Genomic DNA, 138,960 nt, shown 5'->3' with positions numbered 1-138,960 from the left:
CCCTTTCTTTGCTATTACAGTGTTATATACCATTTAAGACCATCTTCTCTGAAAGTGTGAAGTTGCCGCAGCAGTGAATTTGTAAGCAAATACTACAATTATATTGCAAATATACCTTATATACCATATCTTATTTATGTTAATGTTGAGCCATTTTCAACTCACCAGTCTAATTGTGCTTTGAGCCATATACCAGTGGGATGAGTTATACAGTCATTACAATGCAAGGACTTTAAATAGGACTCCATAAAGCGAAATTGTAGTACAAACCTGCAGTTTCAGCAGAATGTCAAGCGCAACCCAATACAATAAATCCACAGACCAGGAGAGGCATCAGGATAACTAGACGCCATATAAATCACGTAAACAATGCTGCTGCGGTTTCATAACACGCTTTCTAGATTATCAAGTGTAGGATCTTGCATGCAGTGCTGTGTGAATTTGACAAGGCCAAAGTATGTGATTACGTTTTTTTGTATATGACAGCTGTGTAGAGTTGACAATACTTAAAAATATCAATATACCATTATAAGCATTATCCATATGGAAGGAATTCATATCCTTATATCACATCTAAAATATATGTATTAGTCGCAGCACTGAAATTTTAAATACATTACTGTATGCCAACTTATAGGATATAAATAGAATATATCTAGTGTAAATGTTGAATATTTACACTATACACACACACACACACACACACACACACACACACACACATATATATATATATATATATATATATATATATATATATATATATATATATATATGTGTGTGTGTGTGTGTGTGTGTGTGTGTGTATGTGTGTGTATACAGACAGATAGATAGATAGATAGATAGATAGATAGTGTAAATATTCAACATTTACGCTACATATATATATATATATATATATATATATATATATATATATATATATATATATGATCAGCATCAGTGAATTTTTGCACCTTTTGTAATAGTTGTGTACGAGTCCCTCAGCTGCCCTCAGTGTGAAAAGATAGATCTCAACATCATATAGCCGCTGTTGGAAAGGGGTCAGACACGCAGAAGATGCTGGAAAAGCAAATAATGTGCAGGACCTGGAGGATTTTTCTGAAGACGTATGGCCAGTTTAACTGCTCGGGACAAAGGGACTCATGAACGACTATTACAAAATATAAAAAGCAGTCGTTGATCATCCAAATAACAACACAGTATTAAGAATCAAGTGTACGGAAACTTTTGAACTGTGAAAATTCAGTTATTATTGTGTCTTTTGGACTTTATGTAAACATCAGCTATGTGAAATATTATTTAGGGCAATGTTAAATAAAAAACAAAATGCAATTTTTATGATCCCTCTATTTATTTATTCATTTATTTATTTGTTTACATTTTGCAGATTCTGCAAAGGTGTATCTCATGACCCCAACTGCGTGCATAGGCTATTTTATTTGAAAAATGGGTGAATTTTGTCAGACTAATTTATGTATGTCAGAGTGGTACTTATGAGTAAAAAAGCAGAACTAACCTTGCCGGATGGAGGTCTGCCATTCAGCTCTGCACGCTTCATTTGAGGAGATGAGCTGCTGGGGAAACAGTGATGATGACTCGTTGTTCCCCATATTACACAGGAAAGGTTTTTTCACACATGCAAACTGTCAGCTACAGGAACGAGTCCTCCTCAGCCTGCTTATTCAAAGCGGTCACATTCCCGACACTCACTGAGGGGAAGGCTCACATGACCAAGCGAGCAAACAGAAAAACCCGCCCGCGTGCAGTTTGAAATGGTAAAACAGCCCGCACGTGCTCGAGTCGCGCTTATCCGCCCAATGACGTGTCAGAGCGCGAGACGAGCCGCTGGCGAGAAACACGGTTCCGCCTACTGTACGTTCCGCCTGATAACACTGAGCACTGAGGAGAGGGTTCGGCTTTTTTTTTTTTTTTTTTTTTTTTCTTGTGGAAGAATATTGAATATGTCATATCTAAATTACACAGCTGCTGAGGTGACATAGTGTTTTTTTTTTGTTTTTTTTTATTAAAGTGTTGCCACGAATTAATATATTGAGGTTAAGTTTCTCGAGGTGAATTTCATGGCGGAAAGTTTTACTTGTGACAAGTAAAGCAATAAGCTCGCTCGTGCGTTACAGTGACGTCATAACTTTTAATGACGACATAACACACAGTACTGTGCAAAAGTCTTAGGCACCCTATTTTTTTTTTTTAGTACAAACTTTGAAGTGAAGTGAAGTGATGTGACGTGTAGCCAGGTATGGTGACCCATACTTGGAATTTGTGCTCTGCATTTAACCCATCCAAGTGCACACACACAGTAGTGAACACACACACACACACACCCCATGAACACACACCCGGAGCAGTGGGCAGCCTTTTTTTGCTGCGGCGCCCGGGGAGCAGTTTGGGGGGTTCGGTGCCTTGCTCAAGGGTCTCACCTCAGTCGTGGTATTGAGGGTGGAAGAGAGCGCTGGTCATTCACTCCCCCCACCTACAATCCCTTCAGGTTACAAGTCCGAGACTCTAACCATTAGGCCACGTCTGCCCCCAAATTTGTTTGTTATAGATTTTTATTGTATGACTTCTACATTATTAATTCAGTACAAAAACTTTTTAGATTTCCAAACATTAGTTTTCCAGCACAAAATTAAATGTTACAGAAAAATGTTTGTATTTCAGTAAAGCAGCATATTACAAAAGAGACACTTTACAGACAAAAATCATAATGAAGGCTGCTGGGTTTTGCTGCAGAAATAAGAAGCAAGTGTGACAGTCAAAGTCTCCAGAAGAACTGTGGCTGCTTCTGCAAGATGCTCAGTAACACTTACAGCTCATTTCCTTATAAAACTGCACACACTGTACCTGAGACTATTAATTATTTTGTAAAGCAAAGGGTTCTCACACCAAATATTGACTTTGTTTCATTTACTACTGTCTACTGCTCTTTATAGTATTTTTTTTTATGTAGAAACATTTAATTTCATTATTTTTGAAGGCATCTTTGCTCTACAGCATTTCTTTGCATGTGCCTAAGACTTTTGCACAGTACTGTACATCTTCGATAAGGAAACATTCTTCCACTTCACAGTGTAATCCGTTAACAGTAAGCTATTTATTTATTCATTTATTTATTTATTTATTGGCAGTTAGCATGGCTGGCAAAATAATGATGCTATTCCATGGAGAAAACAATGCTTTAATAAATAAATTTCTGTTTATCTATAAAACAGAGACAAAATCCACTATGATAAAGCCCATTGTTTAATAAGTGAGAAATCATTATTATGATCATGATTATGACAAATCATACTCATAGGAGATCATTAACTGTGGTTTATTGACAGTCTAATTTAAATGTAGTCTATATGAGAAAGTGCTATGCAAACAAATTCCAAAAGCTGGCACCAGAGGTCGCTGTTCACTAACATTTCAACATTACAGCTGCACTTGAGCAGTACAGCTAGTGACACTCCCTGGGTCACTGGTGACCTGTGTCTCCTGCCTCTTCCTCCTCTTTGTCTCACTTTGTCTTTTCATCTCTCTCTCTCTCTCTCTCTCTCATTTTCACTGTCTCAGTCTCTTTCACACATTGTCTCTCAGTCCTTTTCTCACCTTTTCTTCTAAACAATCTACCTCTTGTCTATCTCTGTCAGTCTCTCTCTCTCTCTCTCTCTCTCTCTCTCTCTCACACACACACACACACACACACACATTCCCTCTCAGTCCCTTTCACACATTGTCTCTCAGTCCTTTTCTCACCTAATTTTTCTAATTAATCTATCTCTTGTCTATCTGTGTCAGTCTCTCTCTCTCTCTCTCTCTCTCTCTCTCTCTCTCTGTCTCTCCTTTGTTCTCTCTTTCTATCTCTTAGGTCTCTCACAACTATTTGAAATAAATCTTTCTATCCCTCAGTGTATTTCACTCCACCTTGCTATCAGCTTTATCAGTTTTCACTATGTGTTTCACAGTCTCTCATTCTTTTAAAATCATTCTGTTTTTCTTCCTGTCTCTCTCTTTTTTTCTGTCATTCTCCATTTTTCTCATAGACCACATCTCTCTTAGTTTCTCTCTCTCTCTCTCTTTCTCTGTGTATGTGTGTGTCTCTCTCTGTCTGTCTGCCTGCCTGCCTCTATTTCCCTTACAAAGGAAGAAATCCTAAATTTTTTTTTATGAAATTAAACAGTATCTTTAATGCACAGAGACTCTTAACTATGCTACCAATACACAAACACCTTAAAAGGGTACATGAATAATCAGGCTGTGTTTATGTCTGTTTTCATTTCATAACCCTGACTGTTTGAGGCACATACCACTCATGCCTAGAATACTCCCAGTTAGTCAGACACACAGCAGAAGTTATTCCTTTAAAAAAAAAAAAAATAAAAATAAGACCGTCTTTAAAGTCTGCTATTATATGTATTATTAATTATGTAATTAGTTATGTTAAGCGAGTAAAGTTCAGCTCATAGTCACCATCTTGATCACAGGTTTGTGAAAGAAAGGAAAGAGAATTCCACAGTGACAGTGAGTCATATCAAGGTGCTCTCTGTGAGAACGGAAAGTAGTCGGTCTTAGAAAGGTTCACGTGATCCTTTCTTCCATATGTCTTGTAATACTATGTCATGGCAACTAGATTTCACATAGTTTCACCACTTATCCATGGGCCTTTTTTTAGTAAATTAAGTTTACTACATTCATGAAAAAAAATCGGTAAAAGCTCTCCAACATTCTGATGGAGCAGAATGTATCATAGTTGTAAGTGTTGATCAAGGGTTCTCAACCTTTTGGCAGCTAGAGGTACTAGGGTAGTGGGGTACACTTTTATAATATAATCAAACTTTCCAAACATTACACCAATATGCAGTATGTAGCACCATATATATTTAACCATTTTTATATCTGGAACTTTCCATCCAAAGAATCCAAAACAGTTACTGTGTGGTAAAATGTAGATTCAAAACACTTTGTACCATACTAACTTTTAAATAAGTTTTAATAAATATGTGGTTAGGTGTGAGCTGATAATAATATGTATTGTTATGTGTAAAGTTATTGAGCATTAAATTATGAATAATGATTAAGTTGATCATAATGAATTATAATAAATGATATATTAGTGTGATTTTATATCTATTTAACTTGTCACTTAGTGTTAGAACTATAATTACTATAATTATAATTACTATAACTAACTATAACTATAGCTCCTATAACAAGTGTAATTTTGTTGAATTAAATGTAAATAAATGGAAATGCTGTACATAAAATCACTCAGTCTGGCATTAGAGGGTATGTAGATCTCTTCTTTTTCTCAATTATCAGACAGTGAGTCATAGTGATCAGTGTATTTTTAGCATCTGACCTGAAACTGACCATCCTGACTTTTTGTTTTGCGTATGATCACTTTTTTTAAACACTTTTAGGCCACAAAACTTCATATTCAGAAATGCTGGTTCTATGATTGTTATTCCCGAGACAATATGACTAATAAAAAAAGGAGGTTGACATTATAACACAAGTGACTGAGTGAATTAAAGTAATTTATAATACAGAAGAATTATAAGGAGATATGACATAATACAGAAAACTATGACGTTATAACACAGCAAAAATATCTTACATAGATTAAAATCATGTAAGCAATCATATGACAAGATAAGGTCATTTCAAATTTGACTCTCTAATGTTTTATTACTAAGCATAAGCCATTTATCATTATTTATCACCCTCAACAGTAATATCTGATGCTTCCTTTTGGAGTAATGAGCTATGTAATCCACTCATTCAGGCCCTCATGTCTCATCATACAAAAGAGAAAAAGCTTCATCATACCATAGTCAGCTGGATTTAAAGACAGATTAGGTAAAGATGTGGAAACCCACTAGGGTGTCAGTGTAACACCAATACACCTTTATTATCTAAATACAATGCCAAATTCTGTGACTTTGAGGGTGGGAAGTCTGGTTGTTTGAGTTTGAGGTCATTAACCCCTTCCTTCCTCTTTGTGGGTGTGAACACTGTTGCTTAATGCTGATGATTTGAGAAAATATGCCTCCTATACTTCTGATGCTTGACCTTTTCGACTTACCTACCCAGACTGATATCTCGTTTGTGTTCGTCTGCATGTGAGACAGGATCTGAGTGTGTGTAGGATTGTGTTTCGATATGATATTTTTTTGTTCCTCTTCCTGTTAGAGAGCGAGAACTGTCAACTGCACTAGCCAGTCATTGTTCCAAGATGGCCCTGGTTTAAAAATATTTCCTTTTTTCCATTTATTTAGCAGTCACCCAAACCAAAAATCACAGATGAATCAACAAGGTCATGATTAGGTTCTCCTAAATGTTAAATCTGAACTGTGAGCCATTTGAGTTAAATGCATGAATGGTGTGTAAATACACAAAACAAAACAGTAACACTTTTTTGAAAATCTAATACCACTATCACCAACACTAAGTGAAAATCTTAATGCAGCACCCAAACTGAATATGTAATACATAGATGCTAAAGACTGGAAAGGTAATAAAGCATAAAACATCACGTCTTCTCCATCACATCATATATCCATAATCCCTACTAACCTAAACTCTTTATTAGAACTCTCATACAGCAAAAAGTGGTTGCACATATTTTATTTATTAGCTTATATATCTGGTTCCAGTGTAAACAGGCAATACATTGTAAAACTGATGGACCTGAAGCTGTGCACTGATGGCTGGTATGAAGTATTGTTGATCGATGCGTGTAAAAATGCAGGAGAGTGTGTGCATTTGAACCCAAACAATTTATAAACTGTAAGGTTGGGTACAGAGAACAGCTGTGAGAATAGTTTTTTTTTTTTTCTTCTTTACATCTGTAGGCTTCTACAATGGTAATGTAGAGACTTTTGTGCACAGAGGGTTCACTAAGTCATGATCAGCTGGCTTCTGTCACTGCCAATGTTGGGCTAATTTGCAAAAAGAGAATAAATGAGCCTCTGAAAGCACTCCTCTCTGCCACCCAAGACAGGCTTTAGAAAAGCCATGTATGGCCAAACACTAAGTGCGCTATAGTTGTCACACTTTTCCCAAACGCCTTGCAGCTGCTCCTATTGTGCTCAGAGAAGTGCCTGGCCAAGTGCTCACCCCAGACCCACTGACAAGGACCAGAGCAGCTCACTGAGACCCTGTGCCTCTGACAATGGAGGACGTTGATAATGATTCTATACAGCACAACACCACCAGTGTGAAATTCCAGTGCACAGGGACACACGGGGTGGAGTGCCGCTACATATGGCCGAGTCAGTTTGAATGTGAAAGGGTCAACCTGTTTCCCACAGACATTTCTCCATTGACTGCACCCTAAAGTCTTCTGACCATCTGAGAGTATTTTCGGAGCAGCTGAGACACAAGGTTATAATAGTTGTAGGTTGTAATAATAATTCTTCTAAAAGATTAGAAGCTCAAAACAAGGTATTTACGATAGTATGGTAAATATGATAATAATATTTATGATAATAAATCACTAACGAATCCATAAATCTATGAGAATTACTACAAGCATAAAAGTCTATTTAACAAAAATAAATCCCAAGACTAAGAATGAGCCAGGTTAAACAAGTATGCGTAAATATATTTTCCTCTAATATTCAGTTTAGCTTAGTTTATCATTTCAACATCTAAAACTACTTGGTTAAAGGCATACGGACTGTTAATAAATATTTTACAGTCCTTCAAGTTGTTGTATATTTTGTCTCATCTGTGCATGAACGGTTCATAACCATTAATCCAACTGTTTATTCACTATAAAAAAATTGCCTCATTAATGCTTATAATTTTACCGTATATTGCAGTTGAGTGCAAAAGAATGAAAGTATACCTACATTTTGCTATTTCTTTAGAAAGAAGGTAAATAAATTTATTAATTAAAGCTGAAATGTCAGTAGCATTGCCACCTCACAACCGCAGGGTCCTGGGTTCGTGCCTGAGCAGAGTTTCCCATGTTCTCTCCGTGTCTGCATGGGTTTTCTTTGGGTTCTCCAGTTTCTTCCCACTGTCCAAAAACATGCACTTAGGTGAATTGACCACTCTAAATTGCCTCTAGGTGTGAATGAGTGTGCGAATGTGTGTGTATGCATGGTGCCCCGTGATGAACTAGTGTCCCCTCCGGGGTGAATTCTCACAGCTTGCACCCAGTGTTACCAGGATAGGCTCTGGATCCACTGTGAAAATAAAGCAAAAATAGTAAAAAGGACATTTTTGTCATGACACTCTTAGACTTCAGACCTGATTTGAAGAAGGCAGCGCATGGCAGTTATACTAGATATGTCTAGAAGACCTGTTAAGAGGTTAATATAACAATTGAGAGATTCCTAAATCTGCTTTAAGGATATTCAAAAAGGCTGGAGACAGGTATAAAATTAAAGTGTAGCTATGCAACGTTTTATAGAACATTTATCATTTTTAAGATAGGAAGATGAACACATTTGAACTGATATAATTTCACTATTAACATTTTGTTATACACTAATCCTCTGTTACCGGTAATAATGATAATAAATTAACATTTTTGAAAACACACTCACTAATCTTTTTTTAGTTATTTTTCTTTTTGTTGGAAGGGTTTCCAAACTGTTTTAATTTTAATGCCAGCGATTATATTTATTTCCTTTTTTTAAATCCAGTTTATTAGTTTGTTTCAGTTTTGAGTAATAATCCTGTTAAGACATTGGTTTTATTATCAGACTTGTTGATCTTGTGGTCAGAGTTGAGTCCAGATGTGCTGAGTACGTCAGAGTGCTAATCTGATCTCAGTTGACAACGTAATAAGGTCAAACCTACATCAGCATTCAGACTATAACATGGGTCCTAACCAATTCTTAAAACACTTTCACCCAGATATTTCTGAATGTGATAGCAAACCACCATCACAATGCTGTACAGAGCAGCAGCTGACATATACAACCGCAAGTGTGCCGCTAATATCATTTCATCATTTATTCTCAGTAATGAAGTGTCCATCATTCCCTGCTTGGAGGTTCCTGGGTTGATTTGGTTAAAATGTTTAATAACACTATTTTTAGTTCTATATATAACCAGTATGTGTTATGTGAAGCCATGGTCATGCTTCTTGAAAATGTATCATGCCACACAAATGATTCACATGTATAACAAAACATTTTATTTGTCAGTATCAAAGCATATCACAAAGACGTAAAAAATATACCATATTAAATATATTAATTTAGTAAATAAATATCACATATCAATACAATCTCCTGAAAGTCACTCCCATTGGTACTGGTTGTGGATCTTACAGGACTGCCAACATTACACACATATGAGGTATTTCATGTTTGTTAACAAGGAAACAAACATCTTGGTAGGCTGGATGAAGGTCTGAAAGGTACAGAGGCCCTTGAATGAGCCACATGTTTCACTTTCATTGTCTTAAGGCAGAGAAAGTCTAGCCAGAGATTATAAATACATTCATTGTTCAGGAAAGAAAGAGAAAAAAAACAAAAACAAAGAGGAGGACATTCATTCAGGTTAGCACCTTAGAGTCTGGCAACTTGCAGTCACCTCAGACTGTGTGTGTATGATAAACAAAGATAAAGGCTGTCAAGAAATAAAGATGATTCTTCCTGAGAAAACTCTAACACCATGTGTTTTATCCTGTACCAATACATAAAACAGAAGGCCAATGATTATCAATGATTAAAGGCTCAAATTGCGGTGACTTCAGCAGACAGACATTCAGGAGCCTCACGTTAGCTCCAACAAACATCACACATTCACACTCTGATGAATGCCCGTCCCCTTCAGTTCAGACAACAGGAGTGTTTTCAAAACAAAGGCAGCCTGGAGGAACAAGACTGGACCAGCCACCTACTCCTATCCAGAATTGCATGGAAATACTGTTGCAACAAGTACAATTTTAACTGTCTAGCAATGAAAACCATTGCAGTGATCATGTGAACCAACAAGACCTGAGGCCAGCCTGTAGTTTTGAATCTAATAATAATAATCTTTCAGACAAATAGAATCATATGGACCTCCTATTACTAAACATTTCAAAATGACCTAGATGTCTGAAACCCTCCAGAAACAGTCTTAGAAGAACAAGGAAGTCTGATCAGCAGGTTGGTGAAGGGGTGATGGGACTATGATGAGACAAGAAGGACAGTGGACTGGCACCAGCATGGACAGGAATGGAGACAGGAAAGTTGAAAACAGTGCCACTCTTGCTGAGTGCTGGGCTGCTTGCCTCCGATGAGCAGGTGGATGTGGCGAGCACCTGTGACTCGAACTGCAGAAGCTGGCCCATGAAGCTAAAGTTGGGTGAGATGATACTGCGCCGCTGCTTGACGAACTCGAAAGCCTCGTCCAACTTGACACGGTTGGTACGCATGAGGTAGGCCAGACAGATGGTGGCCGAGCGCGAGATGCCCGCCTGGCAGTGCACGAAGACACGGCCGCCTTTGTTTCTCACAGAGTCTGTACAAAAGAAACAAAAGAGGTTAGTTTAAATTTATACATTTCAGCAAAGTTTGTATTTTCACAAATTGGAAAGAAATGAACGTATACGACTGGGTCGGCAATAAAAAGTGACCCTGAGCTGAAAATGGCTAATAGGAACTCCTCCCTAGTCTCATCTGCCACCCTCCAATTTCAATTGCAAATCACAGCCTACAGTACTGCTAACGGAGCGAGTCGTCTCATTAATAAAACAGGAAGAAGTTAAAAAGGGGCTAAGGGTGGGTGATGGGGTAACACTCCCTCTGTGACAGGTCTGAATACACAATGGGGTGAACAACCCCCCACCCCCACCCCGTCGCGCTAAGAGAATTGATCTGGGAGGAAGGCAAGCTCAGCGCCAGAGAAACACACTTTTGTTCGTGCAGAACAAAGGAAGACAGGAATGCTAAGTTACCCCCTAAAAAAGCAGATTAAGCCATGGCCTGCTGCTTTCCATGAAAAGAGAGCACCTCTTTAAATGGGATGAGAGGGGATGATGTAAGCCATTGTGACTGTCAAGCTTGGTCCATCCAGCTGGTCGTTTCGGAGGGAACTTTTGAAAATTTGAATTTAGGGAGGGGGAGGGTTGGTGTTTGCCTGCCAAAGCCTGTATGCTAACATCTGCTCTTGTTTTGTCAAAGACAGAGAAATGATAGTGGATAAGCAAAAGATTCTCACCAATAAATTCAATCGCCTCATTGAACCAGGAGCTAATGTCTGCTTTGTGGTTGTCTTCAACTGGAATACTCTTGTACTGATAATGGTCCTCAAAATGATTGGGGCAGTTGGCAGAAACATTTATGAGTGCTGTGATGCCCAACATGTCCAGCATGTCTTTACGAGACGCATGGTAGGCACTTCCAAGATAGAGGAATGGCAGGATTTCCACTGGGCCACCCTAAAAGAAGGGAAGATCATCACACCTCATTAGGAACTTGAATCGAACAGGATTCATGTTGGAAATGTGTATGAAATATCACGTATGAAACGAAGCCTTACCTGATCGTAGAGAGGAGTAGTGCAGCTGTTACAGCCTGAGTCGGCGCTGCCAGGAGGACAGTTGGCACTCAGGGGCAAACTCAGGCCCTGTGGAGGGGGCGCTTTGGTACACATCTCAGGAAACTCGGACGAAAAGGTATCGAAGCCACCTATGAGAGTAAAATAAAACAGGAAGAGGTGTTTAATTACATTGCGTCATGCACAACACTAACCAGTGGCTCTCCTGACATAACATGGCAACAGCTGAAGTAAACATTGAGCCGGTTCACCATACAAGGACACCGAACCATAAATAACCTCAGAGGCAGACTTAAAAACCCTGCTGAAAAAAAACAATAGAAACCATAACAGAAATTCTAATGGCTTCCAGTACAGATATATTACAAACCATTAGACCATTAAAACCATCTATGGTCTTTAATAGTATCCACTAGACATAACATGCCATCAGTAGAAGTAGAAGACAACAAATTACCAGTAGAGGGACCATTAGAGTTTCCATTAAAACCATTACAAACTCTCTGAGGGTTTCTATTGTTGTTGTTTTTTCAGCAGGGAAGGAAGTCAACAGCAGGGTTTGGTTACCGCGTACCTTTCAGGAAGAAGACGTTCGTTCCACGGAGGTTGTTACGACACAGTGCGGTCACAGCCAGCATCAGAGTCCCGTCCTTCTTCACCTGGCTGAGCTCTAAGCTCCGGTCATCGAGCAGCACCACGGTCCGGTACTCTCCGGACAGCAGCCTTCTCCGCGTGTCCTCATTCGGAACAATGTGCTCTAACCCGAGTCCGCCCCGCGCCCTCCGGCGCACTATGGCGCTGAAGCGCACGTTAGTTGACCCGGATATGTGAGAAGAGCTGAACGAGAAGAACGACCGGCAGTCCAAAACAAGACAACCGGACTCAGTTCCCTCCAAAAGCGCCCGGAGAGAGGCACAGTCGATGTTCGGGACCTCCATCATGACCATAGTAGGACGACGCGCAAGATGGGACAGCTCTAAATACATAAAGTGACGTCGAAAAATATATATCCGCACACAAAAACAGTGTACTTAGTTCGCTATATAGTTGGTCCCGCGTCAAAAATCCGTGTTAAAACAAAACTTTTTCTAATTTCAAAACCCTTAGAGTTTGCTTTCCGTTGTTTCTTTCTGTTCTCCTCGCGCGAGCAGGGCTTTTATATCAGCCGTGTTGTGACCGCGAACTATTGACGTCAGAAGCCCCGCCCATTTTGGCGAAGTGCCCGCGCGCATTCGCACGTACGTCATGTGCAGTTCAACGGGCAGCAGCCAAACCCTCATGACGAAGAGCCTGACAGCAAAGTGGAGCTTAGTTCAGCCATTCTCATCAATATTGCCTTCATGTTACTAAACCAGTAAACAAAATTACTAGAAATACAATGTCTGTATTTCCATAAATGTAGGCAGCAGCAGCAGCAGCAACAACAACAATAATAACAATAACAACAACAACAATAATAACAATAACAACAACAACAACAATAACAACAACAAGTATTCCAAAAGGAAGAGAGACATTTTGACCCTTCTCCCTTCATACTGCTGTGCTCTATCCACTTGAGGAATTTTTCAAATTTTCCATGATGTTATTGTTTTTATTCTCGTCCTTGTTCTGAGGAATAACAAGGTAATTAGCCTAGTGAATACCTGTCACGGCACTCATAAAAGTTTATACTTTGTTTTTATTGTACAGGCCTATGCAGTGTGTAATGCAGCGAGAGCAAAGGCTAACCATAAAAGTTAATCACTGTATAGAAACTGGAGGTCTGGTAAATTTCCATCAGCAGAAAACACCTCACAGGTTCAGCTGCACGGGATCACGGTGCATATTTGTTTCAACACAATTTAGGGCTTCAAGGGACGCAAAAAAGCTGAAGTTAGTGAGCAAGGCTTTATGGGAACCTGTAGTTGCTGGTAGTCTTTCGTTGTACTGAGAGATTGTCAGTCAGGTATTGTCAGCTAAGTCATGTTTCCAAAAACAATGCTGATAGGATTGGAGTTTTGTTTTGTTGTGTAACCCTGTCATGGCGTTCGTCATGTTGCCATGGCTGTGGTTACATTATATTGTGTGGTTTCCTTCTGAGCTATGACTTACTTCTGGATTGCAAAATGATCAAACCTACGTTGTTTGGTTTATAATTTACTAAATACCATCTTCATATTTTTACTGCTCTAAATAATCCATGACTGAACAGTATGGCATTCTCTGAGCTTAGACAAGTTCATATACAGGCCAGTTATGGTATTTTTGCTAAAATAAACATTTATAGAAGGTTTTTTTTTTGTTCATTCTAACCTATAAGCAGTTCTGAAATGTTTATCTTATTTCCAGCTTCAGAACCCCAGTGCGCATTCTGAAATGAAAGTAGGACATCACAGAGTACAGTGTCTGACGTCAGCACTGCATTTCTGCTGCCTGAGTCAGGAAGTTGGACCTGTAGGGCGCCACTCGAAGTACTTTGAGTATTGTGTGACCATAACAGAGGAAGAAACAAAATGTAATGTGGGGGAAACTTGCCATGAGTGAGAAATGCAGCAACATCTGTCCACAGCACTGGATTTTACTGTCCATACCTCAGTGGGATGAGTCAAGAATGAAATGCAAGCCATGGGAAGGGAAAATTACTCATGGGTGGAGTGTGTGTGTATGTGTGTGTATTGGGGCAGGGGTGGAAGGGCGTATCGAAAACACAATGTATTGTACCCAGACTTACTGTAAGCAGACGTTCAATGTGGAGGGGTGGACGTTGAACCAATTTCTTAACATTTCAAGACAAGTTATTCCCTCACTATTTTGGAGAATTGTTACGTGTTTTTGGTGTGTCAGTTCTAGTATATATTTGTTATTTGAATTATATCAGTAAAAATCTTTTTTGAAAAAAATCAGTAAAATGGTACCTCCTCCTAACCCCTCACCCGTGTATGGTCTTGGTAATGAACCCATGACTGCGAGTTCCTGTACTAAATCCCTGTAAGTAGTCCTCTTGGGGAAGACAGTTACAAAATAGCAACACTTTGACATAAGGGAGAGCCCTATGATCTATAGGTGAAACACCATTTACTGTCAATAATTGGACAAATCTATAATTATGTGAGTCATCCATGTAGCAGTAATTGCACAAGTTATCAGTGCTGTTTTTCTGTTTCCCATGGCTTTTGCTCTCGGTATGAAAGGGAACTGAAAGAGGGGTATATGCAACACGTTCCTTAAATAAAGTATTACAGTCTGGTCACTTACTGACATGTGTGTCAGGGTAAGTGCCATAAGTCTGGGGAAACTACATGGTATATCCTTTATTTCTTTTCTATTCAGTGTACCAATCCGTGTATTAACTGTAGTATTTTCTTTCGGTAAAGTTTTTGTTTTTTAAAATGTCCAGTTTGTGTAAAATGTTGTTACACTTTAATTATTCCTTTATAATTCATAATGGTCTTTCTTAAAAAAAAAAAAAGCCAATAAGCATTAATAATAAAAATTCTTTAACCTTAGAATTATAGTGTCAAACTATATCTGTTATATATTATTATTATTATTATTATTATTATTATTATTATTATTATTATTATTGTCATGTTGTGAGCATATTTGGTGCAAGACATCATAGAAATAGAGGTCTAGAGAGCTATGAATTATTCATTATATACAATAAATGATTGAAAGATCTATACATGGTACTCAGGAAATAGATACCCAAATCTTCCGGTGTCATAAAAACTAGGAATGATCTACACCTCTCTCTGAAACTGTTTCACAGGGATGAAAGTGATTCAAATTGCCAGAGGCCTGTGAATAATCTGGTCCAAGCGGTTTCAGGAGATTAAAAAAAATAGTTTCTCCACAACCTGTCCTAGTGGTATACATTTAACTTCAAAGAGGCGTAAAAGGGGCACTGGTATCTCAGATCATAGTTTTAATTTTCTGAAAGCAATCTATATTTTTATTATATTTTTATCCATATTGAGATTTTCTTGTTATGTGGTTATAAACTGGCTGCCAACAATGCACTGTTAATTGGTTAATATTTATTTGACAGTTTTTATGGTGCATATAATGCTGCACAAGTTAACACTATTTTGATCCAGAAATGGAGGCAAGATTTTTTTCTCTTTCTGTAGTTGTTTCTTCTCATGTGCAGATGAAGCAAAACAAAAAAATAACAGATTAACTGTATCCCTTCTCTGAATGATCCGATTATTGGGTTAAAATCTGATAACGGCTTTAATTTGGTTTGAGATATTGCATGTTTACTTAACTACTTGGATAATATGATAACTGGCTAAATCAGATAATAATTGTATAATCTCCATGGTTGGAATTAATACTAAGTTTAAACAATTGCAACTCAAGTGAAGTTAAACATAGCTAACACTAGCTAGTCAAATCAACACTGCTTCAACTACACTGTCATCCATAGTTCAAAGTGGTAAATGAATACTTAATTTGTTCCCCAAACACAAAACTCTTGACAACCAGTAGTTTTTTGGGGTTTTTTCACCAAGTGCACTTACAGTTTCTGGTACACACTGCTCATTTCCTTCAGGAAGAAACTAATTTAGCTCAGGTTACATTATATTACATAATTATATAATAGTTAAAGAATAACCAAATAAGTAAATATAACTGGTCAGCCTTGGAATAACAAGCTACACAATGCAAATTTCAAAAAAGATGTCCGCTTGTAGTGAGTTGTAAAATGTTTCTCCTTTTGCTGAGCATGCTATTAGCTACACTATAAAGCCAAAAGTTTGTGTACACCTGACCAATCACATCCATATGTGCTTGTTTTTTGGGGATTTGTGCTCATGCAGCCACAAGAGCATTCCTGAGGTCAGGAACTGATGTCATGCGATGTGCAGTCGGTGTTCCAGTTCATCCCAAAGGTGTTCAGTGGGGTTGAGGTCAGGGCTCTGTGCAGGCCACTCAAGTTTTTCCACTCCAACCTTGACAAACCATGTCTTTATGGAGCTCGCTTTGTGCACAGGGGAATTGTCATGCTGGAACCAGTTTGGGCCTCTTAGTTCCAGTGAAGGGAAACTGTAATGCTACAGCATACAAAGACATTCTATACAGTTGTATGCTTCCAAGTTTGTGGCAACAGATTGGGGAAGAGCCACATATCGGTGTCCACAAAAACCCTTGCCCATATAGTTTATCGAATTTACCAGAGTAAGCAATCATTACCTTGTTGCATCCTGAGTATTAATGCTGATAATCTGCAGCATATAGCATGTACTGTAAAAGTTTGCATAGACCTCGTAGCTGAATTTTTTCGCTCTTCTTCTTCCACCTATTGCATGTCAGACTCAGGTCAAGCAGTGAGCACTTTTAATGTTCAAACCTGATCACTCTGGAAGGTTCTGAATCCCAGACCTACCAAAGAACAACACCTTCTTACCAGATTTTTCAACAGGCCTCATAATATGTCAAGTTCACAGTTAGATATGATTCGGTAATACATTAATAACTTTATAAAATGTATGGAATATATTCAGCACTAATGTGCTGCTTCGTATTTCATAGGAAATGTCTAATGGAAATAGTGTCAAGTTATTTATATATATATATATATATATATATATATATATATATATATATATATATATATATGTGTGTGTGTGTGTGTGTGTGTGTGTGTGTGTGTATAGTGTGATATAGATAGATATAGATAGATAGATAGAGACAGATATACATACACACACCATATATATATATATACATATGGTATATATATATGGTACATAAATAATGTAAGTGAAAAACACATTTAGTCAAAAAGCTTCAAGAAGCTTCTCGAGTGTAATTTCTTTCAGACTACTGGTCAAAAAAAAAGTCACAATCCAAATGACTCCTCATAACTCATGTAGTGCACTTCATAGTCGCTTAGTTCATACTCACTGTAGTGCATTCTTACAGGGAGTAGCAGCCGTTTGAGACACAGCCTCAATCCCGGCGGAAGCAGAATCATCAACCATGCTTTACTCGGACCAATAGAATTGTGCAAAGCGTCCTTAGGGCACGTCATTTCCGCTAGGTTCACCCGCTAAGGGTTGAAGCAGGGGCTCGGAGTTGTATTCCGGTACACATTTGAACAATTTTATTTTCGTTTAAAAACGTGCAAACATCATGACTTTCGATGTGCGGAGGTGAGTAGAAACCTGAGGTCGCTACCGCGGTCACTGAACTGTGCTTTGTTTTTGTGTTGTGCAGAAATGAAGCCCGGCCCCCCGGGAGCTGTGGCACTGGGGATTTAAAACAATGAAACACTATTAAAGGTCGAGTAGTTAATCTCTAAGTGTTTAATACCTCACCTTCTGTGTGGCTATCATACACACACACACACACACACACATATATATATATACTTACACATACTCACTCACTCACTCATTCACCCACACACACACACTCACTCACTCACACACTCTCTCTCTTAGACACTCATTCACACACACACACACACACACACTCTCTCTCTTAGACACTCACTCACACACACACACACACACACACACACACATCAACCTTGATCATAAATCTCCAGTTCATCCTCTCATAACTGATTTCCTAAAGGGTATCTATGTCCTCTTATCCAGTGGCTTTCTTAACTCTACTATCGCAATACCACTGCAGATGTAGATAATAACATGGACATAGTAATTCTACATCTATGCGATGCCATTATGTCAAGCAGTAATTTCACCATTTACCGAATCGGTAATTTGTATCTTCACCCAGTAGCTTGATCAAATAGACTTAATTCCAGATAAAATCTAATCTAAATCTAATTCCAGATTAGATTCCGTGATAAAACTACACCGGATACAGACACAGGTGTAGACCTGTACAAATAATAACCATGTTGCTGAAATTTCAAAAGAAGCTCAGAATGGGGACAGTTTTTGAAGGTTGACGTTGACGTTGCCTGGTTAAATATTGCATTATTCTGATGACTGTTATTTACTTTGGTTGGGTTACGTGAATGGTCTGATTCATCAGAACGAACACAAACATCCAGAACCTCTGAAACTGATAAGAATGATAACGGTATACCCAAATGTGGATGATATGATCAAAATAATTATCTATTCTATACTTCTATTGTGGTTAGAAGTTGGTCAGGACTCTGGCCAACTTCATACTTCATAAAAGAGAATTGCACCATTTATAGAAGCCCATTATCCATCAGTGGCATTACTGTGTCAAGTTAAAACTGTAAGTAGTTGATTGGATTGTATTTTTTTTTTAATTATAAGTTGTGTGATTTTCTTATTCCTTTTTAAAATAGCTTGATTTTTAAGCACTAAAAAACTCTCTGCCTAAAAATGGTACCAGTCCTTTACAAGTACAAAGTCGAAAGACATTATATGTGTAAATCTGTGGTGGATTTATGCACTGGAAGTCTATTAAATAACGAAAACAAGTGTCTGAATACTTAGTCCCCTCCAAAAGTATTGGATTGCAAAGCCAATTTTTTGTTTGTGCTATACACTGAAGACATTTGGGTTTAAAAGGTTTGAGAATTTGAGACGATAGATCAGAATTTCAGCTTTAATTTCCAGCTTTTATATACATTAAGATGTGTTAAACAATTTAGAACAAGGATCCTTTTGTTTGAACCCACCCATTTTTCAAATGATCAAAAATATCGGAACGTGGGTTTAACAGGTGTTTCTTGTTCCTCAGGTCTGCCCTGTTAGATTGATTGTTTAAACAATTAATAGCTCTGAATGTCTACTCTTGGTTTGAGCCCTGGGTCTTGCCTGTGAAGACCGCATTTGTTGTTAAAAAGGATAAACCAACATGAAGACGAAAGAGCTGTCTATGGGAGAAAAGCAAGCCTTTTTGATGCTGAGGAAAGAGGGAAAATCGATCAGAGCCATTGCACAAGCATTGGGCATAGCCAAAACAACAATTTATAATGTCTTGAAAAAGAAAGAAACCACCGGTGTACTAATAACCAGTCATTGAATGGGTCTGCCAAGGAAAACAATAGCAGATGATGACAGAAACTTTGTGAGAGCTGTGAAGAAAAAGCCAAAAACAATAGTCAGTGACATCACCAGCAACCTCCACAGGGCAGGGTGAAGGTATCACAATCCACTATTCAAAGAAGAAGACTATGCTCTCGAGGAAGGCTTTGAGAACAGAAATATAGAGGCCATACCACAAAATGCAAACCACTCATCAGTAAGAATCAGAAGGCCACAAAAGTATTGTATTTGACCACCGAGTTTCCCTTTTTTCTTTATTGTAGATTTACAGATCGAGCACATAATTATAGCATCAACTCGCTTTCTACTCCGTGGCTCGGCTAATGGCTTAACTTCATTCATTTTTAAGGTGCGAGGTGCAGGTTGTGTTAGAAGGGCTATCTGACACTCACTGGATTTGATCCGAAGTTTGGCTCATAGCTGTTTCTGTGTCCATAATTTTGAGTTACTGTTTAATAGAGCAGGGCAATATGATAATATGATAACAGTGTGAACATTTATGTCCCGGTACACTTTTTTGTTTTGGTATATTGGCGCTATAACAATATTACAGTTGTTTAACAGTTATTTATATGGTTAGATAACAATTATTACCCTTTTTTAAATGCTCCATAATTGTTTTGCTGGCAGTTTATCAAACCTCTATCTTGATACATATTATGAGTCATAGTATTGTCATGAGATGCTCCATAATTGTTTTGCTGGCAGTTTATTAAACCTCTATCTTAATACATATTATGAGTCATAGTATTGTCATGAGATTTTTTTTCGAGCACTGTTGACTGCTTGAATCTTTTCAGTCAGGAGGTGGTGATTAATTTTCTCTAACACTGCAGTCTTCTGCCAGTAGTTTCAGCTGCGAGCTTTATGTTAATGGACAAATGCTAATATTATACTGTTTCTATAGTCACAAGTACATAAAGACTTGTGTGGAGGATGCTTCACATAAACAGATTTAAAAAAAAAAAAAAAAAAAAAAAAAAAACGTGTAATGGCTGTTATTGTGAAGTTTCCTGTGATTATTTATTATTATTGTGTTTATTTAGCATTTTTGGAAGGAATCTCCAGTGTGAGATTCGTATGCTGTTATTGGAAAATAATCAACTTCTGGGTAGAAACAGAACCCTGCTTTGTGTCAGCGCACATCACACACCCTGTCATTGTTTACTTTCTTATATCAGCATGATCTGTCATGTTTTATTACTTACATATCATCCACACCTACTGTTTCAAATCGTCCTGCCTACCAGCTAAAGATGTCCGAGCTGGCAGCAGTTGGTGACTTATTACACGGAGATAGAGGCAGACCCATATGGAATGTTAGCTTTGTGGCCAAAATACATAAAGACCCTGTTCAGCACAGATGTTTTTTCAAAGCTAACATCCAGTCAGTTAGACATAAAAGCAAAATTGTAATTGAAAGTAAAATACATGCTCATCTTTTCAACATGATTGTTAATCTCTCAGTGCACTGCCATGCTTTTTTAGTGTGTCAACTTTAGGGATTTAGAGAAAACTATGAAGAGTTGTGATCAACAACAGTATTTATTTCACCATATTTAGAAAGTAATGCGTTATGATTGTAGCCGACTGTGTACATACAGTTGAGTTAACATCCCTCTTGGTTTACCTATGGAAAAAAAGTACCTCTATTTTACAGTTTTTTTTATTAAATGGTGTTTTCCTATTAAAATTTTGTTAAAACAGGACCTGACTATTACAGAAGTTGCATAGTATTTTAATTTTGTTTAGTCATTGAAGGCAGTCTACACATGTTTATTTATTAAGTCAACTCTCATACAGTCTCATGATGACGCTGTCATCAGTCGAATTAAGAATCAAGATAAACAGCAAAAAATATAAATCTTTCACAGAGCTGCAGATCGGCAAAGAAAGACATCAAAATAGATCGTACGTTATCGTATTATTTTAATAAACAGCACCTGAAAGTAATAAGTGTTAATATCAGCCTTGTATTACATTTGTTTTGTTTTGGGGTTTTTTCCCCCTATTTTTACACTGGTGTTGCACTGGTGACGTGATTTCATGATTTCTCAACTAAACCACTTTTAAGAACACTCTGTAGTGTTCCAAGTTTGACTTGTACACAGGAAGTGAGAACTGGTCTGCTCTTTAGCCAATACGGGCGAATGTAAATCTTACTCTCCATATGCTCTTGCTTCAGGACGGAATGTGCTTGAAAGTAGAATGTGCTCATTCTTTTATAACGGCTCATGGTTTTCTGTTACAGTGTCAACACCCGAGCTACAGTATGACTCACTAACAACCCAGTTCTGAGGAAAAAAGGCCTCAGCTGGAGAAGTGGCTTTTAGGAGTAAGCAGCAGGATAGGCTGCAGAATAGAGAATATGTGGTGCGCTGGATTTAGCCACAAACGCTGTTGTAAATTTAATGAAAAGGCATTTTCCATGAAGGAGCAAGAGCAGCACGTAGCGCACGCACAACTCCTTAGTGACCTTTGAGCAAACGCAGTCATGTATCCTACTGAGTCAGGCAAGCTAATTCCAATTTGCATAGCAGTATAAATGGAACAAGGTTAATGGGGGTTGATTAATCAGTGATGTGATGATGTGTACACCATGAATAAAGTAGGTTTTGCATGGAAAATGAACCTAAGTAAACCAATAAAACTAGGTGTGCCTGCATTCTGGCCTCTTTCTCTGGAAGCGTAGCCTAAAGGTAAGGCTTGGTTTGGCCTATGTTGCCCTAAAATGGTAAGGGTCTGTTGTTGGTTGAGGACACTTTTCCCCCATAATGCCCCTATTTACCTGTCAGATATGTGTATCGGGGAATATGAGATAAGCAGCTTTTATGCATTCCTAAATAAACATTTCAGTCACATTATGGAAATAAGTGTTCCTTAATAAAAGAAGTTCAGTCTATTAATACATTTGAGCAAGCTGTGAAATCCGCACTTGATTTGGAAAATAATGGCTGTGTGAAAAGATTGCTTAAAATTCCAGTGACCATACAGGAAATGAGCTTTACCCATCAGTCTCTTGATTAAGAACAGTTTTCTCCGTTCAGAATAGAATAAACTGTCTTTCCTTCCTGTGAACACAGGAGGTGGAGTAAGAAGAGGGCACGTCACACACATTGGATATTTGATACAGGAGGTAACCTTCCCCACTCCCCCCGATTGCGTCAGATGTGATTTTCACATCACAGCGCTTGGTGGAAGAAATGCGCCCAGATGTTTGTGTTTTCGCAGTGATGATGCGAGCGAGAGCCAGGCCAAGGCTGCGACGCAGGGAAATGATTTGAACACCGAAAAAGGCCTGAAATAGTTTGTCTGTGCAGGAGCACGGCTGGAGAGAGCTCCTAAAAAAGGCAATGCTCAAGCTGTTTCTACGGGGAGAGATGTTATTAACCCCATGCTGACGGCAGAGGCAGAATCTCATTCAGGTCCATATGGACAAACTAACTTTTAGATAGAGCACTTTATACAATTCGTAAATGAAATAAAAACAGGACGAATATTTTCTCAGTTCCCTAAGATTCCTCTTCTACTGATAATTGTTGTATATAAAAGTTGTATCTTTCCAGAATATCTGTCCATTTTTATTAGCTGCTGCACTATCATGTTGTTCAGTTAATGTATTTAAGCTTTTCCACACGGTTCTTTAAGCTTGAAATGGTCACTTCTGAACATCTTGAGTGTTTTTCTTTTTTTTATTTCTCCTTATCCACCAAAACACACAAGGTGATTAAGTCACTTTTAGGGTCTGTAGGATCTGTATGAACACCAGACATATTCTTTTAAGAAGTCATCTTTATTTGTAACATATACATTACAGCACAGTGAAATTCTTTTCTTCGCATATCCCAGCTTATTAGGAAGCGCAAGGTCAGCCATGATACGGTCCCCCTGGAGCATAAAGGGTTAAGGGCCTTGCTCAAGGGCCCAACAGAGGCAGCTTGGCAGTGCTTGGGGTTGAATCCCTGACTTTCTGATCAGTAACACAAAAGTACTGCTCTTGTGCTGTCAGGACCAGTAACAATCTCCTGTAAAGTAGGCAATTGCTACTTATACTTATAATACAATACAATGAGGGTGAAAAAGAAAAAAAAAAACCAGCATACTGGACAAAGAGATTGCATTTTATATTTATATAGGTTTAAATTGAGTGTGTTTTAGATTAGCTATTTTAATTTCAAAGATTTCAAAGCTTTTAGTGTGTTTAAAATCAGGTTTCAGTTTGGAACACAGGCATGTATGTATATATCATTAAAATTAGCATATACAAATGTAAGATGTTTACTATTATTTATGCTATTTCTACTGTGTTGTTCTATTGACAGATCATTTTGCTTAATGCCAGCATTTACTTCTTGAAAGAAGCAATATAACAAAAAATATTTTTCTAGTTTTAAATTTGTAAAAATGTGTATAACCCTAATCTTATTTCTCATTATATTATGATAAAACAAGATTTTCTCACTTGTTTTCATCAGTTTTGCAAACTGGTCAGTTACTAATGCATGCCTGTTTCAGCAAAACGAATAAACCTGCTTTCATCTGTTTATAGTTTAGGAATGGCCCTTAAGTATCTCTGAAGTTTGCTATGTGAGGATTGGTGGGCACTTGTGGTTGTTTACTTCGTTTTAGTTGAGACAGGCAGTTCAGGCTGGTCTAACAGCATTCCCTTTGACCTCAGTCACACCGTTATGTGAACATACCACAGGACAAAAAGGTTACATTTTTGTGCAAGGGTTGCAAGCCGAGGTCTAGAACATACAGGAAGAGGCGTGATGTTAAGACGCCAAAGGCGCTCAGTGTCTGAGGATTTCTTGGCCTGTTGCCATAGTTAACATTCCTGAGTCCTTGTCAATGCTGTTAACTCACTGGGAACAGAATGTGCCTTCACATATGTGCTTCCCAGGAGCTTTCTGTGTTTACCTTTTCCCTCCTCCTGCTTCCTCTGACTATTCTTCCTTCCTTCTAACTTCTTTCTCTTCCTTCCAGGTTTGATATATACAGGAAGGTGCCTAAAGACCTCACCCAGCCCACATACACTGGAGCCTTCAGTAAGTAGTATTTACGGCTTTCTTATCAGCTAATACACAGGTCTGTCGAGGGTTTTGTGGCCCCCCAGTCTCACTATTGCCACCACCTTTAGTACTGATTGATCAATTGCTGCGCTCTTTGCCCTAATCTCTATGTTGTCAACATTCCGTCTTCTAACTTCCTCACTGATTGCTCATTGTTTCAGTCCTCATGACACAGCAGCACTTACACAGCAGCACTTACACAGCAGCACTTACACAATCATAGGTGTCGCCCCTTGACTCAAGTTGTATTACCTACTACATTGGCATTCCCACTTGCATTCCTGTGGCCTTTGTTATGACTGCTGAGCCCTAAGGTGGCTCATCATTAGCTCATCTTTAGTCATATTAATTAAATTAGTATCCAAGTATTCTTCACCCATGAAGAACAAATTTTTGATTTTCCAAACAATTTTCAAGCCTGAAGGTGTCATGTGGTCATGATGTGATATGACAAAAAATTGATAGTGTTTAAAGCCATTACTCTGCTGGGAGAGTTGACAGAAATCTCTTTCAGGACCAGGGTATTTAATCAAGACCAGAATCTGTCATCAAGTGAATCAGAGTAAATAGCTGTCACCTAGTAAGAATGAGATTAACAATTAGTGATTGGTAAATACCTGAATAAAGATTCATCACCAATCACCTTTAGTCCTATCTAAGTGGAAGCAATGACCATATTCTCAGTACTTGAATCTGTGGTGTATTTGTCATCGCGACACTCCCTACTGTTTGTGCTGTAGCTAAACATTAGCTTGTGTAAACTGGAAGGAACCGCAGCACGCCAAAGAATGACGTGGCTGCCATAAAGTCATGTGACTCTCTGACTCACTAGTCACGGTCTCCATGTAAATAAGGCTATACTCAACCTGCTTACTCAAGCTGTTTTTTTTTTTTATTCACTTGATCACATGAACGCTGATGTGTACAGGAAGTGTGGCAGCGCAGCCACATACAGTGTCGCTCGCCTCTAGATTGAAGTAATGACGTAATTTCACAGTTCTATTTCATCTTGACTGTTTTTTTTGCATCTGCAATAGGATTGAAAACATGTATGTTTCATATCGAAACACATGTTTTAAGGGGAAAAAACCCAACGTCTTCCAAAACAGAAATACAGGGTGGGGGGAAGGCAGAAGGAAAAACAGATTATTAATATGTTTGAAGAAGTTAAATAGCGTAAGTCATTTTGCAATATGTTGAAAGTATAATAAAAATACTTTTTTTGCACTTTGTAAAGTAATAAATAGATAAATGGTGAATAATGTCAATATAAAATACTGTTTCATATTTAAAATGGCAGAAATGTTTTTATCTCTTATGTTACCTCTTTAAAATCTCTTAGGGTAATCAGTAGGAAGGGAAATGGTCTATGCTTTGGATAAAGTATTAAAAAAAAAAACATTAGACACAAAACCCTTTCTGAATTGAGTTGATTTTACTGCTGTCCTAAACCAGAGTGCTGTTTGTAATATTTACAGTAAATGAGTGATAATTGTTGATTGCTAAACCGAAACCCCTAATGCGTAAGCGTGTGTTCCTAACCTTGCTCTCCCTCCCCACAGTCTCGATCTGCTGTTGCGTCTTCATGCTCTTCCTCTTCCTCTCCGAGCTGACGGGATTCATAGCCACAGAGATGTATGTATTGCCACTGTTTTCTCCAAGCTTACATCAACTGACGCTTAAAGCGCTAAGGGACAAGATGTTACCGTTATGTATGAGTCACCCCAGGTTGCCATAGCAACAGTCTGATAAACTACTTCTCTAAATATTGACATATTACACATAACCGAAGACTATAATACATATATTAAATAACATCCAAGCTGATTTCAGAAGAGGGTTACTGTAAGGATGGTGAGTGGTACTCTTTGCTACATAATGCACATGACCTGATGTTATAACCTTTTGTAAGTCAGAGTGAGTTTCACACAGGATATTTACCCTGCCTCTTCACAGTGTTATTTGCTTAGCACGGGCGTGGGCAAAGAAGAAGGAAATGAGCACAGATTCTGCCGTTGAACAGTTTTTTTTTTTTTTTAAAGCTAAATAGCCATGGTCAGCAATACGGAAATAAGAACAAGATATTTTATAAATACACACAATGCAGTTATATTTTTTAATATCTGTGAAAACAGCACACCACACTTAAGTTTTATTCCCATTTGTATTACCATTGTGTTAATAAAATTAATAAACCTGTGTATTATGTAAGGAGTAAAACACAACAGGGCATGCATTCATAGAAAAATAATCAGTTATAGGAAAATAACTGCAATTATGAAGTTACAGCCTCTTCTCTCTCTCTCTCTCTCTCTCTCTCTCTCTCTTCTTTCTCTCTTTCTCTGTTTAAGTTAATAAGTATTTAAGTAAGTAAATGTTGTGTAGCTTGTCATGTTACTGCAGGGTTGTCAAGCTGAAATTCTGCCCAGGCCACATTAGCACTTTTGTGAGAAGCTGAAGCTAATACTATTACATTTTTGAAAACCTATTTAACATTGTCTATCGATTAACACCAATAACCTAGGCCCTGAAATCACAATAAGACGTTTCTATGAAAAAGCAGGGTTGACAGAAACTATTTAAGTATATGCATCATTAGGTGAGAACACTTATTATACTGATTAAAGTTTGTTTATGAATGGTTAATCACTACCAGCTGCTGTGATGAGAAACAGGATTAACCAATTGGGATTCATTTTTCCTGTTTCTGTTTGAAAGCTACTTACCAGATAGCTGCACAGAGATATGGAGGTGAAAGCCTATGAAGTAGCCTGCTGGATTTTGCTGCAAAAGAAAAGTAGATCAGGATTTGACATAAGCTGTAATTTTTCCCCAATTACTAAAAGATTATTTGAATCTTTTTCATTGGAACTGAAACAATATTTTATGGCAGCTTTATTAGTATGGCAAGATTGGATAAAGATAGCTTGTGAATTGAAAGATTAAAATAACAAAATTTGCTCCACTTAAAATGCATGAGCGTGTCTTGCTTAGCAGTTGTACAGATCACGAAAACAATCATGATTTCTTTATATATATATATATAAATGCCAATACCCCATGTGTTTCTGAATCGTTTTTAAACGCGAGTGTGACTTACATCAAATGCAGCAGGCAAGTATTGCTTTTGACCAGCATCTCAGCACTGTGAGATGCTCACTGCATGGATCTTTCTGAATTTTAGATAGCGTGAAAACGTCGAGTTGTAGTTACTACAGGCCGTTGGAATATGAACTTTTCCAAGTTTTGCAAGGGCTAATTGAAACAAGGATGTGAGCCGTATTTGGCCCATGGGTCTTGGGTTTGATGCGCATGTTACAGAGAAGTCCTCTGTCCTGATGACTGTCCTGTGTCGGAAAACCTAAAGCAATAGCTTTACTTCTGACAGTTACAGAGAGCACTGACACTGGAGGCTCCTTCCATAAATGCAAAATAAACGTCTTCATTCAGAAAGCTTCATTACATCAATGTATTAGTTATATATTTCCTTTGTTAGAAAGCAACAGAGATTTGAATTACAGTTGCTACTACAGTTGAAAATGAATCAACACTGACAAATCAGATTAGAGAATTCCATAGCTCTGTTATACTAATAATACTGAGATACTAATAAATTAAAAGTAATTATATCATGTGGTGTAATTATTGTTAGTGAGTATAATAATGTAGCCAATATGTGACATTTGTGCTTCTTTACAGAGTAAATGAACTGTATGTGGATGACCCAGATAAAGACAGTGGAGGGAAGATTGAAGTGAGTTTAAACATCAGTTTGCCAAACTTACACTGTGATTGTGAGTATATACAAAAAATACATCAATATTCATACTCCTTTTTTTTTCGGTTTTTCCTAATCATAAAAGACAACATTTATATCAATAGAATATTATGTGCTAGACAATGACTTCCTGCACAGAAAATGAGATTTAATTTACCATCATATTGTGTGAATTTCCACAGCAGTTTGTGCACTGAACAGCTGAACTTCTTTGTCAGGGGGAGGAAACCTTCCCCATCTCTGTGCAAATGTTACGGAAATAGCACTCACTTTTATGGTAAAACTATAAAACTGCCATGTCATCAGTTGCTGAACTTAATGTTATTTGCTTATCTTAAGCTCTAACGTACTTTTCTTGATAACAAAAAGATCATTATGCTTTACTGGTTACTGGTGTGAAATCAGATCATCTCAGACTGAACACACGTTCGATTAAATTTTGGAACTTTAAATTCCAAATAATCCAAAGATTTCTAAAATGGCAAGGGGAAATATATAATACTAGACATTTTACTAGCATGATTATTGTGAAAAGGACTTCATTACACATATTAAGCTAATCAGGAATTTCATCCGGAATATTAATATCCTATTACTTTTGGAGAAGTTGCGATATACAGTCATGAAAAAAAACAACCCAAATTAAAAACTTTATATGACAGCCAGTAAAAGATTATTTAAAAAACAATGAACTGTAACCTTTAAAATTTAATTTTGAATAGTTGTGAAGGGTCTGTGTTCCATGTACTATGAATATTTTATACAGATTCAGCTTTTCTTCTGTTGATCAGATACCTCTCTTTCAGTGTTGATTTTTTAAAATCCCTTTTTAATTTTTTTGTACATTTTTTTCAATTTAATTTCATTAAAGATTAGTGTCTGTTTAGTGGTAATATACTCACATAAATTAAACATTTCTTACTGGACCTTACTGGAGTTATTTATTTGATGGTGCACTTTTTCCCTTTTTTAATTGCCAGTAGTTAGTAAACTGTAATAAAATAAAATACTCTACATGTTCTAAAAATGTGACTGGTACAACGTGAAATACTTAATGAAACATCCTGGAAATCTTGCCAGAACACAGTGTGCTCACCCGCTTTCCATTACCCAATAAAAACTGTGGCCTCCAAGTGGTAAAAAAGTGTTGTGTTCGTGCTTAACGAAGAGAACGTGTGATGTCTTTCTCGCCTGATGAGTCATTAGCACAACACTCACTTCACAATAATGATTTCATATACTGTAATGGCATGTTCTTTCAACAGAATGCCTTATTTTGACTTTTTAACTAAAAGTTTGGCTGTCTTAACGTGTCACATTACTAGTAAGAGCTCTAAATGAGGTTTTTATTACATGCCTACAGCCTTTAAAGGCACTGAAAAGATGCAGAATGTTAAATGTTAAACTGGAATGATCTGTCTGACATGGTGTTGCCCAGGGCCCTTGACTAAGAAACATGTAATACTTGTAATCACTTTCTCTAAAGAGCAAGGAAGCCAAGTGTTTGTCCCTGTTTTACATCTGAATAGTCTTTAATCTTTTTTTTTTTTTTTTTTTTAATTAACATAGATTTACATGTTTCATTTTACTTAACATCATAGCTCTAATTTAGCTGTTAATTCTGTCGTATAAGCTTTTCCTTCTAGTGACCTTTGCTAATAAGACATCATCTCAGGGTTTATTTTTGAAAAGAAAAAGTGACGTGCAGGGCTTTTTTTTTTCCTGCACATGTTTTCTGTACATGTTTCTGAGCTAGATTTGGTGTCTGGGCACACAGATTTACTGTCTGGGCACACATCTGACTGTTCACTATTCTGTTAGTCCTTTAGTCAAGGTAAAAATTACATCACATTGAGCTGGGTTTAGATTAACCTTTCTCTTTTTCTTGCTTTGAGTGGAGTTGATGCAATGGAAACGGCCTTGTTCCATGGAAAGTTTTTTATGGAGAACTAAAGGTTTCCTCAATCAGTCTCCTCTTTAGTAACTGCGTTGTATTGTATTGGAACCTTAGTGTGATTGCCAAAGGTCAGCCTGCCCACATTGACATTCTGACACTCACTGTAGAATTCATTCATTAATTCATTCATTTTTAAAACGTTATTATGTATATATTTTACCTTTATTTAACTGGCTCACGCTTTCATATACTAACTTGTGAGTGAACATGTTGGGGATTAAAGGTCTTGCTTAAACACTGGTTGTCTGGAAGTGTTGCTTGGTCAGTGGTGAATATGAAATATTTGAAGACATTGTGGTGTGATGTACTGCTGAGCAATGATTCTTTTTTTTTTTTTTTTTTTTTTAAATGATTACAGTGGTGGATATCACAACCCATCATTACCAAAGTTGTATTCATTATTGTGTTCTTATAGTTATTACCTGATTTGACTGACTGATGAAATGGGTTTAATCCAAAGCTTAATAACTAAAAAATATAAGTAGACCTATAAATAATCTCAGCTTGGACAGATAGGTTCAGTGAGTGGAAAGTTCTATAATAAAAAGCTCTATGGCTGCAATACATCGCCGCTATATTAATGTTCACATTTGAGTAATGAGCAGAAAGAGTTAAATCGTTCATGAAATAAATTTGTGCTGAGGGGGTCAGCATTCTGAGGAGTGTTTTATTTTTCTTTCAGCTAAAAGTGTTCCTGTCTGCCAAATGTTTGAGAACCCCTGCTGCTGAGCGCTTTTTTTTTTTTTTTTAAATTTTAAGTATTCTAATCTTTCTTTCTTTCTCTCAGTGGTGGGGTTGGACATCCAAGATGAAATGGGACGTCATGAAGTTGGCCACATAGAAAACTCCATGAAGGTGCCACTCAACAACGGTTATGGCTGTCGCTTTGAGGGTGAATTCAGCATTAATAAAGTAAGAAACGGACCATGTATAGTGCACATACATAAAGGATTTCACACTATTCTCCCTCTCAACCTTACACTGTTTTTGCAATGACCTTAGTAGTGGACATGATGTGAGATGGTCTAAATGGCATTGTCATGCTCCAATATAATAATGACCATTTAAATTAAAAAAAATAATTTTAATTAAAATTTATCTTAATCTATCTACAATGTGGCAAATAAATATAAAATAAAGGCTAGATTTATTTCTAACTGAGGGGGAAAGGAAGTTGTTTATCATGTATGAGTTGTTGAATTTTCGTTCCATGGTTTCGAGGCCATGTTTTAAAAAAATTCCCCTCCTATGTCAACCACTTATGAAATAGGAGGAAATAATTGCTCTGATAGCATACAAAACTTAAAGCACACTGGTCTATTCAATACTCAAAAGCTATCAGGGACAAGTTTGTAAAGTATCAGATTGCCTGAGGGTTTTCTTCTCATTCCTTCTTGTCCAGGTTCCCGGAAACTTCCACGTCTCCACGCACAGCGCCACAGCGCAGCCGCAGAACCCTGACATGACCCACATCATTCATAAACTCGCCTTCGGGGACAAGCTTCAGGTTGCTGTTTCATCTAGTATATAATTATTTATTCAGAGGAATGTGTCAAAGATAGAATTCATGTCATTTTAAAGAAAACGTGCATTCGGTGTTACAGGTGCAAACTGTCCAAGGTGCTTTCAACGCTCTCGGTGGGGCCAACAGACTCCAGTCTAATGGTTTGTTACATATTTAATGTGTTTTTATGTATGTACACAACTGATTTAACTGATTCCCATCAAAACTCTTAAAACTGTAAGTAGGTTAACATGATGATTGCAGTTTAGTAATGCTGCAGTGATGTAATAGTTCTTCACGTCTCACTTTATTATTTTTTACAGACCGCATTGAGATTAAAATGTTTAAAAGGTCAGCAATGAGAAACAAGCAGCATTACGTCAGAGTAATGACAGGGTATGATGAGCACAGACTGCCTAAAAGATTTTTCCATTTTTTTCCCCCTCTGAAGCACCAGGAAGACAGCACATAAAGACAATAAGACTTAATGTCTTAAGACAGACATTAAGTAGATGAAATTTAGCTAAAGGTAAAAAAATGGAAGAGCAATCACTATTAAACAAGGTTAACTATACATTTATCCACTTTTATGATAGTCCAGTAAAAGGAGTGTAGTGTGGTAGTAGCCACCTGGTGGATGCTTCTAGGTAACTCATGTCAAACCGGAAATAGCCATTAATTACTTTTCAGTAAAAAAAAAAAAACAATTGATTTTCCCCAAATACGCATCCAGAGTTGGCACAATCCCCGAGTGGCTTGTACAGATAAGATAAGAATCAGTATCTTAATTTTCAAGGCTTTGTTGTGCCAAGTGTAAATGTCGATCTCTCTCCTCAGCTCTGGCGTCCCACGATTACATCCTCAAGATCGTTCCCACTGTGTATGAGGACTTGTCAGGAAAGCAGAAGTTCTCCTATCAGTACACTGTGGCCAACAAGGTAAAATAAACATTAGCTCCATGTTAGTGAAAACTTTTTTTTTTTCCCACCTCTTTTATAACAGCAGTGCTGACAGCAGAGCCGGCTACAAGGCAAATCACAGGTTTATATTAATGCACTTGTTCTTCTGCGTTATTGTTTCTGTTATAATAACTTGACCTGTGGCAAACAGTCTAATAATAAACAGATTTAAAGTGATATTTAACTGAGAAAAACAAATGTAGACATTGCCCTGGTGACCCTTTCTGTCAGGAGACATGTATTTTGCATTTTTGGAAGGAGTCTCCAGCGTCAGCGCTTTGTGACAATATGTTTTCCTCCATGGTAGTCTTTATATGAGAGGAATTTACGCTTTGTATTTTGTCTGTCACAGGGCAAGTTGGGTTTTTTGTCTTGTTAATTTTGAGAGAAGTAAAAAGAAAAAAAGGAGAGTTTGGTGAAGGAATGACTATTCATTCCACTGTACATTAGTGATTACAGAAACCTGTTTCATGGATGCACCACAAAATGAAATGTAACTATAAATGGATAGAAAAGACTATGACGTGTCGTTACTTAATACATTTTTTTAAAAGATTGTAATCATTGGCATATTGCTGTGGCATCAGAGGAATATAACACTTTGGGACAGCTAGGAAAATAATCAGCTTTGGGGTTGTCAACATCACATCACCCTGTTGTTAATTATTTTCCTGTAACAGTACACCCAGACATGTTTTATTTCTTACTTAAATAACACAAAGTACAAAGTGGGTCTATAAATGTAGGTGTAGTGATTTATAATTATGGGTCTTTGTATATGAGGTGCTGACAATTTTATGAGTCTTAGCAAACAAGAATGAATAGGTGACGGGGAAAGTGCTAGCTCTAGCCTGTCGTAAAAGCATTTTGTTTTGGAAATGAAACTGAGAAGCTATTGAACACAAGCTGTTGTGTGAAGGTTTACTTACAGTGTTATCAGTGTTAGTCAGTGTGTAGTGTCTGAATTTGAATTTGAACAAAAAATGATGTATTTTATAACTGAAATCTGTATTTTTTTTGTCAGGAATATGTGGCATACAGCCACACAGGGCGCATCATCCCAGCCATTTGGTTCCGTTATGACCTGAGTCCAATCACAGTGAAATACACAGAGAGGAGGCAGCCCCTCTACCGCTTCATCACAACTGTAAGACACACACACATTCTTCCGTAGTGGAATTATAATAGTGTGTCATGAACATTTACACAGAGAATTAAGTTCATCGAAGCTCTAGCATTGCTTTATGCTCATACATCATGCTTGATCTACATTTACATTAATATTAGTCCAGCATCATTTTTGTTCAATCAGTTAAATTACTTGTATTGATGCACCCTGCTTTCCTTGCCCTCAGATCTGTGCCATTATCGGTGGGACTTTTACAGTAGCCGGCATCATTGACTCCTGTATATTCACAGCTTCTGAGGCATGGAAGAAAATCCAAATAGGCAAGATGTCCTGAGTGTCCGTCTCATTTTCTAGACATCTTATTTATACCCCGCTGAGTGTCCACCCCTGCTCTGGTATTCCACTATGAACCCTGAGTTCCCTTTAAGAAATGTATTTTTACACTATGCCATTTCAAACCATCTGGTTGGCTAAACAATCTCAACATGGCTATTGCACAGGTTAGAGAGAAAATGTTACCTAGATTAAGAGAATGCAGGTTTTGTTTTTACCATGATGTACTTTTGCATCTTTTCTATAATTATTCCTTAATTGTATTTTTGTAAATTGTGCAGTGTGTGAAGTTCTGCACAGTTCTCAGCCATTAGTATTTAACTTACAGAAGCCCATCAGAAGTACTGCTTCTTGGTAATTCCTGTATATTGAATGGATATTTTTACCTGTCCAAAACTGGTAACTTATCATAACTTCTCATAATTTGTGCATATTTACAGTATGTCAAACAATGTACTAATCATTGAGGTTATTATATTGTATTGAAGATAGAATCCTGTACGTTACCCAGGATTTCTACGATTTCTAGGATTTCTTTGCACAAAGATAAAGGACATAGTGTTAGCCTACAGTAACTATTGTGGGTGATGTTTTGAATTGCATGAAATACTGAATTGTTCAATGTAAAAATCACGTTATTGTTTACTTAGTTACACAAATGGCCTATTGTGCCTTAAAGTGTTTTAAATTGACTGACCTCAGTTGGTGGAGGTAAACTTGTTCTAGATATTTGTTTTATAGATGGTTGATTTGTTAGTGAGAGGATAAAACTAGCTTGGTCACTACTTTGTAGTTGTTTCAAGTTTGTCATTTGTGTTTGTCAAATTTCAAATGTCAAAGTTTGTCATTTGTGTAAGGGAAATTATCATTGTTTTTGCCCACCAAAGGATTTTAAATGAAGTGTATAAATATTACTTTGTAATGTTTCTTTCCTAGGTTTTGTTAGTAATGACAAGAGATGACCAGGAACAAGGAAATAACTGATCCCAGCTCTGATTAATAGAAATCATATTAAATAAGTGGGTGGAGCCTTATTTATGATATGTAGTAGTGTTTTAGAAGTACACATGGCAACATAGTGGAAAATCACAACCACTGTTTGTTCAGCAGGATCAATGCAACCAAACTAAAACATGGGAAGGTACATACAACAAACCCTGCAAAATTACTATACAATTAATTAGAAAAAATATATAATGTTTGACTGAAACACAATTTCCACCATGATCATTTGTTGTTAAAGGTATGTTGCTCTGTGGACTTCTGCCCCTGTGATCTGCCTGGTTTTTTTATCTACTGTGGTCAGATAAAAATCACATAAACAACCTTCTATCATCCCCGTTTGGTTTTGGTCAGCTTGACCAGGCCGTCTGTGTGTTACCGAACCACTTCTTCACATTCCTTTTTAATTCAGACTGAAACATTGTAAAGTTTGCAAGAACACAAACAACAGAAAAATAAAATTCATCAGTTGTTGTTGCTATCATTACTGGCAATGCAGCTTCCAACAACAAACCGGAATTTGCTCTTTATCTGTTTTGTTGTTTGTTTCTTGTCTGTAATTGACCAAGAACAACCAAGCCAATTTAAAAGAAGATAAATTGCTTTATTTTTCCCCATTCTGGGACTTATTTTTGTACAAATAAACAAAAGAAGCTTACACTTCATAACAAGATAAATGCATCAGGAGTTAAAATATTTTTCTATTTGTGACTGGCGTAATGGTGCCACCCAGTGGCAGCAGAGAGAACATAGTTGGAGGGCAAGGAAGGGCAGAACAGTTCGGATTGTAAGGCATATTCGGAGCCATGACTGATCCGATGATGTTACAGGTTGGATGTCGCAGGGCAAGATCCCTCACTCATGGCCAGCTCCGGTTTCAAAAAGAACTCGCTCATGCCTTCTTCAGCAAGCTGGCCGTACTCGTTGTTGTAGAAGGTCTGGCCACTGAGCTGGCTAAAGAATGCCGGCCGGTGCCTGCTGATGCTCGTGCTGTTCTCACTCAAGCCGTCAATCAGGCGCTCTGTGCTGTTGCCTGCTGCCATACTAACAGACAGAGAAGAGTAAAAGTACAGTTAAATTCATAGGCATTCGACAGAAGAGAACCAGTGCAGGCGTGATTTATGGTCATGGTTATTTGACTGACCCCTTAGGCTTTCATTATAAGTGATTTTGGAGTAAACAGCTTTTGTGTTTTGTTTGTTTTTATTTAACCCTTTTACAGAAAGCATGTCAATTCTTGTCGGTGATGATCACACATCCTGTATAACCAGTAGATAAAAATTAAGTTGAAAAATAATGCTATTCATTTAAGGGTCATTATTTTCTGACACACTGTTACCAATCTCATAATGTATCCTTGATGGATCATTGAATGTAACCCTGTTATTAACTTATATTTGGAGACACGTTTAAACAGAGCTTACGTCTTCAGCATGGCTCCTCTGTGCTTGTGCTCAAGCCTCTGTAGCTCTTCAGAGGCCAACACCATCCCACTGTCTGTCTGGCTGTCCTGCAGGGACACGGCACTGCATTAGGCTTATTGTAAACAGTATACACTCAGTGGCTACTTTATCACATACGTATTTAATATTTTTACTGTGCAAATAGTGCTGTGTTTCCATTAGCCACCTTCATAAACCACCCGTTTATATCAAAAGGGCTCATGCAGTCTGGTTATATGTTTATAAGTGTGTATTAATGTATATACACCTCTAAGTAAATGTTTACAATATGTGTTTGAAAGTGCAATGCGTAATGGTTCCGACTTCTGTCAGTGTTGTACATGAAAAAAAATGAAACAATCTTTAAAATAAAACTATTCTAGTGTATACATAATAAACAAACTCAAAGTGGCCAGTAAATGCATAGCCGAAAGTCTAGAGGCTAATACACAGTCTTACCCAGTTTATTTAAGATAATAATAATAATAATAATAATAATAATAAAAACAGAGGTTTTCTCAAATTGTAATATGCATTCACTGTCTACTTTATTAGGAACATCTGCACATTCATGCAGTTATCTAATCAGACAATCATGCAGATACAGCTCAAGAGCTTCAGTTAATATTCACATCAAACCTCTGTGACTTTGATCGTGGCATGTTTGTTGGTAGTAGATGGGCTGGTTTGAATGTTTCGTAAACTGCTGATCTGGGAATTTTACACACACACAACACTCTCTAGAGTTTACATAGAATGGTACAAAAAACATTGAGTGAGCATCAGTTCTGTGGGCGGAAACGCCTTGTTGATAAGAGAGGTCAGAGGAAAATGGCCAGATTGGTCTGAGCTGCCAGGAAGGATATTCAAATATAACTCAAAAGTAACTCAAATAATAACTCTTTACAACAGTGGTGAGCAGAAAAGCATCTCAGCATGCACAAAACATTGAAACTTGAGATGGATGATCTACAAAAACAGGAAAAGACCACAGTGGGTTTCACTCCTGTCAGCCAAGAACAGGAATCTGAGGCTGTCATAGGTACAGGCTCACTCAAACTGGACAGCTGAAGATTAGAAAAAAAATTTCCTGGTCTTTTTCCAGTCTTCAGCTATCCAGTTTGGGTGAGTCTGTGCCCATGATAGTCTCAGATTCTTGTTCATGGCTAATAGAAGTGGAACCCAATGTGGTCTTCTGCTGTTGTAGCCCATCCACCTCAAGGTTTCATGTATTGTGCATGCTGAGATGCTTTTCTGCTCACCATGGTTTTAAAGAGTGCTTATTTGAGTTACTATAGATTTCCTGTCAGCTCAAACCAGTCTGGTTATTCTCCTCTGATCTCTCTCACCAGCAACGTGTTTCAGCCTGCAGACCCTCTGCTCACAGGATGTTTTTTGTTTTTCACACCATTCTGAGACTGTTGTGTGTGAAAATCCCAGGAGGTCAGATGTTTCTGAAATATTCAAACCAGCCCATGTGGTACCAACAACCATGCCACAGATACAGTCACAGAGATCATACTTTTCCCCATTCTGATGTTTGATGTGTACTTTAATTGAAACTCTTGACCTGTATCTGCATGAGTTTATGCATTGTGCTGCTGCCACATGATTGGCTGATTAGATATCCGCATGAATGTGCAGGTGTACAGGTGTTCCTAATAAAGTGGATGGTGAGTGTATCTGAATATACTGTTTGCACATAATTTATTCAGCTGTTTTAGCATATTGTTTTAGCAACATTAGCAGCTTTGAATGAAGGTACTTACATGATGTGACTTATGAGAGGTCATCACCATCGGCAGCTCTTCAAATGTTTTCACCCGCGAATGACATGTCTTAGAGGGGCTCACCATCACACACCCAGAGAACGGCACGCAATTATAGTATCTGTGAAAGAATTCTAGCATTAGAGAATAACACAAGGCACACAGAGGTTTTCCGACATGGGAAAGTGTTCAAGAGAGAGAAAAACACGTTGATGAGAGAACGACTGGGTCAAAACAAGGGAACTTGTTTTGCGCATGTTCACCAACACTGGGCTTCATTTATCAAGCTGAATATGAACAGATTTATTTGTAACTTGTTCGTACAAGCATTAATACAAGAAATTTGGGATTCATCAAAATCCTGTAAGTTTGGAAAAACATTTGTGTAATGTGTTCCTGAGTCTGTCCCACACAAGAAGACTAACTAATATAAACCTCGATTGATCGGCTTCAAATCATATAAATCATGACCCTACTTTTATATACAGATTACACTGTCAAGTTTAAATAGCTTATGTATTTTCAATTACACTCACACATTTATTGAATAATTTGTGAATCCCGGTTGTTTCATATTGAAGGCATTAACTAAAGAAATGTTAAAATATGAAAAATAAAGAAAGCAAGCAAGCAAACATAAATCCATAAATTAAGACCAGTCATTCAATTAAGAATTGCACTGTATAAAAGGAGGATGGGCTCAGGTGGTGTGTAAGTCGGTTCCATTTGCCACGGCATCTTCTCTTAATGTTGTGCAACACTTCATTAGAGCCAACACTAAGTGACAATAAGTGACCGATCTAGTATGTCTCAAACTGCAATGTGCAATATATGCCCTAGCGTACCATTATCAGGCTTAATATGACGCTTCCTGCTTTTCCAACACGGCGCTGGGGAGGGATGCTTTGTTTTTTCCTCCATTTTCACATCAAACCAATTTCTTTTCACCTAAATTAATTCACATCTAATTCAACTTTTCTGGAATTTGGCTCCAGATTTTGGCCTTTTCAGGTACTGTTAAATAATATATATTTTATTGCCATATAACTGAGTCAAAATGACTTTCACTTCTACCTCTGGGAAAGTGTTTTTTGCCATTTACTCATCAAAAATCATGTGGATTTTGCCATTTATGGAGTTTTGTGGGCATCAACAAATGCAAATCAGTGGTGCCTTGCATGCGCCTGGTACTTTACAGGTGATTGGCATTCATCAACATACACACATATGTGCAAAGAAAATCAGCATTTCTAAACGGTTTCTAAGTTTGGTTTGGCTTATGCAAAAATTTACACACAACTTTACTAAAAGATTGTTAATGAGACCCATTAATTATAACTATAAACATATGATGTGACACCTTTAATTAATAACAGATTGTTAATTTTGGCAAATTGCTGTGTTATAAGAGGAATAAACACTTCAGGATTTGCTCTTATTAGAAAATAATCCATTTTGGGATGGTAATGTATGACCATCACATGGTTAATTACTTTCCTATGACAGCATGCACCCTTGTTTTTTCTTAGATTAAATCATCTAGTGTAATTTGATATACTATACTGCTACTATACTCTCAGTCAGATTCATATCAGGGGATAGAATTTTAAAATGATATTATCTCTTAAATGATCTCTCACTGTGTGTGTGTCAATTATAAACTGGTTCAGTGACAATGTACAATTTAATAACTGGCAGCTTGACCTATAGTGTTCCTCCCAATCTCTCTCTCTTTTTTTTTTTTTTTTTTTTTTAAATGAAACTGACACACACATAGTTACATTGTCTAATCAAAGTACAAATTACACAAAAAGACAGAAGACAGAAAAGTAAGCTTTGTGTTTTTAGTTTGAACAAAAGCATTAAAGCTTTTCTGTTCACTATTCAGAGGAAATGCAACATGAAACCAGTAAAGCATTATGAGCTTGAAACTCTAAAAAAAAAAATAACTCACTAATGTAGCTTCCTATCAGCCTTTAAGTGTGTGTGTGTGTGTGAGGGCAGTACCTGGCTGGCAGTGTGTTGCAGGCCAGTCTCAATTCTTCCTCTGATGGAGGTCTGGAGGAGGCCTGAGAAAAGCCATCATCCTCTGAGCTCTGAGAAACGCTGAAAGGGATGTCCTGCAAATAAACAGAAAAAATGCTTAAATCTCAGTATAATACATGTTTTTATTAGCAGCTAGATACACCTTTAGTTTTTTTCTTCTCTGTTCAAGAAAATTGATATCAGTAGTGGCAGTGGTGGCTCAAAGGTTAAGGCTCTGGGTTACTAATCCCAGCACCTCCAAGCTGCCATTGTTAGGCCCTTGAGCAAGGCCATTATCCCTCTCTGCTCCTGGGGCACCACAATATGGCTGATCCTGCGCTAAGACTGCAATTTCCTAACAAGCTGGTATATGCAAAGAAAAAAGAATTTCACTGTGCTGTAATGTGTATGTGACAAATAAAGGCTTATTCTTCTTTTACTTTGTGTCCGCAGTTCATTTGTACCTGTAAAAGGTGAACTACACATAGTCCCAGCGAATTTTAATGTACATGCCTGAATAAAAGAGACATTACATTAAAGTCAGCCATATTTCTCACCGGTAAGCTGTTGTCCTGTAAAAGGTCTCCCAGTATCTCTACCAGGGCAGGAAATGTGGGCCGTTCCCTGGGCTCACCCTGCCAGCAGGCCAGCATGATCCCATATCTACCAGCAGGGGGAAACAAACACACACTTTTTCAAATGCGTACAGGTTCATTTCATAATTTACCCTCTGTAAAATACTGATTATTTCATGTATTTAAATGAGTGAGATCTAGTGCAGAAACATGCTCACATTTCCGGCGAGGCCGTCTCAGGAGCCCTCATTCTGGTGCCGTCCTTCAGCCGTTTACAGAACTCCTCATCAATCTGGATGCCGGGGTAAGGCGAGGCACCTGTGGCGTAGAAACACAGATTAACTTATCAAAGCTGTGAATTTAGGTAACTAAATTCGTGAAACATATTTAAGATTACACCAAAAATCCAGTCATCCAGACTTCTAAGAAAATGACACTGAGCTTACCTAATGAGAATATCTCCCACAGCAGCACGCCAAAAGACCACACGTCACTCTGACTGGTGTAGACTTTATCAAAGATGCTCTCAGGAGCCATCCACTTAAGTGGCAGTCTGGCCTGCAAAAGCAAATGCACATCAAACCAAGTTCAAACCGAGTTCACTTTAGCCAAACCAACAACCCTTTTCGACTGACTGAGAAAAGTGAAGCCATTCTATAAATGTGGGTGCAATTCTTGTTCTTGTGATATAAACTTTATTAGGCACAAATGTACACATGCACATTCATTCGATTATCCAATCAGTCATGTGGCAGCAGCACTATGCATAAAATTATGCAGATACAGGTTGGGGGAAAATGTGATCTCAATGACTTTCTACGATGCTTTTCTGCTCACCACGGTTGTAAAGAGTGATCAGTTGGTTAATGTCAGCTCATACTAGTCTGACCTTTCTTATCAACAAGGTGTATCCACCCACAAATCTGCTGCTAGCTGGATGTTTTTGTCTTTTGCACCATTCTGTGTAAACTCTAGAGAGTGTGAAATTCCCAGAGTTTCTGAAATACTCAAACCAGCCCATGTGGTACCAACAACCATGCCATGATTGAAGTCACAGAGATCACACTTTTTCCCCATTCTGATATTTGACGTGAACCATAACTGAAACTCTTGACCTGTATCTGCATGATTTTTTTGCATTGCCAAATGAGTCATGCCACATGACTGACTGATTAGATAACGGCAAGAATGTACACGTGTACAGGTGTTCCTAATAAAGTGGATGGTGAGTGTATATATGCATTTTTTTCACAAGCATTACCTCCTTTTCATTTTTAAATGCTAAATTTAACCCAAATTACACAATTTTGCCTTTCCATGTTGTCATACACTTCTAAGCTGTGTCATTAGCTTCCTCTGAAGCACCATTTTATTGATTTTTTTCATCCACTTGGAACTTTTAAAATGGTGTGGGAAAAGCATGTGGAGTGGGCTATTTGACACAAATGGTTTCTTTTCTCTCTTACATTGCCTTTCCGCACGTAATCTGGGTCCTTGTAGATATCACGAGCCAGTCCAAAGTCGCAGATCTTCACCACGTTGTTCTCTGACAGCAGAATGTTCCGGGCTGCCAAGTCTCGATGGATGCACTGGCAGAACATGATCACAGTGGAAATTAGCACTGTATGCAGGGAGGATTGGGACCCCCATACACAGACCTCTGCCTCACCATAAGTGTCTCCACATGCCAAATTCTTAATTATCTATATTATTGTATTTACTACTGTTTTAATAGAAATGCCAGGAGTTAAAAAAGCATTTCTGTTACCAATCAAAATATGTTTGAGTACATCTCATAAATCTTGCACTTCATTTTCAGCAATCCTCCAATTTCCAATGAGAGAATGCAGTGAAGCTTAAGTGTTTTACAATTAGCTTAGTAGGCTGATGATACGAAAAATGAGCGGAAATATCATGTTCTGCAGAGATTCAGCTTAATGCACAATCACATTTGCATTTTAATTACTCTAATAATTGTTATCTGTTAATGTGTCAGCTCATGCCATAGAATTTTAAGAAGCATTTTTGTGCTTTGCAAAGCTTTTGTGCGTGTGTGTCTATAGTTTCTTTCAAGGTAACACTGAATTTAGATGGAATTTGTTTACACTGTAAAATCCCTTGTAACTGGGTATTTGTTTCAGTTAGGATAAGCACTATGATTTAATCTCTGGGTCTGACTGCATGATTTGATATATTACTTCTTTAGCTGCACTCATTAATTAATGCACTGATTCTAATATATTACTGTTTGGTGAAATTTTCTGTGAGCTGTTTAGCTTTTTGAAAGGAGTTTCCAGTGTCAGTGCTTTGTGCTAGACAGAAGGAAAGCTGTAATGTTTTCCAACATGGGAAAGTCAATAAATAATACAGAATTATGTGCAATTGTGCATTATATTGCTGCAATATTATATAATAGTTTAGTTTATGGGTATGCATAATTATTGGAAAATCCTGAAGTTTGACTGGACTTACCTTGCGAGATGCCAGGAACTCCATCCCTCGTGCCACCTGGTAACTGTAGCATATTAGATCCTCTATTGTAAGAGGCTTCTTCCAGAGGTCCTCCACTTAAAAGCAATAGAAACAAGAAGATATAAATTACATGCAAAAGTTTTTCAATTACAAATTACTAGCAATAACTGGGATAGTGAACCAATACAGAATATCTGGGTAGCAGATTCGTAATTCACAACAATTCATGAAATTTAATCATGAACAGGGACAGCTCTTATAAATGGGCTAGAGGGTTGTTTTTTTCACATTTGCAGCATTTAACAAACATACTTATCCAGAGACAGACGATGATGATGATGATGATGATTATTATTATTATTATCATTATCAGTGAGACTTTGGAATATATTGTATAGGCCAACCCTAATAGTGTAACTGCTGAGCTATTGATAGGTTAGCCCTGCCATTTAATATTACCACCAGCCACCACTGGTCATGAATAGAGCATATAATAGGGATATAACTGAATATGAATACATTATTTGGATTGTATTTACACATAAGTACATACAAATACAGATTTCAATAGTACATGCAGTATTTTCTTAAAGAAAGATTGCCAGAAAAGTTCACATCTGGCCATCTGGACCAAATATGAACCCAAGTGACACTGCTGAGGTTGCAGAGCTGAATAAAGTTATGTTCTGCAAAAAATATTTTTCATTATAATTTGTGAAGTCCAGTCTAAGGCATGCCCAATTCAGGTTTAAATCCAAGCACAGATAAAAGTATGTGTATTATGAGCATTAGACAGATACACATACAGATAATGGTATTTATTTGCATATCACATGATAGAAACTTACATTTCTCTGAGGAGGAGCTCTTTGAGCTGGTTTTACCCCAAAGCTGGCTCGGGGTACTGATGACAGAGGAAGAAGGTTGGCGACCTCTCTGCTCTACCTGCCCAGCCTCCATCATCCTCCTCACCTGGCTCCGGGTTTTAGGGGAACGGTCCTGTTTAAGGAGAAGAGAAGACTCTTACAGTGAGACATGAAAAAGTTATTGCATTTATTGACACTGTGGCAATCTGGTGCAGGGCCAGAGAGTTCAGAAGCTTAACTATTAGAGATAGTATTCATGGTGATACTTGTCCTATCTTTGTTCTACTGTGGATGTGGGAAATAATTTCCACTTAAGCAAATGAGGCATTTCCACAGTGATGTAGTACAACAGTGAAATAAATAACCACCTTTAACAACATCTACTGTCATTGACATTGAATCTAATGTACAGCACCTATATTACTGACACTCCGGTGCCACTTGAGGCCATTCAGATACATTAAGGTTACAAATTGTACAAATGATTTAGCGACAACCAACACACAAACACACCAATGCTTCTTGATATTTCCAAATGCATTCTCGCTCTGTGTCTCTTTCACACAGACACAACACAGTGCCATTCATTCATATGAATGTGTCTCCACCATCTCCATAATCTCCATAATTATCTCCACCAAACAATCATAATCAATCATATCATCACACTGTGTTCAATTACAAGCCCAACAGCTCTTCCAAATAAGGCAGAGGCCCTCAAATAGATTTCTGGAATGGACCACCTGATAACATTACACTACTGATGACAGTTAAAACATCAGTGACATAGTGATGGCAAATTTAGAGTGCTACACACACACGCATAACTATTCCAAACAAGTGTAAAAATAAAATATAGCTTAAATATAGAGTTTATGACAGCAGTGTAGCCTGACAGTGATAAAATTGGAAATGAGTGGGTCTAATTAAACAAACTACAAGTCTAGCTATAGAACATATGCAAAATTAGCCATATGACCACAAATCAGATTTCTTCTTTTCCTCCTAAGGGGTAATATTTGTGTACAATCCATAAAAAGGCACTGCTGGTGTCAAATAAGCTAAAAACAATGTTTTGCTCAACATGATCACTGCTGTCTGTTTGCAACGAAAAACCCCAGCATGGTTCTATTATGGGTACATCAAGCACTACAAGCTCACTGTAGTCCATCTGGCTCAGGAGCTGCAACTGGGAATTACTATCTGGAGCCAAAAAACATGGATAATGTTTTACAGTGGGGAAAAGAAGAACCATACAACCGCCCCTTACTCCTACTGGTAGTCGTCAGATTGCTGTGCCTCTGCCTTGCATTGTCATTGGCTGCTCCACCTCATGGTACTGTAAATTGCCAACTGGCTCCCAGGTGACACAACAGCAAACTATGCCACAGCCATTCGTTGAGTCTAGAGAGTAAAATTGACTGTGCTGTCTGGGTGAGAGGGATGGCATTACACTTTCTCCTCAATCAGACTGACACTAGCCAAACACTGGTGTCTGTGAGCTCATGTATAAAAAGAGGGCAGGTAGAGCTTTCCTCTTTTTCATGTTACATCCTGCCCTAAGATGTAGCATGAGTAGCAGTTGGAAAAGATCCAGTTGGTTGGCTGGCTTCATGTGTCTTGGAGGAAGCACATGTTAGCCTTCACCATCCCCAGGTTAGTGGCTGTAATGTGATGGGAAAAGCTATTTACTAGGTGGGAACTGGCAAAAAGACTAAACTGGGGAGGAAAATGGGAGAAAAAAGTAATAAAAACAAGAAAATAAATGATCTCTGTCCACTTTATTGCATCATCAAAACCCAACACATGATATAGATCTGATTTACCCAAACACATGTAATTTGTGGCCCCAGAACTTCGTCTACATGGGTTTACATGCACATGATTTTGGGCCATATATTTATGACCGTGATGGCTTACATCACTGAGAACTAATAGCACCTCAAACCTCTCTGAATCATACCCTGTATGGCAGGAAAAATTCCCTCTTCGCCCGCAGGTAGTTGGATAGATTTCCGTATTTGCAGTACTCCACCACAACCATGAGGGGACCTTAAAAACGACAAGGACTTAAATAAGTTGAGAGTAGACAAAAACAAAGGAAAATCTCTTGGATGATATTTGATTGTTACAGGTTATAGATCTTGATCATCTACATTTGGAGCAGTTGGACTAACCGTTGGGTTTGGTGCAAGCTCCCAACAGGTTGACCACATTCAGATGGTTTCCTATGTGAATGAGGATTTTCAGCTCAGACATGAGGGCTTTATGTTCACTGGCCGTCGCTCCCTCTATGATACACAAACACACACAATACAACTTAAAGCAGTTTGAATGAATATCTTCATCATGCTAATCACAGCCTAAATGGTGAATACACAATCCTGCTCTATTCAATACCTGAAAAATGCCACTGATGGGCCAACTCTTTTATGATAATCCAATTTACACTAAAATACCCAACATCTCATCTTCCTCTCAGTTATTATTAATATAAAGAATATTTGGGGAGGTAGGGAAGTAAATACAAAAAACCCATTCACATGCTTAGGGATTTGATGTCAGGTGTACGTGCAAATAAAATAATCATACACCAAAAAATAAACCATTATATTATGTTTTCATTTTTGCAAAGGCTATATTTTTGCAAAGTGAGACAAGTTTAATACTGAAAGTTATTTTAGAATTATTCCTTTTACTTAAAAAAATTTAAAATGGGTCATTTTGACCCAAACAAAACATAAAGACTAATCCTTCTAACCTTTGAGCATCTTAACAGCCACAGTGCCTAAACTGCTCTTCTTATCACTGCCATAGATGGAGGCCTCAATCACCTTCCCAAAAGCGCCGTGACCAAGCACCTTCCCTGTTAAAAGATAATCAAAAATGATATTATCACTTAATTAGTGATGAACCAATATGAAAAGTTCAAAGTAGGATAATGGTACAGTTCATTATTAGGATATTTCATGCTTCTTTTATAGTCTTGGTTTGTAGTCTTTGTGCAGTAAAAAAAAAAAAAAAAAAAAAAAGCTATTTTGATTGATCACAGGATGACAATACTCCATCCACAGGGCACATATTAGTGGTTTATGCTTCACAATTTGTAGTTTATCAAAACTGTACAAATACCAACATACCAATTTTAAAATTAAGAATACCTGCTTTCCCTATTTTAAAAAATCTAGCATTTATAAATAACAATTTTCAGTAGCAGCAGCAACCTGGCCAGGATTAAGCCGTTAATGAAGATGAATGAATAACTGAATAGTTATATAGCATAAGATTCCCCTAACATGGTATACCAGTTTATAATCCCATCTCTAATTACTATACTGTTAATACTCTCTGTTTGAAGCATACCTCTTTCCTGTATTGATCTGAAATTAAATACAGATTATTTTTTACCACTGCGTACCAAGCCGCAAACGGTCCCTTGAAATTTCCCATTGGCTGGAATCGTAGGGCAGATATTCACACTGTTCTTCCAGAGGCACCTCGCCTGGATCCATGATAATGGACAAATAGCTTGTCTTGATATCAGCTGGGTTCACCTGCAGGACAGCATCACAACAACATTACCACCAGCTCAGGCTGGCCTTTGTAGTGCAGAACTGTTAGCTGGAGGTCAGCCAGGAGCAGCAATTTCTTCATGTAGATATAGACTGTGACCCCCATTTCAAACAGCAGCAGTCACCTAAACTCTGCTCAGTCAGATAGTAATGGGTTTTCTGATTCATTTGGCTTAGGGCATGGTATAGACTTTAAACTGCCTGGAACAGACCAGTGCTTGGGAGAACTGTGAGATTTTTGCAGGGGCTCAGATTAACTCAGAGCCACGTGGAATAAACAGTGATGTGCATAAGCTGTGAATAAGCTGTGATTTAGGAGCAAACCCAGCATGGTTCGGAAATCACAATTCAAACCTACACTGACCCGCTTGACATTGCAGAAGATGAGGATGAGAAGGACCCAAAAGAAGATGGCGATTACTCCGGTGCCGATGAGGATCACAATTTCCACATTCGTGCTGTTGTCAGATCCTGATGGAGGAAAATGTGTGACATAGTATGAGGCATGAGGTCATTTCCTGTCATCTGTGCCTATTTACCCGATAGAACATCCTTCAAAACACACTGCCCTTCCCTGTTCCAAACTTCCACCAAACACACAAGAGCCGGTATCAATAATTCCGGCCTCACTGTGTGAAAGGACACTTCACTTTATTGTGTCCTCCCTCACAGTGGAATTAGTGCACTTACTAACTTGAGTCACCAGATATAAAAAGAAATTACCTACTAGCTTCCAACTTACAGCTGTATACACATTTTTAGCAAAACGTATTAGGTGTGTCAAGCTAATAAATATCTTGAATTTAAAAAGGGTCAAACATATCTTTATATAACATATTATGATATTTTTTAAATGATATACAGGTCGTTGCAACTGTTAGTGGGTGTTTGGCACAGGTGTGTGTGTCAGCTACAGGTTAGAAAAGGTCCTTGAAAAGATTATAAAAAGACATGTGGTAAATCATGTACTACAGCGAATTGTATAGGCAATAACGAGAATCTCACCGATGACAGACACTGTTGCTGAGGAGTGAATGCAGCCTCTTTGGTTGCAGGCAGTGCATGTGTACAGACCAGCATCCTCCTCACGCACCCGCTGGATGCTGAGCGTCCGGTTAGAGTCCTGCAGAAGGATCCCTGCGCAAATCCACAAAGCTGTCAATCAAAATGTGCACAATGGTTGTCAATCAAATCTGCACACCATCTGCACTTTAGGGGCTGATTCTCGGTTCCAGTTTCAGAGCTGTCCCAGACTACTGTCATTAATATCTATATATCTAGATAGATAGATAGATAGATATCAGACTCTGTTAAATGACTGAATGGTAAAACAGATTTTGGCTCTGGGACACCATAAAGCAAGTTTGAAAATGTAATACACTGTGGTACCACCAGGGGGCAAGAGTTTATTATCATTGCTGTTGGTTCATTTAAATTCATTTTAATTCAGTTTTATTGGTATATCACTTTAAACAATATATATTATCAAAAAGCAGCTTTACATATTTAGATTTAGATCCCTAATGAACATTGTTCATTGTGAGTATACTGTGATTAAGAGTCCTGGAACACGCACAGGAATATTATTTTTACGCACAGGAAAGTTGTTTCATGTTAAAATGTGGGAATCAGCTCATTTAGTAATATTATATTTGACTCCTGGCTGCAGGAGTTTGTCTTCATGTGGATTTATAGAAACATCAGTCAGCTGTTGGCGTCCCCACTTCAGACTTTTGCATTACTATTTCACATGAACCACAGTACAAAAGCTGGATTACAAGCAATCATGTATAAGCTGTCTTTAAGAACTCAGTTTAAAAAACTACTACAGTGTGTCCTGTATAGTTATCAATATTACCACAAAAGTAATTTTTTAACAGAGCAACCATTTAAAGGTTAATGTTGCTAACAAGTCTATGACCAAATTTATTTTCACATAGCTTCAGTGCCTGGTTGATCACATCAATTTTGTTAATGTCATTTTTTTTGTCTGTTCCTTTAAAGAAGCAGTCTGAAAATTTGAGAATCCTCTGCTGCCTGCGAGGCGAACTGCAATCGCTATGAAAACTTTCATAATGAAAACAACCTTGCCCTTTTATCTCTACATGCCTTGTGGGTTGCAACTGATGGAAAACGTGCAGTGCGGAGCAGCTGTGCTTCAGTAGTGACTATATTTCAGTGCCCGGAAAATGTCAACAGAAACTACTTAGATTTATTGTGTGGAACAACTGAGTGTTTTAGGTGCCCTTCAAATAATTTGATTATTACAGATTATTAGATACCCTCCTGCAAACGCTTTAAAATACAAACTGTGCCTTTAAGATATAACAGCTTCTACATTGTTATTACTGTGGTGTTGTCCAGGTTCCAAGGCCTAAATGAAGTGTCATATTATATTATGTGAACAACACCCAGACTACTGCCATGCGCTAATGCTCAGGTTCTTCCTGCAGCGAACATCACATAAGACTTCTACTTGAGAGCTATGACTTACTGACTGTAATTGGTAGCAGGAGAGCATCAGGGTAGCCTTACCCTTCACCTAAAATACTAGACTGCATTTGTTTAATGACCCCCATGCCAGAGTGTTTATGTGTCCAATTAGTTAACATGAAACATAAGGTCAGAGGAGATAGACTAGGTCACAAAGTCTGTAAAAAAATCCCTGTGATCCCTCTATGGAGTATAATTAATCAGAGGCGAATCTGATTCAGCACACATTACAACCAGGCACCCTGGCAGCATAGCAGCCTGCCTCCTTTATTGAACTCTGCTTGCTCTGCACACACACATAGACACACACACTGCAAATATACAAAAAAGTACTGTAAATCCTGTTCAACAGCGAGGCTTGGTGGACTCATAATCCATAAACACACACATTCATTTCAAAAGCTGTCATCACGCATAGCTCCCTTTCATTTCTGTTACATTCCAATGCCAAAGCTTCACTTCCCTGCTCCAGTGGTCCACCCAGAATCTGTCTATCACACCAAATGGAGCTCCACCACACACTTGAATGAATACGTCTTTTTTAGCGTGTGTGCATGTATGTGTTTGCACATATTACAGCATATGTTACAGCTGATAAAATTCTTATAGCTCTTCAAGCTAAACTGGATTTGAATATTTATGGTAATTTGAAGAGAAATAAATACAAGGCGGGTCAACTAGAAACTACCAACAACTGTAAAATCTGTCCATATACAAATACAAAGCGACTTGTTTTCGACTTGTGACTTGTTTTCAAGTAATAATTATGTTCTCTGAATCGACATCCGTTTTTCTGATATATGATGTGCAATGGAAGAGGAAAGGTCAGAAGCTGACCTGATATTTGGTGGAGGGGCTGGTTGTCTTTAAACCAAGAGAGTTGGGGAGAGGGAGTGCCTTCCACATCGCACTCCATTAGCAGAGACGCGCTGACATTCACTGTCTGATTGATAGGGTTGTGCCGGTACCTTGGGGCTTCCAGGGCTGAGGAAGAGAAAGGGAAAGAGAGTGAGACAAAATAAAATAGGCAAACAAATTGAATGACGCAAAGAAAGACAAAGAGGAAGTCAGAAAATGAAAAAGCAAGAGACTAAAGAATAAAGAGATGTTGTGCAACTCTGGTCATGTGTAGTGACATATCAACTGTGGATTCACAGCAGGGTTAATGTCTTAACCCTGTTCTTGTCCATGTGTTTCCTCCAAGGACTGAAAAAATACAAATTTCAGCTTTCTTAAAAATATAAAGGCAAGGAGGGAGACTGACTAAGTCTACATAAATGATTCTTCAGAGATTCTGGTAAAAGTTATATATAGAACTGTGACAGTTCAAAGAACAATATAAGTAGATAAATGGTTAATGCGGTGCCATTCAAATAATGTGACAGTTGCCTCCATGAGGTCATTTAAGCTATTAAAGTCTCTCCTGTATTCACACTGAGAATTCATCAGCACTAACAGATTCTCGATTCTGATTGGCCAGAAGGTGTTGATTCATTTTCTGCAAGAGCAGCTCTGACAAGAGCTCCAGGACATTGCAAATCACACATTGGATATATAATATATGGGTAATATTAAAAGTTGATGACTTAAGTCAAAATGTTACATTAATATTTACATGAGAAATGACAGTGTACGCAGCTGCTTAAGTTGATTTTCTGAGATCCGTTCAGATTAAGCAAAACACCTGCGTGTAGTTGCCTGATTTTTCTGGAGTGGAAGAGTCTGAGACCATGTTTTTCAATAGCATCTGACTTTTTCTTTGTTGTCAACCTTAATATGATGTAACATAAAATCAAGAGGAAATTTGAAAATGAATAGTAAAAAAGACTAATATAATAATATATGAAAGGAAAGATGGCAAGCATTGAATAAACATTGAATAAGAGTCTAGTATACAGTATATTGCTGCATGAATAGTCCTAGTCATAATTATGACATTAACCACTGCAAATTTGGTTTAATTTAATAATATGGCTTCCACCCGCATTACTCAGCAGCTTATAAAGTAGCAATTTCTATTATTTTTCATTTAAACGTTTATATCTTGCTCTAACAGTTAATTGTGTGTACAACTTGGGATATAAGCTATTTTATCATGTTTTTAATTCACCCTTATAAAACCCTTATATTTAATTCACCCTTATAAAATGTCGATTTTTTGTTAATTTGAAATTTTTTAGAGGGTAAGCTGACAAAGCATTCACCTGCTATGCCTACAGCTCACTTTAAGTAAGAGTTGTTAAAAATTTTATCTATAAAAATTCCTCTGCTGTCTCCAACGATGTCCTCCATGTGGAAAACTTTTCTTTCTACTCTTCTCTGGTGTGATTAATTAATAATTAATTAATTAATTGTGCCATATTTATGTATTTAATATTGGCCTTGAATGTTTTTGTAGTGTAGTTTTGTAGATTTACAACCCAAAACATACAGTTCATTGTAACAACCACATTGTGGTTACATCAAACTGATAGTGGATTTAATACTGCTCTTTGCTTGACCTGCAAAACAGGGTCAGAGTCACGAGGTTATCCCAGGGGACTCGGGGCACAAGGCGAAGGACACCCTGGATGGGGTGCCAACCCACACACCACGGACAATTTGGAAATGCCAGTCAGCCAGTCAGCCTACGTCGCATACATCCTACAGTCTACAACACGTCTTTGAACTGAGGGAGGAAACCAGAGTATCCGGTGGAAACCCCTGAAGCATGGGGAGAACATGCAAACTCCGCTCACATAGGGCGGAGGCGGGATTCAACAGAGCTCACCCATCGTAACCCCTACGTCTAAAATAAAATAGGTCTAAATGTGCACAATTTCGGTATAAACTCCTCACTACGCACACTTAACTCAACTCTGGACACAGCCCTATGAGAAGAGATTTAGTAGGCATGACAACATCCAAAAGATTTGTTAAGAGCTAAAGTAGAAAAGCAAAATTTCATTCCAAGTCCAAAGTTTATATTATAAAAGCTCATACACACAACATCGCTCCAAGATAACCTTGCTAGAGGCCCTTACCCTTCACAGAAACGTATTTGCGGTGGCAGTGCTTCTCACCACTCCGCCGGTTCTGCACCTCACAAACGTAGTTGCCTTCGTCCTGCAAATGCACGCTGGGAATTCTCAGCTCCAGCACCCAGTTGTTAGTGGATTTGTGGAAGGAGAGTTCCCCGCCCAGAGCCTCAGCATACTGGTGCAGGCTCTTGCAGTCCTCTGGGGGCACGGCCTGTGGGTCTAGACGATACCAGCGCAGGTTCTCATACGTGTAGTTGTCAGCGCTGCATTTCAAATAAACAGGCTCCAGTTCCAGTGGCTCCTCCGACGGCTCCATCTCAATCCCAAAGCCTTCTGGAATGGCTAAACAGAAAGAGGTGGTAAAATCAAGTGTGAAATGGAGTACAGAAATATTCCCTTTGGTTTAACCATTTGAGACCTGCAGTCTTGGCAGTGGGACAAAATAAGGCATTGGTTTTAGGATCACTTTAGCTTCTCAGTTCTTCAAGTATGAGACACAAAAATTTGTTTCTTGTGAAAATAACGACATGGCATGAGAAATTAAATTTTGGTTAATGTAGACCAAATATTAGTTATCAAACTAACATGTCAATTTGTGAGAGAAAAGGGCTGTATTGCTATCTGGTGCATTCCTCAGTCTATGGCTATATGTATGTAGGTTTACTGTCATCCATTTTTTATCCATCATCTTTTACCTTTTTGCACTGGTAAGTACAGCTACAGATTGTAGGAGTCTCCTATTTAAAAAGCATAGCGGTGCTTATTGAGTGACATACAGTATCATATTATCTGTGGTTGTGTTGTTTCTGGAGATATGTAACTTAAAAAAAAAAAAAAAAAAAGTCAAATATAAGGCTTAATGTAGGTCTGAAAGTGTTGGTTAAGAGATTAGAGAGCTGGCCTTGAGGAGACCAGATTGTAGAGTCAATTACATTTTTAGGAAACATTTTTTGCTTATAACACAATGTTACAACAGCTTGAGTATGGAGACGTGATAAAAAAAACAATGAAAGTGCTTGCTATAATGACCTTACATAACATTTTGTATCAGCAGTTTGTAATCCAGTGGTATGAAGCCACGTGAACTTTTACTTAACTTCACACCTTGCTCATTTTATAAAGTGTTTGCAAGAAACACAACAGGACTAGGACTGAAAAAAATAGATTTTTATTCATTATGATTAAATAGTTAAAGGCACAAATACATATATTTGAGTGCTTCCCTTGGTGTAAACAGGACTTACTGGTCACATAAAAGTAGATAAGTCTCTCATCTTTTCCCACTTTGTTCTCAGCAGAACATTTGTACATGGTTGAAACATTTGCACTGCGTATAACCACACGGCCCACTGTCTGCAAAAAAAAAAAAAAAAAAAAAAACAAGCACATCAAATCAACAGATACTTGTCGTTTTCCCAGAAGCTGGGATCAAAGATGATGAGCTTGCTGGTTGATGACTCTTATTTTCCCTTCTGCCCCTCCCTTTCTCAGCCTACACAAAGGAAATGACCTCACAGGTGTGACAGAAAACAGGAAGCGAGTGTTCTGAGCATGCATGTTTATTCCCTGTCCCTCCAGGAAGTGTGGAAAGGAAGAAGAGTTTAAATATTTTGAGTGTGGAAAGACCAAAGCTCATCACCTCTCCCACTCCTTGTGACTGACAAATGTTGTCAGGGTTCAGATATTTGGGTCACATATAAAAAAAGAATAATGCCAAGAGTTCATGTTTGTGAACATTCATATAATGGCTCAGTGTCCTGTTGGATGATATTAAGGCAGAAGGTATTAAAAAACAAACCTTTTGCTTGCCATCCACTTGCTCTGTCCAAGTGTTCATGCTGTCGATTGTGTTCAGAGTGTGTTCCAAGTACAGATCAAGCCAGTCCTGACAGAGAGGGACCTTGTCTCGCTGGCTTCTATGAGCTCTATAAAAGTTGGGAACCATATTAGTCTCTAAAATAACATGCAAACAGATACATACTTTGCATATTTCCAAATCTTGTCTCTCTGAAACCATTTTATGAAATCAAATCTTTTTAATCTACTGCAGTAAAGTCTTTTTAGAGTAGAAGAGATCCTAATATTTTATTAAAAGGAGCACAAAAAGCACAAAAAAGGTCCTAAAAACTGAGATGAAAGACATAATAGACTTTCTAATCAATAATGCATAAGACCTTTTCAATTAAAATGACAGTTGATCAGAATTTAGTGTGGTTTGCTATGACACTTTAATTAAATTATGACTTTATATAACATGCTTGTACAATTTTATATGCAAACCCCAGAGGATAATCATTAGGAAGCAAATTTAAGTACAATTCAATTTAAATAAATAGCTTTATTCAGTCTAATCTCTACCTCTAGCATCTGTAACATATGTGTGATTACTGTAGACAATAATTTCCTAATGTTTGCCAGTTTACTCAAACTCACATTAAGTCTAAGGGTGCTTATTAAATTCCAACAATAAATGAGATTATACTACAATTCAAATCTATAACTAATACACAAAAAAATAAACATCAGTATGTGACTGATCATTTTGCACCAGTGAACAATATTCTGGAAATCCAACTTTAACGTTTATATAATTAGGTGGTGCCAGCCCATGTCTAAAAACAACATGCCACACAAATTCTTCTCTTTGGAAAAGTAGTCCCATCTCTGCAAGAACTAAATATGCAGATTTAGAGCTTTGTATTCCTGATGTATTCCTTTAAGCCCTTGTTACTAGCAAGAACATTTGTAGATTTTTAGGACAAGGAGAGGAAAAGTGGGTGTCTGATGATGAACCCTACATCCTCCATGACTATTGTCTTGTGTGTGTGTGTGTGTATGCTTGTGTTTATTTGTGAGAGAGATAGACAGGATGTGCAGATAGACACAGGAAGCGCTTTTAGACTCTTCTGCCTTCCTGTGGATGATGAAGGTTAGAGAAGGATGCACATGAAGGCCACACACTGTATTTGGCTTCTATATTATTTACAAGGTAGAGCTGGCATATAAAAGTAATTTTCTCTCTATAGGTAGTGTGGGATCAGAAATGGAATGACCTCTGAAAAATTGGTAGCGCATACACTGGAGAGCTGAATGCTGGGGAAATGTGCTTGCAAATGTCTAAATGAAGCAGCTGGCAAAAGGAAATTGGACCACTCCAAAGTATTACGACCTTGCATTTAATATTCCTATATGCATGTGTGTGTGTGTGTGTGTGTGTGTGTGTGATGCACAGAAATCAAGCACTCTGAGCATCTGTGTGGGAGTGATGTGAATATATAAGAGATGTTGTGCTTGCCTGCAGCTCACGCTAAAAGCTGCCCACACACAGCTGCATCAGTCTCCACTTGAACTAAAGCGACTGCAGCATGGCGTGACTACACAGCCATGGAGGAAGCCAAAGAGTGAACATAGGAAGCAGGTAGGCACTCTGAGGTCTCAGCACTGTAGAATTAGCTTGTCTTTCCAGGGCCAAAGGATGCTATCATGACCCCGTGCTGTCTTAGTGCTTCCTGTTGTTTGGATGACCCATCACTCCTTGCATGCAGCACAGCTTCTCAAATGCAGACTTGGCTGGGTGGAGCACTAAAAATATCTGCGTATGTTAAACATGGGAGAACCGATGCCATGCCGTAGGCCTCTCTGCTCTTACAACTGAGAAAATAAATGTCATAGACTGAAAACACAGGGGTGAAAACCTCTTCTACAGGCAAGCAATGGCTGGCAGAGTGCCAAGAGGGACAAAAACTATCCGCTCTGAACTTGAAGTGAACCATTGAGGTCTTGTGTTTAATGTTTATGAGCGATTTCGACAGCTTCAGGAACAAACCTAATACTCCCATTGACACGGGTCTGAGGTGCAGGCGAAAATCCCTTTAGTGTAGCAATATCCTGAGACTTAAACTTGTTTTGAGTACATTAGATCCTCCAGGTCTTTCAGTTTTGACAGATGTATGTGTTTACCAAAGAGCACCGGAAATAAATTATGATGTTCAGCAGATCAAGCATTCACAATAGGCTCAAGGCAGCATGGAGACTTTGAGTGAAACATTTGGCTGTCTGACCAGACCACCTCTGCCTGAAGCTTTACATAAGATGAAACCAATACGCATGACACATCCAGATTTCTGTAAAGGTGCTTTGTGTGAATGTATATACAAATAGAATTAAATTAAAACAGGCACAGTGATACTCTTTTCAACAAGTTATTAGATTCATGCACATTATTTTACATATCAAATTCTATAAATAGATTTAAAAAAATAACTAAACATATATAATAATGTACGTATATAAAAACTATACATAAGTAAATCAATGAAAAAAACACAGAAAGATTTCTCGATAGTGTTGCAAATGCATCTCACTTGCTGTCTCTAAACACAGCACTTACGGTGTTCTTTGGGTGGAATTAAGGCCGCAGGGGCTCCACGGTCTCCACTGCCAGGTGATATTTGTTGGAGGAGGATAACCTGTGGCTGTACAAGTGAGGGTCTGTCGACTTCCCTTCCTGTAGGGGTTAGAAGGTGCCGCTGCCTCCTTCTCATGGATCTGAGGTGGCACTTCACAAAGAAATTGAGAAACATCAAGAAAATAAGAGTTCCAAAGAATAAAGACAAATTACAGTTTAATAATTCAGTGATAGTTGGCTGTAAAGGGTGACTACATCCAGCTTACATTGTGGAGGGAGAGAGAGAGAGAGAGAGAGAGAGAGAGAGAGAGAGAAAGAGAAGCGTTACCATTGACTATCAGAATAAAGTGGAGTTTTTTCTCTATGGCTGCAGCACTGTTCTTCAGAACCAGGGTGTAGTCTCCTGCATCCTCTCTGCGCACGTCCCTGATCTCCAGGTTATGACTGTGGATCTTAAACCGGCTGAACTCTGGCCGCCTTGTTATCACTGTCACATTTTTACACCTGTACATGCACAACGACAATAGCTGCTGAAGACAAGATGTGTCACAGAAATGGCCTGCATTTATTTGACCAAAATTTTTTTTTTTCATTACACCAATGTGGATTTAGCAAAAAAAAATAGATTTAGAATCTCCATCAATTTTTATTTCTATCAAAACATATCTTGAATCGTTGAGAACCCTAAAAGTCCCCATAGGACACAATAAAAATTTGTGGAGTTTCAATATCAATTTTGCAAAGACCAATACTGAAATAGCAATTAATAAACACCCTAGCGGGTGTTATGTACATATAATTCAAATAGCCATTTTTTTGAACAATTGAATTCCTGAGCCTACCAGTGGGTGACTGGAATGGGATATGCAGACACTTTCACTAACAGCTTGACAGACTTTTGTCCAGCTGTAGCTTCCACCACAGAGCCGTTCCTGTAGTCCAAACTAATGAATGGCTTCTCTGAAATAATAAGAATAATAGGAGGTAAGGATAGCATTCATTGTCATTGAAACTATCTTTGGATTCTCTAGATCAGTGATGAACATAATCGTACTCCCTTCATTCCTTAAACCTTACCGTGCACTATGACCAATGTGGACAGTTCCAGACTCCTCTCCACGCCATTGGCTGAGCAGGTGTAGTAACCAGAGTCATTGATGTTGACATTGTGGATAGTGAGAACGCTGGTGGCTTCTGTGGCTTGTGTTATGCTGTTGCGAATGGACTGAAAGCTCACCACTCTGTTCTCCTGTGAGCACAATGACAACCATACCTCACATCAAACTGGCCTCATTTTGAGCATTGAAATTTTTCATTTTCCATTAATATTAATTTCAAATGTTATTTTTTAGGAAGGGAGTAATAAATGCAATTCATCATTTTAATGCTTCTGTATACAGCTACCTTAGGCCTAAGTGCTTCGCTGGTTGGATGTAGGAAGACGTCTAAATTACATACAGGTAATGCAACAACAGCTTATTAGCTCATTCTATTTTTGTAGAGGAGTAGAGGCAAAGGAGGGACTCAATGACTATGTTGTTTCAATTCAATTTCTAATAATTAGCCGTTATATAATCATTCTACCCCCTTCACATTAATGTGAAGCAGGAAAGCTGATATTAATACTATATAGCTACCTTAGGTTCCATTTAGCACTTGAATAGCTTTTGTCAATGTAATGTCGTAGTCAAGTCACTTAGCTACCAAGTTCAAGTAAAGGCTCATGTCAGCAGTTCTTTGCTTAGTCCGAGATTTAAGCTAGGTCTACTTCATATCCAAGACCAGTCCAAAGCCTTAATCCACTAATAAATTTCAAGTCAAGTCCCCAGTTGGGTCTTAAGGTTGAGGATGGGGTGGGTCCTTTTCTCAACTCAGGTAGAGTGGTTGATCTAACCACCTTCATGTATTCGTAATCTCAAAAATACACAAAATTCTCAAAAGATTTTCACTTCCAAATCTGATTTCATAAGTTCAAGTCCATGTTTGAAGTCTAGTTACAAGTCCAGGACTACATCACTGGCTTCTGTTTAGGTCCCAGTTTCTAAGTCTCAATTTTCTATGCCTATCTGTGAAATAAAAGTATTTTGTGAGGAAATTGAGGCTGAAATGAATCAAACAGCTGAGGACAAATAATTCATACAATATAAAAGGATAAGACAATCTTATATGTCATATAGTAGCTGTATAGTATATGTAGCTTTTTGGGTTAAATGCAGCGCACAAATTCCGAGTATGGGTCACCATACTTGGCCACACGTCACTTCACTTCACTTTTTAATATATTTATGGTCCAAATTGCTGTTTGTTTGCTTACTGTCTAGCAAACAAACTACAATCTACAGGATTGTTTATTTCTTATAGCACTGTAAATTTATTATTTTTGATTTTCTTTAAGGTAAAGAATTTTTTTGTTGTCTTTAAGGTAACATGTTCAAGAAGTAGAATGTGTCTGTCAAGTGAATGGAAATTGATTTGTAGATATCCACTCCTGTCTCCACCTTTCATGAATGTAATTCATTGTGCTTTAGTCAACAGGACTCCATCTCTTGCAAAACATTTTTACCTTTTGTCCTGGGTAGGCCCATTTGAATTCCACGCCTGTGTTGTGCTCTACCAGTGCTGTGCAGTTGAGGATGAGGACATCGGCTCGCATTAGCTCGATGGGTGAGTCTTCAGGAAACAGCTTGAGGTCATAAAACTTTCTTCCTGCAGGGTGTCACAACCATCAGTTGGACAGTCAGCACTTTTACCATTTTAGGTTCAGTATAGACTTAGAGTCCACATAGATCTAAAAACAACACTTGCTGGATTATGATTAATTTTGGAGATGACTGACAATGACTGATGAGCTTAATCTCATCTCAAATTGGTGATCACAATAACCTGAACAAACCCTGTTAAGATAATATTTTGCTGAATGCTAACTTGCTTTTTTGAGTCCAAGCCATACTGCATAACTTCATGTCATTATCTCATGTTTAATTCAATATTTGTACTTAGAGTCGGCCAGTATTTAGTCTTATGCTCCAATAACTTTCCAAAATCTTGTAAGCTGAGGGTTATGCTAATGTTCTTCCACTCCAACTGAAAAGACTATAATAAGCTAATCTTCTGCCAATTCCCAAATATGACCAAAAACAGTTCACATTCTAATACATGTACTTTGAAATGGAGTGTGAAATATGAAATGTTTTGTAAATGATTACTTTTACTTCACTGGATCAACATGGATATCCATGTTGTATCTTTCTAAATATATACACGAATATAGTTTCACCTGTTTCCATCACAAAGTAGACCCTGGAACGGTACTCTCTGTCATGTAACGTCAGGGAACAGAAGAAGCCAAAAAACATGGTCATGCGGTAGATGACATGCCTGGGAACAGTCCAACCTCTCTTGCTGTTCCATGTGATCTCTTTACTTTCAAAAGGTACAGTGGGTTGCTCTAACTACAAAACAAAGGCAAGGGGGGAAATGTCAAAAAGTTAAAACAAATGCTGTTTGAATGGTAACACTTCATAGTTCCCAAGGCTACATAGCATCAGCATAAGCCCATCATAACAACCCACATAAACATTTTTGTTTGTATGATGGAGCAGCCATGGGTTATCATAAATACTGCTTTAATTAATGTTGATGTCAAGTTGACATAACACCTGAGTCAAGTGATATAGATGTGTGTTGACATAAGTTTGTGTTAAGACACTTTTAAGCTGACCTACATTAGACCGCCATGACAACTGACTTTGTATCTCGACATACTTCTAGCATGTACTGATATACTGTATTTCCGCTTATAGGATTTTTATGAATACTTAGAGAAATGCCATGACGCTATAGGGCTTTTCACACTGCACTTAACCCCAGGTTATCGTCATTCTAAACCCTGCTTTTAACCCTGCTTTTGCAGTGTTAATCCTGCATTGCGGTGCCAAACATGTACAGTGTGAAACAATGTAGTGTTAGAATGTTACAGCTTGATGTTTAGCAAGAGACACTCAATCAGAAACTGAACAGCGCACGCCTCATATTACATGTTTCGTACAGTCACAGAAACCCTGCGTGTTGTGTAAACAGTAGTTTCAGCATTTGAGCGGAAAAAAATGACGCTGCTATACAAGTAAACACAAGTCTCTCCATGCTTAAAAGGAATTTTAAAAATATTCCTCTAATTTGCTCATCTGTGCTCTCTTTCTTTTATTTTTTTGTCTTTGTTTTCTTGCCATTGTGTGTCTCACGAGGCTTAAAACAACCAAGGAGGATTTACGTGGCGACATTTTTTCTCACTGATGCGAAAGCGTGAGACAAGCCCTTATTAAACCGGTCACGTGCTGTATTAATCCAATCATGGTTGTTGGCACTGCAAATATGCAAATAAGAATGTTAATCCAGGGTTTAGGAATGTACAGTGATTAATAAATAAAAAATAAGTGATTAATAAATAACAATCATCAAGTTTGTGAGTGGTACAGTGACTAGCAACCATATGGGATTTTTGCTTTTGAAGCTTCCTTATATGCATCTTTCTATTTGATGCACGATATGCAATATGTGCAATATTTTCATTGCAATTATTATTACCACTTCACCCTTCACATGTGTATGAACCATTGTGTGTGCAACTTACAGATTATTGTTTGTAATGTGCCTTTTTTTTTACCATCTACACTCACCGGCTTGAATGACAACCATGTCAGTAGTCCAATGCACACGTGGTAATTATGGCAGTAAAAAAAATCACACTAATAATCTGTGCAGCATGGTGGCATACCTACCGAGAAGAGTGTGACATTTAGTTCAGGATCTGAGACCAGACATGGCACTTCGATGTGTGTGTCAGATGTTGTTATAAAGATGGTTTCCATGTTGTCATTTCTCTTGATAAATGGATGATCTGGGTCTTTAGGGGAAAAAAAATCAAGATTTTAAAAAAATGTCAGCCAGTTTGTGATTTGGTGGAAATCCTAAAAGAATGAAAGAACATATGAGCATAACCTGTGCTTCATGAAATATAACTTTCACCTCAAATGGCCTATAGTCTTCTGTACTCCAATGTAAAGCCCATATAAAATTCATGTCAGGCTATCCTTGTCAAAAAGTGTTGCCAGGAGAACAAATCAAGACCAAAACCATGGCATTAAGATTCATAACCATGCCATCCTCCTCAGATTTCTCTACAAAGTAATGTGGCTCATATTGTCATTAAATATCAAAGAAAGGGGCTTATAGTAACCTTCTCCAGATTTTATATGGCCATTTGCAAAGCCGCTAATCCAGTGATCTTCTATTAGGCAGAGGCCATATGAGGGTGCAGAAACCGCCCCAAGCTTTGTTTTCCACTGCGGGTGCTATCTGAATATCATACAGTGCTATATGCTTCTCTGAAAAGCTCCATTAGTTCTAAGCCCACCATTTTTTGTTCAAAGTAAAATCACTCCAGTCTTTCAGAGTGCAAACAAAAGCTTCTATCTGGAGGCTTATGTGTCGGTCTGTTGGTGGTCCACATACACAAGCATAACAGGAAAAATACACAATTCCCTTGAGTAATGGTGCTTAACAATAAATTAGTGTGAGGAGGAGAAGTGCCTTTTTGAGGGCTCTTCTGGTGGAGTAGGGGCAGCGATCATGAACGATGGAGGCAGTGTGTACAAGGCACGGAATGAGTATGTAGAATGGGGAAGGCACCTAACCAAATCCACATGCGGCCTGATCCGACCTACTTCATGCTCCTGCCTAATTTATAGCTGTGATTTCAGCTGCTTCTAATTAGACCCCTGGTAAGATCTATGGAAACCGTTTCGGCACCTTGTCAGGAGAAATAACTGGGCATTTCACAAAAGCAGACAAACTAGTGGGGCACCTGTATATGAATCTCTGACTCTGATGCTTTTTTCTTTCCAGCTCTAAAGATCGCAGCACCGCACAGGCCTCTAACACTGTCATCTGAGCTCAAAGCAACACCCAGACCAACTGCACGCAAATCAACTGCTTATAAACATTATCCCAACTACAGCCAAGAATGAAATTAGCCCTACAAACATGTACACTGTGCTCTTCTCAGTGCTTTTAAATATGTTCAACTTCTAAAAAAAGAAAAAGAAAAACATGATTATTTATAATCTCTCCAAAAACATCCTAATGGCATTGTTGTAACTGTCTCCAAAACAAAGAACATTAAGAATCATTAAGACATTATGAGACACAACACTGGGGCTTGTACTCAATAATTCTGTGTGTCTTTTCCCAGCAAAATGTATTTCTCTGTGACTTATTGTATGCTGAAGAGATTTTGTTGAGAAAGTCAATTTTAATTTAGTCCGGAAATATGCTGAAACTAGAACTCTTTAAAAACAAACACTGAATCCCATGTAAGTATGATTGAATCCTAAACAACACTTAGTCCCAAGTACTTGTCAATTGAAACTTTGTTTTGCTTCATTTATGAAGCAAAACCCTCGCCAAAATAATTTTCATTTTGAAATCAAGGAAAATGTGTTCATTTCACAAGTATGCAACAAGGGAGAATTTAGATTTAAAGAAAAATAGGACTTCATTCTTCCCATGAAAACACAAAAGCCAAAATGCAAAGCCAGAAACATAGTAGAAAAATACCTATGTAGTTGTCTTTTCATCAGATTAAGCCACATCTTTGCTTTTCTTACTTTTAGTCCTCAAGAAATGCAAACATATTCAAGCTATAATACTATTTGTCATTCTTTAAATGTTTGAATAAGGGCAACCATTCAGAATGTCCTTGTCTATCACTCAAAGAAAAGAGAAACTATATAATGAGATGTGCTAGCAAAGCACAGAAAATAATTTACAAAATAGGCATTCAGTTGCATCTGTAATGATGTCAGTGACTTAATCTGGGGAAACTAATTTCAATTGGAAATGACATGTCAACTGTCCTCTAAACCATTAAATATGACAAAAACATCTGTGGTGACTGCCTAAGGCCATTCAACTGACATAAACAAGTTCAAAATTCATTGAGAATGCACCATTGTTGAAAAAGAATTATGTTACACACAGTCATTACAAGATTTTCAAACAAACGCTGTCTCTAGTTACCTCGAACAAAGACATATAAACTGGCAGCTGTGGTTCCATCAATAACAGCTTTAATGTCCTGGTAGAAGCAACGGTAGTAGCCTGTGTCATTGCTCTGGGTTTTGGTCAGCACCAGGGTCTTGCAGTAGGGTTTCCCAGGCTCCCCCTGGCACTCCTGCACCCACAACGCTCTCTTATCCTGGGTGGGCAACTGCTGCCGATGTCGCTCACTAAGCACCTCTTTGCTGATAGACTGCTCTGGCCAGGTCCAGTCCAGAATGTGCTGTCCCCTGGGACAAGGTATCAAAAAGGTCACTAGCACCTTGAAAGCTTATGAGATAGATTCAGATTCAGAGTGTAATGACTATTGATATTCTGTGCAATGTTCAACTTCACGCTTATTCCATAATTTTATAATACACTGGGTTTTATGGCAGTCTCTTGAGTACTATTCTTGTTTTCCACCAAAAAAAAGCATATAAATGGCTCAGTAAATATCAGCACGCAGAATGAGAATTCCCAAATGACTTCAATCCAGACTAATGGTCTGTATGGCTTTATGCCCCTATCTTAGACTTACTTGGCACATACCAATTGTTATATTGCATATTTCAAAAGAAAACAAGATAACTTTCGATTTCCTCCCTAAAAAGATTATGCATACACTAATATTTTGAACTTGAGCCATAGCCATATAAAATACATAATGCCTCTCATGCTGGTTCATGGCCAAAATACATATTTTCTCTTCCCAAGCGGCATGTATGCTACTGCTGAAAAACAATTTATTCAGTAGATTCCTGGCTATGGCAGCTGTAGAAGAACCAGAGATTAATGAAGCTGCACAGCCCCCCGCAATATGTTCAAAGATACATTGCCGCTGGTGTTATCTGAAAATGGATTTAATCTTTCCCCTGCATTCCCATCCAAATGTAACATTCCCTGTATGTGTAAAGAACCTCCAGGCTATATGGTCCAATTCATCATGATTTCTTAATGTTTACTTAAAAAAACAGGTCCTGTATATCCTGGATACTTATCATACATACTGAGCACAAAGTTGCTTCAAGTCATTCTCAGAAATTACCTGCATGTAATAGTCAGTGTGTCATTGGCATCAATCACAAGCTGGTCTTTGGTGTTGAGAGTAGGTGGGGTCATAGAAAACCCAGCTACCAGACCTGGGAGAAAAAAGGAGAGTGGATTTAAGTCGTAAGCAATGCTTTGAACAGCAAGTCAAAATGTTTGTGACATAATTAGTTATGATCGATGTTCGAATGTCATTTCTTGATGGTTTTTCATTGCTTAACATACTAAACGTATGGTTACTTTTCTTCACCCCATTTTTCTCCCAATTTTGTCATTTTGCCAATTCCCACCCACTATCTAGCATCCATGTATCAGGCAAAAGCTACCAAGTGGGAGAAGGCAAGCATGTGCTTCTTTTCAAACTGCTGCTCATGCTACGTCACAGGGCAGCTGAACACTCTCAGGGGAAATGCTAACTGTCCTCCTGACTGTCCTCCTGTCACTGATGCACTGATGCTGGCTAGTACATGACTAGTGTCTCTCTAATTGATAGGGAAGCGGGTAATGCCATCCCTCCCACTCAGACAGCATGGCCAATTATTCTCTCTTGGACGCTCAGCCATGAATGGCTTTGGCATCGTTTTGTGAATTTGTTAGGCTGAACACTTTTCTGTTGTGCCACTTAGATAACATCTTAAACTATATTTTTTAACACTTAGTCAATTTAGAAAAAGTACAGACAGCCATATGACATATTTTTCACAGTCTTGGAGAGACTGAGGTAGGGTGATCCCAAATAAGTGCTAAGACACTAAATGACCTACCCCCAATGGGGAACAATGTCAGCTTATGGACAGCTAATAGCCCACTGAGGATGTATTAAGTATTAAGATTAAGCACAAGTATTAGTTTATATATTAGATATGGAATATTAGATATGGGCTGACAGTGGGCAGCGTAACGCATAACAAACCAGAGTGATGTGGACTGATAGCACTTTTTTTTTTTTTATGAATTAAATGTCATAAACAAAATTGGAATTACACTAACTGGGTAGAATACTTTAAAGCCATGGATATTTTCTACATTATTTTTTATATTCAGAAAATGTCAAAGGCATTTTACATAGATGCCATAAAGCATTTTAGTGAGTGTCCTAATGAGGCTCAAGGGTAGCAATGGGTCAATGGTTATACCAAGGTACAGTCCATCAGTGTTAATCTAGGATTTAGAAATTAAGATTTTAGGCCAATAAGTATCAGTTTATCAGAGTTCATCCATAGTGTAATGTCATGAATACCTGATATATAAGTAGACTTTAGTAAGGATGCAGTAGGTTCTGAACATAAATCTGGCTATTGATATTTTTCAGTAAAACAGAGTTAAATTTAACCAGGTTGCATTAGAGTGGGAGTATCAGCTGTTTTAAGAGCTGGAAAGAAATTACCTTATTAGGATGACATAGAGTTGGGGCAGAACCAAGTATGCAGAAAGATATATTAGATTTAGGGATTATCGAAGATATACTTTAAATCTGACAGGTAATCCAGACTAATCCATGGAATTACCAATAACGTATGTATAAATCAAGGCAGATTTATTCCTTTTTTAAGTGGTTGATCTTTGAAAAACCTATTAAGACTTTCTCTGCTGGTGAGCGTCAGATGTGAAAAAGACATAAGGCTAAAGGTCACAGCACACATGTCAAACGATCTCCGACCATTATTAGCACGCTCACAGATGAACTCTAAGGGAGGATGGCTGAGGAACATGTCACAGGACACATCGGGCACATCTGGAGATAATTACAGATGAAAGCAGTTCACGAAACGGGTAGACACATTACACTACATATGAAGACCTTGAGCTCCCATTTAACAGGATATGTTTAGAAAAGTAAGTAATAGTAAATAAAGACACTAAAATGAATTTTATACAGAAATAGTATCTTCTCATACATTCATGGAACAACTGAATTTGGAATCCACAAAGGACATAGCTGGAATCAGAACCAGAATCTGAATTGTTTATTCGTCATTAAATTTTGATACATAGAATATTATCTTTGGTAACTGGTATATAAAACCATTCCACTCGTCATACTTATGGCAAGTAAAGCATAAAACAGTGCATTGATGCATGAAGTAAGATATCTGACTTGTGAGATATTTTTGGATGTTGGCCTGATGTCAGTATCTAAAAGTCTGAGTAAAAAGAAAAAGTAAATGTACAAAATACTCTAAAGCTGAATAACCATTTTATCCACAGCATACAGCATAAGATCCTTTCACTCCTTAAACTCCCAGGATCCATCTGTAAGAACAGGCCTATATTGTTCACTCTTGGAACTAGCCACACCAAGCACTTTATTAGGAACACCTGTACAACTACACATTCATGCGATTATGTAATCAGCCAATCACGTGGCAGGAGTGAAAAGCATAAAATCATGCAGAATGGGCCAGCAGCTTCAGGTAATGTTCACATCAACCAACAGAATGGGGAAAAAAGGTGATCTTGGTGATTTTGACCAGGGCATGATTGTTGGTGCCAGACAGGCTGGTTTGAATATTTCTATAACTGCTGAGTTTCACACACAACAGTCTCTAGAGTTTACTCAGAATGGTGCATATAAAGAAAAAACATCCAGTGAGTGGCAGTTCTCCGGACGGAATACCTTATTGATGAGAGAGGTCAGCGGAGAATGGTCAGACTGGTTCAAGCTGACAGAAAGGCTACAGTAACTCAGATAACAGCTCTGTACAATTGTAGTGAGCAGAAAAGCCTCTCAGAATGCACAACACATCAAGCCTTGAGGCAGATAGGCAACAACAGCAGAAGACCACATTGGGTTCCACTTCTGTCAGAGAAAGAACAGAAAGCTGAGGATGCAGTGGGCACAGGCTCACCAAAACTGGACAGCTGACGACTGGAAAAATGTAGCCTGGTCTGATGAATCTCAATTTCTGCTGAGGCACACAGACGGTAGGTTCAGAATTTGGCACCAACCACATGAATCTATGGAGCCAACCTGCCTGATGGTGTGGGGAATGTTTTCTTGGCACATTTTGGGCCAGTTAATACCAATCAATCATCGCTTGAATGCCACAGCTTATTTGAGTATTGTTGCTGACCATGTGCATTCCTTGTCACAATGCACCATGTCACAAAGCAAAAGTCATCTCAAACTGGTTTCATGAACATGACAATGGGTTCAAAGTTCTTCAGTGGCCCTCCAGTCCCCGGATCTAAATCCAATAGAACACCTTTGGGATGTGTTAGAATGGGAGATTCACAGAATGAAAGTGCACCTGAAAAATCTGCAGGAATTGCGTGATGAAAGCGTGTCAACATGGACCAGAATCTCAAAGGAATGTTTCCAACATCTTCTGGAATCCATGCCAAGAGGCAGTCACACGAGGTACTAAGGGACTATAGGACAACTGATGTTAATGCTCATTGCATGCCAATCAGAAGTAACATTTCTGCACCACTGCATTTACTGTAAATGATCTAAGTCCTTCAGATGCATCCTGCCCCTGGAGCCCACAAAAGACTTTGTAAATATTTGAATGTGAGTCTATGAACTGTTTATAGTGCTTTGCTGAGCCTCTTGGCAGCAGCTGGCAGCTTTTCTCAAGCTCTGAAGATTTATTCTTAAACATCAACTGGGTAAAAACAATATCAACCAAAATGCTATGCAACAGGAAGAGGCATTTACAGGGAATTTTTTTTATCTGTGTGGTTTTTGGCAGCCACTGCATAAATACTTTTTCTAGAAATAAAGGCATGCAGTAAATAACAAATATTCTCATTGGGGTGTTGGCAGTTCCTTGTACCATTCATGGATGAATGCAACTGGCTTTAGTCTCACTAGCAGAAAATGACAGAAGGGCATTATTTTATTGTCAGTACCACCCAAAATAATGACAGGCAATCTGTCATTTAAATTTGTTCATCACAAGAGTGCTATGGTTACAGAAGAGAACAAATATATAGTGGTATGCTACATAAGCATGTTGGTATGTACGGACGATTTCAATATTAGCTATAATTACATTACAGTGGAAATGGAAAGATCATTTTAATAGTTGTTTAAATATTCTATTTCAAAGACTGTTCCTAAAATGCATTTAAAGAAAGAAAAACACTGTTTTCCTTTGCAACTGAGAAGTCTCCGACATGTGAGGTCAGGCAACTGAAAACACATCATCCCCTCTGCATGACAAAAAGCAATCTTTTTCAAAAGCATGCAAACTGCGCCGAAACCTGCTGAGTCCCAGCCTGCTGTCTGGCCTTTTCAAAGACATAATGACTTGCCTCACCATAGAGGGCCGAGCTGTCCAATTCCTGGGGCTAAAGTATAGGACCCAAGGGTCTCCTTCTGTCTCAGGGGCCTTTGGACTTGTTTGTGGTTATTTAAATAAATAGCAGCGTGCTGTGGGTGACAAGTCAGAGGAAACCCACTCCTTGCCTCCAGTATGTTTGAGAACAATTTCCAAAACTCCGACAAAGGTTATAAACAACATTCTTGTGTAGAAAGAAAGACAAATCTACAGACTAAAGTCACCACCTTGACCCTGAGTGCTTCACATCATCCGTTCAATTGTCCATAGACCAAAGAACTCACAGTCAAGGCCATGGCCTTTCAGCTGAGAGCTTTCTAATTGATTTTTATGAAGCATAGGCAGGAAGCTGTTCTCTAGGGGTGCACATTTATTGGAGGAGTGCCAGGTTTGGAGGCATGTTTGCTTTCACAGTACGGATTTTTTTTTTCTATCAAAAAAAGAAAAGAATTATGAAATTATTCAGACCAGCTGCTTTCTATACAATGTCCAGGCACCATGTTTGAATACTCCCCGCTACACAATGCAATAATAACTACAATACGTTACTAGTTACTTACAAATAAATTTACACAGTTCATTTACAACTATGACATTCCTCATGAAGTTCAGGAGACAGAGACTCAAGAGTTCTCTTTAGCATTCTGTGAAACACTAATGATGGTTATAAAAATGCATCAGTTTTCATCTGCGTTCACTCCAGGAAATTCATTACATTCGGCAGTGTTATTGCCGCACATTTTTCTGTGGCACAATCTCAAACCATGTTCATGTGTTCATCTACTCATACTACACATTTATTTTACAACTGAACTAAAAAAGAGGAATTTAAAGAAGTAAAAAAAATGAAATATGAATGCTTATAAGGCAAACCCAACAGAAAAATACTCCAAAAAGTCAAAGTTTTCTCATGACAATGTAGGTCTCCAGACCTGATATAAGGAAGAATGAGAAGATCTAAATACTGTTCAGAGAATACAAAAAAATGCTGTAGACCCTCATAAAGACAAAGTTTGGGCATCAATTTATTAGAAATTATTTAGAATATTTTATTTACTATTTATAACACACATTATTTGATCATGTTTTAACATGTTTGTTACTTGATAATGAAAAAAATCCAATGAAATAAATGTCTTGTTGCTATAAATTTCTTCTTACTTGTATAGTGTATACAACGGCATTTGTGATTTGGCCTAAAATTATGCTTTAAGATTGGCCTAAATAAAAGCAAATTACTTGCCTGAAGACCATTTAAGATTACTGTGGGTTATCAGGTAACAACTGTCTTCTTTTGATTTTTCTTGCTTATGAAAGCCTCGTTCTTTTCACCATTCAAACACACAGTGTAGGAATTTGATAGAAATTAGTTAAATATTTAATTAACTAATTAACATTCACAGATGAGAAGTGTAGTGGCAAATGCTCCACACAGTCTAAGGCTAATCATAAATGGATTAAAAAATGTGCTGCAATTCAACAAAGAATAATGTATAATCATTGTTATAGTAAAGTTTTCTGTAAGGAGACATTTATTTAACATTTATGGAAGGAGTCTCCAGTATCAGCGTATTGTAAGTCAGTACGTTTTTTGCCATGGGAAAGTCTTCAGGACAGATTACTTTACACATTCTTGGTTTCTTAGTAACATCGCAAGCTGCATTTTTTTGTCTTATTAACTTCAAGAGAGAGAAAAAAGAGAGGCTGGTGAAGAAAGGACTATTTATAGCTGCTATAGTGTAAGTAATAACAGGAACTAACTTCTGCTGACATTCTAACTAGGAACAGTAATAAAGTATGAATTGTTATTCATTAATAAATTTAACAGTTTAATACTTGGAACAGGACATGCAGTTGTAGGAATCCACTTCCCTTTGAGTTGGGCCACATCACAGAACCCTAACATTGATTATTTTCCTATAAAAGTACACTCAGTAATATTTTATTCCTTACATATTACATGAGCTGAAACCACTAATTGAGTATCCTTCATGAGTAGCTTTTTCAGTAGATACTCTTACTGAAGTATTTGGATGACTTCTATTGAGTCATTATTTTTATGCACTGCTAATTTCTGAAATTTTTTGAAATGTCATGAAAGGCTATTAACACTTCAGGAACTTCTGACAACAGCCACCGGTACTAATACAGATGGCTCATGAAGCAGGCTTGAAACAGGGATAAAACAAACTGACGATTAAAATGAGAGAGGAAATAAAAGAAAAGTCATTTTGCTTTTGCTCTGCAGGATTTGGGTGGGGGAGTAGCGGGGTGTGTTGGATCTGCTATGAGTCAAGTGTTGACTGAATGTTGATACTGTAGCAGGCAACAGCCAAAGAGCACTGATGGATTTCATAAATATCTCAGCTGCTTTACTACCATACAAACCTTTCTGTCTCCCATAGAACAGTTCAGAGCAGGCTATCTTAGTGCAGGCTATCAAGAAAGCAACAGAAGAATATCTTACATCTTTTGCTTCTGGAAGAAATCCTGTATGTTTTTTTTCATGCTATTAGAAGTTTTGTTAGCCCACTGGAAATCCTACGTATGCATTTTAAATGAAATGCATGTGTGCATGCCTCGCCCTCTACTCTATACGAGCTGCAGGCCATTACATACCTCACGTCTCTATTTGACACATGCAGCCAGGCATGTTAGAGGTAATTTGAACCTATGCTTTCACACAACCATCTGCTTAAACAGGATATTATTCCTGCAGCACAGAATAAATAAAGTGGGCATATGCATAACTTGCATAGTACTACTACACCTCCATGAGGTTTAGGATGATCTATATTCCCACAGATCCCACTCTGTGAGAGAAAAGAGCTCTTGCTGGGTCCAGCATTATGGCTGCGCATGATTTATGTAGAATAATATTAAGCACAGAGTGCCACATCGCATACATAACAGATCTCATCTATAATATTCCTCCGTTCTCAAAAAACATGCACAACTTCCCATCATGGGTTGATCTCCTCCAGAAATACAGGAATAATATGAATGTTCTATTGCTGACTGGAAAAGACTGGCAAGAGTGCCTAACTTAGGGAAATTTCCAAATTAGTGTCCATCACTTGAAAAAGCCAACTCAAAAATCTGCAACTATACTGTCGTGGATACTAGAGTGATCCCGAACAGATGATCATTTCTTGATGATCATATATTGCAAAGATTGATTCAGTACACTTCTGTAGAACTGCAATGTCATCAGTACATCAGTACCAGTAAATTCTGAAATTAGTCTCTGCTATAAAATTACACTGGAAACAAAAGTTCATTGAATTTACTTGATTTACATGTGATTCCACAGGAATGAATTGAGTTGCATTTACACAGTTTGTTTTCATATAGGCAACATGATTTGATTGAGTCTTGGAATAAAAGCAAACTCCACACATTCATCCAAGCTGAAAATCAAACCGAGAACCCTGAAGCTACGAGGTGGTGATCCTGCCCACTACACTACACTACCAGACCACGTACAATTTTCTCTTATATCTGACCAACCACATATTCCCTTTTTTTCATTGTACAGACGTACAAAAAAACAGAGAAGGTAAATGTAAAAGTAGGTAGCACCTGTAGCTCTAGCTAGTCAGGTAACCAGCTTAGCTACCACTAATGCGCTACGTCTCTACTTCTGTAGCTGTGTAATTTCATAGGGGAGACTATTTTAAAGAAATTATTGGCTGTACTGATGATGTCACAATTCCAAACGTGCATCCTGAATCCAAACCAACAACAACACCACATGTGGACTTGCTCTTTACACCAGCTACATTGTTCCTAATTTAACACAGTATTTTGTCTACCTCGCAACCCTAACACCACCATGTTTACTCAGTGAAGCAATATTTAAGTTCTATAGTTATATTTGCATTTAAGGTTTGTATTTAAGATTTATATTTACGATTTGTATTTTATGTAAGATTTATGTAGTACTACCATCCCTTTAAGAGTAATAATTCAGGTCATGAGGCTTATAGGCACAGGTATGCAGATTACCTGCATGCTGTTTGGTGGCAACATGCAATGTGGTCTGCAGCTTCCTTCCTATTTGCTATAAGAAACGTGGCTCTATTCTGAAGTTCCAGTAAAGGTTTTCAGGGAGGCTGGGGTACTGCTGATACAGTCATGGAAAAAGAAAGTATACCGTCCTTCAATTCTATGTTTTTATTTCTCAGGACCTAAATAACAATTGTGTGGTCCTCACCAACTTCTATAAACTAACAAATAACCTCAGATGACAACCATAAACCACAACAGATTTCAATATGTAGTCATTTTTTCCCCAAAAGTAAACCAACATTCAGGTGGGAAAACATAAGGACATCCTATAACTCCTGTAACATGCAGAACCACCATCAGCAACAATAATGTGAAGTAAACATTTTCTGTAGGAGTGTGTCAGTTTCCTCACATCATTTTGGAGAAATTCTGGCCCACTCTTCTTTACAACATTGCTTCAGTTCATTAATGTTTGAGGGCATTCATGTATGCACAGCTATCTTAAGATCCTGCCACAGCATCTCAATAGGGTTGAGGTCTGGACTTTGACTTGGCCATTCCAACACCTTGATTTTTTACTTCTTTAGCCATTCAGATGTTGATTTGCTGCTGTGCTTTGGATCACTGTCCTGTTCCATGACCCAATTTCAGTCTAGCGTAAGCTGCTGGAGAGACAGACTCACATTTGTCTCAAGAATATTCTGGTATAAAGTGGAGTTCATCGTTGTCTCAATGACTGCAAGTTTCCCATGTCCGGTGGCTGCACAGCAACCAGTCCAAAGGATATTGTTCCAGAACTTTTGTGGTTTGTTCAGATGCGATTTTGCAAACCTAAGTTGTGCTCATATTCTGTTTGGAGAGAAGGGGCTTTTTTCTAGCCACCCTTCCATGAAACCATATTTGTTCAGTCTTTTTCTGATTGTGCTGTCATGAACCTAAACATTTAATGTGCATACAGATGCCTGTAGGTCACATGATGCAGCTCTTTTTTTTTTTCTTCATATCACCGAGCATTAAACAATCTGACATTTTACTGAGTTTGTTGGGACACCCACTCCTGGGAAGACTGGCAAATGTCTTGAGCTCTCCATTTGTAAACAGTCCTTCTCACTATAAAATGGTGAATTTCAAATTGTTTGGAGATGACTTTATAACCCTTCCATGATGAGCAGAAACAATTGCTCTTGCCATGGGGTAGACACACACCTCCAGAACACCAAAGTGCCAAAAGTTCTGCTTTTATAGATTTAGTCACACTTCTTGATGATGAACTAATCTTTTATCTTCATTTCATTAGCTGCTAATTACTCTCTTAATGATTGTGGAAGTAGGAAGGGTGTACTTATTTTTTCCCACCTGGTTTCTGAATGTTGGTTTACTTTTTAGGAAAAATTGACTACATATTGAAATCTGTTTGTTTTTTGTTGTCACCTGAGATTATTTGTTAGTGTATAGAAGTTAGTGAGGACCACACAACTGTTATTTAGGCCCTGAGAAATACAAATATAGAATTGAAGGAGGGTGTACTTTCTTTTTCCCATGACTGTAATATTGTTATAGATCATAGTAAGGCGATAGTGAATTTTTAATGACTGTTAATGTTATTTCTTTGTGGTCTTGGATTTTAGATGTTTCTTCTCTTCTCCCTGCAATAAATATGAACTTATTTGGAAATTCACATCTCTGCTTGTCTTGCTATCATGGGCGTAGGCTCATTGAAACTGGACAGTTCAAGATTAGGAAAAAAAAATCACCTAGTCTTTTTACAGTCTGTGTAAACTCTAGAGACTGTTGTGCGTGAAAGTCCCACATCAGCAGTTTCTTAAATACTCAAACCAGCCCATCTGCTACCAACATCCATGCTACGATCAAAGTCACAGAGATCACACTTTTTCTTCATTCTGATGTTTGCTGTGAACATTAACTGAAGCTCTTGATCTGTATCTGCATGATTTTATGAATTGTGCTGCTGCCACATGATTGGCTGATTGGATAACTGCATAAATGAGTGGGTGTACAGGTGTTCCTATTAAAGTGGACAGTGAGTGTATATCTAAAAACAGAAAAGATAATCCGTTCAGGATCTCTATAGTATCCATGACAGTATAGTTGCAGATTTCTGAGTCTAGCTAGCTAGCTAGCTAGATAGCTAGCTAGCTAGATAGATAGATTGATTGATTGATTGATTGATTGATTGATATGTACTTTATTAATCCACAAGAGGAAATTTGGGAAAAATACAAAGAATCTCCATTCAGTCACAGGATTGAACCCATGATTTTGGCATTGAAGGGTGAAAGCAGGAGCTCCACCACTGCACCAGCTATTGCAATAGCTGATTAAAATAAAAACATGGTCATCCATGCTGTACTGCATACATGCCTTATCTGCGTTTCACCATCATGAAAAACTTTTGTTTCTAGAAAACAGAAAATGTTCTGTACATTGTAGATTGTAGGTCTATGCTGTCTGTATTTAAATTTTCCTTTACCATAGCATATGTTTGTAGTAATTCTGATTATTTGCTTTAAAACAAGATCTTGGCTGCTGTGGACTGTTTTTAAATCTGCCCAAAAATGCCACCAGCTTTTTACAGCCTCAGCCTTGTTCCAAAACTAGCACAGTACTGTGTAAACCTGGCAACCCTACTGGCACTGTGTTTTCCCATGACACACACTCCAAGAGGGTGGGATCAACCAGCATATGAGCATAAATTCTACATTTACATTTAAGATTGATATTAATATATTTTATATTTACAGTTATATTTAACATTTATATTTAATATTTACACTGAGCCTTAAAACTATCATTTGACACGGGTCACTATCTAAATGTACCAGAATGGCCTCAAATGTTGAAAAGAATGTTCAAATTTTTACTTTTTTTTTTTTGGTGCTCCATATCAGATAACCTTTTTCATTTCAGTAGATAGATTGATTCAATCTCAATTTAACTGTAATTCAATTTCAATTTCAAATCTATCTATCTATCTATCTATAATACAAAAACAGTGTTCTCACACAGAAATAAATCAGTTTCTGTGGCTGAGTCAGTGTCAATGTGAGTTCCACCAATGGCGGTAAGTCAATGGAACCGTAATTTTAGTAGATTTTATCAGCTAGTTGACGTCAGTCCGGGGATTAGTTTGGCCCTAGTGAATAAAGAGATCTCCAAAACTTCAGAAAATGCAGTCTGCATATAAAAGCTCTTTTTTGAGCAAGATGTTATGTGTTTCAAAACACACTGAACCCAACAGTCCTCTCAGGAGCAAGGCCCAAATCTTGTTCACAATGCTCACTCAACTAATCTTAATGGTGATTCAGCAAAACATTAACTAAGCATTTCTCTCGGGAGGTGAGTGCTTCATTTAATGTTCATGAAGAGATCGACACAGCAGACACAGTGAGGATTTATTCCATTAAGCTGAAGAAAATAACTTTCCAAGTCACATGAGCTGCTGTAATTTAAACCAAATCTTCAGGTTCTCAAAAGATATAGCAATAAAGTAATATAAATAATTATGTACATAATGTGCATGTTTAAGTTACTTGGAGCTAATTCGGTGGTGGTGAATGGGCTTTGTTTCTTTAAATTGGAATGCAGTTCCAGAGGTTTCACCAACCTTGTCCGCAACCTGTCATGCAACAGATGTGCAGTTTGCCAATGGTTTAGCTGACTAAAAAAACAGCTGGCAGCATCAATTTGTCACAGTTAAGCAAAAGTGAAATCATTCTGTCATCTGTTTTGACAGTTGGACTCCTTACCCTATACATAGGTGATAGGAAGGCATATACACTGCCTATCTCTAAAAAAGATACAGCATTAGACCTTTAAAATTGCATGAAGCAAAAGGTTTTCTCTTTGTGCTACATTAATGAAAATACAGCTGCTTTGATAAGCCTAAGTTCTTTTTGTCATATGCAGTAAATTTCCTGTTTTCCTTCCACAGTTTGTGTTTGACTATTTCCTTTAGAGAAAGAGAGGGAGGGATTTATTACATTTTTTCTGCTCTTCACAACATTTCAGTTGCTAATCAAAATATGGAGGATCTAAGCATCATATATGCCTAAATATGAATGGCCACAAAAAAAAGCCATGAATGAGGCCCCAACCTCTAGAGGATTTAGTGTCAGCAAGGACTTCACAACTGGACTATAGCACTCTGCTTTTTATAACGTGTAGGACATGCTTTGACAAGGCCAAACCCTAACATTTCAGTCAGACAGTGGTGCTTTGAGCCAGCACTGCCATGCACTGAAATAGCACCATGTCCGGCCGGCAGGAGAGGGGCAGCCAGGCCATAGAACAGACCTCCTCCTCTGAATAAGGAGTCAGCATCTCCTGCTCCCTGTGGAGGAGCTTACACAAAACTGCAGCACATGCTTCACAAAAAAATAGAGAGAGTAAAGCTTTTTGTCTCCTACTTACAAGGCCAATGCAAACTTTGATTCCTTTGTTGTCTGTGAAGGATGGGAGCCAAAGAGGGCTGTAAGTCCCTTTTGTGCACATTTATCTGCTTACTAGTGCCCTTCCTATTTCCTGACTGGATCTGATGTGAAGTGAGGATGTTTTAGGGGAGGTGGGGGACACATCAGTGTTTGCTTCCTACGTGCCACACTCATCTCCTGACTACAATTTCCTGTACCTGTGCCGACGGCCACACAGGACGTGCTTGGCTTTCCACTGAGCCATTTCAATTGTCATCACATGCAGCCCAAAACTGCTTCATTCTCCCCCCTGCAAGGTTAGAAGGAAGAGCATTTTCCATTGACAACTGCGGAAGAACCACAGAATCCTCAGATTCTCATGAACCACAGGGTCATAGGTCGAAACTAGATACATGTGCCTAAGTAAAATTTGCACGGAATTCCTTCCCCTGACCTAGAGTAATGATCATTTTATGATGTGGGTCAGTGGGATTGTTCTGATAATGTCACACACAAGTATCTATAGGGCAGGAGGTCTTCTGAAAAGTATACTCTATATTTTAATGGAGTAAACATTTGACATGGTTCCAAATTATAACCTCACTTTTCAGATAAAATGAGGTATTCACCATGGAGCAAATAAATTAGACAAGGAACACCCATAGGGAAACAAAATCTAAAAAGAGATCTCATTATCTCTATAGCTTCTCCTAGACAGCAGTGAAATCTGATGGAAATGAAAGAGTCTGGAAAAAACGAGATGTCTGCTTAAGTGTCCTGTATCTCAGCTCTTTCTCCTGAGACAGAAAAGTCCAGTAAGCTTCAGTCTCCTCTTGAGTTTCAGTCAAGACCTCAACAACATCTCACACTGTTCTCAGATCTGCCAAATTAATGATACGTTCAAATATATTATCATGTTTACTACAAGCTCATGAATTTGGAGAGATGTACAGTTTACTTTGGATACACAATCATGGCTAAATATATTTGAACAGACGTACTTTAGTGTACTTTTAGTGTATTTCTGAAATGCTAGTTTAAGTACTTGGAGAAATGTACACCAGTGTTTTTTATAGGCAAGCATTTGTAGGTATACTTGAAGAGAAGTACACTAGGAGCCAAATATTCTATATTTCTGTATTATTTTATATAAATAAAAAGTTTTTGGTAGAAAAAGTTCAGTATTTGAGTATGCTAAATACTCAGGTCTACTTATTTATTGTCCATGTTAAATTATTTATGCGAGCAAGTTTTAATTATGTAAGGTTATATTAATAGGTTACGAATATATTTTATCAAGCATTTAAATTATATTTAGAGATTTCAATTACATTTTACTCAATTTTTACACAATTTTAGCTCTTCCGCCAACACCCAAAGGTTTTTTTTGACTCAGTAAGCTAATGGTGCTGCAGTAAAGTGTTTGCTTTGTGATTGTGGGTTCAAATCCAGCAGGTGGAACATGTGACCCTTTTTTTGATACATTAATGAAGCACAAGTGACAATCCCCATTAAATCTCCTGAGATATCAAAGAGAAACCTTTACGCAAAGAAATTTTCCTCTGGGCAGTGGTGATGATGCAGCCATAAAAACAGACAGAAGGGTCAAAAGGAGGTAAGTAGGATGGCTAATAGAATAGGGTGTCGGAGGCCAGGAGGAAGTTGGCAGTTTCCTCCAACCCCACCAAAAATTCTCCTTCCCATGAACGCTCATTGACCTCAATGTCTTGCCATGTTGGATTGGTGACTATAGAATCCTAATTCACTTATGATGCTTCATAATGCACTGTGTTCTTCTAAAACATAGGGGGCCACAGAGATCCTAATAAATAAGTTTCAACTTTTTCTTTCTCAAGGTCCCTTAAGAAGGTTCAAAATTCACTTCAAAATACTACTGAAGCTGTGATGACAACTACTTGACACAAATCTAATAAAAAAAACAGATGGTAATTCGAGATTATGCAGATATCACTTACAACAGATCTGAATCAGAGGAAATTAAACTGGATTGTATTTTCAAGACTGACCAATATGCAGTAACTGACTCAGAAAATGGGTTCTCTTGGAGGTCTGCATGTAGCCACGCAGCAGCTGTATTCATCAGAATATGAAACACAAAAACACCATCTAGGTCACCATTTTTACTTTGAAATGCCTGATGCATACAAAAGTGGGTGTGATATCAATATACAATAAACATTTGCTCTCTGTTTAATTCAAAATCAACATGTGCTCTAAGCTTATCAGATTTTATTGTTGGATCAAGGGAAAAAATGCTGTCCTAAAAAAATATCTAACTAATGTTTATTATTCATTCTCGCATCTTCAGTAGCCTCTTTATCCTGGTCAGGGTCTGAAGCCAACCCCGGGAACACTGGGCATGAGGTAGGAATACACCCTGAATGGGTCGCTAGGCCATTACAGGGCACCATACATACAAATTCACACACCTGGGGCAACAGCGAACATCTGTCTGTATTGTCTATACTGGCCACCAAGGAGTGGTTTTCTCACCATACCTACAGCTACAATATTACAGAGGAACAACCTAAACATAAATCATTCCAAATTCAAATAAAGGCTGGAAAAGCGTAAAGGCTCTATGGGGCTTTATACCTGCTGGAGGCTATGTGTGTGTGTGTGTGTGTGTATAGCACATGAATCTCCTCTCCCCTGGAGCTCATTAGAGAAGACATGGATATTAGCTCACCACTCAGACCACAGGACAGTAGATTACACTTAAAACTCAAACATTCCTGCCTGATACTGATTCTAACTTAAAAAAACACCCCTCAGCATGTAGAGCAAAACATCAATAAGTAGGTCTCAAGTTGTTCTTAATCACCCAGATGATAAAGAGAAACATATTGCAGTAAAGGTGCTGCTTGATGGAAGAGACAGATGGGGCTTTTGATTCATAAGATGAATGTCTGTACCAGCGGTTAGTGTGGTGAGAAGAAAGGCTAGTGTCCTATTAAAGTTACATGCTCATGGCATTGGTGTCATATCATTCTGACTTGTGTAAACATGTATATTCTTACAGCTGGGATAGTAAAGTTAAATTAGCTAACCTTAGGGCTTAATCTTTTTCCATTCAGTAGAATTACATTACTTGAAATCAGTAAGCCTGTGCCATTTTTGTCCTGCTCCAGGCTTGTTGAACAAGCTTTGTAATTCTTATCTTTTTGTTCCTCATAACATCCTAATTTCTCATTTTGGTTCCAGTTCTCTTTATGGAGAAAAGAACAAAAATCTATTTACTTGAAATTCACTTATAATGGAAGTCCAAAGGCTTTTATGGGGAAATGTATATATTTTTGTAGGATTTTTAGTCAATTATATGATATAATGGTAAATTAATCTCTGAAACAGTGTAATTCATTCTGATTAGAGATGAGGCTATTTCTTCCGAGGGACGAATTACTGGTTATGATTTACCATACAGACCTCGGTGCCTCAGTTTCCACCTGGTTACTCCAGTGGTGGAAAGTTGTATAAAACAACATACATGGTGAGACTTTCTCTTATCTCTGTCTCATCCTAAAATCTTTATTGTTACTGGTTGTAGTTTTGAATTCCTCCTTTTCCCTCTCAAAATCCTTGTCCATGGTAATCGCATATAAAATACAAATGTGGTAGACTGAGATTTAGATACGCTGGAAGATTTATCAAATACTTATGGAGCATGCCTAATAACTAGACAGAGTCTTTACTATAAAAAATAGCCCAATTCCATGGGTGAACAGGTCTCCATGTGGTTTTCATTTGGGGAGATATTTAACGGAGACGCATGTAACTGAGTTTCTTGTGATTGTGGATTCCTGATGCTGAAAGAGCCCATCTTTCTGCAGAAGCCTCCTCCCAAAGTCTGGGGATTGACGTATATAACCTGGCAAACAAGTGAACCCTTCCTGGCTCTCACTACCTGATATCTGTGATGACAGAAGCTCTTGATTCACTCTTTACTTGGAATTCAGACCGGAGACTGTTCTGAATGTAACAAAGAAGTGTTGTTTTGTGTAGCACAATTAAAAAAAAAAAAAAGTATGACTACGATAAAAGATGAAAGGTGCTGCTTCGTATGCCAAAAGTTGAATGTGATTCAAGGAAAGAACAATAATGACAGTAAACAGGCAATAAATAAATAAGTCAGTAAAAGCTGTATGTGAAGCAGCCACCAAATTATTTCTACCTAACAGACTCTAACATACCACCAGACCTGATCAGTCTACTGGATGCCTCTATTTACTGAGTGCCTCTATTTACTGAGTGCCTCTATATTTACTGGGCACCTCTATATTTACTGGGCACCTCTATATTTACAGAGTGCCTCTATATTTACTGAGTGCCTCTATATTTACTGGGTGCCGTTATATTTACTGGGCACCTCTATATTTACTGAGTGCCTCTATTTACTGGGTGCCTCTATATTTACTGAGTGCCTCTATTTACTGAGTGCCTCTATTTACTGAGTGCCTCTATTTACTGAGTGCCTCTATATTTACTGGGTGCCTCTATATTTACTGAGTGCCTCTATATTTACTGAGTGCCTCTATATTTACTGGGTACCGCTATATTTACTGGGCACCTCTATATTTACTGAGTGCCTCTATTTACTGAGTGCCTCTATATTTACTGGGTACCGCTATATTTACTGAGTGCCTCTATATTTACTGAGTGCCTCTATATTTACTGGGCGCCTCTATATTTACTGGGTGCCTCTATATTTACTGGGTGCCTCTATATTTACTGGGCACCTCTATATTTACTGGGTGCCTCTATATTTACTGAGTGCCTCTATATTTACTGGGTACCGCTATATTTACTGAGTGCCTCTATATTTACTGAGTGCCTCTATATTTACTGGGCGCCTCTATATTTACTGGGTGCCTCTATATTTACTGAGTGCCTCTATATTTACTGGGCGCCTCTATATTTACTGGGTGCCTCTATATTTACTGGGTGCCTCTATATTTACTGGGCACCTCTATATTTACTGGGTGCCTCTATATTTACTGGGTACCTCTATATTTACTGGGTGCCTCTATATTTACTGAGTGCCTCTATTTACTGAGTGCCTCTATATTTACTGGGTGCCTCTATATTTACTGAGTGCCTCTATATTTACTGGGTACCGCTATATTTACTGGGCACCTCTATATTTACTGAGTGCCTCTATTTACTGAGTGCCTCTATATTTACTGGGTACCGCTATATTTACTGAGTGCCTCTATATTTACTGAGTGCCTCTATATTTACTGGGCACCTCTATATTTACTGGGTGCCTCTATATTTACTGGGTGCCTCTATATTTACTGGGTGCCTCTATATTTACTGGGCACCTCTATATTTACTGGGTGCCTCTATATTTACTGGGTACCGCTATATTTACTGAGTGCCTCTATATTTACTGGGCGCCTCTATATTTACTGGGTGCCTCTATATTTACTGGGCACCTCTATATTTACTGGGTGCCTCTATATTTACTGAGTGCCTCTATATTTACTGGGTACCGCTATATTTACTGAGTGCCTCTATATTTACTGGGTGCCTCTATATTTACTGGGTACCGCTATATTTACTGAGTGCCTCTATATTTACTGAGTGCCTCTATATTTACTGGGTGCCTCTATATTTACTGGGTACCTCTGTATTTACTGGGTGCCTCTATATTTACTGAGTGCCTCTACATTGGATTCAATCCAATCAATGATGCAAAAGTTTGCCTTGATATTTGATGCATTTGTGCATTTATGGGTAAGCAACCCTGAGTGCCCTACACAGTGTGCATAAAATAGACTAATTTTGCTGTGATCAATCTTCTACTTGTCAAAATCTGTCTACTCTGACACAATCTGTTTCAGTATCATTAATCATTTTAATATACTGGTGACCACTCATCATAGGTAATTGCCAGTTAAATTAAAGTCAAGGCTCCCTCTAGTGACACAGAAATAGTTAGGAGATGCTCTGAAAGCCTGTGAATCATCCACTGTTTACTCTTAAGTATCATATAGCTGCCTAATGTTTCACTTCTTGACTAGGTGATCTCTGATGATCACGCAGACTTAATGACTATGCTTGGATAAAATTATGGTTTTTTGCATTATGCATGGAAATTGCACATGGAGCATACTCAATTTACATCAATCCCGGTGGTGCATCCACCATTTACATCAATCCCGATGGAGCATGCTCAATTTCCCTCAATTCTGATGAAGCGTGCACTATTTACAGTGAAATGCTTGAGCATCAGATTGCCAAAAATACACTCAGGGGCAAGTCAGAAATTATGAGCAATGCAAAATCCTAACAGATTTCTTGTCATTTATTTTTTATCATGTAACACAGCCTTTCACAGTCATTCATTCAGCAGGTTAAAAACTTAAAGCTGAGAAAGATCTATAGTCTATTGAAGGATGTGATGCAGAAGAGGTGCTTTAAAATCAGAGCTTAAAAGACGATGAGGATCAAATCTGATAGAGGTTGAAATACTCTTATTCTGGATGTGAATAATAGTAACTATGGTGCAACTTCAGTCCAACTTGAGCTCAACTTTCCATTGCTGCAAAGTCGCAATCTCACCTGAGATAGAGGCGATCCCGATCCAAATTCTGCCGAAAAGCGTCCAGTCTCTCTTCATTTCCAGGTTTCCACAATGTAGGAGGTTTTTTTTGAAAAGTTGCAACAAAGCAGGCGATATTCTGAACTCATTTAATTCACCAGAAGATAAATCCGCAGCAAGGAGCGTTCAGGTGAAGCGCGCGCCTCTCTCACTCTCTCTCTCTCTCTCTCTCTTTCTCTGTCTGTCTTTCTCTCCTCACAATCAGGGAAAGGATGTGTGGACGACAGAGAGACAACATGCGGCCTTTTCTCCTCGTGTAAAAAAGAGATTCATGTGGACCTGAATGGATTTACACTCGTTTCCTTTTCCTCCACTCGTCCAGCCTGTTGGTTGATGAAGTGCTCGGGCTGAGGGTCGGACCTTCAGGACACACACACACACACACACACACACTGAGAGTGTGTAAGAGGTGTCTCCTCCTCAGTGACAAAATTCAAGTGACTTGAATTGGCTCACTCCTAGACTTAAGTGTCCATAACTTTTTTATTTAAAGTGGCAATTTATAGGAAAGAAAACTTATTTGATTGAGGTAGAAGTGAAAAAAAAAGAGTAGAATTATCAGGAGTGTTGAATTAACACCCTGTTTTGAATTAACACCTACACTGTTCAAATGACAGAAAATATATCATGAATGTCTTACAGTGTTGTATTCTTTTTTTCTTAGTGTTCGGTTTAGATATACAGCGTTTCTCAACATCTAGAGATGGTGTAAAATTCACTTGAATTAACACCATGCAAGTAGGGGGCACAGTGGCTTCACTGGGTTGGGGGTTCGATTCCCGTATCCGCCCTGTGTGTGTAGAGGTTGCATGTTCTCCCCGTGTATCAGGGGTTTCCTCCTGGTACTCCGGTTTCCTCTGCAGGTCCAAAGACATGCGTTATAGGCTGGTTGGTCTCTAAATTGTCCGTAGCGAGTGAATGGGTGTGTGAGTGTGTGTGCGATTGTGCCCCGTGAAGGGTTGGGATAGGCTCCAGGCTCCCCAGTTGATCCTGTGTAGGATAAGCAGTACAGAAAATGGATGGATGGATGGATTTATGCAAGTCTAGCTGGATCCAAATGTACAGTGCAAGTGTCATTTGAACAAAACGAAGAACTGAAGGTACAGTAGGTAGTTTTGCTTACAAACTGCAAGTTGCAGTTTAAAAACTGTAAAAATAATAAACCTGTTCACTATTAATAACCAAATTAATAATCTGCTTATTTTCATTTACAAACTACAAACTAAAATGTGTATTTTTAAAGATTAAGTTTTTAAAGCATAAGAACAACATTTTAACATCATATCAGCTGCTTCCAATCATCTGATATGATGTTACAGCATATTGTGACATAATTTGTGACGATATTGATATTATATCATCGGATCGCCGAGTGTGTGCATGGTTCACAGTGATTGACTGGCAGGTACAGAGTGTAGGGATAGAGTACATGCTCAAAGTTCCCTAGATAAGCTCGAGATCCACCGTGATCCTGATGAGGATAAAACAGTTGCTTAAGTGACAAAAGCAAGAAAGAGCCTTAACTCACCAAAGAATGAATGATCATGGAATATGTTTTGAAAGAAGGTTATATTGGCAACTCCTGATAGAGAAATGAATCATCAAAGACATTAAATAATTAAGACACTAGCAATTTACATGTTTAAGTCATTGGGGATTTGCAGGATTTATTCAGTGTACTGTAAGAGAAAATGTAGGACACTATAAGATAAAAAAAATTGTAAATTGTAGTTTTCGCTTGAGCAGTAGGTTAAAGTAAAATATATAATCTCTTATAATTTTCTCTCCTCATGTGGAAAAAAATAGAAAATTGAGCATTAATGGCCACTCACAGTACCTATTGTAGTGTGTAATGTGGTACAATTATCATTGAAATGCCACATAAGATGATCACCTGTCAAAAGGCACTTTGATTTGATCGTAATAACCATAGCAGGCTGGCCTGCACTGTCAGTCTCTTTCTGCTCCATAGTTATTTTGGCACCACTGCTTCACAGTTGGAGTTAGAAATGTGCTTAGAGGAACACACCCAGTGTATATGCTAGAGTTGGCAATCAAAAGAATCTCCACAGAGCTTACAGAATTGTCAATAGACAATTAAAATAACAATATTTGTTATAGATAAGATACAAATGGTTGCCATATTACTGTAAGTTAAACAGCTTGGTCATTCTTAGAAATAGAAAAACACAACACTCTTCTAGGCTTAAGGTAATTTAGGCTGTTAACAAACACATACATTTTGTGTGTGTATGTGTGTGTGTGAGAGAGAGAGAGTTAAATACAGCATTGTCAAAAGGGTCAATATAGAAACTCATTTTAATGGTCTTGCAATCTCATTAAAACATTGTAGAAATTTTGTGTACCCACATATTTGACAACTATAACATCATAAGAAAAACATAAATCAAACATTACTTCATTTCTGCAAATTCCTTTTATATATATTATATATACTTATACAAATATGGCAGCTGTTGGCAACAGTCCATGAGGAGGAACTCCCGTGCTGTATAGTGAAGACATGGCAAGTATGAACTCTACGTAAGTTGTGTTGATGCATTTGGCATGTACACCACATACATTAAATAACTATCTTGGGCAGTGCTAGCTCAGTGGTTAAACACTTGAGCAAGGCTCTAATCCTTCAGCTGCTAAACTGTATGTGTTATATTCTGCTTCACTTGTAGGTCAATTTGGATGAAAGTTCTGTCAAATAAATATATATAAACACACTCACTATACTCTCTTTCTGGGTCAGTGGTTAGGTTTCTGTGCTAGTGACCAGAAATTTATTAAAAGAGCGAGACTGTAGACCTTCAAATGCTCAGCTGTATGCTAAGATTGTGCTCTACTCCACATTTTAAATGCAGGACAAGACTTTATTTGTTAAATGCATGGTCAGCCCTGAGATTCTTTAGTTTATTACATAATATTGATATATTTATGTAGCGTAAATTCCTCTGTTGTTCATATTAACATCATACAAAACAATAATACAAATAATTTTCAGTTTAAACATAGCAACATGAAATGGCACTACAAAAATTGAAAATACAATGAATGAAAATACAATTACTGTATTATAAATATATTAATAGTGTACCTATGTATGTATTTATCTCTTAGGGAAAATATAATTACCTCAGCTTTAATTAGCAGTAATTAAATTTAACAAAAAACCCCATCCATCAAACGTCATCATGCTCCAGCAGCTTCAAAAGCTGTTGAAAACAAGTATGCGACTTGAACAGATTCATTTCATTTATCATCTCTGTTTTCAGAGATAGCAGAACATTTTGAAAGAGAAAACCCTACATAAAAAAAAACACTTAAACAGCAGGCATGCACAAAGGCCTCATAATCCACATCAGTTCCAATAATTCCTTTACAGAGAAAGCCCGTGTGTGTGTGTGTGTGTGTGTGTGTGTGTGTGTGTTTCTTAGCTCAGTCTGTATTTAATTTGGCTCTAGCACCACTCATTACAGATGCTATGATGGTGGTCAGGAGACTCTCTACTCCCCGTGTTTCCAGGGGCATGTACACAAACATAATAGAATGGATAATTAACTAATTTTGCTAATGTGGTTTAAACTAATTCAACTTCTGCAACTTGGGAAAAGTAATGACTCTCACAGTAAAACAAAACTCATTAGAGGCAGTGGATACATACAAGCTTTAGCCTTTTTCTACAATTCAGTAGACTTCATATATATACATGTACATCATGTGCATCATTTTGGCGACTAGCAATGTCGGTTTCAGTTTTTCAAGGTCAGGCAAATTTTATTTACCTCTGTGGTTGCTCCTTTGGTGTATCTATATTGCACACATTACACTAAAAGTACCCATGGGTATCATCTTAATATCCTATGCTTAATCTTCTATGCTTTATGTCCTATACTTGCCCCTTTGCAGTTATGGTTTAGGCTTCTCTAGTGCAGGTACTGTGTTTTATTCCTTGAATAAGTAGGTTATCTATTATTTATTGATTATTTGCAGTATTACTGGCTGTAAATTATTGTTATAATCACTGGATATATGATCGGCCCTCAGAGGTTTGATTCTCATCATTCCAGTGAAAAATATTGGATAAAATGGAGATTAGGAAAGATCCCTTATGAAGAAAAACAGTGACGAAAGTCTCAATATTATTGTAGGCTCTGCCTGTTTCTCTACACCTATACCTGCAGGTGTAGAGAAACAGGCAGAGCCTAAAATAATATTGAGACTTTCGTCACTGTTATTCTTTAGTTCTTTTCTAATGAAGAACATATTTTAAAGCTCTGGCCACAACTAGAGCAACGTTCTGGTTCAGAGGGTTTCTTTTTTCAGTAAACTATCCATGCTGTTTCCAGGGGTTTTCATTAGATTAGCTGCATGATGTAAGGTTATCAGTGGCAAAGGTTACTTATACTGTATGTTGAAACTATGTACAATAGCACTTGATGCTATTCAAACACTGAATTAGCATTTTCGTCTAAATGTAAACAAAGATATTTCGAAATCAGCTGATTAGATTAATGGTGGTTTACTTTTTTTATTTAAAAGAATGTGGAAGAACATTGATTTTATAAGCTTACCATATTTTGAAACATGGTAACTTCACATACAATAAGGAGGAGAATTTGCTGTAGCTGTTAGAGAAGATACTTTTATTAAGCTGGCAAATCCCCTAACTTTACAATGCAATCATACTCCAGCACTTTGTATTAAAATGGACAACAGTGCAAGTTCAGAATTTGTCTTTAATTTGGACTTCTCTCTTTTAAACTATCTTGCATTATATTGTACTAAGATAGATCCTATTTGTCTCACTGACATTTTAGAAATTTAAGTTCCCACTGTTATTTACAATCCCACTTTATTATTATTATTATTATTATTATTATTATTATTATTATTATTATTATTATTCAGTTTTTCTGCTTGCCACATGAAAAGGACAGAGTTTCCCGTCCAATATTGCTCTCAAGGGTCCAGCTCAAGGACTAGGCCTTGAAGTGCCACTGCTCCATCTGCCACATCCTGAGGTCAGCAAACACACTCCACAGCATCCCGCTCATCGGAAGGAAACAGGACCATGTTTCTCACCACCAGCAACCAAAAGCGCTGCCAAGAACCTGATATGTCTGGCTTATTCTCTGTCCTCTGTTGTTTGCAGAGTATTCATTTAATTTTTGTCAGTGTCATCATATTACAATGTCTTGTTGATTAAAATATGTCCAATAGTGAGCTGCTGAGGATAAGATTAAAGCAGGTACCAAATGACTATATTGATTGACCTGAGAGGTGCATGGACAGGTTTCAGACAAGTGTTAGATGAATGAAAAAGTTAACCCTCCCCCATCACCCGCCCACCCCAACCCACACAAACACACACACACACACACAAATTGTTCCTTTGTCAAGCCTCAGTCATACACTATCCAATCACTGCTATAGATTTTTTCAGTGTTTTATGGAAAGAAATTGTGGCACTGTTTCCACACCACATACTCTCACTTAATCTCCAACCTGGCTTCAAGTCATCAGGCCCATAAGCTCCTTATCAAATAAACGTGAAAAAGGCAGAGTACTGGAATATTAATGGGGTGTTTAAATCCTGACCTTTCTTGGTGTTTAAAGCCACTGTGACACTGCGGAATTAACAGAGTTAGCAACATTCGCTAAAAAGGCAAAGGTTATGCCACATCCTGTATGACAACCCCCTCAGGAGAACAGTAAAGCAGTTTGGGGGCACAAGGACTGCCTTTCTGTTTGTGTGACCCTTCACAGGGAGCAAAAGGAAAGAGGATGTTGATGCACTTGTCTGCTGTTACAGATAACAGCACTCTATCCATGCTTTTTTTTGGGCATCCGGGATGCTACGGTGGACACCTTCCAAACTAGGTTTTACATAAAACTAAAGAGGAAATAAGCAATGAGATACATTAAAAAAGGGATGATCAATATTGTTATTGGACGTCAGTAGAACATTGAGCTCCATGAGTAAGGAGAACTCATCAAAAGGATTAAAAAACAATATGCACAATATTTCTGAGGAGTTCTCTAATACTGCTTGCATGTGGGAGGAGAACATACTGGGTGTTTATACATCATTTAGGGAGGAGGGAGAACAGGGATTAAATCACCTCAACCATCTTCCTGACATCTCCCAAAGCTTGGACTTTGATATACAGGATACTGTGATCTGCATCCAAATGACTCCATCTGAAGAAAAACATATTAACTGAACACTAAACGTGACAGGCATGCCTGTTTTGTACATGCCATGATTACTTATGAGGGATTTTTTTCATGAAATTCTAATTTGGCCATATGGGCCATTCCCTACAAGGAAATAACACAACACCTTTGCACAAAAAATTGCAGCATAAGCAGTTTGGCCAATATGTATTTGATTTATTACTGTATATTAGTTACATACACAGTATGGTAAGTCTGAATAGGAAGTTTCAGATTAATTAATGATTGAACACATCAGAAAATAGTTATCCATGAAACAAATATTTACAGTTCATCTAGTATTGCTATAGTTAACAAAAAATGCTCAAGCGCAGGTACAAATAAATTCTGTGTGATAAGAGTCTGTGACGTTTTCACAAAGACAAAATTTCAGACTAGGTTCACACTGCTTGTGCAACATGGCAAGCTTAGCGATGATGCTTTGCTTCATCACTGTCAATTGTTTGAGCGAAATCATATCTTTGGGCAGCTATTCCCAACTGTTCGCAGGATAATGAGATTAAAGAACCGTGATTGATCTTTGTTCATACATTTAATGCCAGAGTAGATTATACATATGAAATATTGAATAAGCAAGAATAAAATGTGAATGGCGACAACTGTATCATCACTAAAACAAGTATGCTGAGCTTTGTAAGTGATAACAGCAACCTGTAAAAAATATATATATATATATATATATATCATATGAAGATCTGAAGCTTCCAGCTATCAGGGTTCTCAGACACCCATCCTTTGGTAGTGCAGGACATGGATCGGCTGAGCTTGCTGCCCAGGTTCACTGAGGCATGTGCTAAAGAATGGAAAAGCCTTCCCTCTGGGCCCACTGGAGAATGAGTAGAGCAGGCTCATGTCATCAGCGTTGTAAAAGGAAACTATGTGCTCGTCACAGTCCAAAAAGACCCCAATCCTTAGAGGTCGAGAAGTCACGCGCACAGCGGTCCAGGGTTGGGTGCCTGCAGAGTACTCCGTGTTGTTGCGCAGACGCAGGGTCCAGTACCCATTACTGGGGCACAGCTTCACACGTGCCTGTCGATTCACTGTTTCCAGGGCAACACCTATGTCCCACTTGGGCTTGGTGCCAACGCCGACCTCCCAGTAATGTCTGCCTGTATGAAATCCTTGGGCTCCGAGAACATTAACACACTGAACGAAGCGCTTCGGATTGGGTTTATAGGGCAGCATGGCTTCAGTCTCGACCACTTGGGTCCTGTCTTGAGAGAGCTGAAGGCTTGGATGAACTGTGTTCTCATCAAAGGTCAGTGGAAATGGGCCTGAGCATGATAATAAACAAAGACACATTAAGAACAAAAGGTTACTGTGATTATTATGGTTTACATGCAAAGAAAACGAAATTACACTTATTTCGTGTAAAATAATGGCGAGTTTATGCTTTCTTCTGAAGCCTTTGGATTGTCAGAAAAACACTCTGAAAAGGGCTGGATGAGAAAACACTCTCCAAAAGATGTAGATGCAGCAAAGATGCAGTGATTAGCCAGCGGTGATACATAAAAGTGTAGTGATTGGCACAAGTTTATGAATGCGCTTGAGATGAATTTGTACGAGACAGAGTAGTTAGCAAAGCTTTTACCATTTCTAATTACTAAAGTGGTAGCACCATAAAGGAACTGATTATAATGCTACATAATTTCATTTACTAAATACAGCCTTCCAAATCCATCAAGCAATGTTTTTCTTGTTGGTTGCCTGGAGGCACTTTTCTCTTTCATGTTCACTTGTGTAATTACGTGTGATTTTAAAGTAGCTTGCCTAACAGTGCGAGATGATGCGATTAAAAATGGTGCCTTCTTCAGATTAGGTCATGCTGAGAAGTGCAACACATTCATCTCCATCAAATCATGCTGCTTTTTTACTTGAAAAGACAATAACAAAACATTCTTTCACCCACCTGGTTTTAAATTTTTAAACATTTTTCGCCACAAGGTGTACTGAAGAGGAGCTACATATTTGCTCTTAAAACCTTCAATGGAAGGCCCTTTGATGGCTGGAACATGTGTTCTGAAAAGAACAAGGAAAATCAGTTCAGGTTTAAAGTGTCACAACATTATTGACATTGGTTTATAAAATGATTTATAACTTAGCACAATGTCTTGTTGAGGATGGCATGGAAAATAACATGGAAGCTGAAAATAGCTTGAAAGCAAAAGAAAGGCTATATCACTAGAGGTCATGTAATAGATGTCTTCAATTACCACTTACCTGGAATTTAATTCTGGCAGCTAGAGGGGGACAAGGAGAGTAGACCATGTTAGCGTTAGAGCAGATGCTTTGATCTGAGCAAAACTCATATCGACAGTCCTGCCGCTATGCAAAATGTAAACTGGGTGCTGTGAGTCACTGCACATTACAATATTTGATTCTAACATGTTGTCCTGCAGTATTTTGGGTAAATAAAAACAGTCCACATTATATACTTTTCCAGCATCTTCTGCATATTTCACCCTTTTCCAACAGCGGCTATATCATGTTGAGATCCAACTTTTCACACTGAGGACAACTGAGGGACTCGTACACAACTATTACAAAAGGTGCAAACATTCACTGATGCTCAGGAAGGCAATCAAGAAGGGCGTGTCAATTTTGGGGTGAAAATCTATTTTTACTGTTATCTCTGATGAGAGGTAGTAAAAAAAAAAAAACTGTTATTTGGTACATAAATACCAGAACAAATTTTGATGTTGAAATTGGACTGCCTTTAGCTTGGTAAATTTTAAGATTTTGTGCATTATATGATGGGTGAAAAAAGTAAAAATATAAGTTTTCAATAATTTACAATTTATTCCCCAAAACATATAAACAATGTTAGAACAATACCATTAGGAAGTGTCAATTTAGAAATTACCAGATTAGTGAGCTTAAACCACAAGTTTCATCAAGTCTTGCCTGACATCAATAAATTAATTAATAAAAATATCCAATATAATAAAATGTTCTTCAAAATTCACCTAAAAGGCAAACGATAAAGCAAAAGTTTTAATTCCATTAAAGATATTCCTTTGAAAACAAATATAGGCGTCAATGAAATACTGGGCCAAAATTTGAAAATATTTATTATTTCCAAGTAATGAATTTTAAAACTTAAAGTGATTTTGAGTTTCTCATGTCAAAATACGTGTTTTTAGCACCCCTCATATTGTATATGTGCACTTTTACTAAATTGACACACCCTAACACTACATTAAGAGCCAGGGGATGTAAACTTTTGAAAATGTTGAAGATGTAAATTGTTATTATTGTTATTATAATAAAGATTTTTTTCCATATAGTACTATCCTCCAGAAGCTACATAAGATATTTACATGTTTCCCAGAAGACAAAATAATAACAATTTACACCAATCATCCTGTTAAAAATTTTACAAAATGTTTCTTAATGTATCATGTTGCCTTCTTGAGAATCAATCCCTCTTGTTTATTTTTTAATTATTAACATTTTGCAGATTCTGCAAGGTGTATGTAAACTTAAAACCACAACTGTAATTTAAAAAAAGGGAAAAAAAGAAATAGGAAAAAAGAAAATGATCATTTGTGTGTACAGTCATTTCTACAACACTGGCAGACATCCAGTCTCACTCAAAAATCAGTATGGATATGAATATTTCACCTTCACAGGTGCCATGTTCTCTACATTGCTGGTAGCTATTTGGACTGAGCCCATAGTCTGCTCCAGTTCTCGAACAGCTGTATGCAGTGCCTCAAGGTGGCGTTCCAGGCTGTGTTCCAGCTCCATCTGATCCCTCCTCAGCTGGTCCAGCATGGCCGCCTCCTCCACTTGCAGGAAGTGGTGCAGAGCCTGGAAGTCGCACCTCACCCTCTCCTTGAGCTCAGCTCCCACTTTCTAATCCAGACAAATGAGGACACACAGTTACAGAGAGAGAGAGAGAGAGAGAGCAAGAGGAAAAGAAACAGAGAGGGAGTTATATATTTTAAATCCGGTACAACAGGGCTTTGGAAGCCTTTACAGCTTTCGTAGCCAAATAAAAAAAATAATAAAAATTTAAGAACATTTATTCTTATGTTATCATCCATAATCCATAAAACTGGGTGTAGCCTGCACTTTATGTTATGTTATGGCACACAGTTAAAAATTATCAGCCAAAATACACTGAGCAAATGGCTAAGCTTGCAGAATTAACCTAACATTCTTCCCCTGGTTGGTCCAGGCAAGTAGGCTAGTTGCTGCTGAATGACCTGAAGCACAGCACAGGCTTTTGCCCTGCAGTCAGCCACCTTGCTGATGAGCCTTACTCTTAATGTCTTCATCTGTTCTTCATCTTTATGGATCATGGTGAGTAGATGTTCTTTCTGCAAGTTCTGAGAGTCCAGACTGTCCTTAATCTGCTTCTGTGAAAGGAGCATGAAAGTCACTTAGAGCTGTTATAATCAATGTGGGTGAGTAATACAGTGTATATGTAGCTGTCATGTTTGAAATAAGAATCATAACCAATATATTGGATGGACCGACGTGGCAAAAATATCATATTGTATCGTTTTGTCACATTGTTATATAGTCATATCACCCAGAACCACAAGGTGTTTATTTTTATTTTTTTTAAATGTCAAGGTAAAACCTCATGAGAGCTCACAAGGCCCTAAGGATTTAGTTGTTTGAAATAAAGAAGAAATACATTGACCTTACCTGTAAATTCCTCACAGACTCATCTGATGAACACGCTCTGACCTTTTCAACCAGGCCAGCTACCAGATAGTTGGTCTGAAACTGTTTTTTGGGGAACTCCCTGCGGCACTGAGGACACACCGCTGGACCCCTGATACCTCTCCAGTAGGTAGTGATGCATGGCCTGCAGAAGTGATGCATGCAGCCAAGCATGACTGGCTCTCTGAACAAGTCACAGCAAATGGCACAGGTAAGATCCTCGCTGAGACTCATACTGCTGGACGCCATGGATGAAGAAAAGCCTGGAATCTGACTTTCACTCTCACTTCCACTTCAGTCACACACTGGTCACGCAGCACGAAGGGGAAATTAAATGTCAGCATATTTACAAAATATTCTTCTGATTGTATGTTTTATATAACTACCTGAATATATAATGGTTTTGATTATTTATTTATTTTTTTTTTTTTACAAGTGGTTACGTGTAGACACACGTAACCACTTGTAACCACCTGTAAACACTTGTAAAAACATCTGTAAAAACATTTGTAAACACCTGTAAACATCTGTGAACACTTGTAAAAACATTTGTAAACATCTGTAAACAGTTGTAAACACATTTGTAACACAACCACAGAGAAAAACTAAATAACAAATTTGTTTTTTTAATATTTACACGGATAGTACTAAAAAAAATCATATCATTATCGAATAAACATACAGGAAACACAACAGTAAAAGATTGTTTACATTTACAATGATGTCGGGAAGCAAAATAAAGTTTATTCTTATTTTAGCCCAAAGTATCTTTGAAAAGTTAGTTAGCTTGCTAGCCTGCTACAGAATGTATTCACCACCGACGTCAATAAACATTATAATGCTAAGTCGCTAAAGCTAATTATTATTATTATTACTTTTTTTTTTTTGTTACAGTCTTTAACAAGAATAACAACATTTATCAAAAAAAAAATGCTGTCAAAGGAACGAAAACATACCGTCACCTATCCTGCAGCCTCTTTTTCTGTTTGCTCGGGGATTTCTGAGTTCAGAGTACAAAATGCTGAACGTCATGGGTGGAATTCCAAATTACTCCCTATTCCCTATATAAGTGCACTACGTAGGGTATGAAATGATAGTTTATGTGGCTTATCTAGTGCACTTGTTCAACCTCCGGTGTACAACTTGGCAAGCGACCATATTTGTACTTACAGTAGTCTTTCCGGGAAAATGTATCAAAGTTTGCAGTGTTTACTACGATAAAACATAAATGGAAAAACAATGCATAGGCATGATATTCTAAATACATTAAACGATAGACAAAAATGTATTATTGTATTGGTTACTGTAGGCTATAGTTTCTTGTAGCCATGGACCACTTCAGTACAGATTTATTTCATGAACATTATTTAAATGTGTACAATAATCCATCCATCCATCCATCCATCAATTCTCTGTACTGCTTATCCTACACAGGGTCACGGAGAGCCTGGAGCCTGTCCCAGGAGACTCAGGGCACAAGACAGGGGACACCCTGGACAGGATACCAACCCATCACAGGGCACAATCACACACACATTCACACACTACAGACAATTTAGAAATGTCAGTCAGCCTACAAAGCATGTCTTTAGACTGGGGGAGGAAACTGGAGTACCTGGAGGAAACCCCCAAAGCATGGAGAGAACATGCAAACTCCGAGGACACAGGACGGAGATGGGATTTGAACCTCCAACCCCGGAAGTGTGAGGCAACAGAGGTAACCACTAAGCCACCATGCCCCAATATACAATAACATTTTGTCTATTTATTGGAGCTATAGAGCTTTCTATTCCTGAACTTCGCACCAGTGGGTCCAACTATTATTTGTAGGTCTGCTTGTTTTTGAGTTTTGAAATTTAGATTAAACCGTTCAGCGTAAGGGTTGAGGTCATGGTTCTGTGCGGGCCACTCAAGATCTTTCACTGCAAACTTGGCAAATCTGTCTTCATGGAGCTTGCTTTGGGCATGGGGCATTGTCATGCTGAAACAGGTTTGGGCCTCTTAGACATAATAAATTAGGCATGTTAGTTAACTAGCAAGCCTAGCATGTGAAATTCTTAGTTAGCACACCAGTTTCACTACTTATCTACACAGCCGAGATGAAATGCGTGCTGAAAAGACGGCTCAACTCAGAGCAGAATTATGCCTCCTAACTGCCTGTAAAAACCAAATTCTGTTGGATTGGACAGGTGTCCAGTTCCAAAGTATGAACGATAGCAGAATTTTAGAAAACAAATTCTGGCTTGCATTAAAAAATCACTAAATCCTGCTATGTTTTTTTCCAGGACATCATAATGTTATCACAATACCACTGTTTCATTTCCGAAAACACACATCAGAGGGAGACATCAGAGTCCGGTTTGATCCGGATTGGTTAATCACTAGGAAATCCAATGGTTGAATACGTATTGCATTCTGGGTATTGATAATGCATGATGGACATAAATGACATAAAAAAAATGACATAAAATCTGGAATTCTGTTAAAACACAGACAGTAAGCGTTACAATCCTGTGCAAAAAAAATAATACTACTTACTGTGACGAATAATATATGAAATTCTAGTTTTATGCCAGAATTGTCCTTTAATGACTGTTTGCTATTTTCCGTTCTTTAATCTAAAAGCAATATGAACCTCAGGAACTCAGAAAGCGTTACAATTATTAACTAATTAACCATTTGAGAAAAAAATGACAGCCTTAAAATTGTCAGACAGCACAAGGAGTATTAAATGGCTAGTGCATACAAGCATAGCTAGTTTTACTCGGATTCATTCACTCATGAAATGAATAGCAAAAGACTTTAATACAGGATCTACTGTCAGCACAGTTATATAGTAGCTACAGGAAAATGAGTAAAAACACACTTCACAACAAGCTGCACTAAACACCATTACTCCTTCTTTAACTTCCACTTCCACCAAGAGCAAAGTGGCAAGGAACAATTTAAAAAAAACTATATCATTGACAACATTTACAAATTAAAGCCTAATACAGAGGCTCTGTCATGCTGTGGGGGCATTTATTTATTTTGCTGACACAGTTTGGCTCCACCTGTCCCCTTAACCCATCTGGACACCTATTGGAGATTTTGGAGTGATGTTACACAGAGCTCTCTACCACCATCAACAAAACAGCAACTGAGGGATCATCTTTTGCAAGAACTTGTAGAATCTATGCCAAGGTACACTGAAGCTGTTCTGGCCCAACGCCTTAGTATGGCACTTTATGGTAGTTTTCCTATAATTTGTCTCAAATGTCCTACAAGCTTCAGAATATTAAAGGGATGCAATCTGACAATTGCACTTCCATATATACACATATACTGATAGGAAAACAGTGACTCTATGGTCTTTTAGGAACATACAGTATAATCAGTCAGTTCATTTTTTTTTTTTTCATTTTTATTTGTATATGTTTATTTGTATCAGTTGCTATGTATTCACAGCATCCCGGGGTTGAAATTTAGTGGTAAGTAAATGAGGTATCCATGCATATTCTGCTGATGGGTTCCAGAAAAGATCTTTGGTTAGTCGGCTGTCAGTCAGTCAAACGGCCTCTTCCTGTGAAAGTAGGTGGTTCTTGACCAGGTGCAGTGATGAAAAAATTACAGTCTTTCTAGTGACAACTAGATGTCTGCTTCTCAATGCTTTAAAAGAAAAAAACCTTACAGCTTGAGATCTCTTGGGCACGAGTCTGACAGGCCATGCATGGTCACAAAGCTGGCAACTGTTATGCAGTTACTCAGACATAAGTCATACTGAAACCTGCAGTTGGGTTTTTGCAAACAGCAGCAAAGAATCTCTCATAGTGGAGATGACATTGAGTCATTCATTGAGTCATTGCTTGTCTACCTGAACTACTCGCTCTCCAATCAGTGTCAGTTAAGATCAGCAGTCCTGCACCACACTGGCAGAGGCTCAGGTGGGCAAGATGTGATCCCTGTGACTGAATCATAATCTTGGGAACACAAAGACAAGCTTCATGCTTAATTAGCCATCTATCTATTCTCTCCACGAGGTGCAGGCAGCGGTCAGGCCAGAGGCACAACAGCACACTGTAGAGCATTTTTTTTTTTGTTTTTTAGAATAAACACCAAATGTCACACTCGTTTTTGTTATAACAAACAGATTTAATGCCTTATAATGAATTACAGATCATTCACATTTACCTTTGCAGGACCACACATAGAACAGGAAATAGGAAGCATCTATGATCAGTAGACAGTGCTGTCCAAAGAAATGGCTGTGACCTGAGAATGAGAAACATACAGTGAGTTAAATATGTATTGACACCTGTTCTGCACACCACTGAAAAGCCAAGATTTAATGAATCAAATCACTGCCAGTGACTATTAAGAGAATGTTAAGACAGATGGCAGGGGTGGGGTGGATGGATGGGGTGATGTTTGAGGGGGCCTTGGGGGGAAGGGGTGGTTTTTCTGAATCATACCTGAATTAGGCAAACACTTCATTTAAAAAACAGCTTTTTGCATTGGTCTGCACTCCGTTTGGGTGGAAAACGTAGTGCATTTAAGCGTCTAACTCGCTAACATGGCTATAAATAAATGGAAATAAAGGGGCAGAATAATTTAACTAGCATGCCCATTAACTGCATTTTAGCATTCGGTTTTAAACTTATAATTTACACCGTCACTAAAATACTGTATTGCTGCCCCACGCTCGCGCTCTCGCGCATTCTACACTAGCCGGATTTGTACACAGGTTCGATAGTACGGCGGCTCTGAAGGGTCAATGAAAGCGCGATGCTGTGGCGCTGCAGCAGAGCGAGCGCGCGCTGCACACACTCTCACATAGCGCGAGCTGCTGCTCTGCACTTTATTCCAGCGGCAAAGGAGCAACGGACAGTTAATGGTGAGTGGCATTTCCAATCATTTGTCTTGTTTAGGTTTTAAATTCGTGTTTGCATGATAAATATGTTTGCATAACCTATAGTGGAAAGATATATGCATATAATGAACGTGAAATATATATATGTATATATATATATGTATATATATATATATATATATATATATATATATATATATATATATACATATGCCTATCAAAAATCTAATTAAAAAAATGATTTTTCTTCCACCTTATACTTGCAATAATTCAACAATTTGTCTACATCCCCAGTTAGAGTGAAGTCTATGACAGACAATTTTTAAATAATCTGTGCATTATGAAATTATCCTGAAAATCAGAGTGGGTCTCTTGGATCTTTCAGTTCTTTCTCACCCGTGCAGGTAAAACCCTGGTTTTATAAAACACTTGTTGGAGTTCGAGATGCACCACTTCAATCATGAAATCCTTTTTATCCTTGAATTGGTGCCTGCAATTCAACACAGCATTGTATGCAATAGTAACTGTGCAGTGCAGCAGCAAAGATAAATGATATGAGCTGGAAATAACATACTGGCATAGAGTCACTTATTTGTAACAGTTATGGCATCATATCAATGGAGCATCTAATCCATGCCCTTCCATTGGCATTGCTGAATATATGATACATGTCTGAATAACTAAGTACACCTTACAGCTTTCTTGCTTACTTTGCAGCAAATCTGAGAGAATTGTTTCTAACATGGCAAAATCCTATACATGGCAATTTTATCTACTCTTAGAATTCAGTTTCACTCTGCAGAAACCACACCCATAGCTCCCATTTTAAAATCACTGGAACTTTGAGGGGATTTTGATCCTAGGTGAGATTGGGGAAGAGAAAAGAATATTAACAAAGAAAATCTGTTGCAGAGGGCCATAGTACTATTTTTCCTGCTCTAAACACTTGATTTAACTGATAAAGGGCAGATGAGGTGTAGTGCAGGGAAAACACTAAATAATATAATACAGTATCTCTTGATTTAATTGTCACAAAAATATGTTACCTGTGGATTGATGGCCCTTGATGTAAGGGGGTAGGTTTTTTACCTGGCATTTTGCTGCATGTTAGACTTCTTTGATAAGGCCATAAATCAGGAGTAAAAGATAGACACATTAGATTTAAAAAGTGGCAGTTAATACTCTTCAGAAAACTTAGCAATAAAAATAGTAATAGCGACATGATGATGGAACCAGAAATGACCCCTGGCCTTTTTTTCTTCATTTATGACATATCACATTCCGGAAAGGCACCCAATCACATTAATCTCATTTTATGTGAACTGTTTATTGCTTCAGTATTATCATACACAGAAAAAAAGACAGTTTCACCCTTAGGCTACAATGCAATTTTCAAGTTGATCATCTATGTAGGACTGAAAAATGATGTTGCCATTATCATAATGCATTTTCTAATGAAACAATTTTCAAAATAAAGTTTTACAGTTATAAGTAGATAATAACTCATTTTTTTATTCAATGAAGGGCATGAATAAGCAAGCTATTCAGTAGATTATGCTGCCTATTCCTCTGTCTGTAGACATTGTCAATGACTTGCCAAACAGATTGGACACCACTTTTTGTAATGCAAAGACTATTTGTCAATGTAGATATGACCTTTGCATAAAGGTACCTTCCTTCTGCATGCTGGGTCTCAGGTGGACCCTTTGAAAAGGTCTGCAGATGATGGAATGATGAGATGAACCGTGCAAAGTTCAAAGACTTTTAAATAAGTCATTCATCCCTATGATGTTCTCATCTCACATGGATACAGCCATATCTCAACAAAGGACATTTAAGAGAACTCAGGTTTCTCTTTACATATTCTCTGTACATTTTGTTATGACATACACATATGTATACAGTGGGATAAAATATTATGCTTCATGATGCAATGTAGAAGACAATATAAGGGGTATGTATGCATTGCAACTAGTGCAGCAAGTACAAGACAAGATCAGTGTGACTTTCTAGTGACATTAGAATAAATAGTAATCTCTAGTGTTGCTTCTGACATCTGTAGAAAGAGATTTAAACATTTGTAACTTTGGTATAACAGGACACTCTTTGCAACTAAGTGCACTTCTCATTCATTCATTTCTCTTCAGTAACCGCTTTATCCCAGTCAATGTCACAGCATAACTGGATCCGACCCTGGAAACACAAAGTATGAGAGGAGAATACACCCTGGATGTGATGTCAGTCCGTCACAGGGCACCTTGCACACAAATTCACGCACTCATTCACACTCAGGGGCAATTTAGTGTAACCAAGCAAGTTTTAGGGAGAACCCAGAGGAAACCCACATGGACATAGGGAAAACATGCAAAACTCTGCACAGACGGTAACCTAAGCTCAGGATCAAAATCTTAAGCTGTGAGGCAGAAACACAACCAGCTGTGCCACATGTAGCCCTGAGTGTACTCCTACTGGCTTTAAATGGGAGTCCATAATTGCTTTGAAATTACCTGCTGCCTAACACAATATAAAGTAAAATGCTATTCATAAAAAAATAGAATACTATATTTCTGTTTCTCAGTAGACTGCTAGTATTTCACAAAGAATTCTGCATATAATTTTCACTTCTTTGTGTTTAAATGTTCAAGAAAAAAGCTTGAACGTGCTGTCTCATCTGTGTTGTAGATATGCTGTGTCATCTGTGATCAGCAAAGACCAAATATTATCCTGTTTATTGCCAACATCCTGGACTCGATAGCGGGGCATCATTATATTTCAAGTCTGGTAATAAGCTTAAATGTCACTGTAGGTGGCTGTCCAGGTCATGAGCTGAAGCTTTTAGGTAAATGTAGTGGAACATTAGTGTGACTTTCTGTCATCTATAAATTGGAATTTAATGAATTTGTGTAGTAAAGGGCTCATTAATATTCCCTGGAGTGTAAATGTCTTGCAATATTGCAGTTTCAAATGGTCCAAGAATAAATGTGATATAAAAAGATTATAACTGAGGACATCATTCATTCATTCATCTTCAGTGACCACTTTATCCTGGTCAGGGTTGCGTTGGATCTGGAGCATATCCCTTGTGTCCTGGGCACAAGGCAGGAGAACTCACAGCGGGTGGGATGCCGGTCCATTGCATGGCATCATTCATACATTCATTTACACCTGTACTGTAGCCACTCACCCTACCTGCATGTTTTTGGGAGGTGAGAGGAAATTGGAGAACTTGGAGAAAACCCACTTTAGCATGGGAAGAATGAGAGAAACGCTGCACAGACAGTAACCCAAGCTTAGGATAGAACTCAGGATCCTGGAGCTGTCAGGCAGCAATGCTGCTTGTATATGCTATACACTGTATATAGTAATGCTGGGTAGGGCCTCCCTTTGCTTTTAAAACAGCATCAGTTCTTCGTGGCATGAATTCCACAAGATGTTGGAAACATTCCTTTGAGGTTCTGGTCCAGGTTGACATGATTGCATCACGCAATTCCTGCAGATTTTTCAGGTGCACTTTCATGCAGAGACTCTGAGTGAGCCTGTGCCCACTGCAGCATCAGCTTCCTGTTCTTTCTCTGATAGAAGTAGAACCCAACATAATCTTCTGCTGTTGTAGTGCAGTGACTGTACATATACAGTCCCCCCCGAATGTATTGGAACGGCAGGGCCAATTCTATTGTTTTTTGTTATACAATGAAGACATTGGGTTTGAGATCAAAAGCTGAATATGACATCATATATTAGAATTTCAGCTTTCATTTCCTGATATTTACATCTAGATGCTAAACAACAAGAGTAAGGCACCTTTTGTTTGAACCTACCCATTTTTTAATTGATCAGAAATATTGGAACATGTGATTGACAGGTGTTTCTTGTTGCCCAGGTGTGCAACAAGTCAGATTGATCGTTTAAACAATTAATAGCTCTGAATGTGTACGCTTGGTCTGAGCCCTGGGTTTTGTCTCTGAAGATTGCATTTGTTGTTTAAAAAAAAAAACATGAAAAACAGAGAGTTGTCTATACGAGAAAAGCAAGCCATTTTGAAACTGAGAAAAGGGGGAAAATCAATCAGAGCCGTTGCACAAGCATTGGGCATAGCCAATACAACAATTTGGAATGTCCTGAAAAAGAAACCACTAGTGTACTAACAACCAGACATGGAACTGGTTGGCCAAGGAAAACAACAGCAGTTGATGATAGAAACATTGTGAGAGCTGTGAAGAAAAACCCAAAAACAACAGTCAGTGACATCAGCAACAACCTCCACAGAGCAGAGGTGAAAGTATGACAATCTGCAGTTTGAAGAAGACTTTGAGAGCAGAAATATAGAGGCCTGTAGATGCAAACCATCCATCAGCAGTAGGAATCAGAAGGCCAGATTGGAATTCACAAAGAAATACAGAGATGAGCCACAAAACCTCTGGAACCAAGACCTCTACCAAAGTGATGGAAAGGCCAAAGTGTGGAGAAAGAAAGGATGATCCAAAACATACAAGCTCATCGGTCAAGCACGGTGGAGGTAGTGTCATGGTTTGGTCTTGCATGGCTGCTTCTGGAACGGGCTCACTAATCTTTATTGATTATGGAACTCATGATGATAGCAGCAGAATAAATTCAAAAGTCTGCAAAAACATTCTGTCCGCCAATTTACAGAGAAATGTATCCAATCTATTTGGGAGGAACTTCATCAAGCAGCAAGACAGCAAGACAATGACCCAAACACACCGCCAACACAACAAACAACTTCATTCAGGGGGGAAAAGGTGGAAGGTTTTTGACTGGCCAAGTCAATCACCAGACCTTAACCCCATTGAGCATGCATTTCACCTCCTGTAGAGGAGACTAAAGGGAGAAACTCCCCAAAACAAACAACAGCTGAAAGAAGCCTGAAAAATAAGAATGCAACAGTTTGGTGATGTCAGTAAGTCACCGGCTTGATGCAGTTATAGCAAGCATGGGATATGCAATAAAATATTAAGTGTTATTTTCTTTAATATACATTAAGACTATGTGTTCCAATACTTTTGCTCACCTAAAAACTGGGTGGTCTGTCACTAAAAGTGTCATATTCTAAGTTGTTTAACACATCTAGATGTAAATATCAGGAAATGAAAGCTGAAATTCTGATCTATCTTCTCATATTCATCTTTTAAATTTAAATCCTAATGTCTTCAGTGTACAGCATAAACAAAAGAATTGGTCACATGTTCTCTCAAGGTGAAACATGTCAGTAGGTGCACTGGCTAAGATAAATTGCCCTTAGGTGTGATTGTGTGTGTGAATGGTGCTCCACGATGGACTGGTGTCCCATCCAGTGTGTATTCCCACTTAACACTCAGTGTTCCCAGGATTGGCTCAGGATCCACAGCAACCCTGACAAAGATAAAGCACTTACTGACAGTATGTAAAACAAACTTGATCCTTTATATATAGTACGCAGTTCTTCAATCCATTGAGCCTTGAATTCAGTCTGATCAAACCATGCTGATGATGGGATCCCTGGCATGCATTCATAATTAAAGAATGTGTGAAATGATATTGTTGTATAACAGTGTTACATGACAATTGATGCACTTTTAAGACTCTCAGAGCTTTCCCTGTTCATTTTTCTGGTATAGAGGTCTCTCTGTGGCAAATGTGTGAAAGTAAATAGACCTCAGACTGATTGTCACAGGTTGAAAAGTGCTGTAACACGAAAGCAGGGAAGGGCACACAAGCTGCCCTCTTTTGAAAGATCCATGTTTGAACAGCAGATGACAAATAATAGCCATCATGATTTGTCCATGTTTTACAATATGTGTCAACTGTGGAAGAAACACCTGTATTATTCTGGGTCACAGTATGGTTTGGACAACAAGGCATATAAAGTGTGTAATAAAAATAACCAGCAAACATAGTAGAAATGTAATGTGACGAAAAACAGAGTAGCTCTAAAAAGTTACAGAGATATACAGTACATCTGTAAATGGTCTTAGGAAAGAAGATTCTGTACTTTTCCTGATTAAACTGAAACCACTGTGACTTTTCTTTGCAACAGGCACATGCATGAATGTTCTTGGACTCATCAGAAGAGAAACCCAAGACAGAATGGGCCCTTCAGACCCAGCGAATGTCACCAGTGGTATTCCCAGTGGGGAAGGAGAATATACCTACTGGCAACAGAACAGCCTGGGCAACGTCAGCATGGGTTCTCGTAAGCCTGTCTTTGTGGATGACATTACCAAGCACCTAAGTGTTCAGATAGCCCTTATAACTGCTTATTCGCTTATAATCATCCTGGGCCTGGTTGGTAATACACTAGTTATTTACATGATCATTATATACAAAAACATGCGTACCGTTACCAACTACTTCATTGCCAACCTTGCATTAGCTGATCTCATGGTAGACACCATGTGCTTACCCTTCACACTGGCATACACTCTGCTGGACGAGTGGAAGTTCGGGGCAGTGATGTGTCACATGGTGCCTTTCGCCCAAGCTCTCAGTGTCCACGTGTCTATTCTGACACTCACAGTGATCGCTCTGGAGCGCTATAGGTGCATTGTGTTTCACATGGGCCAGCGTCTCTCCAGGTGTGCAAGTTTCATTATCATCAGTCTAACTTGGGTTTTTGCGGCCATTCTTGCTGGACCTTTAGCTATTTTTCGGGAGTACCGCTATGAGGAGATTGCCTACATTAACTTACGGATTGCTGTATGCTCTGAGAAATGGCCCCATGGCACTAATCGAGATGCTATCATCTACAGCTTCTCCATGCTTGTGCTGCAGTATGTGCTTCCACTGGGCATTATCAGCTATGCTTATGTGTGCATCTGGGTCAAACTGAAGAACCACGTCAGCCCGTCCAACCGCAATGATGGCATCACTCGTCGCAAGAAGACTACCAAGATGCTGGCACTGGTGGTTGTGGTCTTCGCAGTGTGTTGGCTTCCTTTCCATGCGTTCCAGTTGGCCAGTGATCTTGACCTGGTCCTTAAGTTTAAAGAATACAAGCTTCTTTATACTCTGTTTCACATAGTGGCCATGTGCTCGACTTTCGCCAATCCTTTGCTCTATGGATGGATGAACAAGAATTACAGGAATGGCTTCATCATGTTCTTCCGCTGTGAACATAAACCTGACACCATCCATCCTGAGGGTTCTTTCCGAACTCGAACCCTGCGAGGTTTGATCTTGTACCATGATGGACATCCTGCCACTGCTGTCTGAACCCAGCCAGAATTGACAGCACTTTTAAAGATTAAGCTTGGTGTAAACAATATACTGTATATGGGATTTGTTTTCAGAGGTATTCAAAGATGTAAACAGTTTGCATGCTGTGTACTGTACAAATACTTAATTTTGATGATGGTATTTTGTATTAAGCATCTGTAAATTCTACCTTGGGTTGTAAAACTGGTACATGCTGTCTCTGAATAGTGTTAAGCCAAAAATGAAAGTAATTCAAAAATTATTTTCTTATGTCACAAATAAATCAACTGTTTCATTCAGCTTTGCAGTTCGCCTAACTCACAACAACCCCTTTCTGCATGTAAGTTTTATTTAAAGGGGCTGTTGCATTGTTATGGCACTGAAACTAAGGAAAGCACATTGTCCAGCACAGCAATGCAGCTATGATCTCAGTTATAATCTCAGTAAACAACAGCTGCATCTGTATCTATATACTGTTTCCTGAACAGACAGCTGATTCTTGAGGTGAAAAAAAGCAAAAAATATTGAACAACATACTTAATGACAGAAATAAAACAAATGCTTTTATTATAGTTTTGCAATGCTCTGGATTTTGACATGTGTAAAATGTGGTACATATTAGTTATGTGTAATTGTGAACCATTATTTGTGTACCCTAGAGTATGCACAAGAAAACATTTCTATTGAATTAAAGGCATCAAACTAACATATACAATAGCTGTATAGCATATGGTCTAAAGTAAGGTAAAGTCTAAGAGTAATTAATTATGGAAAAGGGCAAGATTTAAGGTTCACGGAGGAGTTATCATACAAACTAAAGGCACAAGTTCAAAAAGTGGTACATCAGGTATACAAGAGTACAACAGATTTTTTATATAAATACATAAGAACCTTTAACCTGACCCTTGCACATTTTTTCTATTAAAATGGGTGTGCTTGACATGAAATAATGCAAAAGTTCATTACACTGTTAAGCAACTCTTACAGTCTACCAGAAATAATGGCACCCTTCAGGACAATGGGCAAAAATGATTGTATAAAATAAAGATTAAACAACTGGATAAACTGCTTAACTTTTCTCTACCAAACACTTTGTCATAAGTAAATAATCTGAAATATATTTTTACTATTTAATTTGATTTTAACTATAATTAACAACCTTAAAGAATAATATTAAGAAAAGAAATAAATTAATGCTAAAAACTCCCAAAATTCGATTGTTGCCTTGACCAAAAATGAGGTTACACACATGTAGAATCCATTTGTCTTGCATTACCATGGTGTAAATCATTAAGCTCACACATTCACTTGCTCACTTTCAGTAAGCATTTGTCCTGGTCAGGGTCACACTGACCCCAGATCATATACCATCTCCACTGGGAATGAGGCAGGAATACACCCTGGATGGGACCCCACTCCATCATAGGACATCATGCACATATGTTCACACACTCATTCACAACTAATTTATTTTAGTGAATCCACCTACTGTCTGAACCAAGCCAGAACTGACAGTCAATGGACTGACTTAGGTAATTTATGTTAATCATCCACTTATTGGACTGTTTTTGGGTGGTGGGAGGAAACCAGAGAACCTGGAGGAAACCCACATGGACACTGGAAGAAAATGTACAGAAAGTCCGTACAGACAGTAACCCAAGTTGTGGATCAAACCCAGGACCCTGGAGCTGTGAGGTGACAATGCTTTCACATTAAGAGAGAAAAAGAAGAACTGCACAGTTTAGTTGATTCTTTGAGTTTTCATGTTTCGAAATAAATTATTAAAATGTCATTTCCATAGCAACAAGCTATCTAAAAGGATTGTGCGTAAAGAGCAACCCACAAAATCCAGCACCAGAACTTCACCAGATGTCACTGGAATTGTTTGTTTTGGCCAGATGAGACCAAAATTGAGCTATTTAGCCATGCACATCACTGGCATTTTTAGCAAAAAAAAAAAAAAAAAGGAGACTGCATGCAAGGAAAAGACTGCTAGCCTAATGAATTTCACTGTGCCAGGATATTTTAAGCCAAAACATGGTTGTCTCTGCCAGGAAGTTAAGACTGTGATGAAGGGTTTAACAAATGACCTGAACATACGACAAATCAACACAGAAACAAACCTCAAAATGCAAAGGCATTAGAGTAATGTAAATCATTATGTATAATGGTTGCCATGATTATTTTCTATAGGTTTCGATGAATGAACAAGAATTACAGGAATGGCTTCATCATGTTCTTCCGCTGTGAGCATAAACCTGACAACATCCATCCTGAGGGTTCTTTCCGAACCCGAATGCTGCGAGGTTTGATCTTGTACCATGATGGACATCCTGCCACTGCTGTCTGAACCCAACCAGAATTGACAGCACTTTTAAAGATTAAGCTTGGTGTAAACAATATACTGTATATGGGATTTGTTTTCAGAGGTATTCAAAGATGTAAACAGTTTGCATGCTGTGTACTGTACAAATACTTAATTTTGATGATGGTATTTCGTATTAAGCATCTGTAAATTCTACCTTGGGTTGTAAAACTGGTACATGCTGTCTCTGAATAGTGTTAAGCCAAAAATGAAAGTAATTCAAAAATTATTTTCTTATGTCACAAATAAATCAGCTGTTTCATTCAGCTTTGCAGTTCGTCTAACTCACAACAACCCCTTTCTGCATGTAAGTTTTATTTAAAGGGGCTGTTGCATTGTTATGGCACTGAAACTAAGGAAAGCACATTGTCCAGCACAACCAATGCAGCTATGATCTCATACTTAATGACAGAAATAAAACAAATGCTTTATTATAGTTTTGCAATGCTCTGGATTTTGACATGTGTAAAATGTGGTACATATTAGTTATGTGTAATTGTGAACCATAATTTGTGTACCCTTGAGTATGCACAAGAAAACACTTCAATTGAATTAAAGGCATTAAAATAATAGTTATTTTTTGTAGGTTTCACGTAACATTGTGGGCATTTTGTGTTCAACTCCATTAGACAGCCATGTTAAAAGGCAGAAAATAGGATGGATGCGGTTACCACCAAGGAATAGATATCATCCTCTGAAGATCAAGCGAGTAAAGAATAATCCACAATTTTAAAGTGCTAAAACAGGATGCCTTGCTGAAAAGTATATCTTAGTCTGAACACCCAAAAGTCAAAGTCAGATCACTCATATCAACAATGTTTTTCAGCCTGTAGACCCTCCACACACAGGATGTTTTTTGTTTTCACACCATTCTGTGTAAATGCTAGAGACTGATGAGAGAGATCGGAGAAGAATGGCCAGACTGGTCTGAGCTGACAGGAATCAGCTCATAGTAACTATACTAAGTGCTGTCTATAGTAACTCACATGAGCACTCTTTACAACAGTGGTGAGCAGAAAAGCCTCTCAGAAAACACAACACATCAAACCTTGAGGTGGATGGGTTACAGCAGCAACAGACCACATCAGGTTCCAATCCTGTCAGCCAAGAACAACTATAGAGACTGTTGTGTGTGAAAATCCCAGGAGATCAGCAGTTTCTGAAATACTCAAATCAGCCCATGTGGTACCAACAAACAACAACAGCCACATGATTGGCTGATTGGATAAGTGCATAAATGAGCAGGTGTACAGGTGTTCCTATTAAAGTGGACGGTGAGAGTATTTAAAAATCGTGGCCCTGTCGATCAATTTGCGAGCAAACGCTGCCCCCTACTGACATCAGTGAGGGATTGCAAGCTGCCCTTGACAACAATGAGGAGCTTCATAATAGTAGCTATAACTATTTTATTATATATATAGTATGTATATGAAATGATACCAGTAAAATATATTTTTAAAAAAATATGAATTTATTTGAATTTTTTCATAACAAATTAACAATTTAACAGTAATAATATGGTTATATATTACACTAATCCTTTTTTTTTTACTGTGTAGGACAATTATAGCTTGTTACTGTACTATATTTAATATTTTTACAGTAATATACTCAAACCACTAATTACAGTAATTAGTAAATAACTTTAAACAGCCATTGCAGTAGCTTACTGGTTTTTACAGTAACTACCTGGCAACAGTGTTATATGTATGTTACTGTAAAAAAAAAAAAAAAGCCTGGTAAGGTCTAACTGTGTACAAAATGGTATGTAGTGGTCGTGATCATAGGCTCTGCTCTGCTGATATTTCTTACAACAAATAGGAGATGGAATGAAAAAAAAATCTGGTAGTGGTTCTCCACCTCCAGATTATACAGTGGCTGAAGATTGGAGGGCCATACCGGGGTCATTCTTCAAATGGAGAGGCAGAATTTGTATTAAAAAAAAAAGCTTTTTTAAAAAATAAAATGTATTGCTATGTATTTAAAATTTGTTTAATATGCTATATCCAGTAAAATGGAAGCTTAAGGACATTTTGATTTTTTAAGTAATTTTAATCAAATACTGGTGACACAACTGCTTATGTCTGTGGTGTTAGCAGTATTTGAAGTAAAATTCTGGTTTGTTCTAAAATAAGCAGGAATATGCAAAATTTCAGTTTTCAAAAGAAATGTGTTTAATTGTTTATCTTGGCCCCATTTCCACCAAGAGAGAATAGTTTTCTTTTTTATTTTGACATAAATTAAAAAAAAAAAAAAAAAAAAAAAGCTACAAAATGGTCTGTGTTACCTTTATAGTGTTTATTGTACAATTTCCACTATTGTAAAATTCTTGCAAATTTCATATTTACCAGCGTTGCGTTCCTTTAAATACCCAGTGTAAAAATTTAAAAAGCAAATTTATGTCTGTCATTTTCACAGTTCACCAAGACAGATATACCCTTTTTTAAAAGCTATTTGATGTTATTCTAGTTTTGATCTATAGTGAGAGAACACTTCTTTATTCAAGCTTTGTTCTGCCAATTATGAACAATAACCTAAGGCTGGCAGCAGTGTCGATAAAATTTACAAAGCAAAAAAGGAACTCAAACCTTGATCAAGCATAAAATTCGTATTTACCTGTACCTTTATAGCAAGTAGCATGAAATGAAATACTCAAACCAGCCCCTCTAGTACCAACAACCATGCCAAGGTTAAAGTCACACTGATCACACTTTTTCTTCATTCTGAAGTTTGATGTGAACTTTAACTGAAGCTCTTGACCTGTATCTGCATGATTTTATGCATTGTGCTGCTGCCACATGATTGGTTGTTTGGATAACTGCATGAATGTGCAGGTGTTCCTAATAAAGTGGAGAGTAGTGAGTGTATATTAGAACACATAAAAAACTCCTTTTAGTAAGCTGGACAAAGGAATTAGACTGTATGCTGCGTCATACACAGACAACTATGAAGGTAAGAAAATACATATTAATACAAACAAAAACAAAACTAACATTAGCACAGCAATTTGACTTTATTTCAAGACTGGGAGGAAAAAAAAAAAAAGTTCGACGTTACTGTCTCGCTGTACTCACTAATGTAAACATTGCTACCGGAAACGGAAATACGCATATCCCTGAGTGCAGCCACATGTCTACACACTAGCTAGGCGTCCTGCTCAGGGTACAAGTGCACATAGCGGGCGGTTTGGTGAAGTGTGCATATCCATGACCTTCCTGATGTGAAGCACGTCTCGTGTTCTCGTGTTGTTCCTGCCTCCTGAAATGTCGGAGGAGAGGAGATGGCAAAGAATTCAAGATAAACGGCTTCTCCAATTTTGGTAAACATTTAAAAGTTTTTCTGTCGTTTAGGTACAGTGGTTTAAATGAATATTAGGAGTCCTGGCGTATAGTTTCATTCAGACCTCATGTAGTATGTAGCATGTAGCATGCTAGCAGCAGGGAGTAAGCATGATAGCTGGGATTGCTAATGTAGCTAGTATTGAGTGGCTGTTAAAGCACAGTTCTGTCAGTTTAGTTGTTAAATAAGATATTTGTTAAATAAGAAAAGTGAAATTGGTATTCTGTGCAGTTTCTCAGTGTCTGTGGTGAAGCTAGGAACATTAGCTAGTGTTACCCAATACTATAAAGAATAATATAGAAGATTATAGTAACATAATTTGTGGTTTTAGGACCCATTGTTTTTTGGCTTTGCTCTGATAGTTGTTATTTTTTCCTAAGTTAAATATCATACTGCATTGTTTGTTGCTTAACATGAATTTTCAGAGGCCATCTGGTTAATTCAATGAAATTCAGTTGTAACAGCTTTCTCCTGGACTTCATTTAGAAATTTTCTTTTCTTCTTTTTTTTTTCCTCCTCTCTTCCCCTCATTACAGCTTTGTGCCACTTTACTGGGAACAATGGTGAAGTATTTCAGCTGTGCAGGATCTCTTAAAGGCACATGGGACCAAGTTTCTCAAGCGTTCTGGCAAAGATACCCAAATCCATACAGGTAAAAAAAAAAACAAAATGCAAAGAAACAATGCTTTTTATTCAATGATAACCCAGCCGAGAAAGTAAATTTCACTCTGAAACAGAAATGTGTCGCAATAGAAGGTGACTTTCTGGCAATTCAACATCATGCCCTGCGTCTCAATTCGACTACTTATACTGTGCACTAAAGGTATGTACTCTTTTTGTGAAAGGAAAAAGTACATACTTTTGAGTGTGTAGCAAAATAGTGTGCAAGTACTGGGACATACTGGCTGCGTCTGAATATCCCTACTACACTAATATACAGGAGGCGAAAAGCAGTACACCAAAGTAGTAGTATGTCTGAATTCTCAGTATTCATAAAACATTAGGTGAGAAATACCTGATGACCTATGCGCTATCCCATAAGGCACTGGGGCTGGCGTGGAAGAGCTGTCGGAATCAAAAATGGCGGAAGGCAGCGCGTCGGCTCTTTAAGTGTAAGTGCTATAGGTATTAAACCTTGTTCCCTGTAGTTAAACCGTACTTGTTGAATGACACCTGAGTAAATTATTAACTTGTTGAAGGTTTAAACAAGAAAAAAACAGTTACTCTAATCTGGCAGACTCTAAGTTTTTGCGATTACTATGATGTCATAGGTCACATGACAGTGCCAACATGGTGGATGTAGTGTGTCCGGATTGCATTCATACTACACAAACATATACTTTACACCACTCTAAAATGTATCCTTGAATTCGGTGAAGCAATCCGTCACAAAACTCCTCCTCTTGCAAAGAGTTGTGGGCAATATTCGCTGAAAAAGTGTCCATGGATCCACGCTTTGGAAATAGTAGACCATCCGAGTACTTTTGGGAGACTCATTCCAACATACTACGATTTGGGGGACATTAATTCTAATCTCAGATACTATTTGGGACGGATAGTAGGCGAATTGAGACGCAGCAAGGTCACTAGCAGAGAACCTCAACTCTTGAGCTTTAACAACTACACATGATTCAACTCATCAGCACATTAAAGGAAAAGTCCACCCTGAAACTCATTAAATATGTTTAAACACATAACAAATATTTCAGTATAGTGATTCTGGAGCTAATTTGTTAGGTGGTGCTGTAGTTTTGTTTTACCGTGAGAAGTTAGTGGTTGAGTGCTGCACTGATGTCACAGGGGGACATTAGTAATGCAGTTACAATGGAGTTTAATAGGGTTAGGATAATGTCAAACATAAGGGATAATGGTATGAAAACGTACCATTTTCCAGCAACATTAAATGTCATTAATGAGAGATCCAAAAGAGACTCGAGTAGTTGGCGATCTATGAGATGATGAGCATGATGGCGGTGATGGCATGAACATGGAATCCTTGGGACCTTATATCTTAGCAGGGTGTATAGACAAGGATGTGAGAGCTGATCAGACTAAAGGACTAATGCGCTGCTGCATCCCTCTCTTTAAATAGAGATGAAATAAGGGCTATATCCCACCGGCACGACTATCAGCAGATCGTCAAACAGCATCGTGTGTAATATAGGTAACTGTTAACCAAAGTGGGAATAGACCATTATCAGGAAGTTTGTCTAAAAAAGTCAGCTCAGAATTTAATTACCAGAAATTTTGGTTGTGATTGAAGCGCATATGCTTAATATAAAACTGCATATACATGTTGTTGAGGGTGGATTTTTCCTTCAGTCAAGATAAGTGGTTTTTTTTTTTTTTTTTTTGGAATATTTTTCTCCTCCCCTCCTATATGAAATGGTAAACATTTTGACAAGTCTTAGAGTCCTAAGTAATTCTCTCTCCTCTTCTCTGTAGTAATCATGTGTTGACAGAAGACATCATCTTTCGGGAGGTGACTCCTGATAATCGCCTCATTTCCCGACGACTCTTGACCAAAACCAGCCGAGCGCCACGCTGGGCAGAAAAGTTTTTGCCCAGCCACATGGCACGCAAGGCTTACGTCATCGAGGACTCTATAGTGGATCCCCAGAAAAGGACCATGGTCACTTTCACGTGGAACATCAGCCATGCACGTCTCATGGTGAGATGACTTCTGTGTCAGTTAGTTGCTTCACCTGAGGCTGCAGGTGTCACTGATGCACAGTTATAATGACTGAGTGATGTTATTTGCATTTGCCAGTGGTTGTAATGTTTTACCGATTCATAATTCAATTTGTACCATGCATGTCTGGCTTTATTCATACAGAGTCTAGCAAGTTTGTGTAGTACATTTTAGTGTTACTAAATCTAATGTTTTGTCTTTATTGTTCCTCTGTTTTCAATAGTAGTGCAACCTTCATAGTCAGTCACATGCAGATAAATAGGTTTTGTAGCTGAATTATTCAATTATTAGGTGAGCTGACATCTTGGTATTGAATAGAAATTTAATTCTAATAACTGATAAGATTTAGTTTGTCCCTTTGTTCACTCTTTACTAATATACAGCAACATATATTACATGGCCAAAGTATGTGGACACCTGACCATCACACTCATATGTAGATCTTCCCCAAACTGTTGCCATGAAGTTGGAACCTCACAGTTGTCTAGAATGTCTCTACTGTAGCATTAAGATTTCCCTCCACTGGAACTAAGAGGCCCAAACCGGTTCCAGCATGACGATGTCCCTGTGCACAAAGCGAGCTCCACGAAGACATGGTTTGCTGAAGTTGGTGTGGAAGAACTGGCCTGCCCAGAGCCCTGATCTCAACCCCACTGAGGACCTTTGGGATGAATTGGAACACCGACTGCATGCCTGTGCACTGGCCTCTTCTTCTATCATCAGTACCTGACTTAACTAATGTTCCTGTGGTTGAATAAGCACAAATCTCCACAGCCAAATTCCAAAATATAGCATAAAGCCTTCCAGAAAAGTGGAGGCTGTTATAGTAGTGAAGAGGGGGGAAACTCTGGAATGGGATGTTCAGCAAGCACATATGATTGTAATGGTTAGGTGTCCACATACTTTTGACCATAGAGTGTGCATGTTTTACTATGCACTGTTCCCATTTTGCAGGATTATAAAATTTTTCTGGAAAATAGATAGTTTGTAATTTAGAAACTGGAAAACAATGAACCCTGAATCTCGTTCTAATTAGCAGAAATTTATTTGGGGCCCTTTTTCAGGAATCCCTCTGCTTAAATGTTTATTCATGAGCTTTCCGATCTCTGGCTCTGACAGCAAATCTGACTTGTTTTCCTTCGTTAGTCTGTGGAGGAGCGCTGTGTGTACACAGGCAGCCTTGACAACAGCAGCCTAACAGAGGTCAAGAGAGAAGCGTGGATCTCCTCCAACCTCTACGGCTTTTCCAGAGCTGTTCAGGTCAGTGGGTTAGAGGGCACTCAGGACTCCGCCAAACCAGGCAAAAAGCCAGCAGTGAATCAAATTTAGTGTTGAATTACACCTAAGGCGTGATTACGCTGTGAAGTTACCAGCAGCCACTGAAAATAGCATGTTGACAGCTGAACAGCTGCCTAGTCTGTAGTTTAATTACTGCACTTAACCTCCAGCATTACATGGCAACAGTGAACATTTCTGCTTGTCTAAAAAGCCTTTCTTCACTTTTTTTGTAATTAATTTATTACTTTTTTTTTTTTTTGTAGGAATTTGGCCTTGCCCGATTTAAGAACAGTATAGTAAAAACCATGAAGGGATTTGAATATGTCTTGGCCAAAATGCAAGGTAAGAAGCCGTTGTCGTGTGAATTAATTATTTGGGTTGTAATTCTGTAATTCCATAATTCCATCTCTTGCTAAGCTACACTTACCTGCTGTGCAGGTGAAACTCCGACAAGGACGCTGGCAGAGACAGCAACAGAAAAGGCTCGAGAGACGGCACTCGCCGCTAAAGAGAAGGCTAAAGACCTGGCCTCTCAAGCACAGAAAAAACAATATGTATGATGTAGAGACTTGGATGAGGGCACCATCTTTCTAAGCCTGTGCCTGATTTCGCCTATTGCACCCATATCCTCACTTATGCCCTTCAATATTTTATCACTAAGGTAAATTTGCCTCAGTTGTGGATACATAATCCCTTCATGGCCCGCGTAGTCAGTAATTACATACGGTATGGCTATGTTCAGACAGGCAGCAGAAATCCCATTTTTAGAGTATACTGTATGAGCAGGAAACATATGAAATCTTTTCCAAATGGTTTCGAGCCACACTTACTTGTACAGATTTCGGGACATGCAGCATGGATTGTGAAGGAACGTAGACTGTGTATATATACAACAATTAGGGAGAAGCTCGCATAACTGTAGTGCCTGCAGTGAATCCTGCAATGATAACAGCATTCAGCACCATCGTTAGATTTGAGTTGTGTCGTCTGCGCTGAAAATGTGACAGAACATTGCCGATATATGAACCATGATCCTTGATGTCTGTTTGCAAGGAATTCCTGTATGTAAATACTATTTTTTTTTTTTTTTTTTTTTTAAAGTATTAAGTATTGTGTAATATTTATTTTCAAGGGCAGAAAAAGATTCAGATGTTTTAGATCAAATGTTTTACCCAACTTTCTAACTGGTCTGGACAGACAAAACGTATTTGATTAGGCTTACTTAGGGACTGTGGGAACACATTTGGTCTAAAATTTTAATTTTTAAGAAATAAATCAGTTTTGTCCTACTGTCTGAACATAGCCTATATGTTTCTGTTACTATCTTTGTTTCCCCTTATTATTTTACAGAGTATTTTAAAATCCTTTTGTTCACTCTATTTTCTTTTTTGATTTTGATTGAACGGTGATTTTTCCGTTTGGTAATAACGAAGAATATGATCTCGGAATCCTGGTTCAGCTGTGCCCTTGGTGGTAAACAAAAAAAAACACCTCTTTCTGTTTTGCTGTATACAATTTCATTGCTTCAAATTGAAGTGATATGAGTGTTGATGGGGTCCACATTACAAAGCAGTCATTGCCTGTGTGTGCTGCACAACTAAAAAAAAAAAAGTGGAAGATAGGATTGCAGTAGATGGCAATGTCTGCGTATATGCTTGAATCTTAGTGTTTAAAATTATACTGACTGGAAAATGAATCTTGAAATATAAAGTAAAAACTGTTAATGTTGAATCTGCAAAGCTCTTAATTCAGTAGCATTTGCTTACTGTCAATAAAAGTTTTCTATCAAATATGTTGATAATTGATTAACAATTCATACATAAGTCATTTGTGTTATCTGTGATTTCAGACACACCAGCTATTCTTCATTTACAGTGGCAAAATTTTCCAAATATAATTAAAACACAAGGTATTGATGGAGAAAGGGTTCTCTTCTAGTGAGTTAGGAGTTGATAACATTACTTCAATTATTGGATTAAATAACCAATTTGTTTACAGTTTGACAAATTTAACAAACTATGAAAATGATGTGGGTAGGTGCAAGCAATAATTGCAAGAGTGGGTGGGATTAGGTAGAATTCCTTCATGTCGACTCGCTGAAAATCAGCGAGAACATTTAAATAATTGAATATCAATGTCCTGGGACAGTAGGGTAGTGTCTCAAAGTTCTGTGACACTAACAACAGGACAACTATTTTTGCTCTTACTGCTGTTGAAATGATCTTTTCCCTTCCTCTAGTTGAGTATCTGGAGTGTGACTATACAGAGATGGTACATGCCCAAAGGTTTGATCAACATGTGCTCAGGACAAAAATGCAGCCCCTAAAAGATAAAGCTCAGTTTTTCCACAGCTCCACATATTTCATGTTGCCATACATTCTTTTGGCAAAGGCAGTTAAAGCATTTACTTCATTCACATGAGAGGTAATTTGAAAACAATCAATTAAAGACAGATGTATTTCAGTTTTAATTGACAACATTAGAATTCCAGTGGGTCAAAAGTTTACATACACCAAGTTGACCAGCTCTTTAAACAGTCTGCAAGATTCCGGAAAAGTACTGAAGGTACCATGAGCATCTGTACAAAGAGATGTAAGCAAAAAAAATCTTGGGACCAAACAGACACTGGATCATTCAGAAAAAAAACAAATTAACTCCCAGGGATGAATGAACTTTGGTCTGGTGAAGGAACTTCAGGTACCGAAGTATGTACATCCACCATTAAGTGAGTTCTGCGTCACCGTGGCCTAAAAGGATGTTATTCATGGAAGAAGCGCCTACTCTAAGAGCAGCATAAAAAAGCCAGACGAAAGTTTGCAGGTAATCACCAGCTTTTTGAAGGGGTGTTCTGTGGTAGGATGAAACAACAGTTAAACTGGTCGTACTGATCAGTGCTATGTATGGAGAAAAATGGGTAAGGCTTTTAATCTGAAAAACACCATCCTATCTATGAAGCATGGGGGTGGCAGCATCGTGGTGCTGGAAATGTGGTGCAGGTCATAAAATAGAAGGCATTATGAGGAAGAAGGATTATCTAGAAATAATGTAGTAAAACCTCAAGACATTAGTCAGAATGTTAAGTTAAAACTTTCCAACAAATATTAACAATGGGTATGTAAAGTTTTGATATAGTAAATAAAAGCTAAAATAAATCTGTCTATGAGCTGTTATTTTAATTTTATTTTACTGCATATGAAATTCTTCCCTCTGAAAATTTAACTTCATCTCTGAAATGACAAATTCTAATGTTTTTGAGCAGAATTCAGGAATGCAAATACAAAAATGTTTTACGTAACTAGACTGCCCCAGATATTTTTCATTCTCTAAGGTGTGCACTCCTGATTAAATTCTGACCAATCCCATTCCCACAGACACTCATGACAAATCCTGACCATTCCTGCAGGTTTTTTTTTGTTGTTTGTACCCACCCACCACAGTGACCCTGATCAAAGGATAAGGCTTTAAACCTGCAATGCCACACAAGCAAAGAATTGCGTCCAATTCACTCCTATATTAATAAATGTGGCCTTTGACTTTGTCCCACAAGCTGGCATGAAAGTGAAAAACACTCGTTCCCACAGGATTTTAGTCCTGATGCACACCTCCCTCTAAGGCACTTTACCTGCTTTTCTTGTAACCGTAATCCCCTTCCCTTCATATTGGAGGAGTTTTACAACCGCCCTTTAGACATTCATTATAAGTGCCAAGAATCAGTTCAGTGGTTATCCCACGTAAGATACATATGCAGTGAACAACACTGGTGTATTCCTTTAAGCAATTTTATTTAGGAAATAAATATAGGCAGTCATTGTTTGCCTTATAATAGATTTAGGCTACTCCAATCATGTTAGTAATTCAAATTCCCAAATGACTACAAAAACCAAGGAATTAGCTTTAAAAAATGTGGCACTGCCAAACACTGAATGTGAAGTTGGACTAGACGTCTAGTTAAATACATAAAATATTTATTTGTACAAAAGGTTTACATTGGTAAGAAAATGCTACATACGAATACACAGAGGGCAGATAAATACAAAAGTGATGGCGTTCCAAAGGCATACAAAAAATTCATAAGGCTTTTGGTGTTCACAATCACATATACAGTGTACTATTTAGCTGTGTATATTTACACTGAATAACTGAACATTAATTAATTGCATAAATGCCTGGTTCAGCACGATTGCTGATATTTCAACATATTTTGTTGTACATACACATATTAAAAGAGTCCTAAGTATAGAGACAACTTCCAGGTGAAGCCTAGCAACTACATTTTAAAGGGGTAAGTGCTTACTATTAATCTACATTTTCATCTAAAATACACTGTGTTTCTGGAATCATTTTAGGAAAATTGATCTGAATGGCACCTAAAATTAGCTTACCTAAGAACTACTAGTGCAGTATTTTGTATATTTTTATAAGGCATGAACCACTTTCCTTAAACACATGTACAAATCAGTATGAAATACTTGACTTAAACATGCCACTGGTAAATCAAGGAAGTTTTCATTAAGGCAAATGAGATCATGCCGGTTGATCAATACTAAATTTAATTCATCATAATGCCATTATTGGATGAAGTCCTCCATTAACTTTACATCCAGCTATTTGTGAAATTATCAATGTTAATTTTAAGTGTTATCAATCATTATAGTTTGAATTTAACTGGGCAAACAAGATTGTTTACTAGAAAACATGTAAAAAGACAGTTTTATCACTTGCTGCACAGAATACACATCCATGAGTGCTGTTGATCTTTCAAAAGAGAAAAGCTTTTAAAAACACTGATATGGACATGATCTGCAAATGACATGAAAATCTCACCATAAGCAATCCGAGAACAAACGTCCTACGTATGGATGATGTGAAGTTAAGTGCTGATGCAGCTGCTTTGTGCAACATATCAAAATTAGAGAGCGACATTTGTTAAATAAGTGAAAGGTCTAAGTGCAAGCAAGTATATACTGCAGGATGACCCTGACACAGAGCCAATTAGCTTAAAGAAGAATGACAAGGACATTAAGAACAAAATACATGACCAAACTGTCAGACCTCTATTAATCACTGTGTATCTACAGCACCACGTAATAAAAATATCATATATTACCAAAAATCCAGTCATGCTTGCAAACAGCCTGAGTCTGATGGTTATAAAATGGCAGCAGTGTGTTTCTGTGGCAAGCCGTCATATTTTTGGTTTGAGGCCTCTTTTTTTTCTTTTTTCTTTTTCTTCGACCTTGTGATACAGTTTTTGGAATGTTTCAGCAATTTATAATAGCAGTTTTATGGTCGTCATAACCAGGCACGATCCGAAGTGGAGTAACTATGATCAGCGTCGGTGTGTGTTAAGCCCAGACCGTCAGAGTCCAAAGTCCACACCATGCTCTCGACATCAATCTCCACATCCTCTGCAATGAGAGAGCAGACAGACCATTTTAGCACTACACGTTTCTAGACCATAACAACAACCCTAAACCTCTATGCTCTTTATCATATAGATAGCTTTAGTCATGATGTATAAATACAGCGATGTTTATATGCAATTACCATTTTGTAGTTAACAGTCAGTCAGAACAGAAATGAAAATAAAAACAGTGAGGTTTATGTGAGCATTTAAACAACTTCAAGGGTCAAAATTGCTTTAGCTACACCATGCACTTTTTTGATAAATATCAGTTAAGCAATAAAACCCATTCTCCATAAAAGAGTTCCACCACAAGTGGCTTATTGCTCTGTAAAAGGGAACGATATTGTTATTGTTGAGGGGCAAAAAATATAATTTGCCAAGCTTGCAAACTAGCGGTTCCCAGTGATGGACTGGTGTCCCATCCAGGGTGTATTCCCGCCTCACGCCCCGTGTTCCTGGGATAAACTCCGGATCCACCACAAGCATGGCCAGGGTTAAGGGATTGCTGAAGATGAATGAATGTGAACCAGTGGCTAGCCTGTAAGTTTGATTAGTTGGCTTCTCAGCAAAACAGCTACCTAATAAACAGCTAGAAAAAGCCTGCTGAGATGATATTCTATAAACACTGCATCGTTTTACTTACAAACTAAACATATAGTTGTTGTTCAAATTTCTGCTGGAACAGTATTTAAGAGTTTACTTACACTTTCCCACCCGTGTAAATTTTACACAGGTTCCTTTAGTATGGGGAGAAATTCAACTTTTTTTTTTTTTAAAATTGCTAATTTGCCGGCAGCAGAACGATATTGCATTTGTCCTCCGTCTAATTAGCTTTATGAAAAACAGTATTACTAATCACATTTTTTTTTTTAACTTTAAAGGATGGTTAAATCAGCTGTGGGCCATAGTTTGCTCATATCTGATTGCTGAGATTATTAATCAGTCGTCAAAGTTAGGCAACTGATTTTTATAATCATTATAAAAAATAACTAATAAATAAAATAATAATGTAATAAATAAACAAATGAATAAATAAATTAAAAATAATGTCACAGGTTTGAAACTGCTTGGGGTAATGCAGCTGGTTGCTGTGACTTAGCAACTCATGATCAGAAGAATGATACAGATTTAGTGAACACATCATGCTGTTATTAGTCATAACTATGATGCTAGGATGCTTTTCGCCAATCAGATTGCATCGCTGAAACTAACTCTCTTACTACCTAACTTGATGTGCTCTGAAGCTAGTTTGTGAAAATGCAAACTGGTTATAGACTTCACGTTACAACGGGACAATTACCTCTGTCTGAATCGGATCTTTCAGAGGACATGGCCGAGCCCAGGCTGTCGTTGCGCATCCTCTCTGTGCCACCCTGCAGCTGCTGCAGACGCATACGCAGCTCCTGCTGCTCCCAGCGCAGCCGGTCCTTCAGCAGCTCGGCCCGCTCGGCCTGCTCCTGCAGCTTCTGCAAGCAAACCACCAGCAGAATGAGACTAGAATCTAAGTTGTGTTCAAGTAACACTGCCACTACACACTGCAATCTATACTGCCTGGTTATGCAGCATTTTACGACATCTGTGGACATTCACACACAACTGATGTATATACATGTATGGAAAATTCGCAGATTTGCACAACAGATACTGAGATGAGGTCAATTTGCGTACACAAATTTTAACGTGCCTTATCAATTATATTTATATCATAAAGGAATAAATTGAACATGTTTAATGTTACACACATCAAAGACCATTTGAGTGAATTTTCTAAAGCCAGTTAAACACCTGATGCCTGGTGAATGTGACCAACATTGACCATAATCCTAAAATCAATAAATATGCAATATTGAAAAAAATTAAATATTGAAACTGAAATTTAGGATCTGTTGCAACCCTGACCATGATAAAGCCGTTACTGAAGATGATCGAATTTGTAGAATAATGAACTGTTTGATATGTTTTAATGTCTTAAAAAGCCAGTATCTATGAGTATGCATGAATAGGTAGTGGGTTAGGTAACTGCTGGTGAAGCACAGCAAACCCAATTTGCCAGATGTAGAAAAGTGCAGTTTTAGTATCCGAGTCTCATCATTCAAAACGATTTCAGATAGCGTAGCATGCAGGTTCAGTTCCATATCATCTTCAAAATCAGTTTCAGTTTCATATAAAAGTAGATACATACAGTCAACTCAAAGTATCGGAATGGCAAGGCCAAATTTTTTGTTTTATCTATACACTGAAGGCATTTGGGTTTGAGATTAAAAGATGAATATGAGACAATAGATCAGAATTTCAGCTTTCATTTCCTGATATTTACATCTAGATTGTGTTAAACATCTTAGAACATAGCACCTTTGGTGGCAGACCACTCAATTTTTATGTGAGAAAAAGTATAGGAACAGATAGTGTTAAAGTAAATAACATTTAATATTTGGTTGCATATTCCTTGCTTGCAATAACTGCATCTGACGGAAAGGCCAAAGTGTGGAGAAAGAAAGGATCGGCTCATGATCCAAAACATACGAGCTCATCGGTCAAGCATGGTGGAGGTAGTGTCATGGCTTAGGCTTGCATGGCTGCTTCTGGAACAGACTCACTAATTTTTATTGATGATGTCACTCATGATGGTAGCAGCAGAATGAATTCAGAGGTCTACAGTAACATTCTGTCTGCCAGTTTACAGAGAAAGGCATCCAATCTAATTGGGAGGAACTTCATGCAGCAAGACAATGACCCACAACACACTGCCAGCACAACAAAGGACTTCATTTAGGGTGAAAGTGTCCACAGATGCGTACTTCAAAAATCTACTGGAAATAGTAGACCATCCGGATACCTTTGGGATACTCATTTCAACATACTATGATTTCAAACACACTAATTCTAATCTGGGATACTGTTTAGGACGAATAGCAGGCGAATCGGGACGCAGTATTGGTGTTTTTGATATATGTATATATGTAAATATCAGGAAATTAAATCTGAAATTCTGGTCTATCATCTCATATTCATCTATCCCAAATGAGCTCAATCCCAAATGTCTTTAGTGTGTAGCAAAAACAAAAGAACTGGCATTGCCATTCCATTACTTTTGGAGCACACATACAGTATATATAAAAAGCATGGCTATTATACATGTTCTTTCCATCACACACTGTTTTCCCTTGCTCACTCTTTCTGAAAAATCTACTGTCAGAAGAACTGGATAATTGGCAAAAATATATACAAGCTAAATTGTTTATCGAGTTCACATTCGAAGACAACAGTATCTGTGAGGTTTGAAACCCACCTTTAATCTTTAAAAATATTTACCAAAGTTTTCTCACCTTTATGTGCATCTGTGCCCGTCTGAGCAAGTTGAGAGTGGTGTTTCTCGAAGAGTCCGAGGACAGCGGGACCTGCTGTTTTAGCTGCTCCAAACAGTGCCGCAACTGAGCTCGTCTGCACACAGAAATCAGAAATATACATTTTTACCTCACCCAATTTTAGCTGGGTGTAATAACCCGAAAAACACTCACTGAAATAGAAATTAAAACATGGATGTGATCATACCTGTGCTTTTCCAGTTCATTGTGAACTGACCTAGAAAAGAAAAATATTAAACATTTTAACCTAACATAAATTATGATAATTGTTTCTAGAATGTGTTCTTTTTTCTTTAATTTTCTAAGGCTATTGTAATTAACATATAATGACAGCTTATGACCACCAACTATGCAATTATGCACCAAAAGCATTACGCACACTGCATACTGAAGTCATCCCACACCTGCCTGAACATCCGTTCTGGCTAGTAATACAAACCCAATTACAAAAATAGCAGAATGGATTCGTATTAACAGTTTGGGTGTACTTGCCCAATCAAGAGATCCCTGCCACTATAGTTTTCAGACTTTCGTTCAGTGAGAGTTTGCCCTACAGTGTCAGAAACCCATCATGTATGTCCAATTTCAGATTATTTAAAAAAACTGGGGTGGTTTGCATCAAGGCTGTGAAGATTTTGGTATGTAGTAGTGTAGCATGACCCTAAACTGTAGTCATACCATTTCCACGGCTTCCCTGCTTAAAAATCCAACTACCAGTTACCAAAACACAGCCCGAACTGGGAGACATCTTTACCAACTAGGAGGCTATTTTCCAGCTTCCTTCTTACTTGTGTAAACTGATCATTAAATGTTTGAGATTTTCTAGTTACCCTACTGTTGTGTTCTTTTCCATCCATCCATCTATTTTCTGTACCACTTATCCTACACAGGGTCGCCGGGAGCCTGGAGCCTATCCCAGGAGACCTGGGGCACAAGGCGGGGGACACGCTGGACGGGGCGCCAACCCATCGCAGGGCTCAATCACACACCCATTCACACACCACAAACAATTTGGAAATGCCAATCAGCCTACAATGCATGTCTTCGGACTGGGGGAGGAAACCGGAGTACCCAGAGGAAACCCCCGAAGCACAGGGCGGAGGCAGGATTCGAACTTTCTAACCCCTGAGGTGTGACGCAAAAGTGCTAACCACTAATCCACCGTGCCCCCCTGTTGTGTTATTTTCTTAAAAGCAGTTTGACTATGATGTTAGCAGTAGTAATCCTGAAACCGTTTCCATGTACCAGCACTCAACACCTGCCAACGATGGTCTACCAGTTTGACCAGCCCGTGTTTTGGCATCTGGTAGGTAGCTGGTCAGACCAGTCTGACTTTTTCAGCAGGTTATTAGCTTATAGGTAGCTCTAATTAAGATAATTGACATTAAACATTGCTTGGCTCCTTGACTACAATTGACCTATGAGGAAAATCTGTGTACATTTTCTTACATTTGAACCATTCTCTTAATAAAGGTAATTTTTTTATACAGTTATACATGTTATTACTAAGTTTATTAGACAGTTCTTTTTTTGCCAACATTGGATGCACACTGACTATTTATTTAACGAGTAATTGGTAGATTGTACACTTATTCACCTGTATAAATGTACCAAGATTAACTCCTTAAACTCTCAGGACTTCTCTGAATGAATATTAAACTAACAAAACACAGGAAATCTGCGCATGCGCTGCAGGAACTCACCTGCTGCTCCCCGCTGAACTCTTTTTAGTTTTCGCTTTGCTTCTTTTTTCTGTCGTTTTACTGTAATATGGAAGGACTGAGGCGTAGCCATGCTCGGCTTCTGTTTAAAAAAAAAGGAAAAAACAGAAAAATAAATAAATAAAAAACGATAAATGGACTCGGTGGACACTCAGACCAGAACTGCAGCAACAACTAACGTTAGCTTGCATGCTAACTACCAGATATCTGAATAAAGTACAGAGGTAAGTAGATGAAATAATAATATGGAAAAAAAATGTCAAGACAAGAACAGAGAGTCAAGACAAGTCAACAGACAAGAACATAAGAGTCAAGTGAGTCAAGACAAGAACATAAAGACATTTTTATTCATTAGGAAATCAGGTAAAAAAAAAAAAACAAAAAAGCACAAATGCAGTAAATCAGCGCGAGCGCAGTTTTGATGTTTTTGGGTTTTTTTGGCGCCACCGGTTTAATTATCTAATGCATTTCATACTGTATTTTTTGCACAATAGTGAGAATAAATAATGAAAAAAATATGCTGCTTGTGTAGTGATGTTTGCATAATGAAAGCGATGTTTAATGGCAGTGTACAGTGAGAATAGTTTTTCAAATTTACCGCCGTTCGCGCCTTTGTGTACAATGGAGGAGGTGAAAAAGAGCTCCAGTCAAACCCAGTGTTTCTGTGAGTAAACTCATTTCCTATCATTTCCAAACAGCAACTAAAAACCTAAGGATTTTATCCTTAAAGTCAGTAGGAAAAAATATTTGTTTCAGTGTATAATAAGACCAGTTTTTTTTGCTTAGCGGCTTGATTGTCTTTAGCGGGGGTTGGTCTCATTCTGTGATAAATCACAAAGAAATAATATTATAACTAAATGCTACAATACCTCTTTCTCTTCTTTCCAGGTATTCAGCAGCTTGCAGAAGAACTTGAATATTGCATGTGTTTACTTCCATCCTGATTATGAATTTAAGTATAGCTTAGCACCAGAAGCGGCAACACCCGTGTAGCTCTGTGTGTGTGTGTGTGTGTGTGTGTTTTTGTGCAGAGAGATTTGGCAGCTCAGCTCAAGCTGCTGCTGCAGCTGCCACGTAATACGCGTCAGTCTTACCACGCCCTTTTCACGGCCTCACCTTCATTCAATCTCAAATGCCTCCCTGTTCACTATATAGGCACACTAGGGGTGGTAGGAGTAGAAGGACATTTTACGCCCTACGTAGTGCTCTGTACGTGTAATTGGAAAGCGTTTGGGATTGAACCTTGGTGTCTTCAAACTTATATGGTTTCTTTTTCTAGCTTTCAGCTGTGGAGGCTGCACAACAATTCACGTTATATTTTAATATTTTCGTAAAACCCAACGAATAATTTGTCAGATAAGGTTAATAGTCAAAATGTACTGTTTTCGGAAATAACCGCCGTTTTCTCGGCTTTTGTTTTGAGTTGCTAAGGCGGAAGCGGAAGTGACTCCATGACGTTATTTTTGTTATGTATACCAGCTGATCAACAGCGCGAGCGTTGCAGCGAAGCCGCGACGCTGGAAATAATACAAAAAATAACCGGTCTATTTTTGTGTTGTTTTCCTGTTTCTTGCTTCTTTGTTCATTTGGTTTGATTCAGGATTAATTTAGCAGCCAGAAAAACCCTCTCCAGATGAGCAACTCGACCGCCAGTGTGCTGTGCAGGCTGGGCCACAACAAACTGGCCTGCTGCGCTGGCGTCAGGGGTAGCAGCAAATATTAACTATTACCAAATAAAACAAGTGGGTGGTGGAAGTAATGGACATTGTAACAGCTGTAAGAGCTTCCAGTGGTCTTCAGAGTATCAGTGACTTAAAAAACTAGACAGTCCTGTAGAGGTTGTTTGCTAGCACAGAACAGCTGAAGAAGGAAACTGTTTAAGTTGCTAGCAAGAGACATAACCGTCATATATCAGGCTACCTGTTGGTCTCCAATGTCAGACAGCGCAGTCATTAGCATAACATACATTTAGCTACCACAGAATCTCTTAGAACTTGAGTAAAATGTGGTTAAAACTATTCTTCTTGCTCCTTTACTTTTTGGTTTTGTTTGTCCTGGCTCGATTTTTCGAAGCCATTGTGTGGTATGAGACGGGAATCTTTGCCACCCAGCTGGTGGATCCTGTAACACTGAGCTTTAAAAAGCTGAAGACCATCCTAGAGGGGAGAGGACTGGGATACTCCGGCCTGGCCGAGAAGAGGGATGTCAGAGAGCTGGTTGAAAACTCTGGTAACTCGGTTTTACCCCTAAAGATAACGAGTAGTGATGGGAAAGTATGGACAGACCAGTCCCACTCTTCCCATTTTTAACAATACCAATACCCGATCGCTGAGTTTCTGGTCATACACAGTGCTGATCTGATACTGACATCCTCTGCAAGCTTCTGTTAGGAAATTATATGAAATGTGAAATCAGAGGCATAGTGGCCTCATCCTTCAAGACACCTAGGTGCCCTGTGTTTATGCTTGGATTGGATCAGAAATAAATGTAAAATTTGATCCAGTACTGATCCAACAGTGTAAGCCTTGATAGTAATACAAAATAAAATCTAGTACTTGCACAATGTGAAGTTGTTAGCAGATATGACGATGTACTGAGAATTATGATATTGGGGTGTATCATGGTGTATACTGAAAATGTTATTAAAGTAGAAGGCATTAAATGGCACACTACTGGAGCAACAGAGGTCTGCAGCAAATAAAAGTGCAGTCAGGGATTTTTATGTCTGAACACTTTTTGTAGTATGTGTCAAAACTTTCCTCAAAGCCTGGCAACTGTCAGTAAAATATAAACTCAAGAGAATACACTGCAGTTCCTGTCCCACTTCTGGGGCCCAAAAAAGGGTGCAGACCACCAACATCCAATCAATCTGGGCAAGGAGGCATCTATACTTGCTTGTCAATTGAAAAAGCTTGCCCCTTGGCCATCAGTATTGAGTTCTAGTCTAGGCAGTGTGCATGCAGATGTTTTGGGGGTGTGGATTTTTGAACACTGAAGGGCAGACCAGTATTTGTTTCAGTTTTGAATTTCAAATCAGCAATCTTCAGATAACACAAATGCTGACTTTGCATTTAAATTATATGATTAGGAAAAGTTTAAGAACACTGTTTTTTAAAATCAAAATATAAACCTACTAAAGTGAGATTAATGTTTATTCTTTTAATATGTCAGAGTAAGTGTAATCATATTTTTTGGTTTTCAGGAGACCTGATGCAAGGGGAGCTCTATTCAGCTTTAAAAAATGAAAAAGAAGAAGCAGGCTCAGAGTCCAGCACCAGTTTTAGTGGGGAGATGCACTTTTATGAGTTAGTGGAAGACACTAAGGATGGCATCTGGTTGGTCCAGGTAGATATTATCCTGCTTATAAGCATATTTTGCCTGATCTATTTCCATTATAGTCAACGCTCCCTTGATCTTTTGAGGTTTGAATGTGTTTAAATAGAAATAAATGTATGTTTATGAAAAAAAAAAAAACATTTAAAAACACAATGATCTGTAACACATGGCTTACAAATCAGGTGTGTATTCTCGATACATAGTGATAATGGGATTTTGTAAACTAGAAAAACAGAAAATTATTGTCTTTTTGTGTAGGTAATAGCCCAAGACAGAAATCCACTATTGAGCACAGCCAACTGGGGGAAAATGGTACAGAAAGTTTCTCGCTTTGGCATTCGCACTGGCACTTTCAACTGCTCAAGTGACTCCAGGTCAGGAACTGCACTGCAAATTCATACATTTGGAGTTTCTAACCAGTTGGTCATGTCTAAATTGTAATCATGCAGAAATTTATTTATTATCTTATTTGTTTTTCCATTTCACACTAATGTATGTTTTTTGTAATACCCTTTCCCCCCAAACTATCAGATATTGCCATAAACGTGGCTGGATGAAGTCCACTCTGATCATGTCAGTTCCCCAGACTTATGCCTCTAAAGGAAAGGTCATACTGAAAGAGTATAATGGTAGGCGCATTGAAACAGAACACATCTTCAAATGGATGACTGCACATGTTGCCTCCCGCATCAAGACCATCCGTTTCTCACAACAGTTAATGGATGACTGGTACCAGAGAGAAAAGCAGCCTGTGAAGATGTTCTTGTTTGCCAAACTTCTCCAGCCCCCTGCCTTCTTCTCAGCCCTCAGCATCAAATTCACAGGGCGTATAGAGTTCATCTTTGTTGATGTTCGCAACTGGGACAACGCCACTTGCTTGGAGGAGATTGGGGTGAAACAGATGCCCTCATATATTCTTAAAACACCGGAGGGTATCTACAGATATGGCAACAGCACTGGGGAATACATTTCCTTGCATGCCATGGACACATTCCTACGCTCTGTTCAACCAGAGGTCAATGATCTATTTGTTCTAAGCTTGGTCATGGTCAACCTGATGGCCTGGATGGACCTCTTCATAACGCAAGGAGCCACGATTAAGCGCTTTGTGGTTCTGATCAGTACACTAGGAACCTATAATTCTTTACTCATCATTTCTTGGCTCCCCATTCTTGGATTCCTTCAGCTACCATATTTGGATAACTTCTATGAGTACAGTCTTAAACTGCTGCGCTATGCAGACACCACCACTCTTGCCTCTTGGGTCAGGGCAGATTGGACTTTCTATTCTTCACACCCAGCACTTTTCCTGAGCACATACCTGGCCCATGGGCTCCTCATAGACTATTTTGAGAAGAAGAGGAGATGTGGCAATGAAGACCAAAATGCAAACAACCTGGAGTGGCTGTCCAGCCTTTGGGATTGGTACACCAGCTATTTGGTACATCCCATTGCTTCCTTTCAGAATGAGTCAGACTGGGATGATGATCCTAATTTCCTTTTAGAAAGGTTGGCCTTCCCCGACCTCTGGCTTCGCCCACTTGTTCCCATCGACTACATCAAAAATTTGCCCACTTGGAGGTTCAGGTGCACACAGTCAGAGGGGACCATCAGAATGGACCAAGATAATCCAACAAACAAGATGGGGCACCTGTCATTCGTGGAACCAGGTAGTGAGCAGCAAGAACAAGACTACAGCTCAGAGTGTGCTCATACCAATGAAAGGAGTTCAGCTGGGATGAGATCCCAAGAGTCCTGGTCTTCTGAAGAGGAACAGGACACCGATTGGTCCCAGTGGCCCTGTGGCATGCTTCATTGCACAGAATGTGTTGTTTGTTTGGAGAACTTTGAAACGGAATGCCTTGTCATGGGACTGCCATGTGGCCATGTGTTTCACCAGCAGTGCATCGTGGTCTGGTTGGCAGGTGGGCAGCACTGCTGTCCAGTGTGTCGGTGGCCATCCTACAAGAAGAGACCAGCCAGACAACCCTATGCAGATTTTCCACCTGAACCAGAATAGCATATTCCATTCAATGAAAACCTGATTCCCATACATAACTTATGAATACTTGATGTGCCCATTGTTAGTCTGTAGGCCTGTAGATCCATGTTATTGAGTCCTGTTTTTATTTTAGGTGGTATTATCCTGCATACACATTAGTGTATTATGGCATTTTTTGGACACCTTAAGCCTAGGCATGGTCTAAATATTAATTAGAAATGATGAACTAACCTTTTTAGTCCTTGACTAATGCTTAATCTGTACCAAAAACTGGTCTACTGGGTACCTAAATCTAGCTAACATGATTTAAATATATACTTACGTGTGAAAAGTACATTTTTATAATTGGCAAAATGATGCACTTTTGTTTGTAACAAAGAAGGTAATGGCACAACTGTTGAAAAGACAGTTTTCTTTCTTAGCTCTTATGAAGTTTAGTGATGAGATGAAAGTAAAAATCCCCATCAGAGTTCCATGTATATGTTCAGTGTGCATTCAGTTTATAAATGTAATGGATTACAATGTAACATTAAGTTTCAGACCTTGTGTAATACATTACACAAATCAAACAGCCCTAGGCATCTCAGCTGATTATTAGTAATTTCATCCTTAGACCTTTCTCAGGTGGACAGTTCTGACCAGGATCTAACATAGTGGAGTTTTGTTGGGGGTTCTACTAGAGTAAGGGTGTTGGTGATTGTTTAGTTAGTTGCTGATTGTTATTGAGTAGTAGTCTGTGAGAGGATATGGATTAAAGCAAGTAAAAATCCTACTGTCCCATCAAGCAAAGCTGGCATAGTGTTGAAAACAGATAATACTAAATTTGGCATTGCCTTGCAACAATTAAATCACCACACTTATGTTCTTTGATACCAATGCTTTCATATCCAGGTAAATTTAAACAAGGAGCAAGACATGAGAGACCTTAATGGTGACATTAATATGGGGTGTCCCAGAGTCACATGCCAAAGCACATTATATAGTGGCAAACTCAGTACACAAGTACCCAAGTTGTTTTATGTCTCAAAGGGAAAAAATGCCTGCAGATATGTAGGTCATAGTTCAGTTTTATCTGCACTTAACGGTTCATTTAGAGGGGGTTACATTTAGACTATGGGCACATCAAAGTCAGATTGACTCTTCATTCATATACCTAAAATTGAAGTCTGCTCAAAATAGGTTCTGAAAACAAAACACAATAAATGTGACATTACATACAACTGTGTAGTAAAATCCATTTAAATTCTACTGACCCATTTTACTGTCATTTTGATTTTGCCCACCCCAGGTTCCTTCCCCAAAATATGACCCTTCTCCATGGCCCACTGGCCATGTTAAAGGTTAGCTTACTTATATCAAGCTGATATTACATAATCAAGCATTTCAGAGATGGAAGGAAGTCTTGACCTTAACCAGCAACTCTGCTTTTGAAATTTGTAAGATTACTGCATAATGTCAATGAAGCTTGACAATCTATTCATGCAGATTGAAAGATTTAGGCAATAAAATCTGGTCATTTTAGTAAATCCTTAATGTAGCTTTTCAGAGACAGGGTGAGGGGAACTGTCTGTAATTTTATATCCGTCATCATAAACCTCTAGACATATCGACCTTATATTTAATACAAACAGAAGAAGAAAACAGATTAGACTTGAAAAACCTGCTTGCATTCAAGGTAAAATGGCTGACTTTGACCTACCTGCTAGATTCCACTTACTCCATCCCTAATTAAATCTTTTTTTCAGTGAAGCATGGAACTTGGTTTTTCCCAGGCCAGAATATATGCATTGTAATACCATTATTAATGACCTTACCCCACTGACTTACTCCAGCTGTTTGTGTGAATTTGAAACAGAAATTGGAGCTTTGGTTTATTGTGCTTTTCAATCCATTAAAGTTGACTCTCACAGTTTACTTGAAATCTGTTTTTGAAGACATAAATAATCATAAAGTTTGTTATACATTATATGCTTCTATGTTGCAGTTAAACAGAAAGAAATTCTGTACTTAGGGAAGAAACCAAATATTCTGAGATCGTGATCTATTTTAACTATGTTAAGGTGTGTGACATCAATATAGATAAGTTACATTCTCAAGGTATTCAAGAAGCTAAAGCCCAGAAACTAATCTTATGAAAAAATGTACAAATTCAAGCAAGTGAGAGCAATGTGGTTGAATTCAGTTCAATTTCCTTCAAACTGACTGTTTGAAGTATGTTCCTGGGATAGGCTCCACTGCGACTTTGATCAGGATCGAGCAGTTATTGAAGATGAATAAGTTAGAAACCAATTGTTAGAAATTTGCAAATGTGTGATCATGTTAAAAATTCTGCAACTAAAAGGCCAGTTTAACATCCAGTTATATTCACAACTTAATAGTGGACCTCCTTTTAATACAGGCAATCTCTTTAGCTGAATAATTGATTAACTGAATTTAAAATACCCAGCATCGTTATCCCAAATAACAATATTTACCAAAATAGTCATACAACAGCCTTTTTGGTACAGGATGTAAAAAAGGGAAAGTAACATCAACTAACAGTGACATTTTGTTTTATACTAACCACCTATTATTGCTCATTAACGCTTTCATTACATTTTGTTAGTTCAAGGTCAACATTATTTTTAATGCTGGATTACAGTGTAATAAATTAAAAAGGCTACACATTTTTTCAGCATTTCAGCTAAAATAATATCAGTACATTGGATCAAAATGATCAGTATGAAAACGTTAGGTCAACACCATTTGCTATCTTTTCTCCCATTTTTCCCATCCTGACGTCAAAGAATGTTTTTCTATTAACAGGCAAGAAGACCTCCAGTAGACCACCTGTCACTGGGTGCATGCATTGTAATGTATGAGAATTATCAGCAACCTTCAGTTCACATATAAATTTGCTAATTTGGGCTGTATGGTTTTATTTGATTAATTAACATACACTGTATTGCCAAAAGTATGTGGACACCTGACAACCACAGCCATACGTGAGCCTTCCCCAAACTGTTACCACAAAGTTAGAAGAATTGTCTAGAATGTCGTTATTCTAGACATTAAGATTTCCCTTCACTGGAAATAAGGAGCCCAACCTTTTTCCAGAATGACAATGTCCCTGTGCAAAAAAAATGAAGTCCATAATTGGTTCCATGTTTGGCCGTGGTTGGAGTGGAAGCGCTCAAGTGGCCTGCACAGAGCCGTGACCTCAAACCCACTGAATGCTGACTACATTCCAGGTCTCCTCTCCCAACATCAGTGCCTCACCTCACTAATGCTCTTGTGGCTGAATGGCAAATCCTCACAGCCACACTCCAAAATCTAGTGGAAAGCCTTCCCAGAAGAGTGGAGGTTATAACAACAAAGGGGGGCTAAATCTGGAATGGTCAGCTGTCCACAAACCTTTGGCCATATTATGTATCTTAAAAGGAGTGGATTCTCTTGTTTTCTCCCAAAAACGTACTCACTGTTCACTTTATTAGGAACATCTGTACACTTGCACATTCATGCAGTTATCTAATCAGCCAATTATTTGACAGCAGCGCAATGTATAAAATCATGCAGATACAGGTCAAGAGTTTCAGTTACTGTTCACATTAAACGTCAAAATGAAGTAAAAGTGTGGTCTCTGTGACTTTGATTTGACTTTGACTCAAACCAGATGGGCTGGTTTGAGTATTTAATAAACTGCTGATCTCCTGGGACTTTCACACACAACAATCTCTAGAGTTTACACAGAATGGTGCGAAAAACAAAACAAAAAAACATCGTGTGAGAGGAGGGTCTGCAGGCTGAAACACCTTGTTGATGAGAGAGATCAGAGAAGAATGACCAGACTAGTTCGAGCTGACAGGAAGTCTATAGTTACTCAAATAAGCACTCTTTACAACCGTGTTGAGCAGAAAAGCATCTCGTGCACAGCACATCAACACTTGAGGTCTTGATTGGCTGATTAGATAACTGCATGAATGTACAGGTGTTCCTAATAAAGTGGACGGTGAGTGTAGACTCCTTGACTAGGAAAAAATTGTTACTCAAGATGAATAAATAACTGAAATTAATAATACTTTATTCTTTTGGCACGCCAGAGACATACAAATCCAGACTGTCATATTTTCCTCAGTGACGTGTCTCCGTGACAGTCTTCGCCGCCGTTAGTGCGCATGCGCAGGATGTCCGTCACTCGGCGGAACGGGCGTAATCTACAGTGCGTGTGGGGTGAAATTGCTACCGAGGTGTGAGCACTTTTATAATGTTTTGCTGAGCTGAGTCGTCAATCTATTTCTTGAAACCAAGACGCAAAAGGAGGAACAGCTACAATGCTGCGTGTGTGTTGGAAAGGTGCAAACACAGCGGCGCGGGTGAGTTTTCCGTACAGCCCCTGGTTAGCCGGATAGCTAGCTAGCTTTGCTAGTTTGGACGAGAACGGTCATTCAGTGACCCGCAGAAACAGGCCTGCGCCTGTGCTCTAAATGTCCTTGAGCGTATGTTCATTTTGTGCGTCCAGATTGTGTTCCTTCGGGTTAAACATCATACATACACTATCTCTGAATTACCAGAATGTGTTATTTATTAGCTGAAGATGTAGCTGCCAGCCGGTACATTTATGCAGTGAAACGCAGGTTTACGTAAACAGCGTAAGCTGAAGTACGGAGGCGGGGCTTCTTAAGTTGAGTGACGGGTAGCCGAACGAATAAAATTAAAGATTTTCAGGCGCGGTACAAAAATCCAGCCAATTGAAAACTCGTATTCTACACGGACGTAAATGTGGGCGGCCAGTATGTGATTCAGGTTTTCTGCCATCCATTCATGTAAATCGGTATTCAAAGGGCTGCTGGTGAAGAAGTCTATTTGAAAGTATTTATTTTTCTGGCAAGACCCACTGGTATCTAAATGAGTTGGAATAGATTGGTAAGGTATGTGTGTGTGCATATATATATGCAGAATTTAACTGCCTTTATGTGTTCATTAAAAGTTTGAGGACGTGACCTTGCAAGTTTTTTTCCCTTGTTTGAGAATAGTGAATAGTTTGGTGTCTCTGTAAATGATCCTGAAATGAATCAAATAATCCAGGAGTTTGGAGCTTTTTATTTTTTTGGAGGATGAAATCACAAAAGCTA

The 138,960-nt window shown here is 38.1% G+C and overlaps 10 protein-coding genes across 19 annotated transcripts in view; 5 read left to right on the top strand and 5 right to left on the bottom strand.

The window, feature by feature from the left end:
• neurl1b (neuralized E3 ubiquitin protein ligase 1B) overlaps positions 1–1,808 on the bottom strand; it is a 35,258-nt gene extending 33,450 nt beyond the window's left edge. For both annotated transcript variants that reach the window (XM_026940721.3, XM_026940723.3), the window contains exon 1: positions 1,520–1,808. In XM_026940721.3, coding sequence (XP_026796522.2) covers positions 1,520–1,613 — 94 coding nt within the window. In that variant the 5' untranslated portion in view covers positions 1,614–1,808. The remainder of the gene's footprint in view (positions 1–1,519) is intronic.
• A 7,329-nt stretch (positions 1,809–9,137) lies between these two features.
• Positions 9,138–12,644, bottom strand: dusp1 (dual specificity phosphatase 1). The gene is made up of 4 exons (XM_026940745.3): positions 12,089–12,644; positions 11,497–11,645; positions 11,176–11,395; positions 9,138–10,476 (listed from the first exon to the last, which is right to left on the bottom strand). The coding sequence occupies exons 1-4, from the start codon at positions 12,498–12,500 to the stop codon at positions 10,115–10,117; spliced, it is 1,143 nt and encodes a 380-aa protein (XP_026796546.3). The 5' UTR covers positions 12,501–12,644; the 3' UTR covers positions 9,138–10,114.
• Positions 12,645–17,501: 4,857 nt separating this feature from the next.
• Positions 17,502–35,758, top strand: ergic1 (endoplasmic reticulum-golgi intermediate compartment 1). 2 transcript variants are annotated; one of them, XM_026940755.3, is made up of 10 exons: positions 17,502–17,657; positions 24,492–24,553; positions 26,140–26,212; positions 28,277–28,371; positions 31,100–31,224; positions 31,715–31,819; positions 31,917–31,977; positions 32,654–32,754; positions 33,800–33,922; positions 34,131–35,758. In XM_026940755.3, exons 1-10 carry the CDS (start codon positions 17,638–17,640, stop codon positions 34,236–34,238), a joined length of 873 nt encoding a protein of 290 aa, XP_026796556.1. In that variant the 5' UTR covers positions 17,502–17,637; the 3' UTR covers positions 34,239–35,758. The 2 variants fall into 2 exon arrangements, with proteins under 2 accessions (XP_026796556.1, XP_053091680.1); XM_053235705.1 differs by lacking the exon at positions 17,502–17,657 and adding an exon at positions 18,631–18,726.
• A 64-nt stretch (positions 35,759–35,822) lies between these two features.
• Positions 35,823–85,762, bottom strand: flt4 (fms related receptor tyrosine kinase 4). 4 transcript variants are annotated; one of them, XM_026940676.3, is made up of 30 exons: positions 85,339–85,762; positions 66,025–66,118; positions 64,959–65,227; positions 62,660–62,784; positions 61,159–61,333; positions 60,445–60,587; positions 58,959–59,130; positions 58,724–58,841; positions 58,210–58,385; positions 57,864–58,032; positions 55,272–55,398; positions 54,718–54,826; positions 53,477–53,815; positions 51,291–51,437; positions 48,966–49,115; positions 48,319–48,431; positions 47,807–47,942; positions 47,150–47,254; positions 46,566–46,679; positions 46,352–46,440; positions 44,371–44,521; positions 43,523–43,617; positions 42,517–42,639; positions 41,497–41,608; positions 41,269–41,368; positions 41,033–41,138; positions 40,458–40,570; positions 38,451–38,571; positions 36,664–36,749; positions 35,823–36,283 (listed from the first exon to the last, which is right to left on the bottom strand). In XM_026940676.3, the coding sequence occupies exons 1-30, from the start codon at positions 85,394–85,396 to the stop codon at positions 36,064–36,066; spliced, it is 4,155 nt and encodes a 1,384-aa protein (XP_026796477.1). In that variant the 5' UTR covers positions 85,397–85,762; the 3' UTR covers positions 35,823–36,063. The 4 variants fall into 4 exon arrangements, with proteins under 4 accessions (XP_026796477.1, XP_026796478.1, XP_026796479.1 ...); XM_026940677.3 differs by having other exon boundaries at positions 48,325–48,431; positions 85,339–85,761; XM_026940678.3 differs by having other exon boundaries at positions 48,966–49,097; positions 85,339–85,761.
• A 5,985-nt stretch (positions 85,763–91,747) lies between these two features.
• trim105 (tripartite motif containing 105) lies at positions 91,748–100,988 on the bottom strand. 2 transcript variants are annotated; one of them, XM_053235702.1, is made up of 8 exons: positions 100,756–100,988; positions 100,475–100,555; positions 96,287–96,609; positions 95,896–95,991; positions 95,252–95,485; positions 93,848–93,867; positions 93,537–93,646; positions 91,748–92,901 (listed from the first exon to the last, which is right to left on the bottom strand). In XM_053235702.1, exons 3-8 carry the CDS (start codon positions 96,551–96,553, stop codon positions 92,348–92,350), a joined length of 1,281 nt encoding a protein of 426 aa, XP_053091677.1. In that variant the 5' UTR covers positions 96,554–96,609; positions 100,475–100,555; positions 100,756–100,988; the 3' UTR covers positions 91,748–92,347. The 2 variants fall into 2 exon arrangements, with proteins under 2 accessions (XP_053091677.1, XP_053091675.1); XM_053235700.1 differs by lacking the exons at positions 100,475–100,555; positions 100,756–100,988 and adding an exon at positions 97,261–97,369.
• A 127-nt stretch (positions 100,989–101,115) lies between these two features.
• npy7r (neuropeptide Y receptor Y7) lies at positions 101,116–111,059 on the top strand. Its single transcript, XM_026940742.3, has 2 exons — positions 101,116–101,177; positions 107,188–111,059. The coding sequence occupies exon 2, from the start codon at positions 107,196–107,198 to the stop codon at positions 108,360–108,362; it is 1,167 nt and encodes a 388-aa protein (XP_026796543.1). The 5' UTR covers positions 101,116–101,177; positions 107,188–107,195; the 3' UTR covers positions 108,363–111,059.
• A 2,801-nt stretch (positions 111,060–113,860) lies between these two features.
• On the top strand, positions 113,861–119,808 carry prelid1a (PRELI domain containing 1a). Its single transcript, XM_026940767.3, has 6 exons — positions 113,861–114,028; positions 114,585–114,700; positions 116,494–116,719; positions 117,887–118,000; positions 118,282–118,360; positions 118,457–119,808. The coding sequence occupies exons 2-6, from the start codon at positions 114,609–114,611 to the stop codon at positions 118,576–118,578; spliced, it is 633 nt and encodes a 210-aa protein (XP_026796568.1). The 5' UTR covers positions 113,861–114,028; positions 114,585–114,608; the 3' UTR covers positions 118,579–119,808.
• A 1,220-nt stretch (positions 119,809–121,028) lies between these two features.
• On the bottom strand, positions 121,029–129,575 carry mxd3 (MAX dimerization protein 3). Of its 2 annotated transcripts, XM_026940768.3 has the most exons (6): positions 129,381–129,575; positions 128,494–128,593; positions 126,978–127,007; positions 126,752–126,866; positions 124,726–124,891; positions 121,031–123,426 (listed from the first exon to the last, which is right to left on the bottom strand). In XM_026940768.3, the coding sequence occupies exons 1-6, from the start codon at positions 129,448–129,450 to the stop codon at positions 123,311–123,313; spliced, it is 597 nt and encodes a 198-aa protein (XP_026796569.1). In that variant the 5' UTR covers positions 129,451–129,575; the 3' UTR covers positions 121,031–123,310. The 2 variants fall into 2 exon arrangements, with proteins under 2 accessions (XP_053091683.1, XP_026796569.1); XM_053235708.1 differs by lacking the exon at positions 126,978–127,007 and having other exon boundaries at positions 121,029–123,426.
• Positions 129,576–129,615: 40 nt separating this feature from the next.
• Positions 129,616–135,763, top strand: rnf103 (ring finger protein 103). The gene is made up of 4 exons (XM_026940718.3): positions 129,616–130,740; positions 131,714–131,856; positions 132,106–132,221; positions 132,379–135,763. Exons 1-4 carry the CDS (start codon positions 130,515–130,517, stop codon positions 133,865–133,867), a joined length of 1,974 nt encoding a protein of 657 aa, XP_026796519.2. The 5' UTR covers positions 129,616–130,514; the 3' UTR covers positions 133,868–135,763.
• Positions 135,764–137,988: 2,225 nt separating this feature from the next.
• Positions 137,989–138,960, top strand: part of immt (inner membrane protein, mitochondrial (mitofilin)) — a 10,536-nt gene continuing 9,564 nt past the window's right edge. Inside the window, exon 1 of one of the 3 annotated variants that reach the window (XM_026940709.3) lies at positions 137,989–138,201. In XM_026940709.3, coding sequence (XP_026796510.1) covers positions 138,160–138,201 — 42 coding nt within the window. In that variant the 5' untranslated portion in view covers positions 137,989–138,159. The remainder of the gene's footprint in view (positions 138,202–138,960) is intronic. The other 2 variants (XM_026940710.3, XM_026940708.3) reach the window with 2 other exon arrangements.

The sequence above is a fragment of the Pangasianodon hypophthalmus genome, chromosome 7 (genome assembly GCF_027358585.1).
Source record: "Pangasianodon hypophthalmus isolate fPanHyp1 chromosome 7, fPanHyp1.pri, whole genome shotgun sequence".
In the NCBI taxonomy this organism is placed as follows: Eukaryota; Metazoa; Chordata; class Actinopteri; order Siluriformes; family Pangasiidae; genus Pangasianodon; species Pangasianodon hypophthalmus.
This window is presented reverse-complemented; position numbering and strand designations above follow the sequence as displayed.

What these genes read in the sequence shown, in the direction of transcription:
- dusp1 (XM_026940745.3), bottom strand. Translation starts at nt 12,500, where the DNA reads ATGTATTTAGAGCTGTCCCATCTTGCGCGTCGTCCTACTATGGTCATG. An exon ending in CTACTCCTCTCTACGATCAG is followed by an intron (nt 11,396 to 11,496) that starts GTAAGGCTTCGT and finishes CCCTTCTTTTAG; the next exon opens with GGTGGCCCAGTGGAAATCCT. An exon ending in TGAGGCGATTGAATTTATTG is followed by an intron (nt 10,477 to 11,175) that starts GTGAGAATCTTT and finishes TCTTTTGTACAG; the next exon opens with ACTCTGTGAGAAACAAAGGC.
- ergic1 (XM_026940755.3), top strand. Translation starts at nt 17,638, where the DNA reads ATGACTTTCGATGTGCGGAG. An exon ending in GCCAAACTTACACTGTGATT is followed by an intron (nt 28,372 to 31,099) that starts GTGAGTATATAC and finishes TCTTTCTCTCAG; the next exon opens with TGGTGGGGTTGGACATCCAA. An exon ending in GTGAATTCAGCATTAATAAA is followed by an intron (nt 31,225 to 31,714) that starts GTAAGAAACGGA and finishes CTTCTTGTCCAG; the next exon opens with GTTCCCGGAAACTTCCACGT.
- flt4 (XM_026940676.3), bottom strand. Translation starts at nt 85,396, where the DNA reads ATGAAGAGAGACTGGACGCTTTTCGGCAGAATTTGGATCGGGATCGCC. An exon ending in GGCTGTTAAGATGCTCAAAG is followed by an intron (nt 46,680 to 47,149) that starts GTTAGAAGGATT and finishes TGTGTATCATAG; the next exon opens with AGGGAGCGACGGCCAGTGAA. An exon ending in AGCTTGCACCAAACCCAACG is followed by an intron (nt 46,441 to 46,565) that starts GTTAGTCCAACT and finishes GTCGTTTTTAAG; the next exon opens with GTCCCCTCATGGTTGTGGTG.
- trim105 (XM_053235702.1), bottom strand. Translation starts at nt 96,553, where the DNA reads ATGGCGTCCAGCAGTATGAGTCTCAGCGAGGATCTTACCTGTGCCATT. An exon ending in AGTCTGTGAGGAATTTACAG is followed by an intron (nt 95,992 to 96,286) that starts GTAAGGTCAATG and finishes CTCCTTTCACAG; the next exon opens with AAGCAGATTAAGGACAGTCT. An exon ending in CTGCCAGAATTAAATTCCAG is followed by an intron (nt 93,647 to 93,847) that starts GTAAGTGGTAAT and finishes TGTTCTTTTCAG; the next exon opens with AACACATGTTCCAGCCATCA.
- npy7r (XM_026940742.3), top strand. Translation starts at nt 107,196, where the DNA reads ATGAATGTTCTTGGACTCATCAGAAGAGAAACCCAAGACAGAATGGGC.
- prelid1a (XM_026940767.3), top strand. Translation starts at nt 114,609, where the DNA reads ATGGTGAAGTATTTCAGCTGTGCAGGATCTCTTAAAGGCACATGGGAC. An exon ending in AGATACCCAAATCCATACAG is followed by an intron (nt 114,701 to 116,493) that starts GTAAAAAAAAAA and finishes TCTTCTCTGTAG; the next exon opens with TAATCATGTGTTGACAGAAG. An exon ending in TGTCTTGGCCAAAATGCAAG is followed by an intron (nt 118,361 to 118,456) that starts GTAAGAAGCCGT and finishes CCTGCTGTGCAG; the next exon opens with GTGAAACTCCGACAAGGACG.
- mxd3 (XM_026940768.3), bottom strand. Translation starts at nt 129,450, where the DNA reads ATGGAAGTAAACACATGCAATATTCAAGTTCTTCTGCAAGCTGCTGAA. An exon ending in AGTTCAGCGGGGAGCAGCAG is followed by an intron (nt 127,008 to 128,493) that starts GTGAGTTCCTGC and finishes TTTCTTTTCTAG; the next exon opens with GTCAGTTCACAATGAACTGG. An exon ending in GGGCACAGATGCACATAAAG is followed by an intron (nt 124,892 to 126,751) that starts GTGAGAAAACTT and finishes GTTTGCTTGCAG; the next exon opens with AAGCTGCAGGAGCAGGCCGA.
- rnf103 (XM_026940718.3), top strand. Translation starts at nt 130,515, where the DNA reads ATGTGGTTAAAACTATTCTTCTTGCTCCTTTACTTTTTGGTTTTGTTT. An exon ending in ATGGCATCTGGTTGGTCCAG is followed by an intron (nt 131,857 to 132,105) that starts GTAGATATTATC and finishes CTTTTTGTGTAG; the next exon opens with GTAATAGCCCAAGACAGAAA. An exon ending in AACTGCTCAAGTGACTCCAG is followed by an intron (nt 132,222 to 132,378) that starts GTCAGGAACTGC and finishes CCAAACTATCAG; the next exon opens with ATATTGCCATAAACGTGGCT.